General features: G+C 47.2%; 9 protein-coding genes across 22 annotated transcripts in view; 5 read left to right on the top strand and 4 right to left on the bottom strand.

The window, feature by feature from the left end:
* dnah5l (dynein, axonemal, heavy chain 5 like) overlaps positions 1–28,040 on the top strand; it is a 39,226-nt gene extending 11,186 nt beyond the window's left edge. Inside the window, exons 30-98 of the mRNA XM_062379122.1 lie at positions 897–977; positions 4,556–4,810; positions 5,027–5,176; positions 5,281–5,399; positions 5,497–5,633; positions 5,706–5,868; positions 5,998–6,109; positions 6,187–6,315; positions 6,577–6,776; positions 7,052–7,205; positions 7,301–7,411; positions 7,485–7,640; positions 8,010–8,138; positions 8,248–8,463; positions 8,737–8,883; positions 8,965–9,137; positions 9,293–9,363; positions 9,466–9,573; positions 9,861–10,048; positions 10,530–10,724; positions 10,900–11,034; positions 11,328–11,385; positions 11,480–11,611; positions 11,986–12,203; positions 12,329–12,463; positions 12,597–12,773; positions 13,120–13,209; positions 13,291–13,425; positions 13,693–13,794; positions 13,897–14,064; positions 14,272–14,478; positions 14,704–14,796; positions 15,030–15,266; positions 15,424–15,489; positions 15,931–16,071; positions 16,281–16,412; positions 16,539–16,649; positions 16,823–16,977; positions 17,095–17,216; positions 17,310–17,539; positions 17,676–17,834; positions 17,907–18,063; positions 18,308–18,453; positions 19,008–19,142; positions 19,235–19,336; positions 19,432–19,545; positions 20,275–20,442; positions 20,775–20,879; positions 20,993–21,106; positions 21,195–21,371; positions 21,531–21,725; positions 21,804–21,959; positions 22,041–22,223; positions 22,338–22,508; positions 22,628–22,879; positions 23,138–23,264; positions 23,719–23,840; positions 23,913–24,062; positions 24,146–24,310; positions 24,447–24,664; positions 24,943–24,998; positions 25,200–25,321; positions 25,420–25,570; positions 25,883–26,082; positions 26,154–26,342; positions 26,476–26,608; positions 26,710–26,918; positions 27,055–27,276; positions 27,553–28,040. Of these exons, the coding sequence (XP_062235106.1) occupies positions 897–977; positions 4,556–4,810; positions 5,027–5,176; positions 5,281–5,399; positions 5,497–5,633; positions 5,706–5,868; positions 5,998–6,109; positions 6,187–6,315; positions 6,577–6,776; positions 7,052–7,205; positions 7,301–7,411; positions 7,485–7,640; positions 8,010–8,138; positions 8,248–8,463; positions 8,737–8,883; positions 8,965–9,137; positions 9,293–9,363; positions 9,466–9,573; positions 9,861–10,048; positions 10,530–10,724; positions 10,900–11,034; positions 11,328–11,385; positions 11,480–11,611; positions 11,986–12,203; positions 12,329–12,463; positions 12,597–12,773; positions 13,120–13,209; positions 13,291–13,425; positions 13,693–13,794; positions 13,897–14,064; positions 14,272–14,478; positions 14,704–14,796; positions 15,030–15,266; positions 15,424–15,489; positions 15,931–16,071; positions 16,281–16,412; positions 16,539–16,649; positions 16,823–16,977; positions 17,095–17,216; positions 17,310–17,539; positions 17,676–17,834; positions 17,907–18,063; positions 18,308–18,453; positions 19,008–19,142; positions 19,235–19,336; positions 19,432–19,545; positions 20,275–20,442; positions 20,775–20,879; positions 20,993–21,106; positions 21,195–21,371; positions 21,531–21,725; positions 21,804–21,959; positions 22,041–22,223; positions 22,338–22,508; positions 22,628–22,879; positions 23,138–23,264; positions 23,719–23,840; positions 23,913–24,062; positions 24,146–24,310; positions 24,447–24,664; positions 24,943–24,998; positions 25,200–25,321; positions 25,420–25,570; positions 25,883–26,082; positions 26,154–26,342; positions 26,476–26,608; positions 26,710–26,918; positions 27,055–27,276; positions 27,553–27,783 (10,467 nt within the window). The 3' untranslated portion in view covers positions 27,784–28,040. The remainder of the gene's footprint in view (positions 1–896; positions 978–4,555; positions 4,811–5,026; positions 5,177–5,280; positions 5,400–5,496; positions 5,634–5,705; positions 5,869–5,997; positions 6,110–6,186; positions 6,316–6,576; positions 6,777–7,051; positions 7,206–7,300; positions 7,412–7,484; positions 7,641–8,009; positions 8,139–8,247; positions 8,464–8,736; positions 8,884–8,964; positions 9,138–9,292; positions 9,364–9,465; positions 9,574–9,860; positions 10,049–10,529; positions 10,725–10,899; positions 11,035–11,327; positions 11,386–11,479; positions 11,612–11,985; positions 12,204–12,328; positions 12,464–12,596; positions 12,774–13,119; positions 13,210–13,290; positions 13,426–13,692; positions 13,795–13,896; positions 14,065–14,271; positions 14,479–14,703; positions 14,797–15,029; positions 15,267–15,423; positions 15,490–15,930; positions 16,072–16,280; positions 16,413–16,538; positions 16,650–16,822; positions 16,978–17,094; positions 17,217–17,309; positions 17,540–17,675; positions 17,835–17,906; positions 18,064–18,307; positions 18,454–19,007; positions 19,143–19,234; positions 19,337–19,431; positions 19,546–20,274; positions 20,443–20,774; positions 20,880–20,992; positions 21,107–21,194; positions 21,372–21,530; positions 21,726–21,803; positions 21,960–22,040; positions 22,224–22,337; positions 22,509–22,627; positions 22,880–23,137; positions 23,265–23,718; positions 23,841–23,912; positions 24,063–24,145; positions 24,311–24,446; positions 24,665–24,942; positions 24,999–25,199; positions 25,322–25,419; positions 25,571–25,882; positions 26,083–26,153; positions 26,343–26,475; positions 26,609–26,709; positions 26,919–27,054; positions 27,277–27,552) is intronic.
* On the bottom strand, positions 28,023–33,044 carry cavin4b (caveolae associated protein 4b). The gene is made up of 2 exons (XM_062379196.1): positions 32,437–33,044; positions 28,023–30,401 (listed from the first exon to the last, which is right to left on the bottom strand). Exons 1-2 carry the CDS (start codon positions 32,803–32,805, stop codon positions 29,835–29,837), a joined length of 936 nt encoding a protein of 311 aa, XP_062235180.1. The 5' UTR covers positions 32,806–33,044; the 3' UTR covers positions 28,023–29,834.
* Positions 33,045–33,819: 775 nt separating this feature from the next.
* Positions 33,820–55,030, top strand: LOC133932466 (aspartyl/asparaginyl beta-hydroxylase-like). Of its 11 annotated transcripts, XM_062379168.1 has the most exons (26): positions 38,151–38,527; positions 38,612–38,677; positions 39,361–39,543; positions 39,913–39,957; positions 41,165–41,233; positions 48,484–48,540; positions 49,091–49,183; positions 49,353–49,388; positions 49,552–49,596; positions 49,874–49,903; positions 49,997–50,029; positions 50,132–50,167; positions 50,358–50,405; positions 50,634–50,729; positions 50,929–50,970; positions 51,185–51,270; positions 51,391–51,477; positions 51,607–51,757; positions 51,901–52,037; positions 52,244–52,342; positions 52,422–52,511; positions 52,645–52,782; positions 52,870–53,005; positions 53,091–53,182; positions 53,537–53,670; positions 54,227–55,030. In XM_062379168.1, the coding sequence occupies exons 1-26, from the start codon at positions 38,353–38,355 to the stop codon at positions 54,375–54,377; spliced, it is 2,355 nt and encodes a 784-aa protein (XP_062235152.1). In that variant the 5' UTR covers positions 38,151–38,352; the 3' UTR covers positions 54,378–55,030. The 11 variants fall into 11 exon arrangements, with proteins under 11 accessions (XP_062235151.1, XP_062235150.1, XP_062235143.1 ...); XM_062379169.1 differs by lacking the exon at positions 39,913–39,957; XM_062379167.1 differs by lacking the exons at positions 38,151–38,527; positions 38,612–38,677; positions 48,484–48,540; ... (18 more) ...; positions 53,537–53,670; positions 54,227–55,030 and adding exons at positions 33,820–34,476; positions 34,566–34,634; positions 35,289–35,704; ... (3 more) ...; positions 44,489–44,524; positions 45,199–47,420.
* Positions 55,031–56,121: 1,091 nt separating this feature from the next.
* On the bottom strand, positions 56,122–61,220 carry LOC133932484 (clavesin-1-like). The gene is made up of 8 exons (XM_062379195.1): positions 60,947–61,220; positions 59,492–60,192; positions 58,807–58,977; positions 58,577–58,695; positions 58,251–58,425; positions 58,049–58,159; positions 57,691–57,923; positions 56,122–57,448 (listed from the first exon to the last, which is right to left on the bottom strand). The coding sequence occupies exons 2-8, from the start codon at positions 59,588–59,590 to the stop codon at positions 57,370–57,372; spliced, it is 987 nt and encodes a 328-aa protein (XP_062235179.1). The 5' UTR covers positions 59,591–60,192; positions 60,947–61,220; the 3' UTR covers positions 56,122–57,369.
* A 901-nt stretch (positions 61,221–62,121) lies between these two features.
* Positions 62,122–67,593, top strand: riok3 (RIO kinase 3 (yeast)). The gene is made up of 13 exons (XM_062379186.1): positions 62,122–62,283; positions 63,092–63,207; positions 63,372–63,514; positions 63,639–63,746; positions 64,310–64,419; positions 64,701–64,844; positions 64,915–65,042; positions 65,126–65,308; positions 65,523–65,682; positions 65,825–65,905; positions 66,023–66,112; positions 66,398–66,511; positions 66,620–67,593. The coding sequence occupies exons 1-13, from the start codon at positions 62,248–62,250 to the stop codon at positions 66,737–66,739; spliced, it is 1,533 nt and encodes a 510-aa protein (XP_062235170.1). The 5' UTR covers positions 62,122–62,247; the 3' UTR covers positions 66,740–67,593.
* A 763-nt stretch (positions 67,594–68,356) lies between these two features.
* On the top strand, positions 68,357–74,774 carry rmc1 (regulator of MON1-CCZ1). Its single transcript, XM_062379181.1, has 21 exons — positions 68,357–68,560; positions 69,134–69,210; positions 69,657–69,741; positions 69,890–69,946; positions 70,103–70,189; positions 70,334–70,474; positions 70,584–70,687; positions 70,774–70,863; positions 70,971–71,076; positions 71,161–71,269; positions 71,776–71,820; positions 71,947–72,000; positions 72,216–72,344; positions 72,527–72,633; positions 72,730–72,849; positions 73,171–73,248; positions 73,337–73,441; positions 73,644–73,712; positions 73,787–73,874; positions 73,992–74,129; positions 74,363–74,774. Exons 1-21 carry the CDS (start codon positions 68,465–68,467, stop codon positions 74,440–74,442), a joined length of 1,965 nt encoding a protein of 654 aa, XP_062235165.1. The 5' UTR covers positions 68,357–68,464; the 3' UTR covers positions 74,443–74,774.
* A 513-nt stretch (positions 74,775–75,287) lies between these two features.
* rreb1a (ras responsive element binding protein 1a) lies at positions 75,288–118,627 on the bottom strand. Of its 3 annotated transcripts, none has more exons than XM_062379131.1 (20): positions 118,379–118,627; positions 101,158–101,264; positions 95,279–95,386; positions 94,944–95,184; positions 94,583–94,652; positions 93,773–93,862; positions 93,496–93,659; positions 88,292–88,433; positions 87,997–88,148; positions 85,040–85,229; positions 84,671–84,958; positions 84,053–84,512; positions 82,243–83,959; positions 81,951–82,135; positions 81,691–81,867; positions 81,403–81,564; positions 81,089–81,244; positions 80,696–80,820; positions 79,849–80,575; positions 75,288–79,760 (listed from the first exon to the last, which is right to left on the bottom strand). In XM_062379131.1, exons 3-20 carry the CDS (start codon positions 95,382–95,384, stop codon positions 79,114–79,116), a joined length of 5,799 nt encoding a protein of 1,932 aa, XP_062235115.1. In that variant the 5' UTR covers positions 95,385–95,386; positions 101,158–101,264; positions 118,379–118,627; the 3' UTR covers positions 75,288–79,113. The 3 variants fall into 3 exon arrangements, with proteins under 3 accessions (XP_062235115.1, XP_062235113.1, XP_062235114.1); XM_062379129.1 differs by having other exon boundaries at positions 95,279–95,389; XM_062379130.1 differs by lacking the exon at positions 118,379–118,627 and adding an exon at positions 117,862–118,239 and having other exon boundaries at positions 95,279–95,389.
* Positions 118,628–124,528: 5,901 nt separating this feature from the next.
* Positions 124,529–131,794, bottom strand: LOC133932470 (coagulation factor XIII A chain-like). Of its 2 annotated transcripts, XM_062379173.1 has the most exons (19): positions 131,771–131,794; positions 131,197–131,271; positions 130,981–131,086; positions 130,656–130,832; positions 129,962–130,210; positions 129,459–129,577; positions 129,256–129,363; positions 128,581–128,755; positions 128,301–128,439; positions 127,793–127,896; positions 127,630–127,718; positions 127,300–127,495; positions 126,956–126,991; positions 126,794–126,903; positions 126,550–126,715; positions 126,312–126,466; positions 125,567–125,703; positions 125,382–125,487; positions 124,529–125,073 (listed from the first exon to the last, which is right to left on the bottom strand). In XM_062379173.1, exons 2-19 carry the CDS (start codon positions 131,248–131,250, stop codon positions 125,038–125,040), a joined length of 2,262 nt encoding a protein of 753 aa, XP_062235157.1. In that variant the 5' UTR covers positions 131,251–131,271; positions 131,771–131,794; the 3' UTR covers positions 124,529–125,037. The 2 variants fall into 2 exon arrangements, with proteins under 2 accessions (XP_062235157.1, XP_062235158.1); XM_062379174.1 differs by lacking the exon at positions 126,956–126,991 and having other exon boundaries at positions 127,342–127,495.
* A 5,543-nt stretch (positions 131,795–137,337) lies between these two features.
* nrn1a (neuritin 1a) overlaps positions 137,338–138,028 on the top strand; it is a gene marked incomplete in the record, with an annotated part of 3,734 nt that continues 3,043 nt past the window's right edge. The window contains 1 exon segment of the mRNA XM_062379203.1: positions 137,338–137,552. Within this exon segment, the coding sequence (XP_062235187.1) occupies positions 137,498–137,552 (55 nt within the window).

Raw genomic sequence — 138,028 nt, forward strand, 5'->3', positions numbered from 1 at the left:
GTTAGTGGACAACTCCATCATCCCACACAGTCCCTGATGAAGACTACAACTCCCATCATCCCACTCTCTCCCTGATGAAGACTACAACTCCATCGTCCCACACTGTCCCTGATGAAGACTACAACTCCCATCATCCCACTCTGTCCCTGATGAAGACCACAACTCCATCATCCCACACTGTCCCTGATGAAGACTACAACTCCCATCATCCCACACTGTCCCTGATGAAGACTACAACTCCATCATCCCACACTGTCCCTGATGAAGACTACAACTCCCATCATCCCACTCTGTCCCTGATGAAGACTACAACTCCATCATGCCACACTGTCCCTGATGAAGACTACAACTCCCATCATCCCACACTGTCCCTGATGAAGACTACAACTCCATCATCCCACACTGTCCCTGATGAAGACTACAACTCCCATCATCCCACTCTGTCCCTGATGAAGACCACAACTCCATCATCCCACACTGTCCCTGATGAAGACTACAACTCCCATCATCCCACACTGTCCCTGATGAAGACTACAACTCCATCATCCCACACTGTCCCTGATGAAGACTACAACTCCCATCATCCCACTCTGTCCCTGATGAAGACTACAACTCCATCATGCCACACTGTCCCTGATGAAGACTACAACTCCCATCATCCCACACTGTCCCTGATGAAGACTACAACTCCCATCATCCCACACTGTCCCTGATGAAGACCACAACTCCCATCATCCCACACTGTCCCTGATGAAGACTACAACTCCCATCATCCCACACTGTCCCTGATGAAGACCACAACTCCCATCATCCCACTCTGTCCCTGATGAAGACTACAACTCCCATCATGCCACACTGCTCTGTTGCTCCACGTTGAAGCTCTCTTCTGTTTTCAGGAGCCAGAGGAGCAGGTGCAGATCTTCCTGAAATCGGAGCCGTCGCTCACAGAGTTCAGTTCTCAGATCTGCTTCTACTCTGTGAGTCCGACACCTCTTCATCTTCATCACTTCACCTCTTCATCACTACTTTCACTCATGTTAATGTTAAGTGATCATGGAGTCGTTTACATTTGTGTTGACCCAAGATGGCGCCACGAACGGCTGCCACGGTGTGTTGGTGCGCACTGCTGTGTTTGTTTTTAGTATTTAATTCTGTTAATTGCGACCCAACTCGGATTACTTTCACGATGGACGAGCTTCTTAACATCAGGGACACAACACCATCTGATTTATGTCCCAACTTTCTCGCATCTTCCGTGGATTTAGTTGATTTACTGGTCAAAGGTGCGGTGCTCCTCGGCCACGCAGCGAGACTGAGGCGGAGACGGAGAGGAAAGCGCGCTGGGGCTCTGGTGCGCTTCAGGGAGAGAGGATTTCGCTCATCACTCCCGTGCATTCTCCTCTCTAATGTCCGCTCGCTGTGCAATAAGATGGACGAACTGCGCCTTCTCATCCGGACAAATAGAGACTTCTCCCTCTCTTCTGTATTCTGTTTTACTGAATCGTGGCTGACCGAAGCCACACCGGACTCCGCCGCACAGCTGACCGGCTTTCAGCTGTTACGCGCGGACCGCGACCCGATCCTCTCACGCAAGGCAAAAGGCGGAGGGATTTGTTTTTATATAAACCAGGGCTGGTGCAGCGACGTGAAAGTCATTTTACAGTCCTGTTCTCCGGACCTGGAAACTTTTTTCATCACCTGCAGACCGTTCTACTCTCCCCGGGAATTCACCTCTTTCATCCTGGCTGGAGTCTACATCCCCCCGCAAGCTGACGTGCGCGAGGCTCAACGACAACTCGCTGAGCAGATACTGGGAGTGGAGAGAAGGAGAGAGAACACATATTCCCCCGTTATTGTCCTTGGGGACTTTAATAAGGGGAACTTATCTCAGGAGCTCCCAAAATATAAACAGTTAATAAAATGCCCGACCAGGGGGGAGAACACCCTGGATCACTGCTACAGCACCATCAGCAAGGCTTATCATGCAGTCTCCCGCGCTGCCCTGGGTCTGTCCGACCACGCTCTCATTCACCTGATCCCGGCTTACAGACAGAAACTCAAGATTTCTAAACCTGCTGTGCTGAGATCAAAGAACTGGAGCAGCAGAGAAGCTGTGGAGGAGCTGCGTGACTGCCTTGAAAACACAGACTGGGACATTTTTAGAACTGCCACTTACAGCCTGGACGAATATACAGATGCTGTGACGTCCTACATCAGCTTCTGTGAAGACCGATGTATTCCAACACGCACCAGGGTGAGTTATAACAACGACAAGCCCTGGTTCACAGCAAAACTCAAACAGCTTCGTTTGGAGAAAGAGGTGGCCTTCAAGAGTGGGGACATGGATAGGTTCAGACTAATTAAATACTCGTTTGGCAAGGAGATTAAGGAGGCCAAACGACTGTATTCAAAGAAGCTGGAACAACAGTTTGCAGCCAACGACTCCTCGTCTGTCTGGAAGGGCCTTCGTGTGATCACTGGCTGCAAGACCAAATCCCCCCACTCTGTGGAAGACTTGAGACTTGCCAACGATCTGAATGACTTTTATTGTAGATTCGATAGACCCTCTCAAACCCCCCCCGCATCTATCACACCTCTTCTCCCCAGCCTGGACAAAGACACTAGCCCCCCCCACAAAATGGCCCCAGACTGCCCCATCACCTCCATCCCCCCCTTCACACCTCTCTCAATTCAGGAGAGAGATGTAAATAAGCTCCTGAAGAAACTGAACCCCCGCAAGGCAGCTGGACCAGACGCTGTCTCCCCCTCTACACTGAGGCACTGTGCGGATCAGCTTTCTCCATTGTTCACGGACATTTTCAACACCTCACTGGCTGAATGTGTTGTACCCGCCTGCCTGAAAACATCCACCATCATCCCCGTTCCCAAGAAGCAGAGGATCACAGGCCTTAATGACTACAGACCAGTCGCCCTGACCTCTGTAGTAATGAAGACCTTCGAGCGACTCGTGCTGACCCACCTCAAAACTATAACCAACCACCTCCTCGACCCGCTGCAGTTTGCCTACAGAGCCAACAGGTCCGTAGACGATGCAGTCAACATGGGACTCCACTTCATCCTCCAGCACCTCGACTCCCCCAGCACCTACGCCAGGATCTTGTTTGTGGACTTCAGCTCCGCATTCAACACCATCTCTCCAGCTCTTCTCCGGGACAAGCTGACCCAGCTGAGCGTGCCTGACCCCACCTGCAGGTGGATCACCAACTTCCTGACCGACAGGAAGCAGCGCGTGAGGCTGGGGAAGCTTGTCTCTGACACCCGGACCATCAGCACTGGAGCCCCTCAAGGTTGTGTGCTCTCTCCTCTCCTCTTCTCCCTCTACACCAACAACTGCACCTCCAGCCATCCCTCTGTCAAACTCCTGAAGTTTGCCGACGACACCACCCTTATTGGATTAATTTCCAATGGGGACGAGGCCGCCTACAGAGAGGAAGTTAACAGCCTGGCTTCCTGGTGCAGCCAGAACCACCTGGAGCTGAACGCTTCAAAAACTGTAGAGATGGTGGCAGACTTCAGGAGGAGCCCAGCCCAAACCGCCCCCCTCACCATGTGCGACTCCCCAGTTAAAACAGTGGAGTCATTCAGATTCCTGGGGACGATCATAGCACAGGACCTGAGGTGGACGGAGAACATCACCTCCATCACCAAGAAGGCCCAGCAGAGGATGTTCTTCCTGCGGCAACTGAGGAAATTCAGCATGCCGCGGAAAGTGATGGTTGAGTTCTACACAGCCATCATTGAGTCCATCCTCACCTCATCCATCACCGTTTGGTTCGCTGCCTCCACTGCCAAGGACAAGGGCAGACTGCAGCGGATCATTCGGTCAGCTGAGAAGGTCATCGGCTGTGACCTGCCGGCTCTCCTAGACCTGTTCCACTCCAGGACCAGAAAGAGAGCAGGCAAGATCATCGCTGATCCTTCCCATCCCGGTCACCACCTGTTCCAGAGACTTCCATCTGGGAAAAGGTTCCGGGCCGTCAGGACTAAAACCTCGCGTCACCTGAACAGTTTTTTCCCCATGGCAGTGGGGCTCACAAACAAGCCCCCCCCATCACACTGACTCTGCTGACCCCCCCCCCCCCCACCCTCGCACATAATTTATAACACTACATTATTGGCACTACCACCAATCTTTGCACCTTAAAACCGAACACAACACATTTACTGTATATATTATTTTTTCGATATTGTTGTTTTTTATATTGATGTTTATATTGCTCTTTATTGTTGTTTTTATATTGTTGTTTGTAAAGTGCACCAACCACACCAAGGCAATTTCCTGTATGTGAAAATATACAAGGCAATAAAAAGAATTCTGATTCTGATTCTGATTCTGATTTAACATTTCCTCAGATGTTTTAGTTTGGTCCATGTCCCATCTGCTAACAAGGAGGAGGAGGGATCTTATACTGCAGCAGCCACCAGAAATGATTTGATTTCTCTTTTGGGCGCCGTCATGGCGTCCGTCTTTATGCACAGTCAGTAGGTAAAACACACAGTTGACTCTCTGTTCTCCCATGATGCATTGCTGCAGAAGCTGGAGGTGCAGATTTCGGAGCTCCCTCTGTTTCGTACGATTGGTTCCATCATGTTCGACACCGACGAGCTGAAGCTGGCCCTGACGCAGGAGTGTGGACTGTGGAAACAAGCCTTCGGGGCTGCGCTCAACCGCCGGGCGTCCGCCGACATGGACGCCATCTTCACGTTTGTGGACGGGATGACGAAGAGTCTGCAGCGTCCAATCACAGACCTGGAGGACGTCCGAGGAGCCATGTCAGCGCTCAGAGAGGTCAGCTGGTAGAGATGACCTGAGGAGGTCTTGTCAGTGATGGTAGAAGACGTGAGGAGACTTAGTCCTCGATCAGCTGACATCACGTAACCTGCTCAGCTCCTACTTCTTTAGTCCTCCATCATCTGTTCACTCTTTGATTCAATCACTCGTTCATTTCTCCTCCTTTTTGACCGTGAGACCCGTTGGACTCATTCCTCGCTCTTTGTGTTTGAGGTCCGGGAGGCGGAGGTTCGTATCGACGCCTCCATCGGCCCAGTCGAGGAATCCTTCGCTCTGCTCAACAAACACGAGCTGCTGTTCAATGACGGGAACGCCGAGCGCGTGGACGGCCTGACGTACGCCTGGAAGAACCTCAACGCCCTGGTGAGGGGGGGGCGCAGGCGAGGGAAGGTTTAACATCAACAAGAGTTTGTACGAAGATCCAGGTGTGTGTGTGTCTGTGTGTGTGTGTGTGTGTGTTATTTTAGGTGGTGCAGAACCAGAACACTCTGGTGAAGATCCAACCCAGCATGAAGGCAGACCTGCTGTCCGCAGTCCAGAGCTTCCAGAGCAACGTTCACGACTACTGCTCCAAGTACAACCAAAGGTATACACACACACACACACACATACACACACACACACACACACACACACACACACACACACACATATACACAGACTGTGTGTGTGTGTGTGTGCAGGGGTCCCGGCGTGGAGGGCGTGGCTCCAGTTGAAGCCAGTGAGCGGCTGCAGAGTTTCCAGTCAGACTTTGATCAGCTGTGGAGGAAGTTCATCACCTACTCAGGAGGAGAGGAGCTGTTCGGTTTGACTGTTGAAGGTTCGTCTCCTTGCTTCCTTCTCTCCTTCTCTCCTGGCTCCTCCCCACCTTAATCTCCCTCCTTCCTTGCAGAGTATCCAGAGCTGCAGAGGATCAAGAGGGAGCTCTCTCTTCTGTCCAAACTCTACAGTTTATATAACGCCGTCATCGACAGCGTGACTGGATACTACGACCTCCTGTGGGCTGGACTGGACATCGAGAAGATGAACCTGGAGCTGCAGGACTTCCAGAACAGGTCGAGCATTGTGTCCTAGGACAATATTTCAAACTGGATAAATGGATGAATGCAGCAGAAAATAAGAAATAAAAAGTAAAACATGTCTGTTGTAGATTTATTTCTTCACCTGTCTCTTGGTCTTTTCAGGATCAGGAAGCTTCCGAAGGCGCTGAAGGAGTGGCAGGCGTTCAGAGATCTGAAGAAGACCATCGATGACTTCACTGAGTCCTGCCCTCTGCTCTACATGATGGCCAACAAGGTAGGAGGCCGGCCGAGGGGTCACTGATCTCACCTGTGTCTTAGAGAACATTCACTCAGTGACTCTGTGTCCTTCAGGCGATGCTGCCCAGACACTGGACTCGTCTCAGTGAGTTGACCGCTCACAGTTTCCAGGTGGAATCAGAGAGCTTCTCTCTCAGAAGCGTCATGGAGGCTCCGCTGCTCAAACACAAAGAGGACATCGAGGTTCTGATGATTTATTCACATTATTTGTTTCAATCTGACACAATAACTTTTGTTGGAAAGACTGTAATTCTTAACTTGTTAATGATAAAGTAAATTATTCTTTGCCTTTCTCAGTTTAGTTTGGAATAAAACTGTAGAATCAACATGAAAATCTGACCCAGAACAGAACGAGCTGTTAGGATCCTGACGGGACCTGGGTTATAAGAGAGACATGAGAAAGATGGAACCTGGATTGTCTCTCTTCTGTCCTCTTGTGGTCAGGACGTCTGCATCAGTGCCGTGAAGGAGCGAGACATCGAGGCCAAGCTGAAGGACGTGGTGGCCGAGTGGAGCAGCCAGAGCCTCAGCTTCGCCCCCTTCAGGACCAGAGGAGAACTGCTGCTGAGAGGAGCCGACACCGTGGAGAAGGTCTCCATGTTGGAGGACGGCCTGATGGTGCTGACCTCACTGCTGAGCAACAGGTGTGTGTGGGGGGGGGTTAGACAGAATAAAAGGTCAAGGGTCAAGAAACATTGACAGAAGTAAGATTAGTTGAAGAACAAAAGACTGGGTGGAGACATGGATGAAAGTATGAATGAATAAATAAATGAATAAATAAATGAATAAATAAATGAATGAACAAATAAATAAATAAATAAATGCATGAATGAATGAATGAATGAATGAATGAATAAATGAATAAATGAATAAATGAATAAATGAATAAATGAATGAATGAATGAATGTGGTCCTGCAGGTACAACGCTCCGTTCAAGCCGTCCATCCAGCTGTGGATCCAGAAACTCTCCAACACGTCCGAGATCATCGAGAAGTGGTTGTCGGTTCAAAACCTCTGGATCTACCTGGAGGCCGTGTTCGTGGGCGGAGACATCGCCAAGCAGCTGCCTCAGGTCCGAACCACCGTCGGCTGCGTGTCACCGGTGACATCATCACCACGCCTCGTTGTTGTCAACCTGTGGCTTGATGCTCGTTGTTTGTTCCTCAGGAAGCGAAACGTTTCCTGAACATCGACAAGTCCTGGCAGAGGATCATGCAGCGAGCGCACGAGCTGCCCAACGCCGTGCAGTGCTGCGTGGGAGACGAGACGCTCAGCCAGGTGCCGCCCACGTGCCTCTGAGCAACACAACATGCTGTAGGTTCCCGCTCACAGCCGCTTGTTGTCTCTGCAGCTGCTGCCTCACCTGCTGGAGCAGCTGGAGCTGTGTCAGAAGTCCCTGTCCGGCTACCTGGAGAAGAAACGGCTGGTGTTTCCTCGCTTCTTCTTCGTGTCCGACCCCGCCCTGCTGGAGATCCTGGGTCAGGCGTCGGACTCGCACACCATACAGGTGACACGCGCTTAGTCCGTCATGTGCACGTACAATGAAACGTGTCGCACGAGAAGAAACACGTCAGATCAGCAGCTAATTACATTAACATAAGAGCAAAGTAGAAGGAGCTTCATATAAACAGTCAAATAGAATACACACAACTCTCACTCTCACACACACACAACTCTCACTCTCACACACACACAACTCTCACTCTCACACACACACACACACACACATTGGTGCAGGTGGAACAAACACTGGTTTAAGATTTAGTTTAATTTTTAGAACTTTCCCTGCTCCACCTCTCAGCATCGTCTTCTCTTTCTTTACAGTCTTGATAACATAGTTGATAAATATTTGAATCTGACTTGTCTTCATCCTCAGGCTCATCTCCTGAGTCTGTTCGACAACGTGAGCCGAGTGGTGTTCAGTGAGAAGCTCTACGACCAGATGCTCAGCTTCCAGTCTCAGGAAGGAGAAACTGTGGAGCTGAGTCAACCCGTCCTGGCTCAGGTACATTCCATCAGAACAGTTCTTCTTCTCCTCTCACACTTTAAACCAGAAACCATAAAACTGTATGAATCTGGATCTGTTCTGTGACTGCTGACCATGATCCTTCCAGGGTAACGTGGAGGTGTGGTTAGTGCAGCTGCTCGCCGGAGTCCGACACACGCTCCACGCCATCATCCGTCAGGCCTACGTGGCGACCACTGAGCCGGGCCTGAAGCTGCTGGACTTCCAGGCAGCGTTCCCGGCGCAGGTCGGCCTCCTGGGGATCCAGATGATCTGGACCAGAGACGCAGAAGAAGCACTAGTCCTCAGCAAGTCTGACAAGAAGGTGCTTTTATGTTGATGTGTCATCGCCAGCGACACCCAGTGGTCGGAGGCATCATGTTTTCACGTGAACACGACACGAGAACGCCTGAAGGACTTTGTTCAAATCAGGTTGAAATCTTGAGTTAAACTTGAAGATGAACTGATTTGATTTTCTTGGTTTTAAGTGGACACGTAGGTAAACATGTGAGAAGATAACAGAGGCAAACTACATCCAAATTATACAGCATCACTTTAACGTAAATGAAACCCCCCCCCCCCCCCCCCCGCCTGGCAGATCATGCAGACGACCAATCAGAAGTTCATGGACCTCCTCAACGAGCTGATCGACATGACGACGAAGGAGCTGAGCAGAAACGAGAGGACCCAGTATGAGACGCTCATCACCATCCACGTCCACCAGAGGGACATCTTTGACGAGCTGGTGGGTGGACGGAGGGACAGGAACATTACGTTGTGTCACTGATCCGAGTGGTGATGTCATGTTGGAACACATCTCCCTCAGGTGCGCCTGAACGTTCGATCTGCGTTGGACTTCGAGTGGCAGAAGCAGTCGAGGTTCTACTTCCTGGAGGAGACGGACAGATGCGTCATTCAGATCACAGACGTGGAGTTCAGCTACTGCAACGAGTACCTGGGCTGTACAGACCGACTGGTCATCACTCCGCTGACGGACAGGTACAACCCACAGACTGTCACGAAAGATGACGGGTCCATCGCCCCCTGGTGGCTGGCTCTAGTATGGGTGATAAACCCCGCCTCCGTCACAGTTACAAACCAACCCACTGACAGATCATTGAACTAAATGAAGACCCTCTGTGACTGGTGTCCAGGTGCTACATCACTCTGTCGCAGGCCCTGGGGATGAGCATGGGCGGAGCTCCGGCAGGTCCGGCAGGAACAGGTAACAACGACTCCGGGGAAAACTCTCACTCTGAGTTGATTGCTCTAATCAAGTGAGTGTGTGCATGTCTGTGTGTGTTTGTGTGTGTCTGTGTGTTTACAGGTAAAACAGAGACCACGAAGGACATGGGTCGCTGTCTGGGCAAATACGTGGTGGTTTTCAACTGTTCGGACCAGATGGACTACAGAGGACTGGGACGTATTTATAAAGGTGAGATGCTTTACAGCCAGTCAACCTCCTGCCCTCTGCCCCTGGTAGCTGCTGATGGAGCTGAGCTGAAGACAGAGCTTGTGATTCACTGAGAGATCTTCATTCCAAACCTTTGGTTAAGAGATCTGGGTATTGACCGAAAGAATGAGATCGCAAATGCAAGCAGCCAAAAAGTTTCAGGCTCAGGGAAGTTCGGAGCTGCCGGACGCAGACAAAACAAAAACTGTCCTCAACTATATGTCCAGTTGTGTAAAGTGCCACCTGCTGGTTGTTGTGTGTCTTTGCAGGTCTGGCTCAGTCCGGAGCCTGGGGCTGCTTCGATGAGTTCAACCGCATCGAGCTGCCGGTCCTGTCGGTCGCCGCCCAGCAGATCTACGTCGTCCTGCAGTGCAAGAAGAACAAGAAGAAGCAGTTTGTCTTCACAGACGGAGACGTGGTGGACATGGACCCGGAGTTCGGCATCTTCATCACCATGGTAACCGAGTGTAACCCGAGAGTAACCGCATAAAGGTCCAATCAGAAACCTTAGATCCAAACCGAGTGATGTCACAAGCTGTGGTTCTTCAGGGGTCACATGCTTGAAGGTTTTTCCTAACTTCCCACTTCTTAAGGATGAGACATGAATCCAATGTGTGGGCCAAGCTTTCCCAGGATTCATTGCGTGCCGGTGATAAAGATAATGAGCTCGCTAAAGAGGAAACGTGCAGCAGCTAAAAGTAACAAGCGATGCAGCCGCAAGGGATGGAGACACAAATAACACAAATTAACTAAAATTAATGTCTATAATCTACATAGTTTGTAGTCTGCGTCCACCACATGGCCCCTGAGTTAGTCCAAGGACACCTCAGAACCAGAACAATCTCACAGCCAGAGAATTCCTTCAGAACCTGAACAGAGTTCTATGTATCTAAGAACCAGTCAGTTATCAAAACCTGATTCTACACCTGGTCCTCCAGAACCCTGGATACGCCGGTCGCCAGGAGTTGCCCGAGAACCTGAAGATCCAGTTCCGCACAGTAGCCATGATGGTCCCGGACCGAGCCATCATCATGAGGGTCAAACTGGCCAGTGCAGGTTTTCGTGACAACCAGGTTCTCAGCAGGAAGTTCTACACCCTCTACAAACTGTGTGAGGAGCAGCTCTCCAAACAGGTCGGGAAAGTGAAAGCTCATCAAAACTCACTCGGTCATTTTACTGATGTTTTACTCGGAGGCTGCAGGAAAACTTCCAGCTAATGTCCAGAGACACTGACTCAGACAATCATATTCATATTATCATATTGTTTATGCACCTGACTTCATGATATTTGTTTTGTCTTAACACCAGGTCCATTATGATTTTGGTCTGAGGAACATTTTGTCAGTTTTGAGGACGCTGGGTGCCGTGAAGAGATCCAACCCGTCAGAGCCGGAGAAGACCGTGGTGATGAGGGTCCTGAGAGACATGAACCTCTCCAAACTGGTGTGTGTGATAGGAACGACCAAAAACCACAGAAACCATCTTTGACAAATATTTATTTAATGTCTACTTCATTCTCTGCTAACATGGAGCAGGAGGTTTATGACCTCTACTGCAGACGTCCACCAGGGGGCGATCAACAGGATTCACTATAGGAGCTGTCATGTCGTCCATCTTTTAAACTGCTGATTTAACTGTATTATAACACGATTATTTGATGATTGATGAAGTATTTACAGTGTTTGAAATGATGCTTTGTTCTGGGGGGGTGTGATAATGTGATTGTTTCTGTGCAGGTGGACGAGGACGAACCTTTGTTCATGAGTCTGATCAACGACCTGTTTCCTGGCATCGGTTCGTTTCCAAACCACAGACTCACTCTTGTCTTTGTGATCAGAGAAGTGGAGACAAACAGGATTAATCCTCCTCCTCTCCTTCCCTCCGGTAGTTCTGGATAAGGCCGGGTATCCAGACCTGGAGACGTCCATCTTCAGTCAGGCTCAGAGGGCCGGTCTGATCCCTCACCCCCCCTGGGTCCTCAAACTGGTTCAGCTCTACGAGACGCAGAGAGTCCGACACGGTACAGATCCTCAGACAGAACTTTATTAAACTGTCATCCAGCTCTGCTGAACTCATCTGAGATTACTTGTTGTACCTATGTTTCACCACTAGATGACAGCGAAGTGGACTTTTACATTTCACCACTTATATATAAATCAATATATATGTATACAATATTATTAAGATTTATCATATTAAGACATTTTAATACGTTTATGTTCCAATATCAAGGTCTTGTTTTAGAGCCGCCCTCATGGTGGAGAATGATCCAATTCTCTTCTACTGTTGAAATCGTAGTTTATCATTGTTTTATTCTTATACAAAGTTCTGGAGTCAGTTCTGGTTGAGCAGCATCATTGAGCGTGGTGAGTCCAGCTGCGTGTTCTCGTGCAGGTATGATGACGTTGGGTCCCAGCGGCGCCGGGAAGACGACCTGCATCCACACCCTGATGAAGGCCATGTCGGAATGTGGCTCCCCGCACCGGGAGATGAGGATGAACCCCAAAGCCATCACGGCCGCGCAGATGTTCGGCACGCTGGACGTCACCACCAACGACTGGACCGACGGCATCTTCTCCACGCTGTGGAGGAAGACGCTCAAGGCCAAGAAGGTCTGATGGACCGACGGCTCAGCTCCTCCTTAGATTTATAATAACGTAATAGTAACATGTTTATATGACATATTTGAACTGTGTGTGTGTGTGTGTGTTTGTCTGTGCGTGTGTGTGTGTGTCAGGGGGATTATATCTGGATTGTGCTGGATGGTCCTGTGGATGCGATCTGGATCGAGAACCTGAACTCAGTCCTGGACGACAACAAAACTCTGACGCTGGCGAACGGAGACAGAATCGCCATGGCGCCCTGCTGCAAGGTGCCTGTCAGTCATGTGTCAGCCTTTTGCCATCAGCCAATCAGAATCCACTGAATAACCGAGCTGTGGTGAACAGCACTGTCAGGTGTAGAAGTTGTGAGGTGAGGAGACGTCCTCTGTGTTCTGTCTCCAGATCGTCTTTGAGCCCCACAACATCGACAACGCGTCCCCGGCCACGGTGTCCAGGAACGGGATGGTGTTCATGAGCTCGTCGGTGCTCGGCTGGAGCCCCATCCTGGAGGCGTGGCTTCAGACGCTCCCGGAGCCGCAGGCCGACGCCCTCAGACTCTGCTTCGACTCCTGCTACCAGGTGGAGACACGCCCCCGGACAGGATGCTCAAACAGTGACCAGGGTTTCATTCAGGCAGCCGAGGATAAACATCTGTTCTATTATCAGTCAGTGTGTCACAGATTTCATTTTCTTATTGATTTCTACAAGTTATAGAGACTATGAGTTATGATCCTGAGCAGCAGACCGACTCAGTGAGAGGGTTCCTGAGGAGGTGGAGACCAAACACAGAGAAACAAGAGAGAGACACAAACACCACATGAACATTTATATCTTTAACTGATGCAGATGGAAACCAGTTGAACATATTAATTAATCATTGTCATCTAATCCATGGTAATAATCCTCGTGTCTGTTCCACCTACAGGACGTGGTGGACTTTGTCTTCACTGCTGTGTCTCCTAAGATGCAGGTGCTGGAGTGTATGTACATCAGACAGACTGTGGACCTGCTGCAGGTAGGACAGGCTTCATGTGACGGCTCAGCTCACAGACATTTCTCCAGGTTTCACTTCTGTCTTGTGTCTCATGGTGTCCAGGGTCTGCTCCCAGCCGCGGAGGAGAAGCCCGGCAGCCATGTTGACGTCGGTCGCCTGTTTGTATTTGTGGTCATGTGGTCGCTCGGCGCGCTGCTGGAGCTGGACGACAGAGCCAAGATGGAGGCCTTTCTCAAGGTTTCTGAATTCTCTCATTCTCTTTGTTCAGACATTCTTAAAATCTACATTCATGTTCCACAGAGGATAAACCCTGGATGTTTCTGAGTGTTCCTCTGGCGCCACCCTAAGGACAAACTTTATTTCTAGCTGCAGCGCTGGTCAGGCTCTCATGTGATGAAGCAGGTTTCCTTCTGAGAGGAAAGACCCTGAAGGATTTGTGTCTCTGGAGGTGTTGTGGACCAACGTGGACTTCGAGATTAAGTGTTGTATGATTTGTGTTTGAAGGGACACGGCTCGTCTCTGGACCTGCCGCACACTCAGGACGACCAGACCATCTTCGAGTTCACCATCAATGAGCAGGGGCAGTGGGAGCACTGGTCCAACAAGGTGTGTGAACACGAGGCCGCCATCGCTTCGTTGACTCAACCACGTCAACCTTCATCTCTCAGCGTCAGAGCCAACTCATTTACCTTCTCTTCCATGATCCAGGTCCCAGAGTACGTCTACCCCAAAGACCACGTCCCAGACTACTCGTCCATCCTGGTTCCAAACGTGGACAACGTGAGGACGGAGTTCCTGACGCAGACCATCATGAAGCAGAGAAAAGCTGTGCTGCTGATCGGAGAGCAGGGAACCGCCAAGAGCGTCATGATTAAAGTGAGACACAACGTTGTTAACAAATGTTAACAAATGAGGAAAACACATAAATCTGATTAACCAAAGAACTGGATCAAAACAGAACCTGTCACAGAGGGCCGCCCCAGTGGCTGTTAGAGAAACTGCAGTGTGTTTGCAGCTAGCTCTTACGCTCAGCTTGCTAATGCTCCAGCTACATGACGTGTTCTCCTCTGGCTCCCCCTGCAGGGCTACACTGGTAAGCTGGACCCGGAGCTCCACCTCAGTAAGACGCTCAACTTCTCCTCTGCCACGCTGCCCGGCATGTTCCAGAGAACCATCGAGAGCTACATCGACAAGAGGATGGGCGCCACCTACGGGCCGCCGGCCGGGCGCAGGATGACTGTTTTCATAGATGACATCAACATGCCCGTTATCAACGAATGGGGAGACCAGGTCAGCCTCAAGCTCTCTGATTGGTCGATTTCAATTTATCTTTTACAGTTTACCAATCATACTTGCAACTTTTTTTTATTTGGAAATAATAATTAAACATTTTAAATATGATTATCAATACATTTGTCCACATGAACAGTTTGTGCTTTCTCTCTTTGTCTTGTTGGAATGACACTTCCTGCTAACCAATCGCTGACTGACACCTCTCTGCCCCGCCTCCCTCAGATAACCAATGAGATTGTGCGTCAGCTGATGGAACAGGGAGGGTTCTACAGTTTGGATCGTCCAGGAGAGTTTATCACCGTGGTCGATGTTCAGGTATCAAACCCGCGCTTCATGGCCGCCACGCTTTTTACTGTGTCTCAAAAAACAGATGATTGGGATCTTTAATGAAAGTGTCACATAACTTGTGTGGCTCATTTCCTGTTTGGCTCATTTCCTGTGTGACTCAGCTTCAGTTGAGTGAAGGAATTAACTTTGAAGACATGTTTCTGTCATATATCCACTTCCTGTCTAAAGTCCTGACTCATGTTTGAAACAACCTTAAACAGCTGGTGGCGGCCATGATCCTCCCCGGGGGCGGTCGGAACGACATCCCTCAGCGTCTGAAGAGGCAGTTCTCCATCTTCAACTGCACGCTGCCCTCCAACTCCTCCATCGACCTGATCTTCAGCACCGTGGCTCAGGGATACTTCTGCCCGGAGAGAGGCTTCCCCGCTGACGTCTGCCACCTCGCCGCCGCCCTGGTTCCCACCACCAGGCGGGTGTGGCAGGCCGTTAAGGCAAAGGTCAAATAATCACAGAACATCTGGTTAATTAATATAACTAGATTAATAAAACTATATCTACTATCTAAAATTATATTATGTATTAAGATATAATATTGTTCTCCTTATATCTAACAGCAGTGCTTTTATTTTTGTTTGTTTGTGTGCGTTTCCTCAGATGTTACCGTCTCCTGCAAAGTTTCATTATATTTTCAACCTGAGGGACCTGAGCAGGATCTGGCAGGTAGGAACCACTTCCTGTTTACACATGTGACCCTGAAGGAAACAAGAACCAGGAAGCTGAGTCTGCGTCTTCTGTCCACAGCGACTGGACCTGGTTCAATGTTCAATGATCAATGTAAATATTTAGTGTTTAATGTCAAGCTCAGCAATGTTTACGTATTACCATACCACAACAACGAGGGCTTTTATTTTGATATATCTGTACAACATCCTGTAAACCTGGTTATAAAGTTTTAAATGTATTATAACAGAGAATCATATTTACTTAAAGAAAATGTTTATTTGTATTGTGGTTAATGATGTGTTGTGTGTTTGTGTGTTGGGTTACGTTTGTGTGGTATGTTTGTGTGTGTCTGCGTGTGTTGATGGTTGTGTTGTTTGTGTGGTGTTGATGGTTGTGTTGTTTGTGTGGTGTTGATGGTTGTGTTGTGTTGTGTGTCAGGGGATCCTGACTGTGAGGTCAGAGGTGTGTCAGAGCTCCGCCCTCCTCGCCGCTCTCTTCCATCATGAATGTTTCAGAGTCATCGCCGACCGCTTCATCGACAGCAGCGACCAACAAACCTTCAGCTGCATCATGGAGAAGGTGGGTGTGTGTGTGTCTGTCTGTCAGTGTAATACTAATAATATTCAAACATGTAACAAACAAATAAAATCAGGTCACACGTCCTCAGTTTAAATCGGATGAAAACAAATGAAGCCATGAAACTTTGAACCAATCAGGTTTTGCGATGTCCCAGTGTCTTCACCGCTGAGTCGCCACTTTCTGTTTTTCATCAAACGCCCGTTGCCCAGATCACAGAGGAGGATCATGGGAGATCTGTGACTGAGCACCCCCAGTGGGACAGCTGCTTCGTGGACTTCCTGCGTGACGCTCCGGAGGCGACGGGGGACGAACCCGAAGACGCCGAGCTGGAAGCGCCGAAGGTTCAAACCCAAAAGGACACGTCACATTCAACCATGTCTCATTTTTAATGATTATTTTCATTAAAAATGTGTTTCATCAATAATTTGAGCCAATAGAATCGAAAGCCTGTATTCCTGGATTGACAGGTGTACGAGCCGATCCCGTCCCTGGACGGCCTGGCCGAGCGGCTCTCGGTTTTCCAGGAGCAGTTCAACGAGGCGGCTCGAGGAGGAGCCATGGACCTGGTCTTCTTCAAGGTGAGCTGGTTCCTGTCAGACTGATGGCCACCAGCAGGGGGCCTTGAGCTGATATTTAAAACTTCTAGTAAAAATCAAATTGTATTTCTTGCTGTCGAGGAAGAAGTGAATATCTCTGTTGTCCCTTTGATCTTATTGGTTAACGACTCTCTCTGTTGAACCTGATACCGCAGGACGCCATGACACACCTGATGCGGATCTCACGGATCCTGCGGACGCAGCAGGGGAACGCCCTGCTGGTCGGGGTGGGGGGGTCGGGGAAGCAGAGCCTGACGAGGCTAGCTTCGTTTATCGCAGGATACCAAACCTTCCAGATCACAATGACCAGGTGTCAATCATTTATTTGACACTTTGATTGTTTGGTTTGGTCCATGTCCCATCTGCTAACATGGAGGAGGTTTATGACGTGTGTGAGTGTGTGTGTGTGTGTGTGTGTGTCGTGCAGGTCGTACAACAGCAGTAACCTGCTGGAGGACCTGAAGGCTCTGTATCGTATCGCCGGTCAGCAGGGGGGAGGAGTCACGTTCCTCTTCACAGACAACGACATCAAAGACGAAGCGTTCCTCGGTACCCGACTGTAGATCATGACAGAACAAGGGGTCGTCCTCTGGGGAACATGAATCACTGGTCTCTTGATTTCATGTTTCCTCTCTGCTCCAGAATACATGAACAACGTCCTGGCCAGCGGAGAAGTTTCCAACCTGTTTGCTCGCGACGAGCTGGACGACATCACCCAGGATCTGATCCCTGTCATGAAGCGAGAGCACCCCCGCCGACCTCCGACCTCAGAAAACCTCTACGACTTCTTCCTGTCCCGCGTGCGGAGCAACCTCCACGTGGTGCTCTGCTTCTCGCCGGTCGGGGAGAAGTTCCGTACTCGTGCTCTGAAGGTGAGTTTCAGACCTTCACTGCTTCCTATGGAGTGAGGGGGGGCATGTGATGACATCACAGGAGGTTACGAGACGTGAATCAAATATATTAACCACGGTTGGATTTGATGAGCTCAGCGACCTTTGACCTCAACAGTTCCCGGGGCTGATATCCGGCTGCACGGTGGACTGGTTCCAGCGCTGGCCTCGGGACGCCCTGGTCGCCGTGTCGCATCACTTCCTGTCTCAGTACCAGGACCTCCGCTGCTCACAGGAAGTGAAGCACAGCGTGGTGGGGACCATGGGAACCTTCCAGGTAACACCTCGGTCCAGGTGCGTGTCACCGGCAGGTTCAGGCCAACCAATCACACGGCGTCTCTCCCTGCAGGACCTGGTGGCGGAGAAATGTTCCGAGTACTTTGAACGTTTCCGACGTCAAACGTTTGTGACGCCAAAGTCCTACCTGTCCTTCATCGACAGCTACAAGCTCATCTACGCCGAGAAGATCGCCCACGTGGGCACGCTGGCCGAGCGCATGAAGACAGGTACGACCCGGAACACGCGTGTGCTGAATGGTTCAGTGCTGACGTGTGCTGCGATGGTGACGTGTTGTTCACAAGAAGAGTCGAGCTGCAGCGGGGGGGGGGGGGGGGATTTTATGCGTTGATTGATTATAGGTTTTAATAACGAGCATTCTTCAGATTTTGTAGATAAAGAAATGATGGGCAGGTTGAGTGATGATGAGAAGTCCGCTGATCGGTGGTGATGATTCTCAGCCTCGTGTTGCAGGTCTGTGTAAACTGATGGAGGCGGAGCAGTCGGTGTCTCAACTCTCCAAGGAGCTGCTGGTGAAGGAGCAGGAACTCGCTGTCGCCTCCCACAGGGCAGACGAGGTCCTGCTGGAGGTCACCGCCAAAGCTCAGGCTGCTGAAAAGGTCAGAGACACGACTTTGTTATTTTCACGTTTCCATCCCTGCTGATCGGAGCCGACAGCACAGTCATGTGACCCGGGAGAGAATGAACGTTTTATCCAATCACATGGCAGACAGACGCCAGATGTTCCAGGGAGGAGTCAAAGGTCACGTTGCTCTACCTCCTCTTAAATGATCCCACACCTGAGTAGAACACGTTAACGTTAAGATGTCATGACGTAGAGAAACATCGCAGATACTTGACTCTTCATCATCGTCTCAGATGGACACACACGGTCCTGTACTTATACCTTTGGGAGGAACATTTTAAACATAGACCCTACAGAGTGGGGACATTTTGACCGGTCCTCACTTGTTCATGGACTCTCTGAGGGTTAAGACTTGGTTTTACAGTTAAAATCCGGGTTGGGCATTCAGTTTGGATGAGGTTTAGGTCAGGGGCCAGGGAATGTGAATGAGTGTCCTCACTAAGATAGAAGGACAAACATGTGTGCGTGCCTGGCTCTGCCCCCTAGTGGCCACAGACAGCACAGCAGTACCCAGGTGTTTGTGTGCAGGTGAAGCAGCAGGTGCAGAAGGTGAAGGACAAAGCTCAGCTCATCGTCAACGAGATCGAAGTCGACAAAACATCAGCACTGTCCAAACTGGAGGCTGCCAAACCAGCGCTGGAGGCTGCTGAGGCTGCACTGCAGGTCTCACACACACACACACACACACACACACACACACACACACACACACACACACACAGAGTATACACAATGTTCTTCTTACATCCCTACAGACCATTAAGCCCTCGGATATCGCCACCGTGAGGAAGCTGCAGAAGCCTCCTCATCTCATCATGAGGATCATGGACGTGGTGCTGCTGCTGTTCCAGAGGAAGGTCACTTCCACTTCCACTCGTTTCAAACATTCACATCCAGTTCATCCTGATGTTCCTCTTTCATCTCAACTCTTTCCCTGGGTCTGTTTCCTCAGATCGACCCGGTGACCGCCGACCCAGAGCGACCTTGTCTACGACCTTCGTGGGCTGAGGCCATGAAGCTGATGCAGAACTCCTCGTTCCTCAGCATGTTGCTCAACTTCAGCAAGGTCAGTCCGAGTCTGCTGCTGACCCACAAGCTGCTAGAGTCCAGGACACGTCAGAGTCCAGGTGGATCTGAGACCATACAGCAGACTGTACACACACACACACACACACACACACACACACACACACACACACACACTCAAACTGGAGTTTATAGCTGTGTGTCAGTTGGAAACTCCCTACTCATCTTATCACACTGCACCATCACCAGCTTGTGTGTGAGTGTGTGTGTGTGTGTGTGTCTCTTACATACCTGCTAAGATGAGGATTAGCCGAGCTGGCAATTGAACGTCTGTATGTTTAGAACTGGAAAAACCCTGAAGTAAGTGTGTGTGTGTGTGTGTGTGTGTGTGTGTGTGTGTGTGTGTGTGTGTGTGTGTGTGTGTGTGTGTGTGTGTGTGTGTGTCTGGAGTAGGACTTCTGGGTCTGGGTCTAACTGAACCAGGTTCTGTTGGTTTGCAGTGTAAACACTTTGTTGGACAGTTTGGACTTTTGGACCAATCACAGGAAGTAGAGACAGAATAAGACGCCGTCTATAAAACCAATCAGAGTCAAGTATCGGTAGACTCCGCCCACGTAGGTGATGGCGTCAGGACGAACGTGTCAGAGTATTTACACTCAGCACTGCTCCACCTGTCTGCTCCATAACTGGTAGTTGAGGTGTTGTTGAGACGTGGTGAAGAGCATGTAGAAGACGATCACAGCGCCCCCTGCTGTCGTCCTGTGCTCAGGACTCCATCACAGAGGAGGTGGTGGAGCTGCTGGCTCCTTACCTGGAGGTGGACGACTACAACTTGGAGTCCGCCAAGAGGATCTGTGGGAACGTGGCGGGACTCTGCGCCTGGACTCAGGCCATGGCTGACTTCTTCTCCATCAACAAGGAGGTGCTGCCCCTGAAGGTACAGACACAGGAGTCCCAGTATAACTCAGTCAGTAGATTTCACACCTCCCTTCAGTCAATCATCTGAATCACACACACATCGAGGAATCAGTAAAGATGAGAAACAAACTTTCAAATCCCTCAATGATAAAGAAAGTGAAATAAATCCTTGATCCGCCTCCGGACATAGACCACACCCCTCCACCAGGTCTACTGGACATCGGTTCATCCTGTTGACAAACAAACAAGTTAACAAACAAAAGAAACTGGACAGAAAATGTAACGTACTGGAGACAAAGCAAGGACACAATGCATGTGTGTGTCTGTGTGTGTGTGTGTGTGTGTGCGCAGGCTAACCTGGCCCTGCAGGAGGCTCGTCTCCAGGTGGCTCAGGCTGAACTGGGTAAAGCTCAGGAGCAGCTGGACACCAAGCAGCGAGAGCTCGACGCCGTGCAGGTGACCCTCGGATGAACTGATCACATGTCAGCTCTGCTCTGATTGGTGGAGACAAACCACTTATTCTAGTTGTATGATGACCTGTAGTGAAATGTGCGTCTGCTGAACTTTAGGCGCTTTACGACGCCGCCATGAAGGAGAAGCAGGACCTGGAGGACGACGCCCAGGCCTGCCGCCAGAAGATGGCCAATGCCACGGCTCTGATCGACGGGCTGGGGGGGGAGAAGGTCAGCTCTCACCCCGCCATCTTTCAGTCATTCATCCGTCACACATCCATCCTCTCATCCTTCCACGTGTCCCCTCGTGGTGTCTCAGGTCCGTTGGACGGACAGCAGTGCCGGGTTCCAGACGCAGATCGAACACCTGGTCGGGGACGTCCTTCTGTCCAGCGGCTTCCTGTCGTACGCCGGCCCCTTCAACCAGGAGTACCGGCGCCTCCTGCTGGAGCTGTGGAAGAAGGAGATGGAGGCGAAGCTCATTCCCTTCAGTCCTGTAAGACCTGGTTTAGCTTTTATTTGACAATTCATGGTAAATAAAACAACAGATCTGTGTTCAATTAAAATAATCTGAATATTAAAGACTCGGTTCACCGTCAATCTGATCGGAGACATTAAGAATCTTTGTGAAAGTTAAAACTGAGACGTCCTGCAGGACTTGAATGTGATTGGTCTGCTGGTGGACACCACCACAGTGGGCGAGTGGACCCTGCAGGGTTTACCCAGCGACGACCTGTCCATCCAGAACGGCATCGTGGTGACCAAGGCGTCACGCTACCCACTGTTGATCGACCCCCAGGGTCAGGGCAAGACCTGGATCCAGAGCAGAGAGCGAGACCAGCAGCTGCAGGTGGGGACGCAAAAACCAGAATCACAAATGTCCTCTGCCCTCTGCTGGTGAGGGGTTCCAACCTCTTCTGTGTCTCAGGTGACGTCTCTCAACCATAAATATTTCCGATCCCACCTGGAGGACAGTCTGTCTCTGGGGCGCCCCCTGCTGCTGGAGGATGTCGGGGAGGAACTGGACCCGGTCCTCGACAACATACTGGACAAGAACTACCTCAAGTCTGGGTCCACGTACAAAGTGAGAATCAAACTGACAACGTTTAGTTTCTTTCTTTTTAAAAAGAGTCTCAGGTAACGTCCGTCCTCCGTCATCCTGCAGGTGAAGCTGGGAGACAAGGAGGTGGACGTGATGAAGGGCTTCACGCTCTACATCACCACCAAGCTCGCCAACCCGGCCTACAGCCCCGAGGTCAGCGCCCGGACGGCCGTGGTCGACTTCACCGTCACCCAGCGAGGCCTGGAGGACCAGCTGCTGGGACGTGTCATTCTGCTGGAGAAACAGGTCCACACTGGGCAGATAACCAGCTAGTTATACTGGTTATGAATTATTCAATCAGTCAAATCAACAGTGATCCTGAATCCTGTCTAACTCCGTCCACCCTGTGGGTCTGAGCAGGAGCTGGAGGCGGAGCGAGTGAAGCTCCTGGAGGAGGTGACGTCCAACAAGAGGAAGATGCAGGAGCTGGAGGACAGTCTGTTGTTCAGGCTGACGAGCACGCAGGGCTCCCTGGTGGAGGACCAGTCTCTGATCGAGGTGCTGAGGGTCACCAAGACCACGGCTCAGGAGGTACCGTCCGTCAGCTCAGGTTCAGGTTCAGGTTCAGGTTCAGGTTCAGGTTCAGGTTCAGGTTCAGGTTCAGGTTCAGGACTGAAGCTCAAATGAAATCCATAATAACCCTGTCGTAGGTGAGCGAGAAGCTGTCGGTGGCGGCGGAGACGGAGGTGAAGATTAACCAGGCCAGGGAGGAGTACCGCCCAGTGGCCACCAGAGGGAGCATCCTCTACTTCCTGATCGTGGAGATGTCGCTGGTGAACATCATGTACCAGACGTCGCTGCGGCAGTTCCTCGGGCTCTTCGACTCGTCCATGCAGAACTCGGCCCGGTCGCAGGTCACCTCCAAACGCATCTGCAACATCATCAGCTTCCTCACGTTCCAGGTGCTGCCCCCTAGTGGCGTCTTATGCTATGTTTTTGTGTTATGTTTCATGTGCGGACTCTGCCCTCTAGTGGGAAAAGTGCATCACTGCACTCAAGATGGTGAAAACACATTGTTGATGTTGATCATATTATTATCATTATTTCATCTATTGATAAATACAAATGAATGAAGGTACAAATATTTAACTTCTATTGATTATTTTATCATAAATTTGACTGTATGAACAAAAGATGTGAGGTCATCACTGTGTCTGCAGGTTTACTGCTACACCTCCAGAGGTCTGTACGAGGAGCACAAGCTGCTCTTCACCCTGCTCCTCGCTCTGAAGATGGACCTGCAGGCCCGGATCATCTCCCAGCCCGAGGTGCTCACCTTCATCAAAGGTCACAGGCAACTCCTCCTCCTCCTTCTCCTCCTCCTGCTCCTCCTGCTGCTGCTCCTCCTCCTCCTCCTCCTCCTGCTGCAGCTCCTGCTCCTGCTCCTGCTCCTCATCCTGCTCCTCCTCCTGCTCCTGCTCCTCCTCCTCCTTCTCCTCCTCCTGCTCCTCCTGCTGCTGCTCCTCCTCCTCCTGCTGCAGCTCCTGCTCCTACTCCTGCTCCTGCTCCTGCTCCTGCTCCTGCTCCTGCTCCTCATCCTGCTCCTCCTCCTTCTCCTTCTCCTTCTCCTCCTCCTCCTCATCCTGCTCCTTCTCCTCCTCCTCCTCCTCCTCCTCCTCCTCCTCCTTCTTCTCCTTCTCCTTCTCCTCCTCCTCATTGTCTCATTCTCTGATCATTAAAGCAGTTTGACAGTGTGTGTGTGTCTGTGTGTGTGCGTCTGTGTGTGTGTCTGTGTGTGTAGGCGGGGCCTCTCTGGACCTGAACTCTGTAGAACCTAAACCACGACGCTGGATCCTGGACCAGACGTGGCTGAACCTGGTGCAGCTGTCGGTTCTGCCTCAGTTCAGTCAGATCCTGACCCAGGTAGGAACCAGTCCCATGGGGTCAGGTGAGACCTGAACCTCAGAACCTCACGTTGATCTGCTGTGTGTCCAGGTGGGTCAGAACGAGCGGACCTGGAGGAGCTGGTTCGACCTCCCGGCTCCAGAGGAAGCCGCGCTGCCCGACGGGTACGAGGAGAAGCTCGACACCTTCCGGAAGCTTCTGCTGATCCGGAGCTGGTGTCCGGACCGAACCATCGCTCAGGTCTGTCCAGATCCAGATCTCCAGCAGCGACCACACCTCCTGCTCAGACTGGGAGGTTCACGATGTGTGTGTTGGTTGAACAGGCGCGGCGCTACATCTCCCAGTCTCTGGGTCAACAGTACGCTGAGGGTTTGGTTCTGGACCTGGACGCCATGTTGGCAGAGAGCGACTACCGGACGCCAATGGTCTGTCTTCTGTCGATGGGCTCGGACCCGACTGAGAACATAGAGCGGCTCGCCAAGAACAAGGTGAGCAACGAGATGAAGGAACGCTTCAGAGGTTTCTGTTTGGACCAGGTGAGTATGAAGAGAGACAGGGAGGCTTGAACTAGACCTGATGCAGGAGTGAAGGAAAGAAAAGATGTAAACTGGTCTCATCCTGCAGGGGGCGCCGTGCTCCCCCATCTCCATGGGGCAGGGCCAGGAGATTCACGCTCGCAGGCTACTGGCCAATAGCATGACAGATGGAGGCTGGCTCCTCCTCCAGAACTGCCACCTGGGACTGGACTTCCTGGATGAGCTGCTGGAGACGGTCACCAAGGCAGCACCGGAGAACGTGCACCGAGGTTTCCGGGTGTGGCTGACGACCGACGTGCACCCGAGGTGACTGATGACATCACACACGCCCTGCTGGCGCCACCTGCAGGCTGCAGTGTTTATTACAACCACGATTTGATGTAGTAGGGGAGATTACAATGTGAAGTTTGACCTGAGGGTGGCGCTGGAGTTAAAGACTGGACATCACCATCTATAATTTAACTGTGTGTGTGTGTGTGTGTGTGTGTGTGTGTGTGTGTGTGTGTGTGTGTGTGTGTGTGTGTGTGTGTGTGTGTGTGTGTGTGTGTGTGTGTGTGTGTGTGTGTGTGTGTGTGTGTGTGTAGATTTCCCATCACCTTCCTCCAGTCGTCCATCAAGTTCACCAACGAACCCCCTCTTGGTAAAAAGACCCTTCACACAGCAGCAACGTACATTTAGCATTTCCATTCAGGGAGTTCATTTTTTAATTTTCTCCGTTGAGGTTTCAGAAATTCAAATCTGTGTATATCATTATTCAAAGAGTTCAGGAACTGCTGGACAATCAGAATCTTCTTCAGAAAATGATTTCTACCTGAACCACTGCCCACTGTGTCTCCATCAGGGATGAAAGCAGGACTGAAGAGAACCTTTAATGGTGTGACCCAGGACCAGTTAGAGATCAGCCACCTGCCTCAGTGGAAGCCTCTCCTCTACGCTGTGGCCTTCCTCCACACCACTGTCCAGGTGTCGCATCTGTTCTCATGCAAGAAACCAGCAGATGAACAAAGTCCGTCATGACACTTCTTCTCATTTCTCCCCCCCCCCCCCCCCCCCCTCGTTAGGAGCGTCGTAAGTTCGGTCCTCTGGGCTGGAACATCCCGTACGAGTTCAACCAGGCCGACTTCACCTCCAGCGTCCAGTTTGTCCAGAACCACCTGGACGACCTGGACTCCAAGAGAGGCGTGAACTGGAGCTGCCTTCGCTACATGCTGGGTCCGACCTCTTTAAACCAGTTACAAACCAGTGCTGACTCGATCTGATGACTCAGCTCTTCAGCTCAGTTGATAGATTCAGTGAATCGTCTAAATTTAACTTTTGGTTTAATTCACATAGAAACTTCGTAAGGAAAGTTCCTCAACCTGCTGCTTTCTAAAAAGATTTGATTAACCTGAAGAAAAATAGAAATGCCTGAAGTCTTGAAGTCAAACTATCTCCACATGACACCTGATCCACATCTGATCCACATCTGATCCACATCTGATCCACACCTGATCCACGTGACTGTTTCTCCTCCTCCGTCCCCAGGTGAGGTCCAATATGGCGGCCGAGTTACCGACGACCTGGACAAGTGTCTCCTGAACACCTTCACTCGGGTCTGGTTCAGCGAGAACACGTTCAGCGACAAGTTCTGTTTCTACAAAGGCTACAGCGTCCCCTCCAAGGTCCAGACGGTCCAGGACGTCCTGCAGCACATCGAGTCCCTGCCGCCGGTCGACTCTCCTGAGGTGAGCGTCCTCAGGGACAGACGGACGTCCAGGTTCACGCCCCTTCTACTAACGAAGCCTTTGGTCTGCAGGTGTTCGGGCTCCACCCCAACGCTGACATCACATACCAGACCAACCTGGCCAATGAGACGCTCAGCACCATTATCAACATCCAACCAAAAGACAGCGGGGGAGGGGCTGGGGAGACCAGGGAAACCAGCGTGCAGAGGCTGGCCAATGAGATGCTGGAGAAGCTGCCACCTGACTACGTCCCACATGAGGTGCGTGATGAATGAAGAAAGGTTCAAGTGAGAAACTCGAGATTTAATAAAACCATCGAATGGATCCCATCACACACGTCACATGCTTCTCTGCACAAAGGTTAAGTAACCCGAGTGTATGTGTGTTTTAAAGGTTAAAGGTCAACTGCAGAAGATGGGTCCACTTCAGCCAATGAACATCTTCCTCCGACAGGAAGTGGAGCGCATGCAGCGAGTCATCAGCAGCGTCCGGAGCACGCTCACTGACCTGAAGCTGGCCATCGATGGTCCGTCACCGCGCACACACACACACACACACACACACACACACACACACACACACACACACACACACACACACCCTAGGTTTATCTCCTTCTCGCTGCAGGCACCATCATCATGGCGGAGGACCTGCGTGATGCTCTCGACTGCATGTTCGATGCTCGGATCCCTCGCCTGTGGCTGCGGCTCAGCTGGCCGTCGGCCACGTTGGGTTTCTGGTTCAGTGAGTTACTGGAGAGGAACCAGCAGCTCAGCGGCTGGATCAGCAGCGGCCGACCAAACCAGTTCTGGCTCACTGGTTTCTTCAACCCTCAGGTTTGTAAAGTGTAAAAGAAGATGGACGACAAGTTGTTAAGCAATCGTTCTCAATCGTGTGTGTCTGTGTGTGTGTGTGTGTGTGTGTGTGTGTGTGTGTGTGTGTGTGTGTGTGTGTGTGTGTGTCTGTGTGTAGGGGTTCCTCACCGCCATGCGTCAGGAAACAACTCGCGCCAACATCTCCAGGGGCTGGGCCTTGGATACGGTTACCCTTAGCAACGACGTCACCAGGATGATGAGGGAGGACGTGTTGGCTCCGCCCCCTCCGGACGTGGGCGGGGTCTACATCTACGGCCTCTTCCTGGACGGAGCGGCGTGGGACCGGCGAGCCGCCAAACTCACTGAGGCTCTGCCCAAGGTTAGTGAGGCTTAATCAACAATACACATACTAAAATATATGAAAATATAAAAAATGATACACGAGTTGAATAGAGCATAAAAACAAAATACTAGTTCTCAGAAGTTGCTAATGCATAGAAATTAAATAATCATCTCAAATAAAATTACACTATTAATTCATTACATACATTAAAATGTATGATTGTAAAATATGATAACAATTTTAATACAAAAATAAAATACAGATAACAAATAATGAATGGAAGAAGAAGTGAGTGGATCTGTCCGTCCTCAGGTCCTCTTCACTCCTCTCCCCGTGGTCCACGTCTACGCCGTCAGCGCAGCCAACATGGCCGACAGCAGGCGCCAGGCCGCAGCGGGCGCCATCAGCCTGTACTCGTGTCCGGTTTACAAGAAGCCGCGCCGCACCGACCTGAACTTCGTCTTCTCGCTGACGCTCAGGAGTTCACAGCCGGCCGAGCACTGGACGCTGCGAGGCGCCGCTCTGCTCTGCGACTGCAAGTGACCACGCCCCCTGCTGCAGATCAGTGGTGTCACAGCTCCACCACAGAGGGTCAATCTGCTCTGAGGTCATCTCGACTTTTTATGAAGATCTTTTGATTTGGTGTTGACTTTGGTTTTTAACTGTGTGAATTTTCTTCATCCTTTTCAGAATAAATGTCTAATCTGTCTTTGAACAGCTGTGTTCAAATTGATGAAATGTTATGATTTGTTTCTTAAAGTAAAAAACCTCATCAGAGTAAATATTTTAATATAAAAGACTATTTATTGAAGTCGATTTTTAAGAGAAGAATCAGATACAGACAAGAAAAAACAACAGTCAGTACAAAGAAATGTACTTCACAACACTTTCTCTGTGTGTTCTTGAGTCTTAACAGTGGCTGTGTTTAATATTAAATCAATAAAAGACCTTAAATGACAGTTTGTGATTAATGATTTACAAACTTTTATTCTCTCAACATGAAAAACAGCTTCGATAGAACGTCACTGACAAACTACAGCCATGCAGTCACTCAGCAGCAGAAACTGAAAAACACAGAGCACTAGAAAAACTCTTAAATAAATGAGGTCCTGACGTGTTCCTCACATGTTCCTGACGTGTTCCTCACATGTTCCTGACGTGTTCCTCACATGTTCTGGAGGTTCTGGATGTGAGAACAAATGTCTGAGTCAGTGTCTCTGGACTTGTTCTGGATCTTCTCCTGCAGCCTCCTGGTAACATGTGTGTAACATGTCAGAGTCCATGTGAGGAACCAGCAGGACAACGTGTGGAAGCTTCCCAGTGAGCGAGTGGACGTGTTGATGAGGTTTCTAACACGTGACGTGAAACTGAAGAACACAAACATCTCAGGATGAAGAAGAGGAGCCGGACATGTAGAAGATGAAGACGTCCACTTGGAAACACGAGGAGATTCAAGATCTTCTGGTGATGAGGGCCGACCCGGTGTGGACGAGCTGTAAACAACAACACTGATCTTTCCCCAGCAGAGTTTATACGTCAGGTCCCGCCTCCTGCTGCTCTACAGGCTCCGCCCCTCGCCTGGATGTTCCCCACATCTTCCTGTTTGAACGAGTCGGACCCGACAACCTGCTGCTGCTGCATCACAAACATCAACCACACAACACGTACACACACTGATCATGTGTGAAAACATCACAGAGAAAATGTTTCTTACAAAATAAACTCTTTAGTGTTTAATTTCAGTTTGAGACATAAACACAGTTTGATGATGCAGCTCTATAAACTAGTTGCTTCAACAGGGCGAGCTGTAAAATGTAATATATACTCTGAAATAAAATAAACTGAAATGTGGAAATATACATGTATTATGTGTGTGTGTGTGTGTCTGTGTGTAGATACAACATCAGATTAAAGGGGTCTGCTCTGCCGTCAGGTCTGTAGTTTGAGGTCAAAGGTTAATGAATATTAAAGTAAATATAATGTTATTTGTACACCAGACAGTTGAGGTCACTGATGTTCTTGACTTTTTAATTAATCAATAAGGAAGCGGTTTTAAAACCTGTGCTTGTATTTAAATGTTTTACTTGGGTGATAAGATAATTGTTATAATGTGTAAATATGATAAATGATTTTATTTAGTTCAACTTACACACAGATATTCATGTTTTACTCTGTGATTTAAATTTTCACTTTAATCATTGAGTTAAACATTTTACAAAACCAAACACACAATGAAATGTCTCCTGTGTAGAAACAGAGAGCAGCAGCAGAGTGAAGATGATGAAGAGGATGATGAGGAAATGAATGTTTCTCCACAGTCTAAATGTTCTGATGAATAATAATATGATTCAAATAACAGTGTCCGGACCTCGTGAAGCTCAGAGATTTCAGGAGTTAGTTTAGTTGCTGTTCTGATTGGATCTGCGACCGGTTCGTTCCACTTCCTTCAGTCACTTTCAAACTAAAGTTAAACTTTATGATTCTCTCTCCTGCAGCTCCGCTTGGCAGCAGCGCCCCCTACTGACTTTGATTGCTCCTTCTCTGTGGTCACAGTAGTCCAAAGAAAACGCCCCAGATCTCTTCTCTGTCACTATTTACGATAACTGCTTCATGTCGTACATCGGCACCTCCGACTCCTCCGCCTTGCCCTCGTCGGCAGCCATCTTGGCAGGCTCCGCACTGCCCTTGCGGCCCTTGGGTGGAGGGATGGGCACGGCTCCGTCCGTAGCGCCCTCGGCTCCTTCCTGGCCCTCCGCCACAGTCCTCTCCTTCTTCAGGTTGAGCTTGGCCGGGACGCTCTTGCTGATGGTGTCCTTCAGCCTCTCGCCCGACTGCTTCAGCCTCTCTCCGGACTGACGGATCTTCTCACGCCTCTCAGCCGTCACGATGCGCTCGCCGAACTTGTTGACCTTGGTGCCCAGGTTGTCGCGGGTCTTGCTCATGTTCTCTTTGGAGAAAGTGGCTTTGAAGCTCTCGATGCGAGTCAGGCCCGTTTTCTTCATGCGGCCGGCAGCTGCGGAGTCGGCCTCCTCCACGACCATGTACTCCTCGTCCGACTCTGGAGGAAGCTCGAACTTGTCCGGTTCCACCTCACCTCTGGCGCCACCACCGGGTTCGGCTGACTCGCTGCCGGGTGTAACGGCCTTCACCTCCTGGTCGCCCTGAGGGAGGAGGACACAGGACAGAGCGTGAACCTCAGTGAACATCACCAGTAAGAAATCAAGGAGTCGTTCATTGGACACACAAACAGTGTTTTCTTCTCATTCTAATGTTCAGTCAGGTTTGAATCTGTGTTTGGTGAAAGTGTCTCATGCATCAGCTCGTGCACAGGCCTTGATCCTGCCTCCATAAATAACCGCAGCACCTGTTCCTGCAGCTCAGGCGCTGCTGCAGGAAGCTAAACATATCAGTGCTCAGAGAAATGCTGGATCACTTTCAGCTCCAGCCTTGTCATGGCGTGCATGTCTCGAGCCTCACGATCAGGTTACACTCGACATGAGATGGAGCAAAAATGGTGAGACTGAATCTACAAACTGACCCAGATCTTTACTCCTGTCCGAGGAGCTGGATCCACGATCAGATGCTCGAGATCTGACGCCTGATTCTGCTCTGAGCTCCACAAGGAAAAGTCTAAAATGAAGTTGAACTGTTCATGAAGTCTGTGAGCTTCTGATCTGAGGTCAGATGGGATGCACTCACTGATCTGTGGAGGACCTTTAACCTCCAGTTGGAAGACACCTGAGCCAAAGTGAGAAAAGGTGTGAAAACTCTTTTTCAGTGGGTACCATGAGGGAACTTAACCTCCTTCATGCTAAAACACATAGCATCAAATGAATAGTCATGCTAGTTTGCTGACTGGCGTGTAGCATGATGCTAACTGGTGTTAGGTGTGATGTGACACTTGAGAGTGGAGCTGACATTTAGCGAAGCTTTGACAGAAGGAAGAAGTGAGCTACATGTAGCATAATGCTAACGCTACAACATCTGCAGCTCAGAGATCAACACGTCATGTCTGGATTGTTTTCATCCATGAATTGAAAAGTGGAGTCTCAGTTTTTCATTGGTCAGTTCAGAGAGTCTCTACAGAGCATAGCAGCTGCTCTCTAACTCGTGGAGCTGCTGCTCAGAGACACGTTCTCGTTGATCTGTGAATCTTAGACGAGTTGAATTTGGAGAATTTGGGGGCGGGGTCTGTAGCTGATTGGACACTCCAGGACGCAGCCGCGCTATGATCAGTTTTTCTTATTGTGCAAGTGAAAAAGTCTGTGATGAAGGGAGCTCCCCCCCCCCCTCCACCCCCCACAGGAAACTGTAAATCTCCTGAAACACATGAAACACCTCGTTAGTAGACCACACCCACTTCTGGTGACGCCTTTCTGACACGCCCCCTAACAAAGCTAGGTAAGGCGAGAGCAGAGAGCGACATTTTGTAAGTTCACTGGAAGTGGTGGACCAATCAGAATAGAGAGACAGAAAGTGTAACAGAACTCAAGAAGATCGAGGGCCTCGCTGCTCAGAGGGGGGTCAAAGGTCACAAGCCCTATGACATCACAGTTATGTGTTGAACCTCCACAGCTTCAGCTCCTGCTGACGGAGGGGATTTCCTCCATCGGTCCGACTGACACCTTGTGTCACTCAGAACGGACCAAATGTCGAGAACAGCCTATAAGCAGCTAACGAATGATTTATAACCTAGAGACCCTCATTAGCTAATCCGGAGAGGGCGAGAGAGGACGGGAGAGAGAGCAGACAACTATATTAGGAGATGATGAATCTTCAGCCTCAGAATAACTTGGTCCGTCAGCGTTCAGCTGGCTCAGTCACTTAGAGCTCAGCACCTCCAGCACCATAGATCCTAACTCTCTGTGATGTCACGGAAAACCTGCAGTGCAATTTCCTCTCTACACTTTTTACGTTTTGAAAATCAAACATTTTCTTTTCAACAGGTTGCAGCTTTGAGTTATAGTTTATATCTTCACCAGGTTTCATGCTCCTCTGTCGACTGTGAACATGAAACAAGGCATCGTCAGTGTCAACGTGTCTCCGGGTGTTGTACCGTGCACACAGTCAACTGGATCAGTTCAGAGCAGAACAAACGATCAGAACATTGGAGGTCCATTTCCACAGATCAAACAGAACCAGAAGAAACTAAATGGTGCTTGACACTTGAAGAACTTTCCAGCCAATGAATCTTACCTGATAAATGACCACCCTGAACTTGTTCTTGGCCAGGAGGTCGCCCTGGGTGACCTCCACCTTCTTCACCCGGATGTTCTGGTTCTCCACACGCACCCTGACGTCCTTGATGTGGCGGCTGACCTTACGAGTCTTCTCCAGCAACCGGTCGACGCAGGAGCTGGTGTTGGCGTGGGCGCTGGTCAGCTTGACGACATCGGACTGGATGGTCTTCACTGTGTTCTCCAGCTCCAGCTGACGCTCCTCCATACGCTGCTGCGTGGTCTGCACGCTGTCCATGAGGCCCGCCACGCGCTCCAGCAGCGCCATGATGTTTCCTGCATCATCTCCGCCTCCCCCACCTGAAGGCATGGCCGCTTTGTCTGTCATTCTTGCTTGTCGTTTGCGTTGGGTCCCCGTCAGAACCCAATGATCCAAATATTAAACAGAAGAACGGAGGAAGCAGAGTAGATATATTTCAGCTGACAGGAATTCTGATGAAAAGTGGAATCAGAGGAAATAAAATGGGAAGAGTTTTAGATAAAACATCTGAGGATGCAAAGAAAAAGGGGGAGCACGACTGAGAAGGACCTGGAACCTCTGGAAGAAGTAGGACAGGAGGAGCAGATCACCCCTCTGTCACTGGAGGTTGACACTGAAACTGGTCAGATCCACTGACTCCACCCTGCTGGGAGAAGGAGGGAGGGAGGTCCGGACTCGACGGGACGGAGGGAGGGATAGATCTCTGTGTTGTAAAGTGAGAGACCAGACTGGAAAAAATAGTTGAGATCTCATTCCAAGTTTATCTTCTTCTTCCAACTTGTTTAGAGAAGTCATGTCAAACCCCTGAAGGCCTCAAGCCACATGAAACCCAGGAACCTCTCACCAATCAGACAATTTAAAAATGGAAAAGGATCTTGTAGGAATGTGTGTGTTAATGAGTGAGTTGGATAAAGAGTGACATGGATCCCAGCCTCTCTGTGTTCTCTGCTGCTAAAAATACAGCCAGGGTAAAGTGACTCCCTGCGCCTCTTTGGGAGATGAGTGTATTAAAAGGAATGGAACTCCACCTTCTATCTTCTCTTCCATCATCCATCAATCAACCGTCACCTTTTCACTTGTTCTCTGAAAAGCTACGTTACAGCTATTTGGGCGTTCCCAGGCCTACCGACAAACAGCTCCCTTGGATACAAGCATTTTAAATTTTAATAGCTTTGCCGCGATGATGGTTCGTCTGTTGTACCAGGTCCTTCCATGTTGGCCGAATGGAGAAGCCTGAGAGGACCACTTTGAGTCAGAGCACAGACATCCACTAGAATCAGCTCATGATTCGCTGGATATTGACCGTATGAGGGTGTGGTCAGACAGCTGCGGTCAGACTCAGTGGAAAGACACAAACATTTAGTTTGAATCCCTGAATTCATGAAGATTCCCACAACATTGCTCCACATTAACGGAGCTGGTTCAAAAATATGAAATTAGCCTGAATCTGCTGCTCCGACGCAAATGTACCTTCTATCTATCTTTAATGTAACATGGCTGAAAGAGACTCTAATCGTCCCTAAGCCTCAAAGGACGAGTGGTATAGATATGTGATGGATTACTAGAGAAGAGTTTTGAACTTTGCAGTTTCCTATAAGTTTTCTTGAAAGTGTCGAGTGGTCATCAAGACTAGAAAAGCGCTACATAAATACAAAACCATTTACCATTCAGTTAGAAGAACTACTCCTTAAGGTGCAATGAACTTGTATAGTCGTCTGAATTTTTGTGACAATGAACATAATGCAAAACATCTGAAACTTGAATCAATGAAACACCTGGACACCTGTCCACTGATTCATCAGAAGCCAGGATGAGTCTGAAGGTTCAGAGCAGATGATCAAACCACACCGAAGAAATAGGAAGTGTTAGGATGTGAAGAGCTGAGAAAGAAGGGATGGAGGATGAAGAATGAAAGGGACTCCCCACTGTCTAAACCGCTCCACCAGCTGCTCCCTATATTTAACACCACTATATTTAACTCCACCTCTCTGGAGAAGATGCATTACTCCTTCACTGAAGGTGGGTGGAGTCTTCAGCTCAATGTTAATGAGCCTGAAGTTCAAACAACTGACCTGAATTTCTGATGTGTTTCTGTTTCCTTGGAGCAGCATCTAGTGGACATGTGAGGAATTACTTGTTATCGCCACTCAGCAGCATGCCGCCACCTTGTGGCTGAGGTAGGTTATGACTGTCACCCTGCTTAAGATAATGGCAGCTCCAAGAGTGAAGCCAGAGATGACATCATGTATTAATCTGGATGAGTTTGGAAATTTAGAGACAAATAAAATTATATTTAAGAGTTTCAATCTTGAACTCTTATATTTTCAGATTCATCACAAGAGTAAACATAATTTTTTATCTTAAAGATTTTGTAACAAAATTTATACTGAGGGTTTTTCTCTAATCCTACATTAAGATTAAGATGACATATATATATATATATATATATATATATATATATATATATATATATATATATATATATATATATATATATATCTTTCATTTGATCTTTTAACATATACAATTATTTATTATAATCCATATTATAATAAATAATAATATTATAATAAATCCATATATATATATCATGTATAGATGTGTGGTGAGATGCATGCATGTTTTATAGGATTAGATGTAAAATATAAGATATATAGATGTGTTTATATTATAGAATATGTTTTAGTTGGATTATAGAGTATATCATGGTTATATTATTGTTATATTATGTTATATATTGTTTGATAATGATCACATATACTATCGTTATAGTCTAGTTTACATGACTTAACTCCTCTTCTCTTCTGCCACGTTCTTGCTGGTTTCCAAAGAGAGGGCGGACACCAGGAAGTTGTTCGGGAACACGATTGGTCCAAAACTGACATAGCCCTCCTTTAGCCCCGCCCCCGTGCAGAACGTGCGACTGTGATTGGTGGAATCCAAAGTTTATCACGGTTACTATGGACTTTGGCTTCGCTGGTATCCAGGTAGCTTCGTGTTAGCTTCCTGTTAGCCTCCTGTTAGCTTCCTGTTAGCCTCCTGTTAGCTTCCTGTTAGCCTCCTGTTAGCTTCCTGTTAGCCTCCTGTTAGCTTCCTGTTAGCCTCCTGTTAGCCTCCTGTTAGCTCCCTGTTAGCCTCCTGTTAGCTCCCTGTTAGCTCCCTGTTAGCTCGTCAGTGTGTCGCTGCACCGGAGGAAGTCTCGGAGAAATGGCGCAGAGAAAGACTTCGAGAAGTCACAGCAGAAAAGGTCAGTTGCGTTGTTTTCCGGCTCTACGCGTGTTTCAGTCCGTCGGTGGACGTGTCGGTGAATCGAAAGTAGTAGTTGAGTAGTTCGGATTCCTCCTGCTTTGCTCAAGGGTCCCCCGGTGCTCAGCCCGAGGGTCCCCCGGTGCTCCGCCGGCAGCTGCGGGTCCTGCTGGGCGGCTGCTGGTTCATGGACTGGTCCTAACGGTTCCTGTGGCTCCCAGTGTTCCCAGTGTCACTGTGTTATCAGCTCATGGTCCTGCCTCAGAGGGAACTGGTTTGTACCGAGTCTGGACGTCCCGGGCTCCTCCGCTCGTTTAGCTCCAGATTAACTCGAGATGAATAAAAGGATGAAATGTAAAACCGGAGATTGTCCGTGTGAGCATCGAACCTGTGGAACCGTGGAACCGATGCTAAACTAAACCAGCTGACTCCACAGTGTAATCCTGATAAATACAGTAATAACTTGCTTCCTAAAACACATTTCACTGCCTTGTTTCACGTGATGACGTCTTTATTTGTTGCTTTTCTCTATGTTCATGTGTTCCTCTGTCTTCTTCTTCTTCTTGTTCCTCTGTGTCGTGATGCTGACTCAGCGCCTTGTAGAACCTGTGTGTGTTATTACATGAATAAAGTTATTATCATCCTCATAGATAATCATATTCTGGTCTGTGGTTCACTGGAGCCCCCCCCTCACACCTGGAGAGGCAGGTTCATGAGGAGGTGAGGGAACATGATCTCAGCTGGAACAATGGTCGCCTCCTGGTCCCATCACTGAGTCCTTGGTGATGTCATGTGAACATGAGGAGTGTTCTGTGGATCCGTCCCAGGTGATGATGTCATAAGGGCTCATGTGTCTGGAACCAGCCTCAGTGATTTGAATCTCAGTGTGTTGTGACTGCTCTGAGCTGCTCAGTGTCTTCTTATCACTGTGAATCACACTGAGGCCGATTCACTCTAACAGGCCTGGGACCTGAGACACTGTGTCCCCAGCCGGGTCTCAGAGTCTCTGGGCCTGTGTCCGTCCTCTGTCCACCCTCTGTTCAGTCACAGCACATGAGAAGAGCACACAGACAGATTTGATTTGAAGTTGGCTCTGTCTCATCCATATTCTTATTTATATTTGGTTCCATTATTAATATTTCCTGTACTGATCTAGTTATTTATTGCACAAATCAAGATTAAAAATACAAAATATAATCAACAATAAAGCTTTTGATAGATAGATAGATAGATAGATAGATTACTTTAATCATCCCGGAAGGGAAACTAAGTCGTCATAGCAGCTGGTATATTTGAATTGAATAAAATACAATACAATAGAATAAAATAAAAAATAAAAAATATTGAGGTAGGTAGAAAGAATAAAAACAGAAACACAAGATAAATAGGTAGATAAGGTGCAGTGGCAAGATGATGGTAATAGTACTGATGATATGATGGTAATGTTATTGTTAGACAGTATATAAAAATAGTACAGTATATATAGTATATAATATAACAATATATATTTATATATGATGGTAATTATACCAATATAATAGCAGTATATAGTAGTAATGGCAGCAACAGTATATATAATAATAATAATAATAAATATAGATGTTTTTATTATTGTAATGTTATTTATGTTATGATATGAGAAAAGGGACAAAGCACCACCAGCTGCTTCAATACAGTGATGAATTCCTACAATATGACAGGATCTTAAATGGGTTCTTCCGTCCTGCGGCTCCTCAGACACGCCCCCTGATGAGCAGGGAACTGACCGCTGACCAATCACAGCAGACTTCATCAGGAGGGGGGGTCCTAAAGAGACATGAGCTACAACCAAGTGTTTGAGACAGAGGCTGAAAAGAGGAGCTGCAGCGATGGACAGTCTGAGGTTTCCTGAACATTAGAGCATGAACACATTTTACAGTCTGCACATTCAAATGACAAGATGGGACCAGTAGCACCTGGACACAGGACTCTACTGGGATCTGATGGATTCATGTCACGGGGCCTTGATGTTACAATTTGAATTTAAAAGACTGAACAAAATCAACTGAAGACGTTATCATGGGCTCCCATTTTATTCTCCTTTTAAAATGTTTTCCCATCATCGTTTAATATTTTACTGATTTAATTATTCAACCATAGTGACAATGATTGTGTGTGTGCGTGTGTGTGTGTGTGTGTGTGTGTGTGTGTGTGTGTGTGTGTGTGTGTGTGAAGGTTATTTGGTGGATTCTTCTGTCCTCTCTGGCATCTGTCACACACACACACACACACACACACACACATGTCCCTGGGTTTGTCAGCTCTAATAATAGGGGGGGGATCGGGTTCTGGACGATCAGTCGACTGCAGCTCGTCACAATAACTGGAGGAGGAGGAGGAGCTCTTTCTTTCTTTCTTTCTTTCTCCTCCGTTGTTCACTCACTCTTTCGTTCGCTTCTTTTCTCTTTGACATGATCTCCTGGATCAGTAACTGCTGCTTTACTGGAACTTTTTAAACTTGTGTTTCCTCAAAGTCCTCTGTAATGTTTTAAACAGTTAAACTTTTTACTGTTATCAGATATTTGAATTAATCATCAGTAGCTGAGAGGATTTGTCTGCAGTCGCTTTGCTCGCTCCTGTTTGGGGTTCAGCTGAGACCCGAGGAGGTCCATGCAGCGTTACCGCCACTATGGCGCCTCCTACTCCTCCTCCTCTGCTCCTGTAGAGGAGGCCGAGGCCAAGGAAGACGAGGAGGAGGAGGAGGAGGAGTATGCTGAAGAGGAGGTGTGTGAGGAGGAGCAGCCGCTGTTAGAGGAGGGGGTGCAGACCGTGATCCAGGACATAGGTAGGGGAGGTGTATGAACAAGGGTTGACCTGGTTTGGCTCGGTTTGTGTTTGGTTCTTATTTGGCCTGGTTTGGATCAATTAGGAGGCGTTAATGAGGAGGAGGTCCCACAGAGGAAGGGGGAGGTGACACCTGTTGTCTCTGAGACAGGTAAGAAGGAATGATCAGCCAGGTCTGGTCTGGTTTGGCCTGGTCTGGTTTGGTCTGGTTTGGTTTGGCCTGGTCTGGTTTGATTTGGCATGGTTAGTGTCTGTGTGCTATGAGTAAAGCTCAGTGATTTGATACTGAAACCTGATGTGTTTTGGTGTGTTGTGTGTTGTCTTTGCCTGCTGTGAGTCACTTTGACCTTGTGTGCTGCATGGTGTCTGTGTAAACACTTCCTGTCCCTGGTTTTCACAATAAAAGCCTCCAGTAAAGACATTTATGTGGCTTTTATTTATTTAGATGCAGGAGAATTGAAGTAATATTGGATCCTGATTTGGCTGGATGTGGTTTTTGATGGGCCTGGATTAGGTGTTTATACGACTCGTGGTTTGTGAATCAACTGACGTGAGTCATGTACAAATAAAGACAATTAACATGTTTCATTTATTTAACAGAAACACAAGGATATTCAAAGTTAGAAGTAGTAAGTAAATGAAGAAGGGATTTCAACAGGCGTCTTTTGGGGCTTATCTTATTTTCTAAATATTTATCTGAATTATTTACAACTTAAAACCATGTGACGAGTCCTGTTGAATCACAGACTCAGCGTCTCCTAAAGGTCCAGTCTGTGGACTTTTTATTAGCTCCACTTGTACAAAATAATAATAATAATGCATCTCTATCCTCAGAGGCGAAGGTTCCACCAGTGGAGAGCAAGAATGGAAAGAAGACGGAGGGAGGGGGAGATGCAGGAGGAGGAGGAGGTCCTAAATACTCCATGTTCACCTGGTTTGTGGTCCTGGCTCTGCTCGGAGTGTGGAGCTCTGTGGCCGTGGTCTACTTCGACATCGTGGACTACGACAGTGTCATCGGTGAGTAAGGAACCGACCGTTAGAACTCATTTCTCTGTCTTCAGCATGGCCCTAATGCTCCGTCACACCTCTCTGGTTGGTTACCATCAGCTGTTCTTTATCACTGACAGAAATGTTATGACCTCAGGTGAGTGTGAAGGAACCAAACGATCCGCTAACGTCACAGTAAAGTCTGTTTATACTGATCCTTCAGAGTGAAAACCTCCTGAAGGTACCTCCGTGGAAACCTTTTCTCACAAATGCACAGATTGAGAAGATGAAGCGACTCATCGTGCAGCCGCATGTCTCCGTAGATGTTTTATATAAACCGAGGTGAACGTTCTCTCTTGTGTCTTCCTCCCTCCTGCTCCTCCTCCTCTCCGTGTGCAGCCAGGGCGAAGGACTTTCATATGAACTTTTCTCAAGTTTTACAAGGTACGCCGTCAAGATTTAAACCTGCAGTAAAAAGCTCCATCATTTAACACAGTGAATCCATCACTCATTCACAACAACAGCTCTGTTCTGAAGGGATGAGATGAGGTAGAGAGTTAAAGTAACTGAACATCTGCTTCCTCTCCATGCCCCTCTCTGCCTCAATCACAAACTACAGTCAGTGACTTTTCACTGGTTTCATGTTATCGTCTGAAGTGACTGAAGAACCAAATGTTAGCTGCGTCTGTGGTTGTGGCTTTTGTTCAAACAGGAAACAAAGCATCTCTGCATTTCACCTACTACACCTTAATGTTTTAAATGCATTAGGTCAAAACTTTATATTATTTGAGCAGAGATTCCCACCTGTTGCTAGAGGAAAGTATTTTATAGTAATATGTCTCCTGCAGATAGATATTCAATCAGTTGTAAAAATATAACTTTGCTCAGCAGAGCTCATCCCTCATCCAAGGTCCAACCATCTATTAAACTCAGTCGAGCTGCACCACACCACACAGGCTGACACATCAGTCCTCACGTCTCTGAGAAATCAAAGAAAACCTGGACAAACGTCTTCTCTCACATTTCAAATAGTTCAATCAAACAACCTTTTTTAATTGAACTAACCGAGAGCTTCAGGACAGTGGTGATTTGAACATGAAAGTAAGAGACGAGAAAGAAGCAGTTGGTTGATCACAGGCTGCAGACACCACATCCTTCCTCCTCCTGCACTGTGACCCCCTGCTGTGTTATCAATACACTGTCTGCTCTCTCCAGCTGCTTCTGTTAGAACCAAACTTCTGCTCCTGAACCTGAGGGTCATTTCCACTTTGTGTCCTTCAGACTGCATCAGCAGGATTTAAACCCACAGTCACAGAATTAAATTAAGATGTTACACTGGATCTGAAAGTTGAGATCTTATCTCAAACCTTTTTCAGAGGGTTGTGATGAAATCGCCTTGTTTCAGGCATCATTTGTTTTCTCATCTGTTCTCATACTTTTTGAAAAAGTTAAACTCAAACTCATTAAATTAAGATAATCCTCAAGATAAAAGCTTCCAGCCACTGTAGAGACACATTTGATCAGATTAAACATCTCACAGTTTCTTTGAGCTTGTTTCTATTTTAATAAAGACCAGATAGCAGGATATATAATATATAGATAATATATCTATATATTAGTGTTACTGAGTCTTCCTCCTCTTCCTCCTCAGGTAAACTCACGGCTTACGACACAGACGGAGACGGAGACTTTGACGTGGAAGATGCTAAAGTTCTGCTCGGCAAGTTCTCTTTCCTTCCTGTGTTTCTGTGGATCTCTGCAAACAGCCTGAAGCGTGTTTCACAGTCGTGTCCCAGTGTCTCAGTGTGAAACTCTAACTCTGCCTGAACGAGTCAAACCACTTGTCTCTCTCACATTTGTGTTTCACATCTTAGTTTGTCTCACAAAACTAAGAGATTAGCGTTGTTGTTCTTTTTTAGAAGATTATAATCCTAATCTCAAACCAATGTCACTTTCCTTTCACACAATCCTTTTTGTCTTTCTCTGCGTTCTCAGTTCAAATCGATCTCATGCTGGATTCACATCGAGCTTAAAAACTAGAATTTTGATTAGAAAATATCTTGTGTGCTGGAACTGTGTCGGGGGGGCCAGGCTACATCACAAGTTAAAGATGGCCGCCTCGTTCCTTGTTGTATCAGGCAGGAAGTCTGAGGTCGCCTGACGAGACTGAGACAGGAAGTAAAAGCTGATTTAATGTCCGTGGTTCTTCGACTTTAACTCACTCTCTTTCTCTTTGTCCCGTATCCTCATCCTTTATTTTTCGTTTTGGTTTTACTCCATCCCTATCATTTTGTATTCCCTCCTTCCTTCCTTCCAACCTTCCTTGATTCTTCCTTTTTCTTTCTATCCTCGTTCAACCCTCCCTCTGTTTGGGCCTCGCCCTCATTTCATCTCCACGTCCTCCCCACTCCTATGTCTATTTTTCTCCTTCCCTCCTTTTCTCTCCCTCTCTCTTTCGTCAGGCTTGACCAAAGATGGCGGTGCTAGTGCGAAGGCTGAGTCGCTTGAGGAGGTTCTTGATATTTTAGCTGAGGAGGGCTCTGATTGGATCTATGGTTTCTTCACCTTCCTCTATGACGTAGTGTCTTCACCCGTAGAGCGGGGTGAGGAAGGGAAGGAGGCGGCGACTGAGAAGCGGGAGGAGGGCGGGACCAGCTCCTCTGATGATGAGGAGGTCAAAGAGGTCAAACTGGACCTCCAGAACCAATAGAAGGACACATGTCAGAGCCACAGCCAATAACAAGGCTCCTTGTCCCAATACCGACCAATGAGGACGAGGCTTGGACCAATGAGGCGCAGTGTGTTAAGGACGACGTGTTGTGGTGCAGGCGACCTGAAGTTTCTTCTGGAGGAACAAACCGGGTCTGGACCTGTTCAGTCCTTTAAGGAATGAGAGGAATTTTAATCAAACTATTGATTAGCACTTTATTGATTGATTAGCTCAGTGATATCGTTTTGGCTTGTGTCGGTTTATCGTGTTCAGTAACTGACGTCCATGTGTGCGCTGGCCAGTCGGACCAGAATTCAATCGTTTGTTCGAATCACATTTTTGTTTCTGAAATTCATGAACCAAAAACGTGATTTCACATATTTGAGTTAAAAGCTGTGATAACGTTTTTATATGACTCGATATCGATAATCATCCCAATAAATGTAAAGTATTAAAGGCGGACCTTTGAAACCTGACCTGTGGGTTCTTGAAGTTTAAAAATCGAACGTACAATTTACTGCTTTTATCCAAAGTGACTGAACTCGCTCAGCTCATCTGTTTCAGATTCATTTCTGTTCACTACACATAAAGTAAAACTCATGGATCAGTTATTGACCTTTGACAGAATGTGGACCGAGGGGAACGTATCCGAGGTCTGAACAAGCTTCACGTTGGTTCTGTGTTTCATCTGATCGGTTAGTTTTGGTTTCATATTGTAATTTAGGGCCTAAAGAACTTGTCCTGTTGTTCGGTAACTTCTTTGATTAAAGTGGATCCGTCTCGTTGCTGGTGGATTCTCCGTAACTGAACTTCCTTTATATCACATCAGTAATTTGCTTAAACCCATAAACGTAAGATTTTTGTGTGAGATGATGTCATCTGTTGTTGTGTTATTTGAATGTTTCAGCTTTTTAAATAAGGTCAATGTTATAACTGGATACCACTCAGTATCTGTACATAATATCATGATATTTAAGGATTCTGTATTAAATCATACATTTACTTATAATCTAATAATATAATGAACACTGTATCAAATGTGCAACATTAAATTAAAAAGGACGAAGCTTCAGTTTGATGAGAATCTTAAACAAGTGACTGGAAGATGATGGTGTCTACTACTGGTTTTGTGAAGTTCACACGTCGACTAACGGATCAGAACACGAGCTCGTCTCCTGTCGTCACTGCCTGTTGCTCTCAGCATGTTTTTATGACACATAACTTATCCACGCTGCTCTGGTTCTTGGAGACTAATCAGGATAATTAAAGATGGAAGCTCATCTTTAGGAATGTTACCGTTTCACTCTGCCTGGTTTTCATCAGCTGTTTGTTTCTGTTGGTTCAGATGAGAGGAAAGTGAAAGTTCCAGTTCTCAGGAGAGACGGACTGAGAAAAGGTATCGTACACTGAGCGTGGGTTTGTAGTGACTTCTGATTGGTCAGCTGACACGTGTGTTTGTAGTGACTTCTGATTGGTCAGCTGACACGTGTGTTTCTGTAAAACCTGCAGAGGACAAGAAAGAGGTGAAGAAGAAGAAAGGTAAAAGTCTTTCTCCTGCATGACTGTTTGATGCTGAGTGACTAGAGGGAGATTCTAATCTCAGGTGTGAGCTAGTGAAGCTGAGTGATCCAGCTCCAGACACACACGTTGACCTCTGACCCCTCTGACGTGAAAATAAAGAAACGCTCTCTCACATTTTTTTTACGTTGTGATACAGTCTCAAAGATCATGTTGGATCAAAGACTGTAGGTAAAGATGGACGACATGCTCGTCCCCTGGTGGCTGGCTGAGGCACAGGCCTCCTCCATGTTAACAGATGGGACATGGACCACATTTAAAGATCTCTTGAGATCATACTGAGACGTAATAACTACATTTGGGACTGGCAGGAGGAGGGAGAGGCGTGACGTCCATCTTTACTTGGTCTTGTTGTACAATGTTTTCCTGACTGGTGGTTTGTCTGGTGTGATGCGTTGATCTTTGTCGTAAGTGTGTTGTTCCCACCCGGTACCAAACTGTGTGTGTGTTGTCCTAGAAGAAAAGAAGTTGGACGCTGCCACTCAAAAGATCAAACTCTCAAAAGGTAGAGTTGTGATGCTGTTGTGTGTGAGTTAGTTTGAACATGAATCCTTTGTTATCCGTTGTCATATGTTACTATTGATATCAGCAGATTGTTAGAAGCTTATTTGATATTTATTACTTAATATGAAGCTGGGCCTCTGGTTTGTGGAGATGAATCTGTTTGTGCCTCTTGTGTTAAAACAGAAGATGTGACGACTGATGGAAAGAACAGCACGCGAGGTACTGAAGAGTCAAATCTGACCTGTGACCTTTTGTGGACAACCACAAGATGGTTCTAAAACTTTGAATGAATTAACAATAACAAAGGGATTCATCACTTTTTGTTGTTTAATTAATTTATAAATAGATTAACTTACAAAGTAACTGATTAGACATTTGAATGGGTTTAACCTGTCTCTTACTATATTAGTGTGAAATGGTTGTTGCTGCCTTGCTGAGCCACTTATCATTAATATCACTAAACATTTAAACTAGAGGAACAGGAAAAAATGAAAATATGTATCGTAAACCATTCTGCGGTGTGAAAATTCTCTAAAACCAGTCAAACCATAACTCCAGGTGGGAGCACTGGATCGTGTTTGGGCCAAATTAGTCATGTGACACATTCAGTTTGGAAACAGTAAGGTGCAGTGTGAAACACTTTCCAACATGGACGGACGCTCGGCCTCTCACTGGGAATCTGTTCATCCTGCTAACACAGGAAGTGATGCAGCTGAACCGTGACCTCTTTGACCTCTAACTATTAACCTCCTGATCTCTGCTGAACCGACGAATCTGCATTCCAGTATTTCCAGTGTCGTGATTGGCTGCATCTTTAACACTTGCTCTTTTGGTGTGCGTCAGCTGCAGCAAATGTCTGCACTTAAAATCTGACCTTTAACCTCAAACCTCAGACCCTCTTGTCCGAGGGCACATGCTGCGCTCGGCTCTGAAGGATGAGCTGAGGATGATCCACGAGAAGATGGAGGTCAAGAGAATCGCTCGCATCGCTCTCGCTGAGATCAGGGCGCTCCTCGCCAAAGAGGAGGAGGAGAAGGAGGCGAGCTGGACGCTGAAGATGAAGACTCTGGAAGCTGCTCAGGAACAACTGAGAGAGGAGAGGAGGAGAGAGGCAGAGAGAGTAGAGAAAGAGGAAAAGGAGAGGATAGAGAAGGCAGAGAAGGAAAGGATGGAAAAGGAGAAGGTGGAGAAGGAAAGGATAGAAAAGGAGAAGGCAGAGAAGGAAAGGATGGAAAAGGAGAAGGTGGAGAAGGAAAGGATAGAAAATGAGAAGGCAGAGAAGGAAAGGATGGAAAAGGAGAAGGTGGAGAAGGAAAAGATGGAAAGGGAGAAGGAAAGGATGGAAAAGGAGAAGGTGGAGAAGGAAAAGATGGAAAGGGAGAAGGAAAGGATGGAAAAGGAGAAGGTGGAGAAGGAAAGGATTGAAAAGGAGAAGGCAGAGAAGGAAAGGATAGAAAAGGAGAAGGAAAGGATAAGAAAGGAGAAGGAAAGGATGGAAAAGGAGAAGTTGGAGAAGGAAAGGATGGAAAAGGAGAAGGTGGAGAAGGAAAGGATGGAAAAGGAGAAGGCGGAGAAGGAAAGGATGGAAAAGGAGAAGGCAGAGAAGGAAAGGATAGAAAAGGAGAAGATGGAGAAGGTTGAGAAGGAAAGGATGGAAAAGGAGAAGGAAAGGATGGAGAAGGAGAAGGTGGAGAAGGAAAGGATGGAAAAGGAGAAGGCAGAGAAGGAAAGGATGGAAAAGGAGAAGGCAGAGAAGGAAAGGATAGGAAAGGAAAAGGAAAAGATGGAGAAAGTGAAAGCAGAGAAGGAAAGGATAGAAAAGGAGAAGGTTGAGAAGGAAAGGATGGAAAAGGAGAAGGCAGAGAAGGAAAGGATGGAAAAGGAGAAGGCAGAGAAGGAAAGGATAGGAAAGGAAAAGGAAAAGATGGAGAGAGTGAAAGCAGAGAAGCAGAGGATGGAAAGAGAAGCAAAAGAAAGGGCTGAAAGGGAGAGGCTGGCACATGAAAGGGCAGAAAAAGAGAGACAAGAGATGGAGAAAAGAGAAAAGGCAGCTAGAGAAGAGAAAGAACGACTGGAGCGACAGAAGATTGAGAGGGAAAGGATTGAGAGAGAGCGACTGGTCAGGGAACGAGAGAGGGAAGCCAAGGAGAGGGAACGACTGGAAAGAGAGAGATTGGTAAGGGAGAGGATGGAGAGAGAGAAGGCAGATAAGGAGAGGCTGGAGAAAGAACAAATTGCTAAAGAGAAAATGGAAAAAGAGAGACTGGAACGAGAACGCATCGCTAAGGAAAGAGAGAGAATCGCCAAGGAGCGAGAGAGGGCAGAAAAGGAAAGACTAGCCAGAGAGAAGGAAAAGATGGTGAGAGCGGCGAGAGAGAAGGAAGAGAGGGAACAGATGGAGGGAGAGCGCATTGCCAGGGAAAGAGCAAGAGTCGCTCAGGAGAAGGAGAGATCAGAGAGAGAAAGATTAGAGAAGGTAAGAGCGCAGAAAGAGAGAGCAGCTGAAGAAGAGAGGGAGAGAGCGGAGAAAGAGCGACTGGAGAAGGAAAGGATCGAACGAGAAAGACAAAAGAAGGAAAGACTGGAGAAAGAGAAGTCTGCGAGGGAACAGGTGGAGCGACAGAAGGCTGAAAAGGAGAGAGTGGTTCGAGAGAAGGAACTGATGGAGAGGCAGAAGCTCTCCAGAGAACGAGCTGTGCGGGAGAAGATGGAGGTGGAGAAGGTGAACAAGGCCAACGGGAGGAACACTTCACCTCCCAGAGCTCCTCCAGCCGAGGAGAAACCAGCGCTCCGCCTGGAGGAGAAGATGGAGGTGGAGAAGGTGAACAAGGCCAACGGGAGGAACACTTCACCTCCCAGAGCTCCTCCAGCCGAGGAGAAACCAGCGCTCCGCCCGGAGGAGAAGATGGAGGTGGAGAAGGTGAACAAGGCCAACGGGAGGAAACCGAACACTTCACCTCCCAGAGCTCCTCCAGCCGAGGAGAAACCAGCGCTCCGCCCGGAGGAGAAGACGAGCAGGAGGGGGAAGTGAAGGCCTGTGATTGGCTGGAGGCTGCGTCACAGTGAAAGCTATTAATAGTTATTTATTTCTAATTAAAAAGGATTTTTAAAGTCGTTAACTGTTTTGTTTATTCTCTATTTTACGTTAGTGTTGCCAGTGTCACTGCTGGGAGTGGTTAATCTGAAATGCGCTTTAGCTCCTCCCATCTGTGAGGTCACAGCTACCAACTCATCGTGACTGAAGTGAGGTTTAAACCCCCGGAGAGTTTCCACCTGTTGTTACTCAACGAGTGTAACACAACACAGTAACATCTGCACAACACAGTAACATGTACACTACACTGTAACATGCGCACAACACTGGAACATGTACACAACACTGTAACATGCGCACAACACCATAACATGTACATAACACTGTAACATGTACACTACACTGTAACATGTGCACAACACCATAACATGTACACAACACACACCGACGAGACACAACACCATAACATGTACACAACACCGTAACATGTACACTACACTGTAACATGCGCACAACACCATAACATGTACATAACACTGGAACATGTACACAGCATGGAATCCATTTAAACGTCTCTTAAATACACAGAGAATCAGTGAGAACCTCTCCCCCCCCCCCCCCCCCCCTCTCTGTTCAGGCCTCTCTCTCTCTCTTTCCTCCTCTGTTCACTCTGACTCTCAGGACTCTGGACTTCTTCTCTCCTGACCTCCTCACAGCCGGTGTTTCCCTCCTGCTGGGTTTGAGGATGTGAATGAAAGTTTCATACTGAGTCACTGTTACATGTTCTTCTGTTTTCACGTCTTTTTGGTTCTTTAGAACAAAACAATCACACAAACTACGACTGTGTCCGTTTCACTTCGATAAAGGAAATCGATAATAGCTCAAAGAAACAAAGCTGAGGTCCACTCAAACTTCAGGTGGGAGCTCCCTGAAGGTTCGGTCACAGTCAGTCCTCTCAGTCTGCACTGAACCGGCTGTGAAAACAAATGAGAAGAGTTTTACACAGGTTAGGGATGATGAGGAAGAGGATCATGATGAGGAACAGGATCATGATGAGGAAGAGGATCATGATGAGGAAGAGGAGGCGAGCACTGTGTTTCATTTTGTCTGATTTTTGCTTTTGAACTTTTAAAACACTGAACAGGACTGAAAGAGGCAGAACAAACTAGTGTGGGAGGAGATTCACCAGAGGAGAAAACAGGTGAGGAAACACACACACACACACACACACACACACACACACACATACAAACACACCCCACCTGACCTCTGCTGAACACAGCACTGATCCTGGATCAGACGAGATGACAAACTCCTGATTCACTTTCAGAGGAGCATGTCTGAGTCCATGTGAGAAGAGGAACTGAATCCTTCACACTGAACCTGTCACTTCACGTTGTTATAATGAAGACACGTGTTCTAGAGTCTGACCTGAAGAAGATCTGCTGCTGCTTCACTTGAGAAACACGAAAGGAAGAGAATGTCCAGACAATGATTTACACGGTTCATGACTGAAGTCTCCAATAGTTTAATTCATTTGTTGAGTCCCTCGTCTTCATGTGAACTCAGAGAAGTCCACATCATGAACAGTGGAACGAAGGTGAACTCTGTTTTCTTCTGCAGCAGCTCACAGTGATTCTCACAACACTCCAGCTCGTGCTCTAACGTCTCTGTGACGTGTGGATGGTGTCATGACGTTCAGAAGATTCTCTCAACAACATGTTGTATTTCTTCTTCCTCAAACATTCAAGTTTTAAAACCTGAAGACGTCAGCGAACCAGAGGCTCCAGAGCTGCAGAGGGAGGAGCCACCTGTACCCTCCACGCCTCCAGAGGCTCCATCAGGTGGGTTTGCTTCCTGGTCACCTGAGGCTCGTCTGACAAATCATGATCCAACCTGAGTGACAGCAGAAAGTCAACACACACAAGAGTTCACACAAACATTACCTGAGGCTGTTAATGAGTCCTCGTCCATGTCCATGTCCTAACACTGTGTCTCGTCTCTGTCCACCAGTCTCTGGCTCTCAGGACGTGGAGTCTGAAATCCAAGGTTGGTGCTGCCCCCTGCTGCTGCACGAGCTCACTGCGCTGTTTGTTCTATATGTTGTGGAGCTGCTGCTTGTTCAATATGCTCCTCAATGTATATCTGTATATATATGTAAACATATCTGTAGTGACTGTATTAGATCACCACTGTGTGTCTGTGTCTCCAGCTGCTGTCCCTCTTCCTCCTCTGGTGGAAGACGACTTCGTTCCAGGTCACTTTTACTTTTCTTTACTTTTTTATTGATGATAATGTTGAAAATATGATTTAAACACTGAAACTTTACGGAACTAAAAGATACTTTAAACTTCAGAAAGATTATCTAGTCCTTGTTCTGTAATCGTTTCAAATTTCCTCTTTCTATTGTTTATCTTTTTGTGCTTGAATAGAAAAACATTTTATTTTATTCCGCCTCATTTAAATCCCAGCATCATTGTCACACTGTAGTGTTGTGTGTCCTCCGGTCCTAACACAATCTCTGTCCCCTGCAGACGATCCTGGAGACAGCACACGTCCTCACGGTCAGTCCATCTGAAACCTGCTCCACAGCTTCTCACTGCTCATGTTTCACACTCGTTTCCTCCTGCCGCTCGCTGACGTTTCTCTTGTTTCAGAGGAGGACGTCATGGCCATCGACAGCACAGGAGGTGAGTCGTCTGATATGAATCAGGTTCATGTCTCAGCAGCAGATGAGACTGTGAGGGAGATTTACTGTGAAGAAAATCCCCTTGATGGTGTTTTTGCTGCAGTTTTGCTGGAGGAGACGCTGCCTGAGGACAGTTTGGGTGAGTCCCACAACCAATCACAGAAAGTCCAGAAGGACGACCGGCTCCACAAACATCAGTGTGATAAGAATAAGCTACAACACAGAATCCATCTGGAACTTCTACTGAGATCCTTTAGCTTGGTCCAGGTCCCATCTGCTAACACGGAGGAAACTTTAACCTTGATGTTTACTTTCTGTTTGTTCTGCAGTGAAGTCCGGACAACATGTGACCAGCTCCAGATTCTCACAGGAAGCAGGTGCGCTCTCTTTTCTCTGGATGTAGAGTCGCTGCATGTTTTCATCCTGATATGAAAGAATTTATCAGAAGCTTCAGGAGCGTTTTCTAAACAGAGGGAAGGGAAGTAAACGACGAGGAGACGTTCGTGACCTGGAAGTTCTCTGACTTTGTTCTGGAAAGTTCTGGAAAAGTCTCTGAACTCAAAAAGTTCATTGAAATATGGAAACGTTTTGTGTTGCTCTGTCAGAACCGACAGAAGCAGAGAAACATTCTGAGGAACGAGCGGAACCAGAACCTGAGAGAGAGAAGCTCAAAGAGACGGAGAACCTCCCAGAGGCTGAGGGTGAACACACACACACACACACACACACACACACACACACACACACACTCCCTCCGTGTCCTCTAACCAGACTTTCTTTTCACACAAAAATAGTTGAGATAGACATGTGATATTTGATCGTTGAGTTTGACGGTGAAAAACTGAAACAACAGATCAAATCTCCTTGAAATGTGAAACTCTGTTTTTACATCTGAGACAGAAACATCCGAGAATCAGACTCAGGACAAGAGCAGAGAAAAAGGTAAAGATTTAACAAACAGATGAAGACGACAGAACGTCCGGGGTTTGATTCCCCATTTTCAACTTCTCTCTCTCTCTCTCTCTCTCTCTCTGTCTCTCTCTCCCTCCCCCCTCTCTCTCCCCCTCTCTCTGTCTCTCTCTCTCCCCCCTCTCTCTCTCCCTCCCCCCCCCTCTCTCTCTCTCTCTCTCTCTCTCCCCCCCTCTCTCTCCTCCAGTGAAGAAGAAGAAACCCAAACTGTTGAACAAGTTTGATAAAACGATCAAAGCCGAGATCGATGCAGCAGATAAACTTCTGAAGAAGGTAGAGACGTGATGATGGAGAGAAGATATAAAACATGAAAACACATCTCTGTATCCCTGTAACGTGTGTGTGTGTGTGTCTGTGTGTGTGTGTGTGCGTGTGTGTGTGTGTGTCTGCCAGGGGAAGGTGGAGGAGGCGTTACGAGCCTTTGAGGCCCTGGTGCAGCAGTATCCACAGAGTCCCCGCGCTCTCTATGGAAAAGCTCAGGTGCTGCTCAGAACATCTGCTCCACACGGTGCCACTGCACCTGACCCCCACCTGACCCCCACCTGACCCCCACCTGACCCCCACCTGACCCCCACCTGACCCCCTGACCTCACTGATGTTGACTTGCAGGCGGAGGACGAGGTGGCGGAGAAGCTGCGCAGTAACGACATGCTGCTGAGAGCCGTCAACAGCTACAGGGAGGCCGCCGAGCTCCCCGACGCGACCCCTGACCTCCTGAGGGCGGCGCTGAAGAGACGAGCCGAGAGGCAGCAGTTCCTGGGTAACAGCTCTGACCCTGAAACAAGGTCACATGGTTCCACAGACCTGAAGACAGGGACTACGATCTGTGTCTCACTGGTATTTGATATATGAAGCTCTCTGGTGTGCTCATGTGGATCAGGTTCTGCTCCTTGTCTCCGTCAGGACGGATGCGAGGGTCTCTGGCGACTCTGGACAAGTTGGTTCAGATCTTTCCAGAAGACGTCGGCCTGAAGAACGACCTGGGCGTGGCCCACCTGCTGCTAGGAGACAACAAGGGAGCCAAGAAGGTGTACGAGGAGGTGTGTGTGTGTGTGTGTGTGTGTGTGTGTGTGTGTGTGTGTGTGTGTGTGTGTGTGTGTGTGTGTGTGTGTGTGTGTGTGTGTGTGTGTGTGTGTGTGTGTGTGTGTGTGTGTGTGTGTGTGTGTGTGTCCGATACATCGAACTCACACTTTGTCTGATTGTTTTCACTGATTGGCTGTCGGCCCTCTGTGTCCCGCCCCCACAGGTCCTGGAGGCGGCCCCCGGAAACGGCTTCGCTAAAGTTCACTACGGCTTCATCCTGAAGTCTGAGAACAAGATCGCAGAGAGTATACCATACCTGAAGGTACACACACACACAGACACACACACAGACACGCAACACACCCCTTATGAACTCCTGTCCCCTGGGCTCTTCTCTGCAGGAGGGACTGGAGTCGGGGGAGCCGGGGACGGACGACGGGCGGTTCTACTTCCACCTGGGAGACGCTCTGCAGAGAGTCGGAGACGACAGCGTCAGTAACCTCGTCCATAACTTTACAAACATCTTTTCACTCTGAGCTTTCTGCAGCTGGAACACACTCGATCGACCACAGGGGGGGGCCAGAGTGTGGGGACAAGGTCATTGACTGTGTCTCGTGTCTTCAGGCGTATCACTGGTACGAGCTGGGACATAAACGAGGACACTTTGCTTCGGTGTGGCAGAGGTCTCTGTACAATGTGAAGGGACTGAAGGCTCAGCCCTGGTGGACGCCAAAAGAGACCGGATACACCGATCTGGTCAAGGTGTGTGTCTGTGTGTCTGTGTGTCTGTGTCTGTGTGCGATGCAGAGTCTTTGTTAATTGGAGCTAGTTGAATGTGTGTGACTGCAGACGCTGGAGAGGAACTGGAGGACGATCAGGGACGAGGCTCTGGCTGTGATGGATCAGAAAACAGGACTGTTCGTCCCCGAGGAGGAAAACCTGCGAGAGAAAGGAGAGTGGGGCCAGTACACACTGTGGCAACAAGGTACACACACACACACACACACACACACACAGTCTGTGATACACAAATGTCCGTTAAAGCTGATTCTGATTGTGACTGCGTTCAGGGAGGAAAGATGGAAATTCATGTCAGGGCGTCCAGAAGACCTGCTCACTGCTGGAGAGATACACTGAAGCTACAGGCTGCAAGAGAGGACAGGTACACACACACACACACACACACACACACTGTCTGAAAGCAGCTTTAAATACACAAAACAAACAGAAACACATCAGCTGCAGGAGAAGATCCACAGACACTGACTCAGACATTTGTTGACAGGTCTGAAAACAGCTCTGATAAATCTGAGGTTTGCATTTGAATCCACACTGAGAGAAAAACCTTCTGCAGAATTATGACTTTTCCAAATCTCAGAGAGGTTTGATCTTCATGTTGAGAGCAACTCGTCCTTTGGTTAAAACTCTGCATCCAAGAGCTTTTACCCTGTGAACCTCAACAGTGTGTGTGTGTGTCTGTGTGTGTGTGTGTGTGTGTGTGTCTGTGTGTGTTCAGATTAAGTTCTCTGTGATGCAGCCAGGAACTCACGTGTGGCCTCACACTGGTCCCACTAACTGCAGACTGAGGATGCACCTCGGCCTCGTCGTCCCCAAACAGGGCTGCAGGATCCGCTGCACCAACCAGACCAGGTGCTGCTCTTCACCTCCACCTTCCTCTTCTCCTCCACCTTCCTCTTCTCCTCCACCTTCATCCTGCTCTTCTCCTCCACCTTCCTCTTCTCCTCCACCTTCATCCTCCTCTTCTCCTCCACCTTCATCCTCCTCTTCTCCTCCACCTTCATCCTGCTCTTCAGCTCCACCTTCCTCTTCTCCTCCACCTTCATCCTCCAATTCACCTCCACCTTCCTCTTCTCCTCCACCTTCATCCTGCTCTTCACCTCCACCTTCCTCTTCTCCTCCACCTTCACTCTCTTCATCTCCTCCACACTGTCAGTTGGTAATAATAGCTTATAGGATTCTAATAACCTGGTTGGTCTGTAGATGTGATGATAAATAAAACTCAATGTTTCCTCCTCCTCTTCCTCCTCCTCTTTCTCCTCCTAATTCTCCTCCTCTTTCTCCTCCTAATTCTCCTCCTCTTTCTCCTCTTCCTCCTCCTCTTCCTCCTCTTCCTCCTCCTCCTCTTCCTCCTCTTCCTCCTCTTCCTCCTCCTCTTCCTCCTCTTCCTCTTCACTGTGCATCACAGGGAGTGGCAGGAGGGGAAGGTCCTGATCTTCGACGACTCCTTCGAGCACGAGGTCTGGCAGGACGCCGTGAGTCACCGGCTCATCTTCATCGTGGACGTCTGGCACCCGGAGCTGACGCAGCACCAGCGCCAGACTCTGAGTCCGATTTAGGAGCCGGAGGCGGCGTGGGGGAGGAGCCGGAGGCGGCGTGGGGGAGGAGCCGACCCGGTGCCGAGGCTCCGTTAAACACGGGAGTCTGGAGGAGGCGGCCGACGGACTGACGGGACTCAGTGTTTTACTTTGTTTGTGGATAAACTACTAAAAGTGCAGCAGACGAAGAACTGAAGGATGGAAAATAAAAATCCAAATGTTTCTGGGAAATACTACTGACTTGACAACATGTCACCAAAACCCCGGTGACCAGCGGCAGGACGTGGAACCAGGTCCACGGTCCCACCAGGAGACGGGTTTCTAACCCTGGACACGTTTCGTTCGGTTGTGTCACTTTAAATTGTTTGAATTTTTCCCAAAGGTACAAAAGTTCCTGAGTTTCAAACCAGATCTCTGGGGTCACAGGTCAAGTTTAGTCTTCTGATTATGTGCTAAGAAAAAAGACACTAAAATCTCTTCATTACATTAATAAGCTCATAAACATTTAATAACGATGCTGATCTGTGAAATGTCACGTGCTCATGAACGAAGAGAGACGTGTTGGTTTTAGCTCGCCCACTGTGCAGCTTCCTGTTTCCACAGTTACAAGGAAACATGAGATTCTATAAAGGAAGATTTATATTTATATAAAAAATAAAAAACCACCCAAACAACACGTGTGTGTTTCTTGTCATCTCGGATCCAGACGCCCGATGTTTGATCAGACGTAGAAACATCAGCAGGAGACAACTGGAGGAACGATTGACTTCAGATGTAGAGTCACAGAAAAACTGAGTGAAGAAGAAAGGTCGGCAGTTCGATCCCAGTCTTCCCCATCTGCATGCCGTAGTGCCCTCGGGCAAAACACTGAACTGCCCTCTTAGAACAGAAAGCTAGTAGATGCTCTGGATGAGTGTGTGTGGATGGGTGAATGGATCCAGACTTCCTAACAGTTCCTGAGCTCTGATCAACTCCAAGCAGAAGAATCTGTCACATCAACAAAGACAAACCAGTTTTCTAATGATCACGAGAGGAAACCAGCGGAGCCTCAACCCGACTGGAACCCGAACCCAAGCTGAGCCGAGGCTTGGTCTGAGCAGGTTGATCCTGAGACCCTCCCAGTTTCCACTCTCCAGTTTAAACCAGGTCTAATCTCAACTCTCAGACTAATCACACGTTTTAAGATTCTGTGAACAAACACCTGATCATTTCTGAAAGTTTTTAATCTAAGAACCTCGTCCAGTTTCTGTAGAGAAGGTTCAGTTTAACCGTCTGAACTAAGAAGTTCACATTCCATTCTGCAGGAGACGGATAGAAACGACCTCGGACTCGTCATTTATGCTATTAATAAGTGAGGTGTGTTTTCAGTTCTCATTTCAGAGTTCATCTCGTCTTTTAATCTCCTTCTCCAGACCGAAGAACAAACGAGCAGCAGTTGAACCTGGGAGGTCGGGTTCCAGCAGCGAGTGAGGATCCTCACAGGGTCGTTCAGGAGCTGCTCTGGAGCTTTCACTTCGGGTCATGATCTTCATCCTCTGAAACGTTTCTAGTGAAAAACTACTCGTCTTCTTTTCTGCCTCTGAATTCTTCACCTAACAAACAGAACCTTCAGAGAACAGACTCTGACCGTAGAGAAGCAGATTTCTAGTTGATTTTCAACAGTGGAGCTTTTTATCAAATCTGATTTATTCCAAAATAAATTCCCTGCAGATAAACACAACACGACCAGGTTGGTGTAAATGTTTAATTCTATACATTCATTGAAAGGAAATACAATACGTCACAGTCGAGTGGAGACCAGTGTAGCCCTGATGATGAGTCAACACAACAAAACCATCACACACTTTGAGTCACTCTTATCTTTAGGAATAATCAACTTCATGTCCGGACTTTTTTAATCTATTCATATATTTTCAGAACTCTCATTTCTGTCTGTCTCAGGACATGAAGATGATTTCACTTCAACGTCTCGGGATAAGAGCGACTGGACGAGCGTGACACGGTGTTTGCAGTGTAATAATACAATAATATACAATCTTGATTAAAAACCAACATTCAGTGCAGGAGGCTGAAGATGATCGTTTCTTCACAGCGCAAAGAAAGAACATTTCATCCTGGCAGAAGACCAACAGCTGGTTTACAGTGTGAGACATGTGCAGTGCTCTTATTTTGAAATGCGTGTGCTATGATGGTCTGGCTTGATGTGATGTTTCACATTAAAGGAACAAATGGAGATTAATCTTCTACCAAAGTGAAGCGGATGTGTCCTCCATCGGGTCGGTGTCCCACCAGACGTTCAGGTCCTCTTATCGAACACTCCAGCAGGTGGAGGAATAAATTAGAATGAAACTGATTTACATTTTGATCGCAGCTCAGAAAACACGGGATTTTTAACAACAACGTTTTTTAAACCTGGATTTAAATCACATCTCGTCGAACAAGTTTATTTTAAAAACAGAATCAGTTGTTTTTCTTTCCACTTGGTGGCAGCAGAGCTGAAGTTTGGTGTTTCCTCTCTTTAGCTCCATGTTTGGTCTCCACCGCTCGTGGCCGAACCAAAGAACCAAACCAGGAGCTGGACAGAGTCTCTCACGTTAGCTATTCAGCTCCGTTGCTAATCCTCACGTTACACAAACTATTGTTTATTTCAGCTGTAACGTCAGATGATCATTTATGTGACATCATCGTACCTCCCCCAAAGCATTGTGGGACAAAACGTAGAGCAATTTAAACTCCGATCTCATAAACTATGATGAAACTAACTCAGTTTGAATTCATCCGGGTCGATGCAGCTCGAATGTTTCTTTATCTGATCGTTGTTCCTCATAACTTGAATCTCAGGTTTAAATAAAGTTTCCATGTTTGAAACCAGGTTTGTTCACAGGAAGTTAAGTTGTTGACGTCAGAACAGATGCTGATGACATCACATGGCTCAGAGACAGACTGTGTGTGTGTGTGTGTGTGTGTGTGTGTGTGTGTGTGTGTGTGTGTGTGTGTGTGTGTGAGTGTGTGTTCAGTCCAGGGCCAGAAGAGGGGTGTTGGTCTCTCTGTCGTTCTGTCGGAGGGTTCCTGGTTCGACCGCCGACTGAGACCTGCAGCAGAGAGCATGTTACAGAGCAGAGCCAGCAGAGGGCAGCAGAAAGGCTTGAACACTTTAAAGTGATTGACAGATGAATAACAATATAAAAACACATTTTTACTGTTAATCACACATATATGCACTGCAGCGCCCCCTGAGGACAAAGAGGAGACTTCCTCCCTCCCTCAAATCTCCTCCCTCCTCCCTCCCTCCCTCTCTCCTCCCTCGATCCTGTAAGAGAGTAACTGTTCCCACCTCTTCATCATCTCCTTGTCTCCTCCTCCTCCTCCTCCTCCACAGTTCTCCCTGACGTGCAGAGCATCGTACGTCAGCGTGTACTCCGTCTCGTCGCTGTAGTCCGGCCCCAGCAGCGTTCGGGCCCAGATGCCCATGTCGTACGGCGGCATCGACCCACCGAACTCTGACGGCAAACACTCGGGCTGGATGAGCTGGTGCAGAGAGTTCAGGTTGTTACCGTGGAGGAAGATCTGAGGAAGAGGAGGAGACAGAGAAGAGATTAGAAGAAGAGGAAGAGGAATAGACAACCAGGAAGTTGTTAACAATCTAAATGGAAGAAAGAAAAACAGGAAGAAAAGGAAATGAGAGTTTTCACCCGCTTCCTGGTCTTGTCTTTGAGGAAGGGTTTGATGATGGTGTACATGGCGTGGATGTACCACGGCTGATTCACGAAGTGGATTCCTCCAAAACGAGCAGGAAAACTGTCCTGAGGGTGAAGAGGTCAGAGGTCAGAGGTCATTTTGGTTTCTACGATGGTGATAAAGGATGTTCACTCCTCTCATGGCTCCGTGTTTTACCTGCAGGCCTTCGATGGCGAGCTTGAGGATGTTGGGCGTGAGCTTGGACGCCTGCTTGAAGGAGAAGTTGCTCCAGTCGATGATGAGCACGAAGCCGTTGATCTGCAGCTCCGGGTTTTCAATCAGAACCTCGAGCGAGAGAAGAATCGCCCGCAGGATGTCGATGAACGAGTTCCTGACGGGCGATCAATAAGAGAGAGAGACGCTCCGTCACACCTTAAATACAACTCTGTGTTCTCATCAATAGAGAGGTGTGTGTCTGTGTGTGTCTGTGTGTGTGTGTGAGTGTGTGTGAGTGTGTGTGTGTGTGTCTATGTGTGTGATACCTGCTCTGGTCCCAGTTGGAGGCGAACAGGATCAGGATTTTCCGACCATGTTGGTCTGGAGTCTCCAAGACGCCGGGGAAACCGTCCATCAACGCTCGCTTAATACCAGAGTCATCCACCTGACACACACACACACACACACACACACACACACACACACACACAGACATGAAGTTCAAACATGGAGTCACATGTTCAGGGCGGAGACGGACACCTGACCTTCACGTCACCTTGAAGCTCTGGAACATGTCCAGGTTCTGCTGTCTGAACTGGAAGTACTGAGCCAGCAGCCGGAAGGTCTCGGCCTGGTGGAACTTGCGAGCCCTCAGGAAGCGGAGGATGAAGTCGTCGTCCGTCCTCAGGAACCCGATGTCCGGCCGCGTCACGATCATGTCCCGCACCTGGACGCAGAGAGAGGAAGACAGAGGACAGGAGGAGGAGTTTATCAGCCTCGTGTTTTCACCTCCGCTGACGGGGGTTCGTCTTCATCACTGTTTCTTCCTCTGTTCGCACAATTAGGTAAAAACATTGAATGGATTTTTATGGATCCTGTGGAGGGACTGGACCTCAGGGATTGAGAAGTCCGAGCAGGTGAACGAGTGGATCAGGATTATTATTTGACTTTATGAGCCTCAGCAGAGGTTTGTTCTCTGAGCTTCTTTAAATCTGATTCTGTCTCATCTGATTGGTAGTTTACAAACACTGGTGTCGTTGCAGCTTCAGGCAGAGAACTGACCTGAGACGTCACAGGAATCTGGTGGCAAAGGGTCAAAGGTCGAGGTCAGTGTGACCTCACACAACATGTTTGTGGCCACGACTCAAGAATTAATTTGATAATAATCACATGTTTTCTCATGTGTCCTTGTATCGTCACCACAGTGATGATTCCTGAACTCATAGGTTTCTCTCGTCTACCTGCTGGATGTCCTGGTGCAGCGTGTCGGGGTTTTCATTCAGCTCCAGACGAGCTTTCTCCGTCGTCTCCGAGCTCAGGCCGGCGTGGAGGTGTGTCATCCTGACCTCTGACCTCCTGAGGTTTCAGATCAGCTCAATCAGCTCGTCCACTTTCTTTCGTCCAGATTAAAACGCCACGTTGAGGATCAAACTTTAGTCGAGTTCATCTTGAGTTTAAAAACGAGTCTATTGAAGTGGAACAATCGTATTCGCTGTCTGAGTCTGTGACGAGGTTCTCTTCACATTCACAAAACAGTTGGATCTGGAGCAGATGCTGTGTCAGTCAGAGACAATCATGGTCGGTTCACAGCTGGAGTATTGTGCAGGAGTCAACAATCATCACGTCTTCTTCTTCTTCTACATGGTCAGAAAAGTCTCTGATGCTCGGTGGAAGCGTTCGGACTCAGAGTTTCTCAGAGTCAGAGAATCAGGGACGAGTGAGACTCAGCCCGTCTCATCCTGTCTGTCCCCGGCCTGTCCAGCGCTCACAGCGTCCTGCTCCTCCTCAGCTCGCTCATGGTCATTCTCTCGACAGATTCCAGATCCGGCTTCATCAGTCGGCGTCGTCGACTTCCTGCTTCGTCATGACGGGGCTCGATTACGATGAGTCAGAGGTCAGAGGTCAGAGGTCAGATTAGGCCGCTCAGTCTGATGTGGGATTCCTCAAACCAAGAAAGAAGAAACACAAACTGTTAGAAACAGAATAATCACAAATACACACAAACAAACCAAAATAGCTGGTAAGACTAAAATAATAACCCAGAAGACCCTAAACTGTCCAAGCAGTAAACACAACAACCAAAAATACACACAAGATAAACGACAAAGAGAGTTAATACAATAAACACTAAGAGATACGCACAAAACAAATAAAAATGACACAATATGCAGTCACTTTCCCTTCAGGACAAATAGAAAGGTTTGTGAATTTTGTATTTATACCTTTTTTGAATTTACAGTCTGATTTCTACTCACGCTAACATGGAGCAGGTTAGCTTGTAGCTGACTAAAGAGGCTAACATGCTAACATGCTAGCATACTGTAAACACACATGATGTGAAACAGCAGCTTCTTTAAAGCACTTTGAATCTCACGCGTGATCCTGACTGAGTCTTTGTGGTTCTCATGTCTGTTTGAGGGGGGCGGGGTCAAACCGTCAGATAACCCCGCCCACCAATATGTCCTCTTCACATCAATACAGTGATGAATAAATATTAGTATTACTTATTGATTCATAAATATTGGTATCAATCATTGAGTATCAGATATTAATAAAGATTAGTATTTGTTGTTAGATAATGTAATGACCCCTCTGACAGGGACCAGATGTCCTCCAGCCTCCTCCTCCGGAGCACAGCGCCTCCTGCTGGCCTGCTGGCGGGGCTATTATGGGATGTATGGATGGTGGATACTCACAGTGCAGCGAGCTGCTATGTGTGTTGATTGAATCCCGGCCGTGCTGCCTGGCCCGCCGGCCCTCCGGTGCTGATGCTGAGGACGGAGGAGTCCATCGGTGACAAAGAGATTCAGGTGCAACGAGACAGGAGGAGCGGAAGAGAAGGAAGATCATCAAAATAAAAGTCTGTGCAGGCGACGCAGGCCTGATGCTGTGATGAAGAGGATGAAGAGGAGGAAGAATCAGACGTTTTCACTTTGAGCTCAGAGGAGACGTCAGGATGCTCCGACACCGTCAAGGTTTCAAAATAAAAACCACTTCCTGTCTGCACTTCCCAAATAAAATCAAGCCGGCTGTGTCTGTGGGATTCACAGCGTCAGTAGCTCCGGAACAGACACAGAACATCAGGACAGAGATTTAAGATTTAATCATAGGTAATTATGAGATTATTTATATCTGATCCAGTTTGTTTTCTTCATTTTCCTCCAAAACAAAATCTCTCGTTTTACTTTGAAGCCAGATTCCCCGGGTTTCCGGTGTAAAGCCCTTGTGCACGACTTCACGCACCTGGAAACAGCAGCTGTCGGCCGCGCGCGTTCATGAGCCAAGCTGGACACAGTGTAGGTCGTACACGCGACAGCTGATGCGCGCACCCGGGCGCATGCATAAAGGTTCATGCTGTTAAAAACAATATTTAAATATTTATTGAAATTATCACATCACACGTGTTCAATATGTTTGTTATAATATAATATTATATTATTATTAATTAATTAAATAATATATTATTATAATTCTACTTTTTAAAATCAAACATTTATTCAGTGAACTAAACGAATTTACATTTTAAATACTTCTTCAATGTTGTATATCTATTGATATAGATATCTATTGATATAGATATACAACATGGGCTTATAGGATAACTCTTTTTGTTTGATATAATCCGTGTCTGTCACAATCATAATTCTGCTGCTACTGCTCAGATTTAGTTGAATCATTGGTTGTAGCTTTTATTTAGAATAATTATCGTTTCATCCTAATTATTGATCGATAAACGGATCGTGTTTAAATATATATATAAGGTTATATATGTATATATCTATATATAAATAACCTTTTGTTTTGAAGGCGGACAGTGGCATGTTTCCTGCTGTGTGATTGGGAAGCTTCCTGTGACGTCACTAAATGACGCGTCTCACTCCTTGGTCTGGAAGTTGTCGCCTCTTGGCCCCGCCCCTCCGCTCCGTGCTAACGTTAGCTCCGCTCCTCGCCATCATTCCGGTCCCGGACAAAGCGTCGATTAGTCGGAACCGTCGTCATGAGTCGAACAGGAGTTGAGTCAGAAACCCGGAAGGTGAGAAACTCTTTGTTTTGACTGTCACCGTCTGATTCCTCCTGTTAGCTGCTACTGCTAACTGGGAATGCTAATGCTAACTGTGATCCAACATGGCCGCGACTCACTGAAGCTGTTTGTGTTCTATAAAGAGATATTAGGTATTAAGATTACCAGTCGAATCAACTGTTACTGTTGTGTGTCATCGTTGTGTGTCATCGTTGTGTGTCATTGTTGTGTGTCATTGTTGTGTGTCATCGTTGTGTGTCATTAACTGACAAACACTTAACATCTTTGTTTTCCTTCCACGTGTCTCAGTGTAAACTGTTTTTTATCATATATTTGATCCTCATATTGAATCTCATTGTGAAAGTTCTTATACAAATATGAATAATTATGAATTAAAAACCTGCTACGTGTGTGGGTGTGGCCTAAATCCACGTCAGGTCAGTGGAGGAGGTCTTAACTTGGACATGTCTGAACAAGTCTCTCCTCTTTATTCTGGTCTCTTCTATAGAGTCTGTTTATTCTTACTGTCTGTAGAGTGATGCTGCTGTAAACTCCAGGACCACGGCTCTGCTCAGCTCTCCAGATCTGATCTAGATCTGTGACGTGTAATAAACAGGAGAGAGAACAGAGATGTTTGAGGAACTGAACACGTGATGATAGAATAATAAAGATGTCGTCAGAAAAAGGCTGAAATGGATGAGAGCTGCTGTGACATGCTGCCACTATGAGGCGCCATCTTCTTTTCTTTATTCCCACTTCCAATAATCTCAATATATGCTCTGTGTATGTTTGTCTGTGTGTGTCTGTGTGTGTGTGGCAGAGCCCGTGGGGGTCGGTGGCCCCGGCAGCTCCGGCCTGTTCCCTGTCTGACGTGATGAGCGAGCAGCTGGCCAAGCAGCTGCATGAGGAGAACTCCTCCTTCCCTGATCTCACCGAGTGAGTCCCACATCTGAGAGTTTGATAAAAACTCTCTTCAGTCCTTCTGTTGTTGCATCGATCAGAGGAGGATTGAACCTGATAACACATAACTTTCTATACGTACATGTTTTTCATTTATTTGTTAGTGAATCTTGCTGAACAGGTTTTACTGTCTCTCTCAGGCCAGGAGCAGATCTGCTGCTGGAGGAAGCTTCTGAAACGACCAGTGACCTGATGCTCGCCAAGATGTTGCAGATGCAGTTCGACCGTGAGTGTGATGATCAGCTGCGCCGCGAGGAGAAGAAGTTCAATGGAGACAGCAAAGGTAGAAACACAATAATCTGAGATAAAAATACAGTTAGAAAGAAGTTCTGAGGTTTTATTACAAAGTCAGAACAGATTCAAATGTTCTTTACGTTAAGAGTCTGTGTTAAATGTCTCATGTCCAGTGTCCATCTCCTTTGAGAACTACCGCATGGTTCATCAACACGAAGACAGCGGCAGCTCAGAGGACGAGGTGGACTGGCAGGACACGAGAGACGACCCCTACAGAGCAGGTAACGTAACTGCAGCAGGCTGACGTAATGTCCTGCAGGTTCTGTTTGTGAGAACAAACGTCTGAGACAGTTGGACAATGTGTGGAAGCTTCCCAGTGAGCGAGTGGACGTGTTGATGAGGTTTCTAACACGTGACGTGAAACTGAAGAACACAAACATCTCAGGATGAAGAAGAGGAGCCGGACACGTAGAAGATGAAGACGTCCACTTGGAAACACGAGGAGATTCCAGATCTTATGGTGATGAGGGCCGACTCCGGTGGGAATGAGCTGTAAACAACAACACTGATCTTTCACAGCAGAGTTCATACGTCATGTCCCGCCTCCTGCTGCTCTACAGGCTCCGCCCCTCGCTGAGATGTGACCCGACAACCTGCTGCACCTCCACAGACACTAACTACACAACATGTCCAGCAAACATTTCACACAGAACCTGTGTGAAAACATCTAAAGTGGGAGAACAGGGTCTCATTTTGAAAACTGTAGCAGTGAGTTCAGATGCTGGAGTTGTTGGTGACAGGTTGTGTGTGTGTGTGTGTCTGTTTGTGCGTGTGTGTGATTCAGATAAGCCTCAGACGACGCCCCGTAAAGGCTTCACTGGAAAAGGAAAGAACATCACGACCAAACACGACGAGGTGATCTGTGGTCGTAAGAACACGGCTCGCATGGACAACGTAAGACAACTCTTCACATTCCTGTTCATCAACACAAACACGTTCACAGGTTCTGAAACTAGTTTTATATTTATCCATCTGTTTTTTTATTTAGTGGCTGAAAGTGTTTTCAGGAGAAATGTACATATGAATTAAAAACCTATTACTTAATACTCAGAAAAGCTTCATCGAGGAGGAAGTGTTGGCGTTTAGTTATCGTTTCAACAGGTTCTCATAGTTCAGACTCTTCAGGGTCTGTCACTCGAGCACAAAGTGAAAAACAGACCCCCCCCCCTCTCCAGTTTGCCCCTGAGGTCCTGGTGGGCGACGGCCTGGGGATGGACCTGAAGCTGCCCAATCAGGTGTTCAACGCTCTGAAGCAGCACTGCCACAGCGAGCAGAGACGCAGCGCCCGGCTGCACGAGAAGAAGGAGCACTCCACCTCCGTAAGCACCGACTCACAATAACACACATTCCAACAAGCACTTCTTCCTCAACGCAAAGTCCTCTCCACAGGAACAAGCCGTGGACCCGCGCACTCGGCTGCTCATGTACAAGATGGTGAACACTGGCGTCCTGGAAAACATCAACGGCTGCATCAGCACGGGTAAAGAGTCGGTCGTCTTCCACGCTGACGGAGGGAGGTGAGTGGGCTCGGGGGGGGGGGGCATCAGAAACACTGTAGATACAGATGGACGAGTGACGGCTCTGTGTGTTGGTGTTTCAGCCTGGAGGAGCAGCCGGTGCCGGACGAGGTGGTGCTGAAGGTGTTTAAAACCACGCTCAATGAATTCAGGAACCGGGACCGCTACATCAAAGACGACTACCGCTTCATCGATCGCTTCAGCAAACTGAACCCCCGCAAGATCATCAGGATGTGGGCCGAGAAGGAGATGCACAACCTGGTCAGGTAACTGGAAAGAGACGCTCAGGACTGTTCAGACATAGTTCTCTGCAAGGCGAGGTCACGGTCATCGGGAGAACCCGGCGAGGTTCCGGTTCACCTGGTAATTAGGCCAAAAGAGCTGTGACGTGATTGGTCGCCTTCTTCCAGCACCTGTCGGGGATGTCGGGGGTTAACGGGACAGTTTCCACTGAGACGACGTGTTGGTGTTTGTTCTCAGGATGAAGAAGGCGGAGATTCCCTGTCCGGAGGTGGTGCTGCTGAAGAAACACATCCTGGTGATGTCGTTCATCGGTAAAGACCACATCCCTGCTCCCAAACTCAAAGACGCCATCTTGGGTTCAGAGGACATGAAGAACGCTTACTACCAGGTGCTCCACGTACGTACCCTGACAGGAAGCCGGAGGAGGACGGGTTGTGTGTGAGAAAGCAGCAGTTATTAATAACTGATCAGCTGCTCAGGAGAAATCTTTAATAATAATGATGATTAAACATGAAACTGTTTGTGTCTTCTCTCTGCAGATGATGCAGCAGCTGTTCCAGGAGTGTAACCTGGTTCACGCTGATCTCAGTGAATACAACATGTTGTGGCACGAGGGGAAGGTACTGCTCGTCTCTTGTTCCACACATCCCTCCTCTCCTCCTTTCTTCATCTTTCTTTCTTCTACCTGCTCTCACGTGATTTCCTTCCTCTCCCTCCTGCTCCTCTGCTTCTTGCAGGTGTGGCTGATCGACGTCAGTCAGTCCGTGGAGCCGACTCATCCTCACGGCCTCGAGTTCCTCTTCAGAGACTGCAGGAACGTCTCCACGGTAAGTCAGAAAATATTGAATCTGATCCGATCTGAATTAGTTTGTTGTTAATTATTTGTCTTTCATAAAATAAGTAAATGAATTAAGAGAGAATCATGTGTCAGGATTTAACTGGTTCTTATTGAATCACTTAAAGTCTCCTCAGGTCTGTCAGCCAATCAGGTTTAACAAACCAGTTGAATCAGGAAAGTGTGACCACAAAGAGACAAGTCATGGTTACGTGTTGTTTGTCTAGAACTTATCACAGAGTCAAACTTTGTGTGTTTGTGTTATTGTGCGTTCCAGTTCTTCCAGAAGAGAGGAGTGAGTGAGGCGGTGAGTGTGTACGAGCTTTTCAACATCGTCAGCGGACTGAACATCACGGTCGCTGCTGAAGACGACGCTGAGTTCATGGCAGAGGTAACACACGCACACACACACACACACACACACACACACACACACTTCCCTCACCTCGCACTCTGTTTGAACAGTGTTTAAGTTTCCCATCCTGCTCCTCCCTGGCAGATCGAGGCGCTGGAGAAGAGGAACGAGGATCACGTGCAGAGACGAGGGAAGAAGAGTTTCCCCCCCGAGGCCTGTGAGGACGACAGCCCGCCCTCCAGCCCGGGGGGGGCAGCGGACTAACGCTCGCCCGGCTCTCTCTCTCTCTTCAGGATCTTGCCGTGTTGAAAACGCTGTAAAGAGAATAATGGAGGAGGTCGCTTGTGCCACACCCCCTCCACCCCCTCCACCAACCAACTGCTTCCTGTAAACATGCGGGTGGAGCGCCTCCTCCTGGCTGCAGGAGGAATGACTTGACCCAGTGGGTGGGGAAGTCGGAGCCTCCTGCAGCTGCTGGAGCTGAGAACACATCTGGAATCTGGAGCTGAGAACACATCTGGAACCTTCAAACTGACTTGAGTCAGAATCGTTTATTATTAACAGCTTTGTTAAAAACCTGAGAGTGATTTTAACTCCTCGTGGAGAAGTTCTCAGGAGGAAGCTGAACTTTACTGAAATGATGATTATTATTTTTGGTGTGATGATGAAACAGCGACATGTTGGGTTTGAATATTTGACGTCAGTGAGTTCAAAGAACGAGCAGCAAACATATGAGATCCAACAGGAGTGAAACAGTTTGATCAAATCAAATTCATATTCAGTTTTTATTTCTCAAGAATCTAGATATTCCGCGTCTTCATTAAAACCTGAAGAAATCAGAACTCAGCTGAAGGTGGCTCTGTAGATTCCGTGGACGTCAGCAACATGTCCAGTTTGTGGGAGAATATTTAAGATGATTGAAACATTTTGGTGACGCATGAAATTAAAAAGTGTGAAACAGCTTTTTGTCACGATCGATGTGTGAACCAGCCTCTGAGCTTCACGTCATTTTAATTTGATCACAGACGAACGTGTTTGACTTTAATGGATGAAGGTTTGATTTCTGAGTCTGATGATGTCACAAACTGTTGATTTGACATTAAAAAGTGAAGAAGAAATCAGTTTGTGTTTTTAATGATTTGAAACAACACTTTGGAAACGATCAGGTTACATTTCATAGAGCTGCGGCTTTTATCCAGAGCGACTCACAGTAAGTGTCTCAACCACGAGGAAGAGACCAGAGCAACAAGAATCAAGAACATCCTCCAGCTGCAAGAAAGACAAACTACAAAGAGAGACAGGAAGTGACATCATCTCCTTCACCGGGTTAGGATCTGAAGAGTTGTATCTTCCATAGATTCTATGGATTCTATGGCTCCACATGGACTCTGGACAGGAAGATCTGTGGACTTCCTGTCCTGATGTCCATGTGGAGCTGGCTCCACCAATCAGCAGCCATGAAAACGAACAGGCGTGATGTTGTTGAGTGACAGCTGTGCCGCCCAGTGAGGCAGCAGCTGATTGGCTGATGCAGAGAAGAGTGGGCGGGCTGTAAGGTTTGACCAAGAGCAACTCATGGTTGTCACGTGGTGGTTTGTCACTGACAGTTCAATCACGTGGGGTTCAGTCTGTCACATGATTCGATTCAGGGGACTTCCTGCCAGACGGTTTCAAAATAAAGGACAATGAAACATCACGCATACTGGCACAAGTGGATATTTGTATAATGCGTTTCTACTCTGTGTTAAAGTCTGACTTTATAAGATTAAATTTAAGATTCTGATTATTCATATTCATATTTATTTGTCTCAATGTATCAATTCGTACAAAATATTAATAAACAATCTTTCCTGGATTTCTTGTGAAGGTTGAAACCGGAAGCGTGTGGTGACATCCGGTCGTGCTGCTCCTGCTAACAGAAGCTAACCGGAGCAAAGTGCTGCTTCCCGGGCTGCAGGTGTGAACAGGCGGCGGCAGGTGTGAGACAGGATGGGGGAGCACTACCTCGAGCTGTGCGAACATCCGGTGCAGTTTGAAAACGCGTCCAGCGTCAACAACGTCTTCTTCGACGAGGCTAACAAACAGGTCCGCTAGCTAGCACTGCTAACGAGGCTAGCTAACGAAGCTAGCTATCTTACCGAGTTTAAATCCAATTTAGACTTTAACTGTTTCATTAAATCAGTTTGATTGTGTTCATGTGTTCGTGGGATTTGATCCTGATCAAACAATCGATCCGTTAACGAGTTCTGACCTTTATACAGAAAGTAAACAACTTTTTTAATGGTTTTTACTTCAATATTCTTCTTAGCTGAGGATTTGACATATGCTTCTATTAAACACATTGAGTCCGAACTTTTCATTTTATTGTTTGAGTTTCATCTTTTTATCTGGTTTCTTTTTATTCATGTTTAATGAACAGATGGAGAAAACTGTACAAACTGTAAATGAAAGATGAGATTTATATATATATATATATAAATATAATATGTGTGTGAACACAATAGATTGATCCAGAAATAGTCAACAGATTCAATAATTAAAATAGTCATAACAAAGAGATGTTTTTTCACTAAAGTACTAAAGTGTTTCTGGCTTGTGGATGTGTGTAACGATGACGTGTGTAACGTGGACACTCTTCGCCCTGTGCTGTGGCTGCAGGTGTTCGCGGTGCGTTCAGGTGGAGCCACTGGTGTGGTCGTCAAAGGTCCAGATGACAAGAGCAGCGTCGCCTTCAGGTGCGCACACGTCTGCTGTAACACCACTCCTTATTTATCAATCAATCAATCAAACTTTATTTGTATAGCCCATATTCACAGATCACAGTTTGTCTCATAGAGCTTTAACATGGTGAGACGTCCTCTGTCCTTCAGCCTCAACAACAGTCAGGACAAACTACTAAAAACCTGTTAACAGGTACAAATACATAGAAACCTCAGAGACACATGTGAGGACCCGTCTCCCAGGACGGACACAAGTCAACAGATGTCAAGTGAAGGAAACATCATCAGGATAGAAGTTGTCAGCAGCATTGATGAGGGTAGACATCTTGAAGGATAACTTCTACACTATAAGTCAATCAGTCCTGATGCATCATAGTCTCTGGTCAGCAACCAGCAAGACCATGATCCACCATCCAGATCAGAGTTTAGATCCACTCAGTGAATCGTGTGTTTCTTCTCAGGATGGACGATAAAGGAGAAGTGAAGTGCATCAAGTTCTCTATTGGAAATAAAATCTTGGCCGTACAGAGAACTTCAAAATCGGTGGTGAGTTGACGACATCCGACGGTTATCGAGTCATAAAAATCACCGTGTGAACTTTTCCTTCATGAAAAGATCGTTTCGTTGGTTTATTAATTATGAATCTTTCCTCCTGAGCAGCACAGAGTTGTTTCACTTTTGTTTTTGTTTGTAGGATTTCATCAACTTCATACCGGACTACCCACACACTGAGTTCACCCAGGAGTGCAAGGTAGGTCCCGGGTCTGACCTCCACACAAGAGGAGGTGGTGAGGAGAGAGGGGGGGGGTTAGTTACAGCTGAGACGGAATCTGATTAAAGGTCCTGACTCAGCAGCTCTGTGACGTGTCCTTAATGAAACCTGTTTCCTGTTTCCTGTTTCCTGTAGACGAAGAACGCCAGCGTGTTGGGTTTCTGTTGGACCAACTGGAACGAGATCGTGTACATCACCGACCAAGGAATCGAGTTCTACCAGGTACTCTGACTCCAGCTCAGGACCCCCCCCCGGAGTCACTGTGTGTGTCTGACCCGTGTGACTGTGTGGGTCTGACCCGTGTGACTGTGTGTGTCTGACCCGTGTGACTGTGTGTGTCTGACCCGTGTGACTGTGTGTGTTCAGGTGTTTCCAGACAAGCGCAGTCTGAAGCTGCTGAAGAGTCAGAGCATCAATGTGAACTGGTACCAGTACTGTCCAGAGACGTCTGTCCTCCTGCTGTCCACCACCGTGCAGGGAAACGTTCTGCAGCCCTTCGCCTTCCGGGTGAGAACTGAACCCGACTCCATCTGGAAACTTCAGATCTGAACGATGCTCCGAGTTTAAAACTGAGTCCACCTCAGTGACTCACTCTCGTCCTGGTTTGTGTCGACAGAACGGGACCATGTCCAAAATGTCCAAGTTCGAGATCGAGCTGCCGGTCGTCCCCAAGCCCGCCAAGCTCAGCCTGTCGGAGAGGGACACGGCCATGGCAGCCATGTGAGCCAGCTGCCACGCTCTGACTTCCTGTGTGAGACCAGTTTGTCATTCCACTGACCCCCCCCCCCCCCCCTCTCTGTGTGCAGTTATGGTCAGCTGCATGTGATGTATCTGAAGCATCACTCGAGGACAGCCAACAGTCCGAGTGCAGAGGTCGTGCTGTATCACTTACCAAGGTTACACACACACACACACACACAAACACACACACACACACACAGGCCTTGATGATAAACTCAGATTATTAAAAATCGTGTGTGTGTTTGTGTGTTTGTGTGTTCAGGGAGGGGGCGTGTAAAAAGAGTCACGTGTTGAAGCTGAACACGACGGGGAAGTTTGCTCTGAACATCGTGGACAACCTGGTGGTCGTTCATCATCAGAGCTCTCAGGTCAGTTTGTCTCCATCAACCTCATCTTGTGGTTTAACTGTGGGAGTGGGTTCATTAGTGTGTGTGTGTGTGTGTGTGTCTCAGACGTCTCTGATCTTCGACATCAAGCTGAAGGAACCTGAATGTGCGGTCAACACCCACCAGCCCGTCCTGCCTGCTCGCTCCATCCACCCCTACAGGATCCCACTGGCAGGTAAACCCCTCTGGAGCTGGACGACTGATCCCAGGTCTGATCCCAGGTCTGAATCAGGTTGAGCTGAAAGCACCTCCTTCATTTGAAACTTCCTCCGGTCTCCAGGCCAGCGAGCTCCAGATCCATTCTGGTTTGAACATGATATTAAGATTTCTCATTAAACTCGGGGATGAACTGATTATAATTAGGGGGTCAAAGGTCACTGCTGTGGGTGGTGGAGGTGAACAGCAGCAGATGATTTTACAGTCAAAGATCTCCTGTAAACAGCAGCTGGTTCGGTGGACATCACATCAACATGGTTCAGCTCACAGGAGGGGTGTCTCTGTGCTGGCTTTTAAACTCGGCAGCGCCCCCCAGAGGAGCCTCTCGGTGTTGTCCGGCTGAAGGAAGGATGTATTTTATTTTCAGGATCAAAGATGTTCTGTCACTGACCTTCACTGTGATGATGATCCAGCCTGAAGGGGGCGCTACAGTTTGTCTGAGTCTCTTTTCCTTCTTCTCTGCAGGTCCGGCTGTCGTCCCCTCCCAGTCTCCAGTTCCCTGTCAGCTCTGTGTCCTTTCACGTCCCAGTTTACTTTCATGGTTTTAACCTCGTTGACTTTACTCGTTTAAAATCCTTTTACCCTGATCTTTATTTATTGTTATTGTTCTCAAATTGACCTTAACCAGCAATCCAGACTCCTCCTCCTGGAGCGTCTTCCAGCCGGACATCATCATCAGTGCCAGTGAAGGTGTGACACACACACACACACACACACACACACACACACACAGTTATCACATGACTCCTCATATTTACCTGTGTATGGTAAAAACGTGCTGATCGTTTACAGGACGTCTGCAGTCGAGCTCTTGAGATTTAAAGATTCTCTAAGAACTGTCTCTGTGTGTGTGTCTCTGTGTGTGTGTGTCTCTGTGTGTGTGTGTCTCTGTGTGTGTCTCTCAGGTTACTTGTGGTACCTGCAGGTGAAGCTGCCTCCGGCGGTCAACCTGCTGCAGGACAAAGGGAAGCTGATGGACTTCCTGTTGCGACGCAGAGACTGTAAGATGGTCATCCTGTCCGTCTGCTCGCAGAGTGAGTCCGTCTGTCGTTCATGTGTTTTCATTTCATGAGAGAGAAACAGGAAGTGCAGCAGCCACTTCACACAACGAGGCAGGTTACAAACAGCTTGATGATCAAAGTTACTACAAGGACCAACCTGTGTGTGTGTGTAGTTTGTTATAAAATGAGTTAAAGTGTAAACGTGTCTCTCTCAGTCCTGGACGCGGCGGAGAAGGGAAGTCTTCCTGTGGTGGCGACTGTGTTCGACAAACTCAACCAGGTGTACAAAGAATATCTGGAGGCGGAGCAGAGCTACACCGTGGTGAGCGAGCCGTCCAATAAGATCCACAGTACTACACCGCTGTGTGTCTGATGGGAGTTGATTGTGTCGTGTTGTGTTGTGTTGTGTTGTGTGAAGGCGATGGAGTCCGGCCCGAGTCGAGGCAGCGCCGCTCAGAAACGTCCCGTCAGGACTCAGGCTGTCATCGACCAATCAGACATGTACACACACGTCCTGTCAGCGTTCACCGAGGCGAAGGTACACACCTCATTATAATCCTATTTCAAATTAAATTCAAATGATACTTTTAAAGATTCTGTTTTTATTTATCAAGAATCAAAAATGTTTCATTGATTTTCTGCCTTTTTCTTCTGATTCAGATAATTGAATTCACAACAGTGGAAATTAAAATGTGTGTGTGTGTGTGTGTGTGTGTGTGTGTGTGTGTGTGTGTGTGTGTGTGTGTGTGTGTGTGTGTGTGTGTGTGTGTGTGTGTGTGTGTGTGTGTGTGTGTGTGTGTGTGTGTGTGTGTGTGTGTGTGTGTGTGTGTGTGTGTGTGTGTGTGTGTGTGTTCTTCAGGGTGTGTCTCATAAGTTCATCATCGCAGTGCTGATGGAATACATTCGCTCTCTGAACCAGTTCCAAATCACAGTTCAGGTAAAAGTGAAGCTGACGATCACGTTCACGATCACGTTCACGATCACGTCCGGCTTCAGTAACTTCCTATCGTCTCGTTGCGTTGCAGCACTACTTGTACGAGCTGGTGATTAAAACTCTGGTGCAGCACAACCTCTTCTACATGTTGCATCAGTTCCTCCAGTATCACGTCCTCAGTGACTCCAAACCACTGGTGAGTCCAAACCTCATCCACACACACTCCCTTAGACCCCATGGCACAGAGACAGTGGAGGTGCATGATGGGAAATGAAGGTTTTATTGTTTTTTTTGTATATCAGGCACCATAAATCCTTTCAGAGATGAAAACTAAAATCTCTCTCTCTCTCTCTCTCTCTCTCTCTCTCTCTCTCTCTCCCCCCCCCCCTCTCTTTCAGGCCTGTTTGCTTCTGTCTCTGGAGAGCACATATCCTCCTGCTCACCAGCTCTCACTCGACATGTTGAAGGTATCGAACACAGAACAATCAAACTCTCACGCTGTCAGTTATTATGTCAGTTTATCCTCCGTGTGTGTTTTCAGCGTCTGTCCACGGCCAACGATGAGATCGTGGAGGTCCTGTTGTCCAAGCAGCAGGTCCTGGGGGCGCTCCGGTTCATCCGCAGCGTCGGTACGATCATCTCTTCCTCTTCACACCACGACTCTGACATCATGGTGTCATGGCTCCTCTGAACCCTGACCTCTGAACCCTGACCTCTGAACCCTGACCTCTGAACTGTCTCTGCAGGGGGACACGACAACGTGTCGTCCAGGAAGTTCCTGGACGCGGCGCGACAAACCGGAGACCAGATGTTGTTCTACACCGTGTTCAGGTCGTTTCAGCAGAGAAACCAACGACTGAGAGGAAGTCCTGGATTCAACCCTGGTCAGAGAACACACACACACACACACACACACACACACACACACACACACACACACACACACACTTGCTATAAACATTTACTCATTAAATTCAGACAGGAGAGGTCTAGAAAAATGTAATGTACTTGATTTAGATAAGTAAGGTCAGGTGTTTAAAAATGTCTTAAAGTTATAAAAGTTTTCTCTCTCTCTCTCTCCCTCTCTCTCTCTTGCTCTCTCCCTCTCTCACCCCAGGAGAACACTGTGAGGAGCATGTGGTCCACTTCCAGCAGCTGTTCGGGGACCAGGCGCTGATGAAGGCCTCCACCATGTAAACCACAGGGACCAAGATCTGAAGGTCTGAACCACGAAGTGTCAACATGAGCCTGAGACGTGTCACATGATCAGGTGTTGATTCCCTGTAGCAGCTGTGATGTCATGTGTTGTCACATGACGTGGGCGGGACCTGTAAAGTATGATTTCTGTACATAGGAAATGAATGAGTCACACAAATCGTATTTATTTTGTGATAAAGAGGAAATGATGTCACTAACCGTCAAACTGTTTAATTAACAATCTGTATTAAAACCTTTCTATTGTTCGTGATGACAGATATTAACTGTGTATAAATGAAACTTGTGTGCAGCGAATAAAACATCAAAGGGTTTCTGTTGCTTTCAAGTTTCAAAATGAACTTTTACATGAGATCTGAAAGAGAAACAAACATAAAGAACTGAGACACGTGATGACATCACAGCGAGTCCCTTGGTTCTGTTGGTTTTACGTTTGACGGAATCCTCCAGTTCGGAAACTGAAGATTATAAAGTATTAAATCAATCTCGCTTATACACAATCAGTTTGTTTTCTAAAGTGTTTTTTTGTAAAGACAACCTCATTGGTCGATGTGACCATCAACTACATGAACCATGGTTTTCCTCTTCGTAAATATGAGGGACATATTTTTTCTGATATTACAAACCTCCATATTCCTCAGGAAAGGTCCAGGTCAGTTAGTTCAGTCACAGCATGAAGTGCTCAACCACTTGTTTATTAAAGAATCGTGAGCTGAGGAATCTAAAATAAGTTTCTCAGAAAGCTAAAAATATGTAAAAACTTTTCACACAAAAAACAGATCATTGAGTTTCTAATGAAGCTGAAGAAATGAAAAACATCTGCAGCGTTTGATTCACACGTTTCCACGATATATAATCTTTATTGCTGTTTCTCAGTGGGTTGATACAGGACAGGTTTTTACATCTGTCGAAACACTGTCTGACTCGCAGGGAAAGAATCACATGACCACGAGTGTGTGTTCATGACAGAGGTCCAGCGTGTGTGTGTGTGTGTGTGTTTACATCTCTGACGCTTCCCTTTGACTGACGAGGCTCAGAACAAGTCAAACCAGAACAGAAGGAAACGTGATGTTCTGATCAACTCAAATGAAACGTGTTTTCTGTTCGATGCCGAGTTCACAGTCAAGTGCTAAATGTAGTGATTGACAGATCTGATCATTCAAATGAAAAAAGACAAATCATCAGGACCTGGAAAACTGCAACTCAGGAAATCAGATGAAATATTTGTGATAATGAATTTGTGAAAGACCCTGAGAGCGAGATTATATATATTTCTAGATTTATATATATATATATATGTGTGTGTAAAAAGAGATGGAGAAAAAAAAATCATCCATAATTGAACAAATTAGATTAACATGCAAAAAAGAAAAGTAGCCTAAACTCACCCTTTAACTGAACAAGATGGATTTTCACAGTTTTATATGCATTTATATGTCAGAGAGAAAAAATACAAATAAGCACAACAAAAATCATCCAAACTAAAAATAAACAGAACCGACAGAGTCTCGACTCAGAGATCTACGTAAAGCTTTTGGATTCAGGATTTCTTATTGCTACGTCCGAGTCGCACTCCGACTCTACGGCAAGTCGCAGGAGCCACAACTCAAACCATCACTTCTGCAGCATAAATGTGATACTTTCAATACATGGCTTCTTCTCACTGTGGAAACTAACACACACACACACACACACACACACACACCTGGGCTCCAAATAAATACATTTAAAAACAGTCCATGTGCATTCGAATGGAACTCCAGTATTCATATGGCCTTGCACGCATACACACACAGACACACACACAGACATTCACACATATTCCCGAGGAGGTGGACAAACATACAATAATTCAGAGGGAAAGTTTCTTCAGCCAAATTTCACGGCTAAATGTCTAAATGTCTCATTCAGGAAAAGATTCTTCATCAGGGGCAACTGAACTCTGAGAGAATTCTATCTGCTGGGAAATTAAACCATTCATTTGCTCCAATAACCAACATGGAGCCAGAAGGGAGGAAGCTAACTTAGCTTAGCATAGCACAGCCCACTGATTCCCATTTTAAGTTCTCAGGTTTCAGACGATAGTATAAAAATATTCCTTAAGTTTCTTTCTCCTGTGAAACTCTCGGATCCAGTCGACTCCAAACATGAAACACAGATTCTTATCATTTCCAGTTCCACGGTCACTTTTCTAACGTGAGTTTCACCGACCGAGGGTTCGACGGTTCGAATTCTTCCGATTTGACTTTAGGGAACTCGAGGGAAACTTTGGAAGAGACGAAGAAAAACACGACGAAGGATCAACGACAAAACTGATGTTTGATCCGGAGTCGATTTATCATTCAAAGGTAAAACATCAGGATTTTTGTGAAGGTCAACCAGCGAACGTGGGGGGGGGGGCAGACTGAAGGAAACTCTCTCTCTTGATTGTGTCACAACGTTCCACTGCAGTAGAAGTACTAGAAGTAGAAGTAGAAGTAGTAGTTTGGAAGTTGTTAGTCCGGTTCACAGCCGCGTCCAGGCTCCTGCTTGTTCACGTCTTTCTTTTGGACCGACTGTCCGTCGCTGCCTGACGGATTCTTTAGGAGCCGCTGAGGTTCGTATGTTTTGCTTATGAGGTCGATTCTTGATATAAAAATAAACAGCCGAAAACGTGCGAATAGAGAAATTAGCGATGATCATCTTCACGCGACGTCAGGATCAGTGACCACTCGGCCGGTTGAACACGTGTCGGAGGATCACAACTTTGACTTGTTTGAGGAAACACGCCCAGGAACATTTAACCCTCACGTCCTCCCGTCAGCTACCTGCTCCTGGAAACCACTCGAGAAGCAACTAAAGGTTTAATTCATTATTTTAAATCCTTTTCAATTGGAAACATACGACTGATTGTCTCTGATGCTAAATGAATGAACGGTTTAGTTTACGTTTTCTTTGTATCAGCTGTTCTCGTCTCTGAAGAATCTGGAATACAAGGAAACATGCTAACGTTGTCCTGGACCGACTAAAGAAACTGGTAATACTGGAAGGTTAGCTAGGTCTGCTATTAGCTTCTGTTAATGCAGCACTAGCCTGATTAGCAAGTCCTCGCTGGTCAGGTAGCTGAAGCGAATGTGCTTTGAGTAGATTTCAAAGGACCCAAAACAAGCTAACAGGCTAACGATTAGTGCTAGTGACAAATTAGCATACAAAACGAGTTAACTGTTGTCTTTTCTAGCCGTTGAACAAAGCTCAGGTTAACAATTAGAGCTAATGAGTGCTAGCTAACGTTCTTTAGAAATGTACCCACTGAAGGCCTCAGCAGGTTGGTTAGCATGGTCCTACAAATTAGCCCGGGTTAGCATTAGTTTGGCCTGGAAGCTGCTGTTAGCCCTTTTATCAGGAGTTGTGAAAATCTAGCAAATGTTAAGGTTAAATGCATAAACCGTGCTAGCGATGACTCAGCCCTTTAGAGTTTGGATTTGACGCTGCAGTTGATACTAATTCAGTCACAACTCAGACGTTAACCAAAACCAGCCATGGCTCGTTGTGGCCCACAGTGGAAAGCAGGCTAGCACAGAATTAGCCGTGCTAGCCTGTTGAGGAAGACACAGGATGTGAGGCTGCGATTCTCGTCCGATCGGTTCGTGGTCGCAGTTAAAAGCAGAGATTGAGGTAAACTGAGCCACATGAGGCCCTGTAATACACCCTACGTGAACACTAGGGGGTGCCGATGAGACACAGGTGGGAGTCGCACACATACATAACAAAACTTTTGATTTGTTCAGTTATAAAAAATATCCACACAACACAAGAGTTCCCGTCCCTACGCTGAAGATCGATGCTAATCACACACACATCACGTGCACACGTTCCACATGGAATCAACTGAGAATGATTAGGAAAGAGAAAATATTAACACAACCCAGAGGGAGACGCAGAGGGATCAATAGTGTGAAGGATTAAACAAAAAACACAAAGAGCAAAATGATCAACACAAATTTCTTTCACACAGAATCTGACTTTGTCAAGTTCATAAATGTTTTGTGTTATCTGCCGTGAGGCGGGAACCGGTTGCGGCAGAGCGACGGCGTTCTGCGATTTCCAGTTTCAAAAGACGTGGTTCGCCACACGGAGGAGGGGCGTCCCCTCCATGTTGGATTTGATCCACAAACATGAGAACAGAAGTTTGAATTCTGAAAAGCTGCTGACGGACCAAAGAGAAGAGTTCTGTCCAATCCACACAGGTTCATCTGTGAAGTGAGACCAGTCTGTGATGTGAGCGACAGACGAGACACTGACCGTCCGTCTGTCGCTCTGCGTCTCCTACGTTGATCATTAATTCTCAAACAGAATCTAGAACCAAAATAAATCGTAACTTTATTCTTTTTATTGCTGAAATATAGATTCCCCGCACAAAAAATAGTAATGCAAATCATTGTCATCATAAAAAGCTATAAAAATTAGATCCATCCTCCGTAATAATGCAGATAAAGATATAGCAAAGAACATCATAGAAGTAGGACTAGTAGTAAGGCACTTCAAGAAAACGAGGTTTTCGTCTTTCTGTCAAAAATAGTTTTTCTGGGCTGGCTTTTGCATCATCATCATCATCATCTTCATCATCATGGTATGGCACTGTGGTGACGCTCAGGCAGCTCGGGAGGCTTCTTCTCAGTCCACCCCGACCAGAGGAGGCTCTCCGTTGGGAAGGCTTTGCTCCAGCGAAGGCTTCGTGTGGATCTCCAGCAGCCCCTGGATGGCGCCCTCTGCAGGCGTGGCTGTTAGGGCTCCCCCTGGTGGAGAGCTGGAGGAGGAGGGAGCGGGGTCTTTGGAGGAGGTGGCGTCCCGGGTTGATTTCTGCTCGCTGTCCGAGGACTGGTCGCTCGAACTGGTCTTTGTGTCAGTAGCTTGTTGACTGGGAGATGTGCTGGTGTCGGGTTGTTGCGTCGCAGAGTCGACACAAAGTTCTGGTTTGTTCTCCGCGTCCGGGTCCTCAGATGGAACCGCGGCGGTCGGCTCTGACTCCGCCCCCGGGCTTTCCTCAGATTCTGCTCCGTCACCGGCCTCCTCCTCGTCTTTCACGTCCTCCTCCTCCGGCTCCTTCGCGGCGCTGCTCCCACACTCGCTCTCGTTCTCCGAGGGGGGGCAGGTGGAGGTGGGGGTCGGGCTGCACGAGTCTCCGTCCTCGCTGGCGTCGTCGTTGGCAGCCGAGGACCCGTCGGCTCCGCGGGGCTTCAGGTGGATCCTCTGGTGCCGGACCAGACTGTGCTTCAGGGTGAACGTCCTCTCGCAGGTTTGACACTGGTACGGCCGCTCGCCTGCAGAGGAGAAGTCACTGAGATCAGAAACACGTTTTCCTTTAACCTGACAGCTTGAACCTGATAGTCTGAGAGAAGTGTGAGTTACCTGTGTGGGACCTCATGTGTCTCGTCAGGTCTTGTAGGGACCAGAACCTTTTTCCGCAGACGTTACAGATCTTCTTCCTCTTGTCCACTCGTCCTCCCCTCGTCTCTCCTCCCTCCAGACTCTTTGGTTCTGACGTTTCTTCATCACTCCTCTCCTCCTTGTCCTTCTCCTCCTCCTCCTCCTCCTCGTCCTCCGACTCCCCGCTCTCCCCCGCCTCGCTCTCAACTCCTCCTCCATCCTCCAATTCCATCTCCCTCATCTCCTCCTCTTCATCTTTCTCCTCTCTCTCCTCTTCAGCCGGCTTGGAGGCGTTGCTCTCTGTCGCCTCATCGGTCACGGCCGTCTCTTCCACCGGGGCCGGCGTTGGCGTCTCCTCGGAGAGGTGCGCCCTCTCGTGGCGGGCGAGGGTGGTGGCATAACGGAAACTCTTCTTGCAAACTCGACATACGTGTTTGTACTCCGGCTGCTGCTTCACCACAGGAGCAGAGGAGGAGGAGGAGGCGGCAGCTCTCCTCTCTTTCTCCTCCGGCTCTGGAGCCTGGGCGGCTCCCTGCGGAGCGGAGCTGGACGAGGGCGCCGAGGAGGAGGAAGAGGAGGTGGGCTGGGAGCTCTGCTCTTCCTGGGCGGAGCCTGAAGAGGTGGAGAGCTTAAAGTCGATGAGCTTTTTCCCGAAGTTCAGGTCCAGACTCTTGTTGCTGTGGCAGTCGTCGTCGTCTGTGCTCTCCGCCTGTAACAGACATCAGAGTTCAACTACAGACACGTCATATAGAATTAAATTATTAGAACACTAACAAACTTTCATTTATTTTCAACTTCAAATCTAGTTTCTCAGATAAGCGTTGGTTACCTTGGTGCTGCTCCGTGGAGGCTGTTTCCTCTGAGCTGCTCTGGTCTCTGGCGCCCCCTGCTGCTCCGGCTGCTCCGACCTGTCTGAATCCTCCTGCTCTTCTTCGTTCTCAGTTGAACTGAAATCTGCAGCACAACAAACCGTCAGCATCACAACACCAACTATACAATTCACTGAAACTAAATAAGAAGTGAATGATGAGTCCACTAATTATTTAAAATAAACCTCTCATGCCGACAGCACATTTCATTTTCTTCAGCTGAAAACTAAATGTGCTGAAATTCACCAAAACGTTTGGACTCCAGTTCCTGATTCTCAGACCTCTGAATGACCACAGGTCTGAAACCATCATGAAATGACTGAAATGGTAAAATGAACATTTCACTGACTAACCTTGACTTGATGTGGGGGAGGGGCTTGTTTGTGAGAAGTCGTGCTCTTGTTCCAGGGGGTTGGGGCTCCCGGCTGTGGGGGATGGACCTCCGGGGGTGTTGACAGCACTGAGGTCGTGTGCTTCTGCTGCTGCCTGATCCGTCTCTGACTGACTCTCTGAGGGACAACACAATCAACACAATCAACACAATCCACACGACCAGTACGTTCATCATTGGCTCTCAATCGAGGACCTACAAATATGTCACAAGAAGAATGGACATGGGTTTGAGTTTTAAACTCAGCATTTCAAAGAAATCCTGCCATTTTCTGACCTCCGCTCTCGTGCGAGCCTTCGTCGCCGTCCTTCTTGCCGAGGGAGCCGCTGCGCCGCAGCGTCCGGTGTGTCACGCCGTGCTTCCTCAGCAGGTGGCGCTCACAGTTGGATTTGGTGGAAAAGAAGGCGTCACACTTGGGACACGGGAACGGTTTCTGACCTGAAGAAGGAAAGATGAGGGATCTGCATGAGGAGAAAACATCTGGACGACCAGTGTGTGCGTGTGCGTGTGAGTGCGTGTGCGTGTGAGTACTTGTGAGTGTGAGTGTGAGTATGAGTGTGTTACCGGTGTGTGTCAGCATGTGTCTCTGCAGCGAGCTGGCCCAGGGGAACACCCGGGGGCAGAAGGGGCAGGTCATCTTCTGGACAGAGTTGGAGTAGGCGTTTTTCTTCCCTTTGGACGCCTTCACCTCCTCCTTCCCTCCTCCGTCCTTCTCCTCCCCTTCTCCTGCTCCGTCAACATCTGTTCAATCAAACCTCAGTTTATCATCTGCCTGTAACTGTCATGTCACTTCCTGTCAGCGTCTGGTCCGTCGCCCCTCCTACCTCGCTTCCCGCCCAGGTCTGCGGTGCTGGTCTGGAGATAGGTGCTGAACTTGTTAGTGTCGGTGGTGGCGAGCATCTTCTCCACGCTGGCGAACTCGCCGCTGGACTCCAGGTCGATGCCACCGCCGCTCGCAGCCGTCTTCTCTCTCAAGGCCAGGGCCGCCAGTTTCTTCCGGGAGCGTTTTCTGCAGAAGAGAAAAACAAATAAAAAAACTTCATTTCCCAAACAAAGAAAACCTCATGTCAGCGTTGAGGTGATTTTAGTGCTGATGTTGGTCTGAAGTTCACGGACCTGGACGATCCCTCAGACGTGTCGTCGCTCTGTGTTTCCAGAGCAGCGGAGGGTCCTGGAGCGTCGGCAGCTGACTCGGCCGGAGAGGGAAGGACGAGGCTCTGGGGTTTACAGTCCAGTGTGGCAGCTTCTCTCTTCAGCAGGTCTGGAGCTCCAGAGACGGAGTGAATGATCTGAGCGATGGAGGCCAGGGGGGGGAGCTCCTTCAGGGTGGTGGAAGGTGACGAGGAGGTGGAGGAGGCCGGTTTAGGCAGAAGTGGTTTGAGACGCTGCGCTCGAGCAGAGTTGTTGAGATTAGGGAGGGGGGTTTGGGGAGGGGGAGGGGTTGATCCAGGGGGGAGCTGGTAACAGCCGAGCTGGGGGTGAGGGTGGAGGGCGCCGCCCACCTTCTCATCCTTGGACAGAGGCAGGGCGAGCTGCTCGATGCTGCTGCCGCTCGGCTCCGTCTTGACCTCCCTCTTCTCTGCCGGCGCTGCCTCTCGGCGCTGCCTCTTGCGGGGGATGGACAGGTCGATGGGCTGGTCCCCGGCCGAGCAGTCGAAGGTCGGGGAGACGCTCTCCAGTTTGACCCCAGGGGACTCCACCTGGCTCCCTGCGCCGCGACCTTTAGCAGAGAAGTCCAGCGGCTGGTCCAGTTCTGTAGGATAAACCATGTGAGCTACTTCCTCCAGCTTCACAGCTTGGAGCATCTGGATCGGAGGCGGACTGATCCCGTTCAGCAGAACCGGATTCACCGGAGCAGCTCGAGCTGCGGCGACAGTAGCGACAGGCACAGCGGCGGGCTGCAGCGAGGCGATATGTTCCTCAATCTCCCTCTCCTGCACCTCAGGGTGCTGCTTCAGCAGGTGATGGATGCAGTTACGTTTGGCCAGGAAGGCCGCGCCGCAGCGCCGGCACTCGAACGGCTTCTTCTGGCAGCCGTTATGAGTGCGCAGGTGGATCTGCAGCGCCCGGTAGGTCTTCAGGTCCTCGCCACAGAACCGGCACGTTGTCTCAGCTCCGGTGCAGCCTGTCTCCGTCTCTTGGGTGGAGGTGGTTATTGCTGCGATGTTTCCCGTCGTGGCAGAGGTGACGTACTTTATGTTCTTCTCAATGTCCTTCCTGGAGTTCTTGGCGTGTTTCTTCCTGAGGTGGCGCTCGCAGTTGGCTTTGACAGTGAAAGGATAATGACAGACCCGACAGACGTACGGCCGCTCACCGCTGTGTGTCCGCAGGTGTCGGATCAGCGTAGCTTTGTCTGGAGCCACGTAGTCGCAGATGTTGCACTGGTGGGGCAGGATGCCGAGGTGAAAGCGCATGTGAGCCTGCAGGACGCCCGAGAAGGAGAAGACCTGGTCACAGAAGCGACAGGGGAACGAACCTTTAGCGGACCCGGCGTTGCCGTTGCTCCCCACTGTGGTTCCTGGCTTCCTGCTGCTAAGCCCCGCCTCCTCGTGTACAGCTGTGGTTGCAGCTGGCGGCGAATCAGACAACGGAGTGTCGGCGTCGCCCATGCACTCCGCATCCATCTGCCCTCCGCTCCCGGTGGACGAGGAGGACGAGGAAGGCGTTTTGAAGAGGTTGGGGTTGGGAGGTGGAAGGCCCGGGCTGATGCAGCCCAGTGATGCCTGCTGGGAACTCTGGAGGGGGGGAGGAGTTGTCGCTGTGAGGCTGGAGCGAGGGGTGATGGGAGGTTTGGGCTTCAATGGGGGCATCGCCTTCTGAGCCTGGGCTTGACCTGAGGGCGAAGAAACAGAGTCACTGAGCGTCTTTGTGAGTGTTCAGGATCGGACTGACTGACGAACATTAACACCTGCGAGCCGACACCCACCTTGACCTCCGGGGAATCCAGGAGCTTTGGCGAGAGGCGGGAGGGTCAGTCCCATCTGATTGGGTGCTGCAGTTGCCACTTTGAGGATCTGCTGGATGTCGGCCAACTCCATGATCCCGACTCCACCCGCCTCGCTGGGCTTGGCCCCTGACGAAGCAGCGCTGGCCGCTGCAGCGCCCCCTTCAGTCTGCAGGAAGAAGCCCGTCTGGAAGGGCTGCTTGGACAGCAGGCTGAGGGCGTCTTTCTGGGACAGGCCCTGCAGGCTGGACGCCTCCAGCAGTGGAATGCTGAGCGCTGCCAGACCCCCGACACCGAGAGGCAGAGTCAGCCCCAGCCCTCCGGACAGGAAGGAGGAGGCCGGCTCCTGCGGGAGGCTGGAGCACGGCGGCTCCACGTGGATCACCTTGATGCTGTCCAGATGGGCCTGATGGATCTCATCGTCTGTGGGTCCAGACTTCACCTGAAAAATAAAACAAGGTCGAAATCTATTAGAGAACTTTTCCAGGGTTGAATTTCTCCTGATCCACGTGATGATCATGTTCTTGAGGTTGTTGGTCGGATCCTGTTTCATGAGATCAGTCTCCTCGAGGTCAGACACCGACACCTTCTGAAGCTTACCGTGGAAATGTCCTGGAGACCGAGCACTTCCAGGAAGCTGGTCTGCTTCGAGTGTGGAGTTACTTTCTCTCCCTCCTGACCCTCGGTCTCAACGCAGTTTCCTGCAGCTCCGTCCTCTTTGACCTTCTCCACCTTTTCCTCCGAGTCGGCGGGGGAGGGTCTGTCGTGGTGGGAGATGGTTTTATGGAGGTCGAGGGCAGAGCGAAGGGGGAACGCCTTGTCACAGCTGTCACAGACGAATCGGTGGAACTTGCTGATACAGCGGCGAAGGTTCGTCTCACACCAAACCTGGAGGGGGGGGGGGGGGGCAGCAGGTTAGAAACCAGATCCTGAGAAGCAGCAGACGTGTCTGAGTGGAGACGCCGTTACCTGAGCGATGTGAGCAAACTTCTTGCAGGAGAAGTCGATGAAGGCCAGGTCGTTGAACCCGGTGGGGATGGAGGGGTTGTTCTGGATGAAGGGGCGGCCGCTGGGGTCCTGGGGGAGGAGCTTGTGAACCGCCGCGTTGTGACGCAACAAACCGCGGTGAGTTCGGAAAGAAAGGCAGCAGAAGTCACACCTGGAGGAGAAGAGAGAGAGATCACTGACTCTGTCACATCTGGACGTCAGGAACCACAAAAGAAATCAACGACTAGATAAAGAATTATACAGAAATTATAGTTTACATAGACGATATGGATCAGCTGTAATACGCCTGAAGTTTATGTATTAATTATAACAATATACATATATAAAGAATTGATTTGTTTACTACAGAGAAACCTGTTGAAGCTCAATTCAAACACTTTTACAGGAGTTAAAGAACGACTCTGAGCTTTTCTTTGTGTTTCCTGCTTCATGAAGTTGATTTATTCTCATAAATGTTTTATTATCTGTTCTGAACTGAAGGTTTTAAGTTACCGATATCAAATGAGCTGCTGCTCAGGCTCCTCACGTTGATGAGTGATTAAGAAATCACTTCATAATTCATTAGAATCATTTCTCTTCTTCCATCATTGTGAATGTGTCCATCACAGCTTTGCTATTCTTTCTTTCTTTGTCTCTCTCTCTCTCTTTCCTTTTCTGTCTCTTCCGCTTCATCAGTCTAAAGAGACAAAGCTGCTTCTGTGGCCACAAGGTGGCGACATTTCTCTGTGTTTATGGATCAGGTTTGACGTTCGAATCCGGTTCAGAGAAAAAAGTGATGAAAGACAAAAAGATATCTGAACGTTCGTTGTTAAGTTTTAAACATTTGTTTAAAACTAAATCAGACACAACTCGTGTCCTCACATGTTTAGAAGTGTGTGTGTTTGTGTGTGTGCGTGCGTGCGTGTGTGTGTGAGTGTGAGTGTGTGTGAGTGATAACCTGCTCTTGTTAAGCACTGAGAGGACAGCTGCTCAATGTCTGCCACAGTCACACACTCTTATCACATCCACGTGTGTGTGTGTTTGTGTGTGTGTGTGTGTGTGTTTAAGCTGTGTGTAATCCCCTCAGACAAGTTGTCACAGGGTTCTTGGTGGGAGGTGGGAGAGGGGACATCACACACTGTGGACCATATGTGGACCAGCACTTGTTAAACTCTCCTCCTCCATCCCTCCATCCCTCCTCCTCTCATCCCTTTGTTCTAAAGCTTGTGTGTTTCTTTGTCAATGTGGATCAATCACCTTCAACGTATTCATCAATACTTCAATTCTTTTTCGACTGAAGGAAACGTTACTCTGACAAATCACCACATCGTTAAACGGTCTCAATGCAACTCTTAGTGATGAGTGATGAATCTATCCATGAATCAAGTAGGTTTGATTAATAGGTCCAAGGCTCCTCAGGTGTCTTTTCTCTGCCTGACCACAAAGAGTTTGATGATGTTATGAACAGAACATGTGAAGGACCTGAATCTGAAGCTTGTGATTCCTCTACGTTCACTGACAGATGTTCACAGAGACAGATGTTTGTTGTTGGAGAAACACTCGACTCCAGTCTGGAAACAGCTGAACAGAGAACTCCTGTCGCTGTCCCAGATGATAATTCATAAAACATCAGATCATCTTTTCACTCAACACATTCTCAATCAAATGAATTGGCACCTTCCCTTCCTCCCTTCCTCCATCCCTCCATCCCCTCCCTCCCTCTCTCTACACCTCCGATCCTCTTAGCGACTGATTAAAGGATTTACAGCTAAATATTCCTGTTGCCTCCATAACGAGCTCAGCGCCGCCTGCTGCACTCCTCCATCCCTCCATCCCTCCATCCCTCCTTTACTTTACTGATTTAACAGATTTACTTCCTTTTCTTTATTTCTTTTCTTTCCTTTCTGCTTCTATTTATCTCTTTTTTCCTTTCTTCTGTTTCTTTCCCGCTCAGAAACAAGTTGTTTCTTTCTATCTTTCTCTCTGAATGAAAAAGCAACAGGATGAACTCAGTGTGTGTTTGTGTGTGTGTGTGTGTGTGGGGGGGGGGGGGGGTTAGGAGTTTTGTTGCCATGGTGACAGATGGTATCTTTTTTAGGGGTAGGAGGGTGTCGTCATGGTGACGGGGCCCGGCTGAGCGAGTCCCCCCCCCCCCCCCTCCTCCCTGTGACTTATTAAGCCGCCTCTCTCGCTTGTCCACTGGTGACTTATTAGCCCCCCCCCCCCCGGTTCATCTCTGAATCGGTCAGTGGTTATTTTACATGTTTAATCCCTTCGACAGTTCTGATTTGTTTCTGATATTACATGTCATGGATTCTTTTATGAATTTAAAGATAAAGTTGATTGAAGCTGATGAATCTGATTCAGGTGCAGTTTCATCATTAACTTGTTGAACTTGTTTCACTCTGAGAAACATTCACTTCAACTTCTTCTTTTATTTTCCAGTTCCCAGTTAGAGACTCCAGTATGTTCCACCATATTTACTTTACCCAATCCCCATGTTTGACATTAGAGTTATTATGTTAAATATTATGTTGAGTTAAAGACGGAATAAGTTTGAATCTGATGATGAAGACAACAAAGTTCGTTTCAGGACATCTTCATCATGTGATGCTCCATGTTTCATCTGATCTGTTAGTTTTGGTTTCACATTATTTAGGGACTAAAGAATTTTGTCTGACATACGTTCGTCCTGTCACTATCACCTACGTGGGCGGAGTCTACCTATACTTGACTCTGATTGGTTAGTAGACGGCGTGCGTCTCTGGCACGCTACAAGGCGCCGGACCTCACGTGCGTCTGATCCTGAAGCAGCGGCAGTGATAATTTTACAAGAATAAGTTAATAAAAGTGTTGGTACAAATAAAAAGCTCATTGCAGGGATTTATGGAGGGGAAGCAGGGGATTGTGGGACCCTGTGTGTGTTTGTGTGTGCGTACCTCAGTGCAGTGTCTGGGTGTGTGTCCATGTGTGCGTCCAGCTCCAGTCTGGAGCTGCAGGTCTTGAAGCAGATCGGACAGGGCAGCAGCTCCTCCTCTGATCCGCGAACCGCCGCCGCCGCCTCCTCGGCCGCCGCCACGTCCTCCGCCACCTGAACAGCAGCGAGCACACGGGACCAGAGTCACACCACAGACCACCGAGTGGTTCACTGGCTCTAACTTGTGTTGGCCAGGAAATGTTTTCTTGGGCCTGATGGAAATGAGCTGAATTTAATAATTTCATGTGCGTGTCTACCTTCTTGCTGGGCGGCTCCTCCCCGTTCTCCTCCTCCGATCCCTGCCTCCTCTTGATGGACGGACGGCGTCGCTTGGCGATGGTGGGGGGGCAGATGGGGAGCATGCCGGTGGCCGGGTCCTTGTCGTGGATCTTCATGTGTCTGAGATAGAGAGCATGTAAGAAGGAGATGAAGCTAACTACGAACTTTCATTAAACAGATAAAGATTAAAAAAAACACCAAGACAACAAACGTTAAACTTAAAAAGTACAGTGTTCGTCTGTGTGTGTCTGTGATTGTGTGCTGTAAAAGTGTCATACCTGTGTTTGTTTATTTGTGTATTTATATTTGATACTAGAAATTAGAGTTTGTAGGCTCTACACATGTATTTTATTATTTGTTTGCCTGTGTGTGTGCATGTGTTTGTGCGTGTGTGTGTGCATGTGTGTGTGTAAAGGTCATCCAACTAACATGTGGTGGCAGCAAAGTGTCAGTTTACAGACGTTTAAAAAGGAGAGGAAACAAGTGGAGGAAAGAAGAGAGAAAAGGAGACAAGGAGATGAAATGAAGAGAGGAAGGAAGGAAAGAATAGAATGGGGAGAGTTGAGGGGAGGAGATAAGGAGAGAGGAGGAGAGGGGGAGACGGGAGGTGAAGAAAGTGGGTTAACCAGCAGAAACAGGAGGAGAGGTGTCAGCTCTATTAATAGAAGCCAACAGGCAGCGGGCTGGACGCCCTTAAGAGGTCCTGACACAGTCAGCAGATCTCACACCAGCTGACAGGAAGTTGTTTATTGACCAATCAGGTGGGAAACGGAACTCGGCCAATAAGAGAGCAAAGTCTCCTCTGCCTAAAGTGTACTGTGACCCCAGCTACCAACCAATCAGAGGGCAGGACACGTGCAGCGTCTGCAGTCACACAATCCTGATGAATGTGTGTGTGTGTGTGTGTGTGTGTGTGTGTGAGAGAGCATCATGTATTTACAGTGTCACAGTGAATTATGTTAAAGTTCCTCTGATGATTTAAATGTTTTTAATGTTCTGGTTATTTTAATTATCAGCTCAGTTTGCTGCTATGAAAACTAAGTAGGAAACATCCTGAGCCGAAAGTGAGAAGGGCTAACCAGGACCAACCAGGGCTAACCAGGAGTAACCAGTGCTAACCAGTGCTAACCAGGAGTAACCAGGGCTAACCAGGAGTAACCAGTGCTAACCAGGAGTAACCAGGGCTAACCAGGAGTAACCAGTGCTAACCAGGAGTAACCAGGGCTAACCAGAGAGCAAATTAAAGAAACCTTCAGCTGAACTACTGCAAAGACACTGAGGCTCTTAATTACTAAATTAGATCTAAATCAATCAAATCTCAATTTGTCTTGTTGTGTTGGAAATGTTACATTTGTTATTTTTTATTTTAAATAACAATTAAGGCCAAAATGTGTCATGCAATTAGTTTTCTATAAGATTCGTCTAAAGTTCAAAACGTAAAACATTTGTATCAGGATAAAATTAATTAACTTAATCAATCATGTTTGAGCTGTTTTAAATGACAACACAATGATTGTGTAGCTGATTTGTTGACTTTAGTTTGAGCCTCTGACTCTTCACAGGAACTTGACTCATTATCACAGAAGTTTGATTTCTCATTTTGTCTGATCTGAAACTTTCCCTGAGCCCAGTGAACCGGGCGACGCCCACACGGCCTCGGACCAGAGACCAGTGGGTTCACGTTTCATCTCAGAATCTGGTTCTCTGCTCTTCTCTGCTCTTCTTCTCTTCTTCTCTTCTCTTCTTCTCTTCTTCTCTGCTCTTCTTCTCTTTTCTCTTCTCTTCTCTTCTTCTCTTCTTCTCTTCTTCTCTTCTTCTCTTCTCTTCTTCTCTTCTTCTCTGCTCTTCTTCTCTTTTCTCTTCTCTTCTCTTCTTCTCTTCTTCTCTTCTCTTCTTCTCTTCTCTTCTTCTCTTCTTCTCTTCTTCTCTGCTCTTCTTCTCTTCTCTTCTTCTCTTCTCTTCTTCTCTTCTCTTCTCTTCCCTCGTTCTCTGAATCCAAACCAGTTTCTAAATCTGTCTCCTTTATTGGAAACAACACATTTCAGATTTTGCCAAACAAGGATGAGAATTCATGGCTGAATCTTTTCCTTCCTTCTTTCCATCCCTCGCTCCAACTCACCCTCATCTTCTTTCCATCCTTTTCCTTCTCCCAGCCCCCCTCTCTCTCTCTCTCTCTCTCTCTGCCTGTTTGAAGATGGTTGAGTAGGAAAATCTCGCGTTTCACATTTCAAAGGATGCTCTGCTGCAAAATGGATCCCTCCCTCCCTCCCTCCCTCCCTCCGCTCCTCTTTTCCTCTCTCCATCCGAACAGTCCTTCTCTTTATTTTCTTGCAGCACATGTGAAAACAGGCCTCACAGGGAGACGTGGAGCTGGACGCTCCTGCTCTACGTCCTGGCTCTCCTGCAGTTTGCATTGTAAATGAGCAGCAGCTCCGTCCGTCCTCATCCTCTTTTCTTTTTTCCTCCTGTTTTATCCCTCGTTGCAGGATTCTGAGAACATGACGTAACAGTTTCCAGGGTGTGTTGATGGAAACCCTCCTCCAGGTCGGCGGCAGCCGGCAGGAGGCCTCAGTGGGAGTTCAGTTTGTGTTTCAGAGAGAGAGAGAGAGAGAGACGCCGCCGCAGAGACTCGCCAAACCAGACCTCCGGCTTTCTGAGGCTCAGCTGCTCCAGAGCTGAGAGCGGCTCCGGAGCTGAGAGCGGCTCCAGAGCTGAGAGCAGGGGACGAGGAGACGAGGAGACGAGGGGACGAGGAGACGAGGAGACGAGGGGACGAGGAGACGAGCGGCCGAGGAGACGAGGGGACGAGGAGACGAGGGGACGAGGGGACGAGGGGACGAGGAGACGAGGGGACGAGGAGACGAGGAGACGAGGAGACGAGGAGACGAGGAGACGAGGGGACGAGGGGACGAGGAGACGAGGAGAGAATCCTCTGGTTCATCACCTCCTCACACCGATCAGAGCTCTCTCTGTCTATTAGTAAAAGAAACTGAAAACATCTAGAAGCTGTTGTTGTCTCCTCAGCAAACTGAAGATGATTCCAAACCATTCCAGAGGAACCACTGTAAACATCTGTCTCTGACCTTTGACCTGCTCAGCAGCAAACAGCTGACATCCCAGCCACATCCACACTGTTGCTGTGGTTACTCTCTATCAGAACGTTCTAGTTTCAAAACTCTGGGTTCCAGTTCTAGTCTGAGCAGAAACTGAGACGCTGACGTTCTCTTCCTGATTGGTTCTCATCCGTCACATGACTCGACGACCAGCGGTGACTCACTTCGCTAACACTTCCTGTGACGTGTGTTTCCAGCTTCTCTCTCTCTTCTTCATCAAATGAAGATTTGTCTCAACTCGCTGTCACAGAACAGACACTCTGTCCATCAGTCGCTCCTCCTGCCGACACCTCCTCCTCCTCCTCCTCCTGCCGACACCTCCTCCTCCCCCCATCAGCCTCTCTACCGTCTCTTCATCACAACATCATGAACACGCTCACCATCATGTCAACAGGACTGGTTTCATTAAAACAGGAACAACAACATCATCATTACATGATGAGGGAAGAAACCGTTCAGTTACACTGCAGCTAACTGGATAACAAGATGAATTACACACACACACACACACACACACACACACACACACACACACACACACACACACACACACACACACACACACACACACACACACACACACACACACACACACACACACACACACACACACACACACACACACACACACACACACACACACACACACACACACACACACTTTGCTGAAGAGACCGTTGAATGCGATGGTGGAGGCTGGACTTCACTGATAAATGACTGGGCGTGTGTGTGTGTGTGTGTGTGTGTGTGTGTGTGTGTTGGGGGTGGATGGTTAAAAGTTGTCTTTCCACTTCCTGAGTAATCCCACGTTCCACGTGCGTTCTGTGTACATTGTGTGTGTGTTGCTGTGCGTTCTGTGTACATTGTGTGTGTGTTGCTGTGCGTTCTGTGTACATTGTGTGTGTGTTGTTGTGCGTTCTGTGTACATTGTGTGCGTGTTGTTGTGCGTTCTGTGTACATTGTGTGTGTGTTGTTGTGCGTTCTGTGTACATTGTGTGCGTGTTGTTGTGCGTTCTGTGTACATTGTGTGTGTGTTGTTGTGCGTTCTGTGTACATTGTGTGTGTGTTGTTGTGCGTTCTGTGTACATTGTGTGTGTGTTGTTGTGCGTTCTGTGTACATTGTGTGTGTGTTGTTGTGCGTTCTGTGTACATTGTGTGCGTGTTGTTGTGCGTTCTGCGTACATTGTGTGCGTGTTGTTGTGCGTTCTGCGTACATTGTGTGCGTGTTGTTGTGCGTTCTGTGTACATTGTGTGCGTGTTGCTGTGCGTTCTGTGTACATTGTGTGTGTGTTGCTGTGCGTTCTGTGTACATTGTGTGCGTGTTGCTGTGCGTTCTGTGTACATTGTGTGTGTGTTGCTGTGCGTTCTGTGTACATTGTGTGTGTGTTGCTGTGCGTTCTGTGTACATTGTGTGCGTGTTGCTGTGCGTTCTGTGTACATTGTGTGTGTGTTGTTGTGCGTTCTGTGTACATTGTGTGCGTGTTGTTGTGCGTTCTGTGTACATTGTGTGTGTGTTGTTGTGCGTTCTGTGTACATTGTGTGTGTGTTGCTGTGCGTTCTGTGTACATTGTGTGTGTGTTGTTGTGTGTTCTGTGTACATTGTGTGTGTGTTGCTGTGCGTTCTGTGTACATTGTGTGTGTGTTGTTGTGCGTTCTGTGTACATTGTGTGCGTGTTGCTGTGCGTTCTGTGTACATTGTGTGTGTGTTGTTGTGCGTTCTGTGTACATTGTGTGTGTGTTGCTGTGCGTTCTGTGTACATTGTGTGCGTGTTGCTGTGCGTTCTGTGTACATTGTGTGTGTGTTGCTGTGCATTCTGTGTACATTGTGTGTGTGTTGTTGTGCGTTCTGTGTACATTGTGTGTGTGTTGCTGTGCGTTCTGTGTACATTGTGTGTGTGTTGTTGTGCGTTCTGTGTACATTGTGTGTGTGTTGCTGTGCGTTCTGCGTACATTGTGTGTGTGTTGCTGTGCGTTCTGTGTACATTGTGTGTGTGTTGCTGTGCGTTCTGCGTACATTGTGTGTGTGTTGCTGTGCGTTCTGTGTACATTGTGTGCGTGTTGTTGTGTACCTGTGCATGTTCCCGTTAGTGGTGAAGGTCTGTCCACAGACCACACACTTGTACGGCCGCTCTCCGCTGTGGACCAGCATGTGTCTGTCCAGAGACGAGGCCGAGCTCAGACACTTCCCACAGATGCTGCACGAGTGGTCGCTCGCTCCAGCGTCCGTGTTGTGCTGCAGAGAAACACAAACATGATTCATTCTCTCACATGGACTCACACGTTTGTGTTGTCACATACAGAACACGTCAGGGACACGTCAGGAACACGTCAGGAGGCGGGGTTCACCTGTCTGATGTGCATGGTGAGCGAGTGTTGTGATTGACAGTCCTTGTCACAGAGAGGACAGATGAAAGCTGAGCTGGTTTCTTTGGTGTCCTGAAAACAAACAAACACACATTCAGGTAAAACACAAAGAGTTCATCTCCGTCTGTGACTCTGGAAAAACATCTCAATTAATTTGCAGTATTTGCAACAAACTGCTATTTGGTGTCACGACTTTTTAAATGTGTAAGTTTTTTGTTGATGTATCGATTCACACAGACTCACAATGTTTATACACAAACATCCGTGAGACGCACTGTTGCATCAGGTGACATGTTCCCTCATCACCACACACACATCCTTCTACCTCTAGCTTAGTGAGGACTCATTGACATTATACATTCCCTAACCTTAACTCTAACCTTAACTCTAACCATAAAAACAAGTCTTTGAAAAGCGAGGACCGGTCAAAACTTCCTCACAAATATACAAGTGTCCACACACACACACACAAACACACACAAACACACACTCACTCTCTGCTGAAACACTTTTCCTTTTCCTGTTTCAGTTGCAGGAAATGATGACAAAGCAAGGAATGCCACAGTGCATGATGGGAGATGAGAGAGGAGGAAAACAAGGGGAGGAAGCCGGGAGATGAGGGGAGAGAGGAAGACGAAGGGAAAGTGAAAGAAGAGGAGAACCAGGGATGAAGAGGAGAGGAGGAGTCGACAGGGTTTGACTGACAGCTGGTGTCTGGGGACACTTACAGATAAAGATGTGTAAACACAGTATTAGAGGTTTCCTGTGTGGGTGTGTGTTTGTTTTGTGTACCTGGGAGCGTCTTGCGTTGCGGCCGGGTGGCGCCCTCATGGCTGATGTGAGCGACTTGCTGGGGGAGGGGCTTAAAGCGGAGAGGAAGACGTTAATAAAACTTTGTCTGAAGAGTAAAGTTAAGAGAAGTTATCTGTGCACATCAGATCCTTCATCTCACCTATTCTGAGCGTAGCTTTGTTTTTAATGTTCATGGTTATTGCATGATTATAATAATATGTATATAATATCAATAATAACAATAATTATGCAAATTGCGTACATTTGACATGGACATTGTGGAAATTGAGCGAGGTTGTATTAAATACAAAGAAATATAATAGAAACTGATAGAAGGTTATTAGATGGTGGGGGGGGTCACCTTGGCGAGGGGCCGGCCGATGAGTTGGCGGAGGTGACTCCACTCTCTCCATCTCCTTCTCCTTCTCCTCCTCCGTTGATGCTCTCTGCCGCCATCATCACTGTTGACATCATGGCGTTGATGGAGGACAGGTCGCCTCCTTCCGTTGCCATGGCTTCTCCTGCTCCTCCTGCTCCTCGGTCTCCGTTCTGTAGCTTCTCTCCTCCGCTCTCTGTCGCCTCCTTCATTCCGTTGATCGCTCCTGAAGGAGATTTAATATATTGAGACTTTTGATAATGTCTTTTAACTTGTATATTTATTTTTGGTTCTTGGGTTAAAATGTGTTTTGTACGAACCTTTGAGGTTATTGTGCGTTTTCTCCTCTGTTTGCTCCGCCTCCTCTTCAATTATCTCCGTTTTGACTCCTCCCCCTTCTTGCAGCTCCTCTCTGGAGGTTTCCATCACTGCTGAAATATGGGAAATGCTCACAGATTTAACATGTGAGCAGCAGAGAGGCGTTCATCAAACTAACATGTATCAGCCTGAAGTGAGGTGTCAGTCCACGGAGATGTTATCGTTCAGGTAGATTTGAATTCTATATTTGAAAGTACAGCGATTGACTTTATCAATAAAAAGGAGTTCTGTTAATGACTGATGAGGATTCTTCTTAAGTGAAGTTAAAAAGTGAGCGGTTGTTGCTGTTAACAAATAAATCCTCTTATCGTAAAACTTCACTGCCTCTTCAATGTTCACACGACTTCATCACTGAGAGCTGCTCCTCATCATCGATTCATTCTGGCAGATGAAGATCAGGAGCGAGGCAGCAGAGGACGGCAGCCGTGACCTTTGAGCTGTAAGAGCAGATTGGCTCCGAGCCGACTGGACCAGAGGGGACGGAGCCGTTTACAAGCCTCACACTAACTCCAGCAGGCCGGGAGAGAGAGACATGGAGGAGAAGGATGGAGGAGAAAGATGGGGGAGACGATGGAGGAGAAGATGGAGGACAGAGAAGAAAAGAGGGATTTTCTCAAAGCACAAGAAGAGAAGCTAATTGCTGTTTCCTGTTTGGCAGCCCCCACAGGAAGACGCTCTCCAGAACCGACCACTTCCTCCTCCAGCTCAGAGCGAAGCTGTGTGTGTCTGTGTGTGTGTCTCTGTGTGGGGGGGTGGCCCGGTGTGTGGGGGTGGGGGGTGTTAGAAATTCCTCGTTCAAAGGAAAACCAGAAGAGAAGGAGGAGAGAGAAGCAGTGAACGGAGAGAAGAAACTTAAAATGATAAAAAGTTCAGTGAAGTTTGGTGAAACAAACCAACCGGAGGAATAGAGAAACTCAAACTGCCTGAAACTGAGTCGAGAAGTGAGAATATAAAAAACTGAAATATCACAAACAAACAAATTAACTGTAATAAACTGAATTATTCAACTGTGGCCGAATCATAGAGCTTTATTTACTTTTTTAATCTAAACTTATCATCTCACCTTGTGAACCCTGTGAATTATGAGCTACATTTGGCTGAATTACACTAAATTTATTCTGTTTAATAATGATTCAAACTTTATAAATATGTTCCTAATTTTGTTTTATTCATTTTCAATTCTTGATTATTTCTAAATTTATCTTGATATTTAAATTTATAATTGTTTAAAATTGTATTTAAAGAATTTTGTGTTATTTTACTTTTTTAACTTTTAAGATTTTCAGTTTAAATATTTAATGTAATCTAAATTAATTTGTTTACATATTTCAAATCAGATTTTGAACTTTTAATTATCTTTAAATATGATTGAACTTTATATTTTAAAATGTCGTATAAGTAAAATAGGAAAGAGAACAGTAAGAAGACGAGTGGAGCTCTGCGAGTGACTGGTGACAACTGGCCGTGTGTGTGTCTGTGTGTGTGTGTGTGTGTGTGTGTGTTGTGTTTCCACTGACCTATCACTGCTCTTATATGACAAACTGTAACATGGTCGTGGCAGGTGCATCGAAGCACATGCACGCACTCGTGCACACAAACACACAACTTATCCCTGGATTGTTTTTATACTAGCATCGTTGGCCGTCAGTTCTCACACACACACACACACACACACACGTGCGCGTGCACAGACACACACACACAGTGTTGTGATTGGCTGACAGAGCGCTCAGGCAGCACTTTTTACAGCCTGCAGAAACGAGCGGCAACAGATGGCTGCAAGAGGAGAGAGGAGGAGGAGGAGGAGGAGGAGAGAGGAGGGATGGAGAGAAGGAGAGATTAGGTTTGTTAGAGGAAGAAGGATGGAGGATAAGAGGATCCTCTGCCTCCTCTCGTGTCACATGACTTCACCTCGAGGATCCATACAGTCTTTATCTTGTAGATTGTCTCTAATGACACCTGAATGCTCAGCTGACGCAGCAGCAGCTGTTTGCATCGTGATTAATTGAATATAAATAAAGTTTGATTGAAGAACTAATGGTTTCAGCTCCCTGTCATTAAAACACTTGGACACGTCCTGTTGTCCCCGTCCCTGCACTCAGAGCCAAGTCCACCTGCTGGTGGCGCTAGACACACGCCCGCTGCACTGACCTCTATGGCAGTGGAGAAATAGAAATAGATTAGAATAGAATAGATGGAATTAGTAGAGAGAAAATAAATGTCAGCATTAGCAAAGGTGATATATAGGAAACGGGATTGTGGGACTCAGCGTACTGTGTGTGTGTGTGTGTGTGTGTGTGTGTGTGTGTGTGTGTGTGTGTGTGTGTGTGTGTGTGTGTGTGATAGCTGATGTTACTACATCTGTTCCCAGTCATCATTCTGACACAGGCTTAGACACTCCCTCTTGACACACACACGCACACACACACACACAAAGGTCACTGTGTGGGAGCAAAGGAGTTAATGCATGTGTGTGTGTCTGTGTGTTAATGTTTGTGTTCTTTATCTGTCCCTGACACCTCTCTTCTCCATCTCTTCTCTAAGTTTCATCATCACTGTCGTCCATGTGCAGTGAAGTTAAAACTGAAGAAGACTCATATCTTCCTCATCAGTCAGATCCACCATCGTTCAGGAGCTGAAACACTTCCTGTCGTCTGAAAACCATAAATCCTCCGAGTCCGCTCCCCCGACAGAACAGCTGAGTCCCAGCAGGCGGCTGATCCACTTCAATAAAAACCACCAAGAACTTCCAGTGCAACCATTGAAGCTTCAGAACTGATCTGCTGTCAGTTAGCTTGTGTTAGCTTAGCATAACCAGGGAGTCGTATGGAGTTCTTCATCTTGGTAATCTGCTCATTAAAAACTCTCTTAATGACTTAGGTTAAAAATGAAACGTGAAACTCATTAGCTAGTAGATGCTAGTCTAGTTAGCTCCTGGGTGACACTGTTGATCAGATGAAACTTGAGAGTTGAATGTTCATTTGCTTAATAAATTGAAAGTGTTGTAGTTGTGTTGTCCTGTCGAACTGGAGAGTGAGCCATGTAACACACATGTGGCGCTAGCAGCTTGATAGCAGGCTAACATGCTAACATGCTAACTGACAGTCACACCCGCTGTAGAAAGTAAATTCGTCCTGAGGAATCATCGACTGGCTCCTCCCTCTTTCTCTAGCACAGGAAGTTATAGTTATTGAAAAAGTTAAGCTGTTAATGCTCAAGTGACATTAATATAAATAAGTTCGTGCCAATGATAAACAGGGTCACATGCTGCTAGCATCTTGAGCTAGTTGGAATAGAAGTGATGGAAGCAGCTGAAGCTAATGAGCTGCTGCTCTTCATCCTGAACCCTCCTCTGTGATGAAGAGCCTTTAAACACCTGCAGTGAGGGAATCAAACTCTTCAGGTGGTTTCATGGTTTAATAGAGATTCTCACCTCAAACCACAAATCAGATCAAACTGCTGGAGCTGCCCCCCCCCGCGTCACAAACCACAGCTCGGGGGTTTGATCCTTTACAACGTGTCACGACCCTAAAGCCTCAGTGACAGTAATAAACTCAGGTCGGCTCTAAAGACGCCACCTCCCGTTTGACCACGTGACCCCCGAGCGACGCTGCAGCTGATCCTCCAGCACACACACTTTGTGATCACACACTTTGTGATCACACACAAAGTGTAACGGATCTGGTTCAAAGTGCTGAGGATCAACTCCAGGTAGATGACAGGAATGAAGTGATGCTGCAGAAACTGAAACTCTCTCTCTTTCTGAGCGTCTCCACCACAACAGGAAGCTCACACTCACCAGCGAGCGCTGTGCTGTGTGTGAGCCGGCTCCGAGCGAGAGAGACTGATGGACGTTCTCTCTCTCTCTCTCTCTCTGACCTCCCTGATGCTCCCCCCTTCCTCCCAAACCAGCGAGGTCTAACACTCAGCTGCCATTACCCATCCTCCACTGCTGCTCCTCTGAGAGGAACCAGAATCAAAGAACAACTTCAGGGGCCAACTCAGACTTTTACTCTTTCACTAAGTGTTCAAACTTATTTTTTTTACAATTTTAAAAGTTTTTTTAATAAGATTAATGGGAGTTTCCGTGGAGATAGTCAATGTTCATAAGAGCAGGTTTTCAACAGATGAGGTCGTCTCACCGGTTTGATCCGGTTCAGATGAAAATGAACTTTGCAGTTTCTATTCTTCTTTATTTTTATTTTTGTAGGTAAAAACTAATGCAACTTGTTTCCATCTCTTCACTTCCTGGAATTAAATGTGTTCATGAAAATGATGCAAATCTTATTTTGTTCCTGTCGGGACGGGCGTGTCCCCCCCCCCTTCAGTGACACTGGTTCAGATGGTTACTGGATAAACTGACTCTCCCTCCTCCTCCTCCTCCTCCTCCTCCTCCTCTTCTCTCCTCCCTCTAGTCTTTCTCTCCTCCCCCCCCTCTTTCTTTTCTTGCCTCATCTTGTCTTTCAGCCCCCCCCCCCCCCCCCCCCAGCGTGGTTACAGATTGACCGGTGTGAGTGTTTGCGGTGCGCAGCAGTGGAGTTTAGACCCGACGTGATAAAGTGTTGAGATAGCATCGCCGGCGTGTCAGCTCTACTGTACCACATACCAGAGGGGGAGGCTGAGGGGGGAGGGGAGCGTCTCAGCCAACCAGTGATCAGGCTGACTGTGGAAAATGTCTGCCAGCTCCCAGCCAATCAGGATGCAGATTCCACTTCTCTCTAACACACACTCACTCTGTGTGTGCGTCTCATCTTTATCTTTGTTTGTGAAATGAACAAGAAAACTTATTTGATATGAATCTGTTTGTGTTCTTATTTAATGTATTTGTTTCTATACACTTTACATCAGGCTGCAGCTTAATATAATAATAAAACACATATGAAGCTACATTTTGTACGAAACTAACACATTTTATTCATTTTTTTCTACTTTATTCAATTTGTATTTTCACAGTAAAGAAATTAGGGAGAGTTTGATGTACTATTTAAAAAATAAATTTACTTAATACACATTTTAATTTCAGATCCTAAAGATTTACTTGCCTCCTCCACTTGCAATCTTTCTATTTAATAACTAAACGATCAAAGAAACTTACTTTATGTATTTTGCTGCTTGTGGTTGAAATCTTTATTTACTTGTATTTCTATCAGACTCTTTGTGTAAATAGTCTGATAATCATGTGATGTTTGTTCGAACCAAAGTCCATTAAAGATTCTTCTGAGTTGATCACGTCACAGAGCGACAGGTCTCTGCTCTAGAGCCTCTGAACACGTGAATGAACTTTAAGAAAATGGAAAACTGTTTCACAAACTCTGGGAACAAAATCCAGAGAAGAAAAAGAAGGTGAAACTAACGGATATGTTTTAAAAGCTGCGTCCACAGAAGCTAACAGCTGATCACATGACAGAGCGGCGCAGCCAGAAGCAGCAGGTGATCACATGACAGAGCGGCAGGTGATCACATGACAGAGCAGCAGGTGCCTCCGATTCTGATCCGAAACAGAAGAGGTGAACGGAAGAGTGAGGGGGGGGGGGGGACTCTACATTAAAAATGGGTCCAGGGGACAGTGATGGAGGGATGCTGCTAAACGAGGATAATGGTGCATCACAAGGAGAGGAAGAGGAGAGGAGATGAGGAGGAGAAGAACTGAGGAAAGTAGAAGAATAAAAAGATAGATATAAAGAAGTGCGGCAGGCAGAGCGATGGTTGCGTTGCTTATGTTCGACAGCCGGCAGGTTAATGGATGGATGGATGGATAGATGGATGGATGGAGGAATGGAGGGATGAAGGGATGAAGGGAGGGAGGGAGGAGCATATTTACCCGTCCTTTTCGTAAAGCAACGTTCTTTCGTTCGCTCAAGTCTTGGGGCGGGGCAGTGCGGGAGGGGGCGGGGTTTGTTGTGTGTGTGTCTGCAACCACTGCTCACACTGCAGGGGGAGAGCACAAAGACACAGTCAGTGACACACAAAACACACAGTTTAACACACAATACCCTGCACTACAGGACGCCACAGACGATCAGATTAACACACACAGTGACTCACAATCTGTAGTGTTGGAAGACAGACGCACAATCAACTTCAGACGATCACAAGTAAAACTCTAACTTCTCATCATCTAAATTTTATAAGTTGTACAAAGAAGTTTTCAGTTGTGCAAAACTGTAAAAAGTTGAATAATGTGCACACACATGACAGGACGCCACTTTTTAAAATGAAAATAACCCAAAACATATATTACACAAAACTATCAGCCTGTTCATTTCTACATGATGTTTTATGGCCTGTGCAAAATATATTGAATTAAGGAAATGAATTACATAAAATATAAACATCTTTTCTGCATTGTTTATTCTGTGAAATCACATTTTCATACCAGCAAACAAACACAGATATTGATTTATGATCGTATCTTCTATTGGACAGTCGCTACATCGGTCGGTGTCCAGACACAAGAGGAGAGACTTCACACACACACACACACACACACACACACACACACACACACACACACACACACACACACACACACACACACACACACACACACACACACACACACACACACACACACACACACACACACACACACACACACACACACACACACACACACACACACACACACACACACACACACACGATTTGTTGTTTTCGGTGTTGAACCGTAAAGTGTGATCAAGCTTCCACAGGTAAAAATATGTAAATATGTATTTATGTATGTAAGTGTGAAGATTTAAGAAGTGAGTCTGAGTTCTGAACGGTGGAATCAGATTTAACAAAGGGAGAGTTCTGAGTTATAATCAAAGAGTGACCTGTGATGGAGGCGCTTGTTTAAAACAGTTCATATTAAAGTTTGTGCTGGGACAAAACGAAGCAGCTCCTTCGGAGGCGGGAGCAGTTAACGTGTTGTGTGTCATGTGGTTTAAAACCTCAAGATGATGCTCAGGGAGGCTTAACTGAGCTAAAGATGGCGTCCTGATGCAGGATGAAGACGATAAGCTGCTACTGATGGACAGGACAAGTGAGGAGGAGGAGAGCAGAAGATGGAGGAGGATGTGAGGATGCAACAGGCTGCAGAGCAGATGTATTTATAGATGGTTGGATGAGGAGGAAAAGAGAAAGATTAAAAGCTTACAGGGTTGGTAAGACTAATTAGGAGGCGGCTGAAGATGGAGGGAGACGAGAGGAGAATGATTATCAGTTAGCTGTTAGCTCCAGGCTCATTCACAACCTGGAAGCTTGATTAGAAGTCAGCTGCTCTTGGATTGCAACATGGCTGCTGCGTGATGACGAGTATTGTCGGAGGTGCAACATGACACATGGACGAGTGGCAGCTCCAACATGCACCAGGGTTTATCACCATGTTCCTGCTCCGACACAAAGCCCCCCCTAATCCACCAGCTAATGAGCTAGCCCCGCTGACTCTCATGCAGCCGGACGCTGAGCTCGTAGCTCTGTGACGCTAAACGCTTTGAAAACTCCAGGCCAGAGAAACAGTTTAATAAAATGAGACTGAACGTTGAACTGAAGTTTGAGAAGGTGAAGCTCATCTCCGAGGCCTTTGACCTCATGGTGTTGACTAACGCTGAACCTCAACTCATCACTTTGATTTGACATCAACAAATAAACTGAGTTACGATTCAGTTTGAATCAAACTGATCGTCTGCTAACATGTGAAAAATCTGCTTCTTAATTTCAAACAAAGCGGAAGGTGATATTACTTTTAACAGAAATAAACTATCAGCTAATGTTAAGCATTTAGCATATGTTGGTTTTACAGATTAGCATTAGCATCCTACCTTGGATGTTTCCTCTAAAATAAAAGATAAATAATGTTGATATGAATCGTTACTTGTGAGGATGTAGTTTACTTCATAGTGAGACGTGTTGACAGGAGCAGAGACTGAACCCTGGGAGTTCTGCAGCTTCTGTTGTCCTCCACTGGGCTGACCTGGGTTCAGTTTCCCTCTTTACTACAAACACGTTAGAGCCATGAAACATTAACCGTGGGGACGCTGCTCGCTGGTTAGTGTCTGTTGCAGTGTAACTGGGTTAACTGGGACCAAGTGAACCTGAGAGAGGTTTGCGGATGGAGATGCTTCCTGCAGCACCGAGCGGCCTGTAACACACTCTGACGGTAAAAATAACTCGCCGAGCCGGATCAGGAATGTGTGTGTTGAGGAATGCTGCTCTGCTTTTGGTTGACAGGCATGGACAAGTGCAGAGGGCCCGGAGGAGGAGAGGAGGATGGACGAGAGGGGAGAGGAGGACGCCGGAGAGGGGGAACGACTCCAGGTGTCAGAGGAGGAGGAGAAAGATAGTGCAAGCCGGGGAAACATGAGGAGGAGCAAGGAGGAGGTGTAGAGGCTGGGGTAGAGGAGAAGTGTGGAGATGAAGAAGACAAGAAAGAATGAAAAGAGGAGAAAGGAGCAGAGGAGACGCCTGGAGGAGGAGAGGAAGAAAGAGGAGGAGTGTGAATCACCTGATATTAGGAAACAGCTGTGAAATGTTCTCATTCTGAAACAGCTCAAAAACAAACTAATCTAATGTGGATTCAATTATAATGATAACACACGAGGGTCCGAGTGATGACACACAGTGAGCGACTCTACAATTAGAGTTTGAACAGTTTTCAATCCAAAGTGAGTTTAATTGAGTTTAGTTTGAGTCTGACCTGGGGCCACAGATGCAAAACGACCACATCCAGAACAAAGAAGATGCAAAACAACAAGAGACACACAAACAACAAGAGACACACAAACATTGTGAGGCCTGTAGCTGCTTGATCTCTTCTTCAGTTTGAGTGACTCAGACGCACCAGGAAAGAAATGAGTGAATTAACATAAACACAACTGACATCCCTAATCAAGATGTGAGACATGTAAGAGTTAATACACAAACACAACACACACAGCACACACAGCACACACAGCACACACAGCACACACACTGTTTCAAAAACAACACTGATACACGATGGAGGGATGGAACAGGTTGTGCGAGACTGAGGGGGAGAGAGAGAGAATGACACAGAGAGAGAGCGAGAGAGAGAGAGAGAGAGAGAGAGTGGTGAGGGTGAAAAAAGGAAGTGAGAGAAAAGAAAGAAGTGAACATCTTGTTAGAGAGAGAATCTCGTTGGACCAGATGAGCCGCTTGGTTCCTCCGCCTGCACTAAACTCTGCCCCGATTGGCCGGCTGTAAGCCACCCTCTGTGTAACCTCAAAGCTGATTGGCTGCCAGGACTGTGGCCCTGGCAAACTGCCCGACTCCTGCCTCAAGGACATCAACACCTCCTCCCCCACCTCCCTCTCTCTTGTTCTTTTACTGCTCGCTCGCTCCGTCTCTCCCAGCCTGAGCATCCTTATCACCAGTTCAAACCAACACAGATGAGTCAGTACATGTAGTTACTGGTTAACTCTGCTCAAGTCTCATCATGTGTCGAGTGACAAATGTTCCTCACATCTTAACACTGAGCAAGTCTGAAAGTCTTCATGTTTCCTGAGACCCTGAATGTATCACGATGCCTTCAGGTGGTTCAGGCTGCTGGACATCTTTAAAACCAACACATTTAAAGTTTGAAACAAATATGTTGATTAGGTCAAATATAAAGATCCTTTAGTTTCAAAGAGGAGCTGACGTCTGTGTGAGAAACTGCACGCTCACAGTTCCAGTGTGTGCGGTTGATGCTTTGAGACTCGTTCAGCTCCGAGCTGTCTTACAGTGAGGCCGTCCACCATGACTCAGCAGTTTTACTTCCTAAATTTCAACAGGAGCTGATTCCTCATCTGAACATGGGAAACGACGACAACCACGAAGAGACGGAAAACATCACATCAGCAGATTCTGATGAGAAGCATGTGTGTGTCATCTCCTTCCAGCTCTCTTCTGTAATGATGGTGGGGGGGGAGTCAAAATGTGAACGAGAGGTGTATGGTGGGGGGGGGGGGGGGGTCCCCTGTCAACATGCTGAGCAGCTGTTACACACACACACACACACACACACACACAAACAAACAGGTGTCAGCGACAGCCAACGACCTCTGCTCTCTCCTCTGTTAGACCTCTATTCATTCACGCCATGCTAACAGATGCTAACCTGGACTTGTGTGTGTGTGTGTTTGTCTGTGTGAGTGTGTGTGTGTGTGTGTCTTATTAAAGATTTATTTCCTTGTGAGTCGGACCGTGTTAACCTGCCAAACACTTGTGCTGCTGCTGTAGTTTTGAGGGCCTTCACTGTTAAACTGGATATCTCACACACACACACACACACACACACAGACACACACACACACACACAGACACACTATAATCATCAAGTCCTGTCTGAGATTGAAAATTATTGATTTCTGAACATTTTCTTTCTGAAACAAACATTTTCTTAAACTGAAGTTTAGCCAAAGGTCACACCTTCACCAACCCCCCCCACACACACACGCACACACAAACACCTTGACCCACACAAAGTTCCAAACACCCTCACACCTAAAGAATCTGTTCATGCTGATGTGTGACAACGACAGAAGCCAAATCATCTTGATTTTCTTTCATGATAATTAAAGACTCCAGTCACCATCCTGATTGGTCTACGTCACAACGCCACACCGAGTGGTGAGATGCATGATGGGATATGAAATCATATCAGCTCATATGCGGCAGATTCGGTTCTTTCTCCTCAGGGCGTGTGGGACACACTTTTAATAAATGATGTAATTGTCACAAACATTAGCTCAGTGTCAGTTTCTCCTCATGCCTCCATCACTTCATCTGCAGGAGTCCAACTCTCCTCCTCCCTCCATCCTCCTCCAGCAGTTGTCTCTGTGCTCAACAAAGCCACACATTCATCCAGAATAAATTCACACACACACACACACACAGCAGCTGGTGCACACACACACACAGCCTGTATATCTGCTAACACAACTGGACGTGTGTGTAAATGTGTGTGGGTAAGAGAGACCACATATTTGCAGGCTGACAGTTACTTGTGTGTGTCACAGAACAGACACACACACACACACACACACACACACAGCTGGCCACATCCATAACACTGAGTCGTCTGCTGTTATCCTTCTCTCTTCAGTCTGTCTATCAGAGAGTGTGTGTTCTGTAGAGATGCTTCAGCTCAACACCAACTGACTCCAACTGCTGTGTGTGTGTGTGTGTGTGTGTGTGTGTGTGTGTGTGTGTGTCAGGTCTGAGGAATTAGAAATTCATGAAGATAAGGAGGTGACATGAATACATGTGTGTAACATACATCACCTTAACTTCCATTCTACTATATTTTTTTCCTGATTAATTATCCAATTTATCAAATAAAATAACACACACACACACACACACACGTACACATCACATCATTGGTTTTACGCAATAAACACTTTGATGTGTGTTAGTGTTGTGCAGTGTGTTGCCTGGAGGCCTCATTGCATGCTCACACACGCCAAAGCCGGTTTGAGCTCGGGACTAATTCAACACACTCACACACACACAGACACACACGTCCTCCTTTTCAGGTGGTGAAAGAGTTCTCACAGAGGGATGGAGAAAAAAGAAAAGAGGAGGAACAAGAGGAGACACACCCTGATTCTATTGTTGTTTAACTTCAGCAGCAAGAGGAGGAGGAGGAGGGAGAGGAAGAGGAAGAGGAGGACAAGGCTGCAACTTACTGAAGATCTTAAATGATCAATAATCAATGGTTTCCTCTAGAGCTGGACAAGTCCTCGATCAACAGAGATATTAAACCAGGGAGCCGGGGGAGGTAAAGGAGGTAAAGGAGGAAGGAAACAAGAGAGGAAGATAAAAATGGAAGGAGATGGTAGGAAACAAGAGAGGAAGATAGGAGGGAGGAAAGGAGACGAGAGGAGGAGCAATGAAGAAGAATAGAAAAGGAGATTGGATGGAGGCAAGAAAGGAGAGACTGGGAGGTAAAGAGACAAGGAGAGGAAATAGAGGGAGGGAAAGGAGGATAGAGGAGATAGAAGACAAGAGGAGGAGATAAACTGGAAAAAGTTTCCACACACACACACACACACACACACACACACACACACACACACACACACACACACACACACACACACACACACACACACACACACACACACACACACACACACACACACACACACACACACACACACACACACACACACACACACACACACACACACACACACACACAATGGGAGGGTTGCTGTCAGCGAGGGCTCTGATTGGCTGAATGTCTGGCCTTGTACTTTAGCCTCTATCAGAGACTGTGGGTGAGACACAGGAGGAGGAGGAGGAGGAGGAGGAGGAGGAGAAAGAAACAGAGTGAAGTTGTGGAAGAAGAGAGTGAGAGAGAAAATAAGGAGGAAAAAAGACAGGGAAAAGAGTTAGAAAGAGATGGAAGTGAGGAATGAGCAGGAATGAGGGAGGAAAAGGAGGAGAGTGGAGATGAAAGAGGTTAACAGATGAACAAGAAAGACGTTGGAGGAAAGGAATATGAGGAATGGAGGGATGGAGTATCAGTAAAGGAGGAGGAAAAACAGGAAGAGTTATAGATGCACTAAGATGTAAAAAAAGAAAGAAAGAGGTGGAAAGACAGGAAGATGAGGAAGGTAGAGAAAAAAGTTATAAAGGCGGAAGTGAGGGATGAGACAGGAAGAGGGTAAGGAGAGAGATAAATGAAAGGATGAAAAGATGTGAGGGGGACAGATGAGAGGAGGACGTGCTGGTGAAAGTAAAAAGGAAGGAGGGATGAGGAGAGACGAGTGGAGCAGCATCTCAGAGGCCTCAGCTGAACTGAATCATCTAATTACATCTGAATTCTTCTGACACAAAGACGACCTTTATTGTGAAGGGAGGGGGCGTGCGGCTCTCTCTCTCTCTCTCTCTCTCTCTTTTCTCTCTTTCTCCCCCCCCCCCCACACACACACACATCGACTGTTAAAACTTCAGCCATGTTGTGTTTTATAGCATCTTTAACCCGGTGAGAGCAAAGGGCTGCTCGAGATAAGACGTTAATGTGTGACTGTGTGTGACTGTGTGTGACTGTGTGTTACTGTGTGTGTGTGTTTTCACTTTGACACACTGCGACTCTTCAGCACCGTCCCAGGACGTTTTATCGGTGCTGAAACAACACGGCCGTGTCCCTCACTTCCTGTCTGGAGAGGAAGCAGGATGCAGAGGTGGGCTAGGGGGATGGGGGGGGTGTTCTACAGAGACTGAGTGTTCCTCTGTTCCAACCTAACATCCCCCCCCCCCCTCACACACACACAGAGGTGAAGGGAGTGTTGGTTTGTGAACAATAAGCTGGAAAAGAGCTGATTTCAGCCTCTTTTTAAAAAGGGCTTTTATTTTGAAATCTACAGCTTTAGAGGAAGATGATGGTTTGATGGAAAATAAAGTGACAGTAGAGTTTGAGATGAAGAGGATGAACGGAGGGGGGGGGAAGATGAGAGAGAAAAAGAGAGGAAGAGAGGGAGAGAAGAAGTTAAAGAGGGGGGGGCGCAGGAGGTGAGAAGGGCAGAGTTGGAGGAAGCAGATGAATGAAAGGAGGAGGAACAGCAGGAAAAGGAGGAAGGGGAGATGGAGATAAAATGGAGGAATAAGAGGAAAACAAGGAGATGGAGGAATAGAGATGAGGAGGAGGAGTGTGTCTCTGTGTGTGTCTGTGTGTGTGCAGGGTGTGGTGCTGAGGAGGACCAGGTTTCAGTTGAGTGAAAAGACTCAGAGGCTCTTTGTGTGTCTGCCTCCAGGCCAACACACACACACGTGCATGCAGGTAGGTGTGTGTGTGTGTGTGTGTGTGTGTGTGTGTGTGTGTGTCCCACCACTTTCCCAGGGTTTATTGTGTTTTCGACTAAAAGCTGAATACTGTAGACACACCTTCTACAACTGCCCCCCCAACACACACCTGAGGCCACACCCAGCACACACACAGACCCTCCCTGACAAAAACACACACACACCTACGCCCAACACACCCATCCCCCGACACACACAGCACCGCCACACACACACACACACACACACATCCCCCACTCCAAACACACACCAACAGAACTCCAGGTCCGTTGGTTTTCTCTGTTCAACATGTTTTAAATCTCTTTCAGCTCAGACGGTCAGCTGATGAGTGGAGGACCTGATGGAAGTCTCTGGTTCTGTGTGCAGAGGAAGGACTTTGTTGAGGAGGTGAAACATGATGGAGGAGGAGCAGAGGAGCAGAGACCTGGAGGAGTCACCGCTCAGGAACCTCCGTGTAACAGAGTGAGATCACAGCCGCCTCCAGTTCCACGTCTCTGCAGAGACAACCAGTCCAGAGACAACCAGTCCAGAGACAACCAGTCCAGAGACAACCAGTCCACAGACAACCAGTCCAGAGACAACCAGTCCAGAGACAACCAGTCCAGAGACAACCAGTCCAGAGACAACCAGTCCTGAGACAACCAGTCCAGAGACAACCAGTCCAGAGACAACCAGTCCTGAGACAACCAGTCCAGAGACAACCAGTCCACAGACAACCAGTCCACAGACAACCAGTCCAGAGACAACCAGTCCAGAGACAACCAGTCCAGAGACAACCAGTCCACAGACAACCAGTCCAGAGACAACCAGTCCAGAGACAGACATTTTATTTTATTTTTTGATGCTTTTTATATAAAAATATACATTTTATACATAGTTATATACTAAGAAAATTACAGCCACTAATAAAAATGTGTGTCTGTCCATGTGAGAATGATAATTAGTCCACGGCTTGTCAGAGGATGAACACACACACCTTATGAGCTGCAGCTTCAAAATAAGAGCATCTTTCTAACCCCTTCTGTTTCTTCTCCTCTGTTTTGTTTCAGGTGAATATTATCAGTTATGATATTAATTATGCAACGAGAGCTGAAGATACGGTTTTAAAAATGAAACAGCGTCATGTGGTCTCCACCCTCTCATCAAGAGAAACCAGAGTTCATCATTCACACCTCCATCAGTTCATCATTCACACCTTCACCTGTTCATCATTCACACCTCCATCAGTTCATCATTCACACCTTCACCTGTTCATCATTCTGATCGCTCACAAGACAAAAAGGAAAGTTTATCACACACACACACACACACACACACACACACACACACACACACACACACACACACACACACACACACACACACACACACACACACACACACACACACACACACACACACACACACACACACACACACACACACACACACACACACACACACACACACACACACACACACACACCAAGTTGGCGCTGCGGTTTCCATGGCAACGAGGCGTGTCCAGTGTTTGCAGAACAAACACCTTTTCAGAGAAGGGAGGGGCCGAGTGTGTGTGTGTGTGTGTGTGTGTGTGTGTGTGTGTGTTAAACTGCATGTATGCATTCCTGCGTGCATGTGTGTGTGTGTGTGTGTCAGATTACAGCCTTGCTAACAGTCAGATTAACAGGGATTATTCAGGCTGGGTCTGTTTGCGACTTCAACTCTTTACCACAACGACACACTCACTGTTTCACAACACGTCTACACAACACACACAGCTGCTGCAACAGGAAACTTTGTTCCAGGAAAATACACAAAGACATCACAACTGGGATTTAAACATAATCCGGCTGATTAGAACGACAACATTAATCTCTGAAGAGCATCAGTAGATTGAACACAACTCGACAACAGGAGGAAATATAAACAACACTGTGCCTGGAAACCTGCAACACACACACACACACGTATGTTCTTGTATTTCTGTCAGGACGTTGACATGATGCATTCCTCTCCCATCAGCCTGACCTGAACCTGGGTCCTCACTACAGGGTGAAACACACTCACACAGACACACACACTTTACTGAAGTTGTGATTGCGGTTAAGACTGAATCTACCTGTGTGTATTTAACAACCAGAAGTGCACTGTTATTTGCATGCTCGCTCTCTCTCTCTCTTCTCTCTCCCCCCCTCCATCCCCTCAGCAGCAGCCAGCTGACAAAACTGTTTAGTCAGCAAGAGAGGTGAGCGGGGGAGGAGGAGGAGGGCGAGCCAGCCCGGGACAGAGGGGGAGAGAGAGAGAGAGAGAGAGAGAGAGAGAGATAGAGAAACAGGAATCCTCCCTCCAGAGCTCCATCAAGTTAAAGCACTTTGAGTGTGTGTGTGTGTCTGTGTGGGTGTGTGTGTGTGAGGGATGTACCACCCGGCAGCTGCATGGGGGGGCAGGAAGGTTCCACTGTTCAGGGTCAGATGGAACTCCTGCTCACTAATACACTTTTTTAACTTTAATTTGTTTGTGTTGTTAACTTCTACTTTTTGAAATTATAAAGATTTCCACCGATGATCTAGTTTGTCGATCTGATTGACTGCGACAGGAAGTCGACAACTTTGCTTTCAGATATTTATCAAAGTTTTTATTTGGGGAAATTTGTTTTGTGTTCAGACTTTGGTGCTGATTTTGAATAAATAACATTTACTGCGACAGAATGAAGGAGTCTGTTGTTAATGACGAACTCCTCCTGATGATTAACTGTCTGCTTCCGCCAATCAGGAAGAGTCTGATGGGTCTGATGAGTCTGATGAGTCCGATGAGTCTGATGCTCTGTCCTCTTCTCAGGTGATCTTCTCATCGGAGCTCGAACTGGTTTCACTTCCCCCAGAGCAGCAGTCCAGTCGGGGGGGGGGGGGGGGAGTCGCTGCTGCTTTAATAAAACTCCTCAAAGCTTCTCAACGTGAAACTGACGTTGTGTGTGTGTGTGTGTGTGTGTGTGTGCTGCAGTGATGGACGCACACTGGAGGAATGAAGCAGAGATGTTTGGGAGTCGAATGTGGGACAGACCAGTTCTATGAGATGCCAACAGAGCATTTGAGTGTGTGTGTGTGTCTGTGTGGGTGTGGGTGTGGTGAGACTGTCCCGCTGATAAGCAGCTTGTGTAGCGAACTATCACTGTGTGTGTGTGTGTGTGTGTGTGTGTGTGTGTGTGTGTGTGTGTGTGATGGTTGATACACTTCAGAGCACACACTCAGGGCCACCTTCAGCCTGTTTGCAGCAAATAAAACCGTATTTACTGTGAGTCCAAAGTCTGAGGAGCTCGGCTGTGAAAGAATGTCACAACGGATGGAGGGAGGAGGAGGAGGAGGGTGTGAGAGGGGGAGGAGCTGCAGAGGTGACAGGCAGCAGGAGAGTGATGCTCAGAAGTTGTATCTCAGAGTGGGTTCATGATTGTGTGCGTCGGTAGTTTCCATCTTTCTGACTCGTCATGTCTACGAGTCGTTTCTGCTCCAAACTATAAACATCTGAAAAAACGTCTTCTACAGAAACACAGATATTAATGTTTAACAATCGAGCGTCACTCGAGGTCAAACTGAAAACGACAGCTCAGATTTATCTTTTACGTGAAGGACCGGAGCTTCTCTCCATCCTTCCTGAAGAGGAGGAGAAGAGATGAGGGACAGGAAGAGATGGAGGAGGACGGAGGGTTAACAGGAAGTGAAGCAGCCTCTCGTCAGGAGGAGAGGAGGAGATGGAGGAAGTGGACAAACAATGGCTTCTCTCTCAAGTCAATGTGAAGCTTTTATTATGTAAGTTTCAAAGATGATGTTCGTCTTTCACTCCGAGCTTCCAGGAAAAACAACACAACTCAGAAGCAAGGAGAAGAAGAAAATCAACAGAAGAAGATACACAAAAGAATTATCAGCACACAACGTTCCAGGCAAAGTCAACAAGACGATTCTGTGATGCTGCTACACAAAATCTCATCCTACACTAAAAACACAGGAAGCAGAAAGCCGTGTAACAAACTCACCAGTCACATTTAACCCAGAGAGATATTCAACAGCTCCACGACTTCGTTCAATCAACAGAAGACCTGACGCCTCATGTTTGACTGACTCCACTGATGAATCAAGACGCCTCTGATCAGCTGACCGACCAGCGGAGAACCAGCAACTCTCTGAAATATGTCTCTGTTTTTCATCTTTCTCTGATTATCGTCTCTGGAAACTTCAACGTTTACAGAAAAGTCGTAAAGAGATAAAACCAGTGGAGGTGGACGAACGGAGAAACAGATTCATGGATAAATCTAAAAAACGCTTCAGCTGAAAGTGAAACAAACATCATCAGTTGAGTTGAGATCAGCTGATGTGACGCTTCCAGACACTTTCATATTTACTCACTAACTATAGAGCCTCCACTGCTATATAAAGACAGTGGTGTGTGTGTGTGTGTGTGTGTGTGTGTGTGAATATAACCAAACGGCCCCTGGCCTAAATTTAAACCAAGTGATGAGACCACAAGGCAGTCCTGGTGGGTTCACAGTGTGTGTGTGTGTGTGTGTGTGTGTGTGTCCGTCCCACTTTAGCTCTATTCATCCCACCTCTCTCGTTACACTCATCCTCTTCACGTCCCGGCAGCGTTCAGATTGTGTCTCTCAGCACGTGAGAGATCGGCTATTGATCATATTCAGGTTTGTTATTGTGCGACTGCAACACAAATCAGACTGAATCCGTTTCCAGTGAACCTGAAGATTTGTGTAAAGTCACCAACGTGTTCGACAGCAGCAGGAAGAGGTGAATAATAAACATGTTGTTTGAAAATAGAACTTTTCATCCCTGAGAATTTATTTACAAATTTAAGGATCTAAAATTACAGTTACAATTTACTTCAACATCATAAATAAATAAAGTGAATTAGTGTGTAACAGCTCGGCTGATGCTCCTGTGACTCACGTCCACACCTTCAGCCACAGTGACTCAGCGATAACTCAACAACAACTTCTACAACAGTTGTCTTCACCTGTGGAAGTCGAGTCATGTGACGGATGGAGTCATGTGACGGAGAAGAGAATCGGAAACATCCTTTAAACTGAGATCATCTTTGGTGTTAAAAATCTCAATGAAGGTTCATTTTAATAATTTAACACGTTTAAAACTGAGCTGATGTATATAAATAATACCAGAAGGTCTCAAATATAAATCCCTGCTTCAAAAACACAGATGTATTATTTAACATCAGACGGGGGGGGGGGGGGGGGGGGGGGGGCCATATGGTCCAGACAGAGGTGTAACAGTTTGACTCCCTCCCCTCCCCCACACGTCTCCATCCACAGTCTGACCACACCCACATCAGAAACACTGCGTCTCCACCCGCTGAGACTCAAACTGGTTTAACACCATCAACACACACTCATCTGGCTCACTGGGATTCAGCTTCTCCAGCCTCTCAGTTCAAGACCAGTTTGGGTTTGAAAAGCATCCACAGCTTGGTCAAAGCAGGAGAAAGAGAAAGAGAAGGAGAGCAGGAGAAGAAGAAGGAGAAGGAGAAAGATTAAGAGCAGGAGAAGGAGAAGGAGTCTGAGGATAAGGAGCAGGAGAAGGAGAAAGAGAAGGAGAGCAGGAGAAGAAGAAGGAGAAGGAGAAAGATTAAGAGCAGGAGAAGGAGAAGGAGAAGAAGTAGAAAGAGAATGAGAAGAATGAGAAGGAGAAGGAGAAGAAGGAGGAGTATGAGGATAAGGAGCAGGAGAAGGAGAAAAAGAAGGAGTAGAAGGAGAATGAGAAGAATGAGAAGGAGAAGGAGAAAGAGAAGGAGTAGTAGATTTGTCCACTGTCTGTAGAGCTGATGCACCAACATGCGTCTGCTCAGCTCAGACATGTTCACGAGATGTCAGAAAAATATTCTGCTTACACATGTAAATCACATATGTAACTGTGTGTGTGTGTGTGTGTGTGTTTGTGTGTGTGTGTGTGTGTAAACAGTGCGGATGAATGAGTGGTTAATGTTAATGGAGAGTCTCTGGGGACATTTGTGTCCACAGAGACTGAAGAGACGCACCTAATTAAAACCTCTCCTTCTGAGACATATTAACATCCAATTATCACACACACACAGACACACACACACACAGACACACAGACACACACACAGACACACACAGAATCACTGAGTCGAATGTTTGGGTCACGTTTCTATCAAAGAAGCAAGTTCAAGCATCTGTCCGTCAAGCTGCGTCATGTCTTTACATGACTGCAACTGCAGGCTGTGTGTGTGTGTGTGTGTGTGTGTGTGTGTGTGATTTCCAACATAAAAGAACTCACAATGGAGGATGTCCCGCCACACAAGAAACTCTTTGTGCGCAAGTGTGTCTTTCTGTGTGTGTGTGTGTGTGTGTGTGACACATCATCGACTACATCATCGTCTGTCAGCATTTTAAAATGTCCACCACAGAAGAAGAGCTTTGACACAACGTCCTCTCCTGTCGGACAGAAGCTTCATCTTTAAACTCATATCTCATCACCTGAGGACGTCTCATGGCTGTCACTTATTATTTTCAGCTTGTTTATAAAACATCACAGAAAAGTGATAAACACAAAGTGACGTCACCAAATGTCTTCAAATCAAAACAACAACAAACAAAACTGTAATCATATAATAATCAAATCAGCTGATTGTCCAGTAAGAGACGAGGAAGGATCACGTCTCTTACTGGACACCACTTGAAAGGATTCAACAGATGATGATCAACTTGACTTTGATTGATTGAGCTCAACGCACACAGACACACACACGCACACACACAGACACACACACACACAGGTGAAGAGAGAGACAAGTTAAAGTTTCCCCCTCAGCAGGAAGAGAGAGAGAGACAGCAGGCAGAGGGGGGGGAGAGAGAGAGAGAGAATGAGAGAGAGACAGACACGGGGAGGAGGAGGGGAGGGGAGGGGAGAGAAGACGAGAGAAGACGAGAGAGAGAGAGAGAGAGAGAGAGAGAGAGAGAGAGAGAGAGAGAGAGAGAGATCAGCGCCTGTCGCCGAGGGCCCAGCTCGGCCTCAGTGTTGAATTTCGTAATGGAATGCTAACTGCTCATCCACAGCCCTCCTTCTCCTCCTTCTCCTCCTTCAACGAGGAGGGAGAGGATGATGAGAAGGAGGAGGAAGAGGAGGAGGAGGGAGAGGAGGAGAAGGAGGATGAGAAGGAGGAGGAGGGAGAGAATTTAAAGACAGGAAAACCTGTTAAACTTCATCTGAAAATGTTTCATTGACCAACAACCACAGGAAGTGAGTGAGGATGCTGAAGTGATACTACAAAACAAAAGCTCAACAGAAAACACATGTAAACAATATAAAAGAAGTTCATAGCTTTATATTAATATTACACAAAGGTAAGAAATGATGCAGATCATCTCCACTGGAAACTGTAAATATCCAATAAAAATACTATAAACTGTGTGAAAGGTCAAAAATACTCTAAGATAAGAAAGTTAATTATCGATGTAGAAGTTCCACAGCAGGGAGAGAGAGAACACAAGGAGGAGAGAGATAGAGAGAGAGGGAAGAGAGAGAGAGGGAGAGAGAACACAGGGAGGAGGAGGAGAGAGAGACAGGGAGGAGGAGGAGAGAGAGACAGGGAGGAGGAGGGGAGAGGGAGGGAGGGAGAGAGAGAGAGAGAGCGAGCGAGAGAGGAGGAGGGGAGGGAGAGAGAGAGAGAGAGAAAGAGGAGGAGGGGAGAGGGAGATAGAGAGAGAGAAAGAGGAGGTGGGGAGGGAGAGAGAGAAAGAGGAGGAGGGAGAGAGAGACTGACTCCCTAACAACCATGTTGTCACCAGGAGAGAAGAAGAAGTTCAGCTGTCAATCATTCACCTGCTGCTGAGATCAACGTCACTACAGAAGAAGAAGAATCATCTTCCATCGCACACACGCGCACACGCACACACAGGCTAACAGCTAATGCTAGGCGCTAATAAAAAGTTAAAGGGGGGGGGGGGGGATGCAACAGGCGTCACGTCGATGATGCGCGTCCCCGCGACGCTGGAGAAAAGTCTCCGAACAGCGACGGAGACTCGTGCACGTCGAGTTACTCGGGCCCGGTCGGATCAGTTCGGTTCGGCTCGGTTCAGTTCGGTAAAGAATGGAAGTCAGTGAAGATCTGAACAAGGTCACAGCAGCAGTGTGAAGCTCACCACTGTTCACAGGGACGAGGGCGGAAACTGCGCCTTCACAATAAAACCAACATGAAGCCTAAAGTTGTCTGAACACTCGGACGCTTCATGTTGTGTGATGTGAATATTTCAGGTCTTTATTTTTACATTAAAATGGAACTTTAAGAGCAGAGTGACAGGTTCTGAGGGAATGAGCATCACGTTCCATTTCAGCTTTTCTCCTGAGGCTCAAACGAGATCATTTGGATTTTAGATCAATTCTTCTTTTTAAGTTTTTAACTTTAACACATAAGTTTATTCAGTTCCAGCTCGAACCAGATGTTTCCATTGTTCAGTCAAGTGTTGGGAAATAAACATGTAGACATGTAAAGAACATTTGAACAAACAGTGATGACAAAAACCATCATACAAACACACAAACGGCACCACACAACCTGAAGCACACAACATCACACAAACACACATACTGAACCACGCAGCATAACACAACCTGAAGCACACACCATAACTGAGTCACGTGAAGCTTCAGACTGAATCTGAGTCCCCCATCAGGTTAACTCCTCTCATCTGCGCATCAACAGGTGCTCTTACTGTGGAGGCGGCGGCCGGAAGCCGCGGGCTGCTGGCCGGCAGCTTGCCCTGGTGTCTGGTAGCTTTACACATGGCCACTAACAGCGAGGCTCCGACCAAAGTGCAGCCGAGATATGATGCTCGACTCCGGCTGAGCGCAGACTTTGACCCCGTCCTGCGCGCTCCCCGCGGGGCCACACCGCCGCACTCCTGCCCCGGACGTGCACGCGCGGGGCAGAAGTTGCTCAGAAAGTGCAAAGAGGGAAAAGTTGTCGGAACCGACGCGAAGAAGCGGAACGAGGAGGAAACTGAATTCCACCGCTCGGATGCGCATCGAACTAGGAAGCGCCGCGGAGAGGAGAGGAACGAGTTCTGCCTCAACGCGAACACATCCCAACTTCGACACGCTCCAAAGTCCAACACGCACCCACAGAACCGAGCCACGACACACGCACACACACACACACACACACAGACGAACCCGTGCGCGAGCCACACGCGCAGAAAGCAGCGATGGAGAAGCTGAAGAGGAACTTACGCTTCACTTTGTTGGGGTTGGGCTGTTTGCGCCGAGACATCGTGGCGAGGAGGAGGATGATGATGAGGGTGGAGGAGGGGGCGATGATGAGGAAGGTGGTGATGAAGGGCGGTGATGTGGGAGATAAAAGGGGGATGATGAAGAAAAAAAAGAAGAGAGAGAGGCAGCTAACTCACTCCGGAGAGGAGAGGAATCAAAATGGCGTTTCCGAAGGGATGTGCAAACTTGGACAAACTTTACTCCGGCTTCTCCTCCTCCTCCCCCTCCCCTCCTCTCCTCCCCTCCCCTCCCCTCCCTCCTCCTCCTCTCCTCCTCTCCTGCTTCTCTTCTACCCTCCTCCCCCTCTCTCTCCTCTTCTCTCCGGTAGGAAAGAAGGAAACTGGTGTAAATCGCTCGACGGGAGGAAATTGTTTGGTTTCTGTTTTAACTCGTTTTAATGTTGTCCTGTCTCCGTCCCCCGCCCCCCCCCCCTCTCTAAACCTGATAAGTAAAGCTCATCACGTGTTGTCTCCAGTCTCCAGGGGGACGTGGCCACCAAGCATCTCTTTACGCACACGGACACGACGTGCCTGCCGCGCGCACACGCATCTCGCGTGATGGAGGAAGACACGAACACTTTGAAGTCGCAGCGACTCGATGCTCGAATGAAATAAATAAATAAACTCAAACTTTATTTCTCCTTCGTGTCTCGCTTCCTCTGAGTTTCTGCGTTTCACGCGTCAGATCTGCGCCTTGACGCGTGAGTTGCGCACGAGCACGACTTTCACGCAGCTTCGAGTCCAGAATATTTGTCTTATGAACTTTAACCTTCATGTGTCCCACGTGAGAGCGCGTGTCCTCGGCCCTGTCCCCGCGTGTCTCCGTCTCTCGCTCGTTTCCTGATCGAACTCGCTCGACGTGTTAAAGTTGAGGATAAAAGAAGCTTCACTCTTCAGCGCACGCACATCTCGCGAGGTTTCACCGCAACAAGCCGCGGGATGGAGGGAGATCTCGCGGGATTTGAGCAGAGGGATCCCAACCGTCAGCCTTTTTTTACAGAGGGGGGGGGGGGGGGGGGGTGCTACTGTTCCTGCAGGGAGGTGAAGAAGAAGAAACGAGTTCACTCTGTTCCTCTCAGATGAAGACATCAACTGATCCCCAGTCAGTTTGAATCAACAGGTTTAATGAAAGGGCTTTGAAACCAGAATCTACTGGAGCACAGCAGCTGCCTCCACCTGTTGAGCCACTGGGAGACAGATCCACTGGGAAGCTGCCACTGGGTGAAGTGGAGCGACACCAGCAGTGATGTGTGGGGGGGGGGGGAGGGGGTCTGCACAGATGTCTTTGTGAGGACCGTGGGTCAACACGGTGTGTTAGGGTTAGAATCCGGTCCAGGTCCAGGTCCAGGTCCAGGTTCAGTCACAGGTGAGAGAAGGAAGAACGAACCTGTGTGTGTTGATGAGGACTCAATTTAAACTAACTCTCTCTCTCTCTCTCTTTCTCTCTCTCTGTCCCTCTCCCTCTCTCTCTCTCTCCTCTCGCTGCTCGCTCGTCCAGCTCCTCTCCCACATTCCTGCTCGGCCTCCATCTCCAGATACAGACCCCTCCTCCCCATGCATCCTCCTCGCCCCTCCTCCTCCTCCCATCATCCTCTGCTGGAGAGACGAGCTCTCAGGCAACTCTCCTCATCACACCCCTCCTCCTCTTCCTCCTCCTCCCATCATCCCCTGCAGGCGGCTGCAGTTGAACAGGAAGACTCCCTCCCTCCCTCCCTCCCTCCCTCCCTCTCTCTGTGACTCGAGCTGGTTAGGCCTGTTGGTGATGAAGAGGGGAGGAGGAGTGGGGGGGGGGTGATGGGAGGATTTGGGTGTTCCCTCTGGTTCGTGGGTAAATTCTTAGGAACCGTGAGTTCAGTTTAGTTTCTTCCTGATGTTGTGAAAGCTGCAGGAGAAACTGTGACTCTACAGAAACAACCGGAGGAAGTTCAGACTGAAAACTGGAACTCTACAGACGATTCAAACTGATCAACAGACACGGGGGAGGGGGGGGGGGGGGGGCACTTCTCAAACTCTCCAGAGTATATTTCCTTCTGGAAACAAAGTAAAAGCATTATTCCATCTGACCGTCTTAGAACTAGAATCTAGAACGTTAAGTAGTTCCTGCTCAAGTCTTAAAATGGAGTTAAAGTGTTTATGAGGAACATCTGCACTCGTTCACAGATCCAATCAGCCAATCACCGTGTGATCCCTGACACAGTCAGAACCACATGACGTCACTGATCCAATCAGTCGACACTGTTCATTTCAAATGAACGTGTTGAGACACAATGAGCCCCTCCCCCACAAACAGTCGTTTACACCACCTCGTTACTTTTACTGAAACTTTCTTCTTCAACTGAAGCTGCTGAGAGTCTGACGGGAGTTCCTCAGGAAACTTCAGGGCCTGGTTCAAAGAGAAGTCCCGTTTTCATAGAGCGCCACCATCAGGTCAGAATGTTAATGTGTCCAATAGTGATGGAGCAAAGCTCAGAACTGGCTCAAATCAGGTCTCGTCTGTTCATACCAAAAACAGTAATTATTGTTTATATCATCAGAAATATTAATCCAGTCACAACTAATTTAGTAATTGTCAAATTCGATATAAATTTATGTTCAAGTTTTGTTAAAAAGTTCAAATTTACTCTTTTATCTCAGATTTTGGTCTCCACCAACTTATGCTTTAGGATCAAAGCTGTTTACTTTACATTTACCTTTCCTGTCTTTTGCTGTAATCAACGAGTGATTTCAGATAGCGCCACCATCAGGCCAGGATGTAAATCACATTTTTTAGGTTAATAGGAAAGAGAATGTTCACAACTAAAATAATATTGAGTTTGACACATATCATATTCAATATACAAACTATTTAATCTCAGTTTTTGTTCTTCATTAACTCCTGAAGAAGAATTTTAACTTTTCATTCTGAACGTGTGGAAACTTCCATGACAGCTGATATTTGAATTTAAGAGCAGTTTGAATTTTCTCTCTTTTCCATGTTAACTTTTAAAAGTTGGATTTAAAAGTTATAAAACGGTTTGTGTAACTCGTCTCCGGCTCGTCTCCATCGGATTTCACTGGATCATCGGTGGATGTTTGGTTGTGAAGCGTCGAGCGATGAAAACACAAAGCTCCCTCTCCTCCTGCATCCCGGCCGAGAACCAGAGGAGAGAGAGGGATGTTATTTATTGGACTGTAACCATGGAGCCGTTGCTGAGGAACCAACCATCGCCAACAAAAGGGTGGATTCATCCATTCATCCAGCGGGGGGGCAGCAGGAGGAGGAGAAGGAGGAGGAGGAGGAGGAGAGGCATCCCCAAACTCAGCCGAGCAGAGGAGAATCTGAGCCGGAGGGTTTCCCAACACTCAGAGAGTTGACACAGTTGTTGATGAAACTCTACACATTCCTCCTCCTCCTCCTCCCCCCCCCCCCCCTCCTCCTCCTCCTCCTCCTCCATTGGAGCGTTGTCTGGACAGGCAGTCAGTCACATGAAGCCAGCACCTGTCGGCAGGGTGGGGGATGACGAGCACGTGCTGCTGCTCTGGTTCAGAAGCAGCTTCACCAACACATGTGCACGTTCGTCTCCTCTCAGGCTCCTCAGCTCACGGAGCTCTGTTCTTCTTCTGCAGCAGAGAAGCCGCTGAACCAGGAGGAGATGCAGCTCCAACATGTGCTCTGAGAGGGGGAGGGAGAGGGAGGAGGGGGAGGAAAACCGGTTTCCAGTAGTGACGGATGATTTGTAGGTAACAGTTGTTTGCCTGCAGCCCGAGGGCTGCCCCGCTCTGCAGAGAGCGTGAAGCTGCGGAAGCACAAGAGCTCAAACTACAGCTCATGCAACAGTTGGTCTTCAGGGGAGGAGAACTCAGAACCTTCTGATTCCTCCTGTTCCTGTGTGAGAACATGCAGCACACATCTACATCCAGACTCAACTCACACTGTGATAAGTTCCATGGCACGATACAGATAGATCAGATCAGACACATGCATCCAACACGACACGAGAGAGCGGCCATCTTGCTCCAGATCACACAAACACAACATGAGAGTACAGAGATAAAGTGTCTTGAAGTAAATATAGAACCAGAGTCTAAAAGAAATGACCATAGAAATGAGATGAATTAAATTACAGGAGACAAGTGAACTGAGCCTCAACCAAGCTGTGGGAGGGCCTTTAGTTTGGGGAAGTTTCTCAACATAGGGGTCAGGGCCCTCCACAGGGTCCCCATATTAACCTTAGGGGGGGGGGGGGGGGGGGGCACATGACTCGTGGGACACAAGAAGAAAACTTTTCTGTGGTTGTTCAACATGTTTCTAGTGTCTCCATCTTTTAAACTCACAATGTTTAAAACAACACGAGGACGGATGTTCAGGACGCGAGGGAGGGAACATTATGTCCATGTGTAATGACATGTGCACCCTGTAGGGGATGTGTGTGTGTGTGTGTGTGTGTGTGTGTGTGTGTGTGTCAGACTGATGTGGTATCTGGACAGACCAGTTTTCTGACACATTAGATTCAGTTACCACGACAACGACTCACCTGTTGCTGTGTGTGTGTGTGTGTGTGGGGGGGGGGGACCTCTACACAAACACACACACACACACACTCATGTTCAGTTTAAAGAATCACGAGCTGATCTTACTCAGTTAGAGCTGTTGGGTTTTGGGCCTCAGAGCCACCGTAGTAATAATATAATTTTATTTTTTATATTCAGAAGATTTACTGAAACACTCCATCATCACATCTTATATGTTTGTTACACATCATGTACACAGAAGATTCTCTCTGGACTCAAACACCTCTGTGAATCTTTAGCCTTAGCACTGATGTCACGTAGTGTTTGACACAATGCTAGCATGCTAACAGCGTAGCAGGGATTAACAGCTGGAAATAAAAACCCAACAGCTGCTGGACATCAGATCTAGATTTCACATTTGGACTGGCAATAAAGACAAAATGCTAAAATGAACTTTAGCTTCGTGAATGAAGGAATAAAACCCAGAACGGTTTGATGTTCTTCATCCTGCGGCTTCCTCCTCATCAATCCGAGCTCTAGAAAGAAGACGTCTCATGACAGCTGCTCAGTTTGTCCAAAACCCAAAAGACACAAGGACAAACAGCTGATCTAGATTCTTTAAACTATTAAACTGTTTCTTTTACTTCTGTTTGCTGCTGTTGTTTATTAAATCTAACTATTACTCATTTATTACATGGTAACTGTTAATCTAAGTTATTACTCCTTTAGTTCCTATTATTAATAGTTTTATTCCCTGTGAAATGTTTGTATTTCCTCATGTTGCTTTTACGAAGTGTCATGATCCTCGTCTGCTTGAGAGAGAGAGAGATGGAGAGAGGAGCTCGCTCGGCCTTCAGAGAAAGTGTATCAGCTCCGTGTGTTGAGTGACATGTGAGTTACAGTCGAGTCTAATATTAACACACAGCGTCGTCCTGTCAACACACAGTCTGACCTCAACCACACACACTTTCATCACTTTAAACACAATCACACACATTCTGCTGCCAGCTGACCTCTGACCTCTCTCTCTCACACACAAACACAACATCAAATATTCATATGATATTATTTATTTGATTGGTATAGATCATTAACCTGTTAGGGTTGTATAATTAGCTTCTGATCATTGACTCATTCTAAAACACAGACTGAGGACGAGAGGACAAACGATGAATAATAAAGAGGAAAACTTATATAATTGTTTTCATTTAAATGATTTTCTTCACTTCAGATGAGTTCAGTTTGTTATATTAGTTCATTTCTGTGGACGTTTCACAGGTTGAATCAATGAGACCAGTAAAATAACATCAAACCTTTAAATACTGAGTCACTTATTGACACAAGACTCAACAGGTCCAAAGGTATTCAGCTGCAGAAGAGACTGGTGCTGCCCTCTAGTGGTGGAGCTGGAAGTCAACGTGCTCATGTCCAGGACGTGAGTGGATCTCTGTCTTTCTCTCTGTCTCTCTCTCTGTCTGTCTCTCTCTCTATCTATCTGTCTGTCTGTCTGTCTGTTAGTCTGTCTGTCTGTCTGTCTGTCTGTTAGTCTGTCTGTCTGTCTGTCTGTCTGTCAGTCTGTCTGTCTGTGTTGATGATAAATGAAAGTTTTTGACTCGTCCAGTTGTTTTTGAATGAGCTTTATTGATATTCGACAGGTTGAAAATTAACAGAATGTATTAAAGACAAAAAGCGAAATCAAAACAAGATGAAGTCAGAAAAGAGACTAAATAAAAGATCTTCTTCCTGAACAGAGTCGGCTCCTGGTCACACTCCAGCTTTTTAATGATTAAACTGAGTTTAAAGGTTAAGAAAAGACCAATTTCATCTAATTCACTCTCTAAATCATTGAAGTCCATTTAGTAAATGCTGCAATTAAGTATTTTATTTCGTTAAACCTTATAGTTCTGCAGTTTAAATCATATTTACTTGAAACCAGATTTAAATTAATTTAATTTGATCCTTTTATAAAACACAGCAGAGTAAACGATTCGTATTAGATTTACACATGTCTGAGGAAAATAAATCATTAAAATAACTTGAGCTGGTTATTGGCTCTGCCCACTTGTCTAGAGCTGCTGTGATTGGTGGAAATGACAAGGGGCGTGGTCACGCTTCTGTGAACCAATCATCTCAGTCTGAGACGAACATGTCAGCAACTCCCCACACCTGAAAAACACGTGGACGTCAACATTAATAACTCCATTAATAACGTAAGGGACACTTTGAGCTCAATGCTAGCTTGACCTGCGTCGCTTTAGCAGCTGTGCTAAATGCTTAACATAGCAATTAGCATAGCTGCTAACACCACGCTAAGCTAAATGCTGACAGATATTAGCATGTTGTTGTTGTTGTTGATTTGTTCAGTCAACGAGTCCTCTGAAGAGAAACGAGACCGATGGAGATTCAGTGACGATCACGTGACGGTTAAAGGTTTAGTATCCAGTCACATGATCACAGGAAGTAGTTGAGGTCACCTGATTCACGCGCACGCAGTCCAGCAGCGCGAAGATGCGTCGCTGGCCGCTGATCCGAGGGAGGAACATCTCCGTCCAGGAGACAGAGGCCTGAGGCTCGATGACCCTGAAACACACACAAACATCAGACACACAACACCACATCCAGCCGCGTGTGTGCAGTGTCACGTGTTGATGTGTGTTACTTGAACAGGCGTGATCTGACGCCCATGAGTCCGGGTCCATCCAGGAGCAGGGTGGCGCTGGTCAGAGGGAAGCTGAAGGTGTTGGTGAAGGAAACCGTCACAAACATCTGCTGCTGCACCTGAGGCTGACCGAACACCTGCAGACACACAAACACACACTAACACACAACCACGTGTTACGTCCCTGGACTGCAAACGAAATCCCTTCAGGAAGGTTAAAGAAATAAAAACAAACAGTTTGTTAGAAAAGTTTCCAACTTATCAGAAATGAAGTGAGCACTGTTCACAGGAAGTCAGACACCGCCCCCTGCTGGACACCGGCTCTCATGAAGCCTGCTGGGCTGTGGGTGCACTCCACTGGTTTGATCAACTGGGCTGTGGGGCTGTGGGTGCACTCCACTGGTTTGATCAACTGGGCTGTGGGTTCACTCCACTGGTTTGATCAACTGGGCTGTGGGTGCACTCCACTGGTTTGATCAACTGGGCTGTGGGTGCACTCCACTGGTTTGATCAACTGGGCTGTGGGTGCACTCCACTGGTTTGATCAACTACTGACTGATCCAGGATCTTTCTTATTGGGCTCTAATTTGTGTATTTATTGTTTATTTGTTATTGACAGTGAAGATTCCAGATTCCATGTTATTTTGTTATGTATTCGATTTACGAGGGTTTTTCTGTGTTCGAACAGATTGTGACGTGTGTGATTGTGTGTGATTGTGTGTGTGTGATTGTGTGATCGTTTCACCTCCACGCTGAGTTTCGGGGTCATCAGGTGGACCACCTTGATGGCGCTCACTGATTGGTCGTCAGCCTGACCCGTCACAACAAAGCGGAGGGAGAGCTGAGAGCCAATGTGAGGCATGTAGTCCTGAGCCGCGATGTTCATCTGCACACGCTCCGCTGAAACACACACAGACACACACACACAGTGAGAGGCTGTTTGTGGAGAGGTCACAGAGGTCGTGGAGGTGGGCGGGGCTCACTCTGCTGGGCCGGCACCGTCACACTGAAGTTCTGGTCTTTGATCTGAGCGAAGGAGACCCCGGTGTAGAAGACCACCGACCCGGACAGGTGGGCCTTGATGCTTCTGGAGACTTCACCCTGGTTCTGGAAGTCCATCACCAGCTTCAGGTCCTGGCCCAGCATGGCCTGCAGAGGGGGGGGGGGGGGGTGTTAGAGGATGGGGGGGACGACACCAGGAAGTGAGCGTCTCAACGTGTGTGTTACCTGGTCGACACTGATGTTGACTGACAGCTCCGGCTCGGACAGATCCGAGTGATCCCTCTCACAACCGTACTCCTCCGCCCGACTCATGGTCAGCTGGTCCTGTGGACTGTCTACACACACACACACACACACACACACACACACACACACACACACACACACCTTGAGGGTACTTGTAGGTATGTGTATGTGTGTTACCTTGAGGGTACTTGTAGGTGTGTGTGTGTATGTGTGTGTGTGTGTGTTATCTTGAGGGAACTTGTAGGTGTGTGTGTGTGTGTGTGTGTGTGTGTGTGTTACCTTGAGGGTATTTGTAGATGTGTGTGTATGTGTGTGTGTGTTACCTTGAGGGAACTTGTGGGTGTGTGTGTGTGTGTGTTACCTTGAGGGAACTTGTAGGTGTGTGTGTGTGTGTGTTACCTTGAGGGAACTTGTAGGTGTGTGTGTGTGTGTGTGTGTGTGTGTTACCTTGAGGGAACTTGTAGGTGTGTGTGTGTGTGTGTTACCTTGAGGGAACTTGTAGGTGTGTGTGTGTGTGTGTGTGTTACCTTGAGGGTACTTGTAGGTGTGTTTGATGTCCACTGGGCCGGGCCCCCCCACAGCCTTGGTGTACACAGCCTGACCCACGTGGTTCTTGTCGACCCTGAACGGACTCAAGGTCCCGTAACGATCTCGCTTGTGGAACACGACGTCACTGTTGACCTGCAGCGGAGACATGACGTCATCACGACACTCACCTCAGTGATGACATCATAGGAACTGTTCCCTCTGAGTTATTATTTGACATATTCCTGAATATTTGTGTTTTCACGTCATGAAGAGAGACGATGTCGAACCTCAGCGAAGACGAAGCCGCAGTCGAAGGGATGACACAGCAGCCCGTCTCTGATGGCCGCCACCGAGGCCGGTCCACAGCGGAAGTGTCCTGAGGACAACGCACAGGAAGTGAATCACCTGTCCCCCACGTGTGTCCCTGACCCCGCCCCCTGTCCCTCCTACCATCGCTGGTCTCCTGCGGCGTGGCGTCCACCACCTGCCACCCCCCCAGGCTCCGTGGGAGGTCCTTACGCACCATGAACACCTCGTTCCAGCAGTGGTAGTTCCTACAGGACAGAGGACGTCTGTGAGCCACTGGGGGGGGGGGCAGGACTGTCACTCATGTACTTGAGTAGATTTACTTTCAGTTACTTTCACTTGTACTCCACTACACATATCATTAAACATCTGTACTTTCACATGTTCTTATTGTTTTTTATAGTTTTAAAATAAATCAATTATGAGAGTAGAACCAATCAGAGTCGGCAGGTAACATTAGACCCCGCCCACGAGGCTAGTACTTTTACTTTTACCACCTGAAGTATATTCAAAAGTACTTTTCTTTACCCAAGTAGAAAAGGCAATGTGGTATCGTTACTTTCACTAGAGTACGTTTGTGTCTATTTGTACTTTGGCCTCAGTCAAATGTTGATAACGTGTTGGTAGCGTGTTGGTAGCGTGTTGAACCGACCAGATGGAGTCGGTGGTGTGGCGCTCGTCCGGCGTCCCGTCCGGATGGAAGATCAGGTCGGTCTTCAGGTTCCCTGTGTTGTCGTGAGCGGAGGAGAAGTTGGTGATGACTCTGGCCGGGAGGCCGAGGCAGCGCAGGACTGAGACAGGTCAGATCGGATCAGAGGAAACACACAGAAAGAATTCAACAGATCGAAACTTCATGTTTTTAAACTCTTTAAAAACTCGGAGTGTGTGTGGTGTGTGTTGTGTGAGCGTCATGGAGACAGCTGTGTTCTTACAGGTGTTGAAGACGCCGGCGAACACCCAGCACTGAGCGAAGGACACGGGGACGCCGGTGCTGGCGTACTCCAGCAGGATGCTGGTGCTGCCTGTCCAGGACGTGGGGGACGTGCCCATGGAGAAGTCCTCACTCCAGTTCCCCACCAGCACGCCCGAGTCGTCCTGAGAGTTCAACTGAGGGAGGACAGGGGTCAAGGGTCAAAGGACTTTCATAAATCCAAAGGAATCGAACTCGGGACGATTCGTCCGTCAGACTGAATCAAACCAACTTTGATCAAAGGAACGTCTCCTGGTTTCCCTCTGTTGATGTGACAAAGATGTTTTCACTTGTTTCACCTGAATCGTTATATTTACATACTTTGTTTTTAAATGATTTACATTTTCATTTTTTATATTTACACCCTTTATATCAACATCTGGAGCGGCTCCTCTCTAGGGAGGCAGCCAGTGAGGTGAGGGTTGTTCAGCTGCAGCTTGACACTTCACCACTAGATGTCACTACACTCTACACACTGAACCTTTGACAACCTCAGTAATTAAATCCTCTCCAGTTTCCTTTCTTCTAATTTATATAACACGAGGAAAGTTTCCAGGAATCAGCAGCAACGTCCTGGACCTGGTGAACTGTTCCTGTGACCTGGTGAATGAGTCTGACAGTTCCTCGATGCTCTCACCATGGCCGACCCCTTCCTGATCAGCTTGATGGCGTCGCCTCGGTCGCAGATCAGCATCCGAGACGCATCCAGGATGTAGATGCAGGCGTCCAGGACGCCCTGCTCGAACTGCAGAGAGGGAGGACATGTTCACTTGTGTGTGTGTGTGTGTGTGTGTGTGTGTGTGTGTGTGTGTGTGTGTGCGTGTGTGTGTGTGTGCGTACCTGTCCATACATCCAGTTCCGATGCGACACACTGCCCACGCTGCCCTGGTAGATCACCCCGTAGTCGTTCAGGATGTACTCCCCCCGCTCGGCCTCATCCGGGAGAAACACGCAGTCGTCTGCAAACATGGAAACAGTCAGAATCTCTTCTTTAGTAAAACATCAACAAAGATGGACGACGTGTCAGCGCCCCAAAATAAAGCCCAAACACCTGGACCATCCCCTGGTGGCTGGCTGTGGGACAGGTCATAACCTCCTCCTCCATGTTAGCAGACGGGACCAAACTAACAAAACCAAGTCGACGTTAAATAAATGTTTGTAAAGAAGTTTCTGTCGTTTCAGCTCCTTCTCATCTCTCTGATGTTTGTTCAAGTGTTTCTCATCAGTTTAGTTTTAATTAATTATTGATGATATAGAAACCATAACCCTAACTCCCTGGTCACTCCTGCTCAGACAGTTCTTCCCTCGGCCACTAGGAGGCAGTAGCAGGTGAGAGCAGGTACCGGGACACCAGGCGTTGAAGAGCAGGTACATGTCGGTGCTGGTCGTCCTGCTGGTCCTCTGGAGGCCGCCGCCCGCCTCGATGGCCACGTACGTACGAAACTTCCCCACGATGGCGTCCGGCGTCGGGGTGATGCCGACCATCACCACCGGCCCCTGAACCTCCAGGATCCGGCCGGACCAGGGGCCCCCGGGCCGGGGGCCGAACGTCACCACGATCAGGGAGCCTTTACTGGCAGAGGGGTTGGAGCCTGGAGGAGGGAAGGAACCAGGAAAGGAAACAGGAAAGGAAACAGAAGAGGACGCATCATCAACCACTTGTTGAGTTTATTGCAAAAATAACATCAACATATAAAAACCTAAAAATGTAATCGTTGTATAAAAAGATACATTTGTAAATTAAAACAATGTACAATTAACTAACTGAAGAGAGCATAATGAATAAAACATTCATTTTATTATTTTTTTTATTAAGCAGAAATGAAGTGCTTTCATTAGGATTCCATTAGAATCATTTTATTAATTCATTTATTTTTTCAGGGTGAAAAACATGTTATTATAATAATATTATAATAATAAAATTGAACATAGTGATAGTAAAGTGTTTAAAAAGCTGTGGCCTTCCAATCAGAACTCTGGTTCGATCTGGTTCCACCACCTGATTGGCTGAGAGGAAAGATCCAGATTCAAACTCACCAATGAGGAACTCGAGCTGGAAGTCGTCCTGCTGAGTCAGCGCGCGGCTGAAGGTGATTCTGACCACGAACTCCTGGCCGCGGCGCACCACCAGGTTCTGGAGGTCGTAGGCGGTGGTGAAGTGATTGGGTTTGTTGATGAGTTGACACATGTCCACGTTCTCCACCGACAGAGACGCTGCGACAAACAAACACACAATCTTCATCTTCATCTTCCTCACACGTTTGTTCTCAGACGATCAAAGACGAAGAAACAGATTCATCAAATCATCTCTTTCTAAAAGTTAATTTGTCTAATCAAACAGATTGCGTGAAATAGTTTGTACCCCCTGGTGAAAATGTTCTGGGCGTGGCCTCGGAGTCGGCGACGCCTTCAAAAGGTTCAAACTCTGGAAAATCATCGTCTTCACTCGCGAGGTTGGACGTCGGCACCTGAAGAAAATTTAAATGATCGATTAAAGAAGGAAAGAAAATGAAAAAATACGTTTTTTATTTTCTGGCTCAAAATGATTTGTAATGTGTCTTTAGTTAGTGGGTGGTACCGGTTTGGTGTAGCGCCCCCTGTGGCTGCTTGATGCGCTGGTTTCACGAGACATGATGTTTACTGGACAGAAAAACTAAAATGAAATAACAAAATATGACACATTGTAAATTATTTAATAGAAGACCAAAACTGCCAAGTTAAAATATGAACAAATACATGACTCGATAATCATGTCAATATCACATTTAAAATATTAATGTAAAAAAATGTTGATGCTTTTTATAGAATATTAAAACATTCGCAGCATTAAAATGAAAACTCACAATAACCAAAATAAACATACAGTATCATTATTATTAATATTTCATAAGTTGAATTTACAAGCTTTAAAATTAATAGCGTAGAAGTATAACAAAAAATATCAAATAATGATCTCCAGTTAAACAGTCACTGCATCACTCTTTGATTTATAACGTTTTAGAAACATTAACAAATCACTTTGTGATAAACTAAATAAAACTTAAAAATGATTCCAAAACTTTCTAAATAACCTGCTGTGTTAAAACGTTCAGACACAAATTAATATTCATCATTTAAAAACATTTATATAAAGAAAAAAGGAAAAATCTCACCGATCAGAAGAAGAAGGTTCGTCTGTGGAGTGAAGATCAAAGGCAACTGAGGCTTCAGCTTATATACACACACTGCTTCCTGTTTCTACACACACACACACGCACACACACTCACACACACACATACACTAACACACACACACACGCCCACACACACTCAAACACACATACACTAACACACACACACACACACAGACACACAAACAAATACACACAGACAGAGACACACAGACACACACACATACACACAGACACACACACACACACATTTATGTCAGCTTGGTATCAGCCATGCTCAGAGATTTTTGATTTAAATCAAATTTAAAACAAGATGAACCAAATATTGAATATTAACTTAAGTCCCGACTCTGGAGCTCTGAGACTCGTTGATTCAGTGAAATCTTTTAAATCAGTTCTCATATCTCATCTGGTTTCATCTGGTTTCAACTGGTTTCATCTGGTTTCATCTGGTTTCAACTGGTTTCATCTGGTCACCGTCGTTCTTTTAAAACCTCTTTAAAGTTTCATTTGACTCTAAATCGCTTCTTATCGGCATCTTGTTTGTTTTTAATCTTTGTGCTGTATAAATAAAGGTTATTATTATGATGAGATAATAAGCGACTTACATTTTTTTTTAAGAACACTCAGCATTTATGAGTTTTTCCCTCAGTCATCATATAATATAACTTTGACTGTTTCAATTTCATTAATAAAAACCTTTTCACATGTAAGTGAATTTATATGAATCATATTGATTCATATAAATTAAATTAGAGTTGGCAGCCTCAGTCCTCCGTACTGAGGGTGCTCAGTGGGTATGGTGATGGGCAACAGGTTCCAGTCCAGTGAACCAGTTAAACCAGTTCGTTGGCTGCAGTTGAGGTTCGACGACCTGAACCTGCTGAGTCATGGTCTGGGCTGTTTGGTTTTGCTGAGTTATGTTTAAAGCTGTGAAAGTCCACATGTTCTCAGTTTCTCCTGTCGAGCCGTCGGAGCTGTGGAGTTCAAGATTCAAGATTCAAGATTCAAGATGTTTATTGTCAAATGCACAACAATAACATTAAGCAGTCACTGACTTTATGAAGTTCGTAATGCAGCTTCATAAAGTCTGTTAACATTAAAGTAATGACAGCTGCACTATACAACGTTCAATGTAACCAAAGTGCCGACGGTTCGATTCCAGCCGTGTCAGTTAAACCTGCTGAGATTCAGAAAAATCTGAAACAACAGAAAGTTGCGCAATTTTAGGAAGTTTTGTATTTTTTTCTTGGAAAGACGTTTTCCTCACTTCCTGCGCCCTCGACCCGGTCGACCTGACCCGAGGTCGACGTGACTCCAAGAGGAGGAGGAAGAGGAGGAGGAAGAGGAAGTGAGACCAGAGGTCGCTCTGCTCCTCAGACGTTCTGCTGACACTTGACATTAAATCTGAATTTCATCTTCATTATAATAAACTTTAATCAACAAATCAGATTTAAAACTGAATAATCAGATGAAACATCTTGTGGCTTCACGAGGCAGGAACCTGCTTCTTTGGTCCAGTTTCATACTCTGATATTAATAATGATAATCAACATTAATTACAACCTAAGTGTTTAAATTAGAGCTGAAGTGTTTTAAGACCAAGCCAGAGACAGAGGTCAAAGGTCAGGACGAGGATGTCATTGTAAAAGTACACAACAAGTTATTGAATTATTCTCCTCAGAGGTTTGGTCCAGAGCACGAGTCGACACCCTGTGGTGCACAGCAGGTCCATGGCCTGCACACACACACACACTCTCACACACACACACTCACACACACACACACTCACACACACACACTCACACACACACACACACACACACACACACACACACACACACACACACTCACACACACACACACACACACACACACACACACACACTCACACACACACACTCACACACACACACACACACACGCACTCACACACACACACACACACACACACACACACACAAACACACACACACACACACACACTCACACACACACACACACACACACACACACACACACACACACGCACACACACACACACACACACACACACACACACACACACACACACACAGGGCTCATCGATGAATAAGAGAGGACGACAGGAGTCCCCTGCTGCGTCTCCTCAGTACAGACACGTCTGTGATTCACTGTCAGTCGTTTCATGAGTGAGACACTGATGAAGAAGAAAGATGTTTTTCCATCGACTGCAATGAAACATGAGATTGTTGTCACTTTGTGAACATTGTGAGTTTATTGTGTCTGTGTTGTTGACAGACAGGCAGCAGGGAAGCACCAGAAGGAAATAGGTCATGTTGAGAGGGTGGGCTCACTTGCAATAACAATATTAATAATAATAATAATAATATTAATATTACAGTTTTTTCGATTGCTTAAGCACGATTTTCAAAACAGGGCCCGGTGTTTCAAACACTACACACAATCAGCACAACCACACACCCAATCAGCAGAACACCTCAGATCCTTTGCAAAACTAAACACTCTTGTAAAAACTATACACTTATTTATCAAAACAATATTTTTTTGCCATATGAAACACACACACTTCATATTGCTTAATTCTGCTTTAGCCTGTTACACACTGCTGTTGCTAACATTAAACACTTTTAGCAATTCCAGTTCTCAGTGATTAGTGTACTGTAAGTGAAGTACTCTGAGAAAGTGCAAATATACAATAAATTCACCAAACACTACACAAGACCAATACTGCAGACTCATGAAAATATAATTTATTTCTCTCCATATCCCCAAATCAGTCAACATGTCAACATAAAGAATCACAACACAACATGTCCCAGTTGTCATGCTACTACAGGAGTGTGCATAACACTGTAAGCTCAACAAATATCAGACAACAGAACATTCTGTATCCAGTAGAGTTTCAATGAGGGGAACCTGAGCCTGGGGCCAGAGATCATAAACCCTCCACCACCATGCAGAGAAAAACTCTTTGACTGGGTTTAGAGACGGAGAGTATGGTGGAAGGTGTGGTTCTGTAAACTGTGGATGGTGTGAAACCAGTTCTGGACCAGAGCAGAGCGGTGGAATGACTCATTGTCCCAGATGACAGTGTGTTGCATCTGGTGCCTGTGGTTTACTGCTGTGATGATGTTGTGTAATCGGTCCAAACATGTGAGAATGTGAGGTGTGTTGTAAGGACCCATGTTGTTGTGACGGAGGAGGACCACATTCTGTGTAGTGACAGCACAAAGGGTGATGTTACCCCCAGGTTGCCCTGGGACATGGATTATAGCCCCCCCCCCCCCCGTGGCCAATGATATTTCTGCCTCTCCTTCTTGATTTGGTCCTATGAACCCTGTCTCATCTATGGATATGAATTCATGTGCTTTCCTCATCCATCTGTAAAACTCTCAGAAATACAGTGAAAAACAAGATTGTGTAGTTCAGCATAGGTCTGGAATACAGTACATTTACATTATGAAAGTTGTGTGTGCAGTATGCAACATCACACACAACATCATTACTAATGCCACAGCAGCAGCCTTCTCCTCCTCCGTGGATTCCCCCTCTCTCCCTCACTCTTCTTCTTTCTTTAGCACAAGCTCCATTTTGGTTGAAAACAGGTGAACTCAGCTGCTGCATTTTAAAGTGCTTAAACCTGATTGGTGTGTCTACAATTAAGCAATCATGTGTTTGAACACCTGATGGCTGTGTTTAACCAATTGGCCCATAGGGGGGGTCATTTGATAGGCTGTGCTTAGGAATTGCAAGGAAGTGACATCATGATATCCTTCTGTGTCTAATGTATACAAGTGTGTTTAGTGTTTTGCAGATCACTGTGTGTATTGTTTTGCAAAAAAGTGTGAAGCTGACATTGTGCTGAAAGTGGTGCAGATCTGGGCCCATGTTCTGCTCCTTGAGTGTCAGGTTGATAATTGTGTAAAACTTTTGAATTTAGTGTTTATGCAATCGTAAAAAACTGTAGTAAGGCTCCCCGGGTCAAACTGGAGGTCCTGTGGTTCCAGGTTTCCACCAGCAGATGGAGCCACTGACTGGAGAAACAAATGGAGGCAGTGAGAGTGGGCGTGTCTGTCCAGGTCCTGCAGTTCCCCCTGTTTGCCAGCAGGAGTCACTGATGACACCCGACACTGTTCTTTAAGGACTCGTAAGTGGGAGAGGAGGTGAGAGTCTGCTTCTGATTGGACGAGAGATTGTGTTGGAAGGTCAGACAAAGTCAAAACAAGGTCAGACACACACACACACACACACATACACACACACACACAAATATGGCCATTTAGTGTCTGTCCAATTATTGAATGTTTTCCAATTCGAGTTAATTTGAAACTGTCCAGTATGTCTGTGTACTGTATGTGTGTGTGTGTGTGTGTGTGTGTGTTTGTGTGTGTGTGTGTGTGTACTGTCTGTGTGTGTGCTGCATGGCCTCAGGGTAACATATGTGTTAATATGCAGCAGCAGAGAGTTGGTATGTTTCAGCTTCACCTGACGTCAGCAGGAGATCCCCACATTCATCACACACACACGCACAGACACACACACATCTCATATGTCAGTGCACAGTGCTCAGGCTGCAGCTTCATTCTCCATTCATACTTTGTACTCGTTCATTTTACTACAAGTCTGTTGTGTGTGATTTATCCTGTAGCGCCGCCTGCAGGCGGACTCTGGTATCATGGTGTTTCTCTGCACAGACATTGGAAGCGAACAGAAATCTTAAAGAGTGAACATGAGGATTTATGGAGTTTGAAGCTACAGCTCTGCATCAATCAACCAATCAACCAATCAATCAATCAACCAATCAATCAATCAACCAATCAATCAATCAATCAACCAATCAATCAATCAATCAATCAATCAACCAATCAATCAATCACGTGTTATTCGTCTCCCAGATGTTAACGAGGATCCACTTCCTGTTCTTGACTCAACACGAGTCAAACAGAAACTTAGTGATCAGTGAATAAAGCTCAATCCCATGTGAGGATCCTCTCCCAGGACACACACTGCACACAGCAACACAACAACACAACAACACAACACCAGGATTCACCACATGAGAAGAACCAGAACCAGAACAAGACTGAAGAGAAACGACACAAAGAGACACACAACTGATGGAAAAGAGACACACACAAGTACTGCAAAACGACACGTATGACGTGCAAATCTACACAAAAATAATACACATATAATTTAAATAGAATAGCGCATGTCTGTGTGTGTGTGTGTGCTTGTTTGTGTGTTTGGTAAATTAGTAAATTATAATAATAAATAATGAAAAAAGAGTGAGTGTAGAATAAATAAATAAAAACTGATCGTTTAAATCAGGAGAAATTATAAAAATTATTATTGATTTAAATATGAAACGAATCAGGGTTAGGGGTAATATTATTATTATTATTATTATTATTATTATTATTATTATTATTATTATTATTATATTATATGGATGATCGAGGAGAGAGAGGGAGCCCCTCCTCTCTCTCTCTCTCTTTCTCTCTCTCTCTCCTCAGAGTAAAAACAGGAGCAGTCGCAGATTCGAGCTCGACCGAGGAGGAGAAGGAAGAAGAAGAAGAAGCAGAGAGAGAGAGAGAGGTAGAGGAGGAGGAGAAGAATAAAGAGCAGAATCCGGAGGAAGAGGAGGAGCAGTGTGGATGTAGCTGTTCGCGGCTGTAACTTTGTGGATCTGCAGAGACGCAGAGGATGGGAGTGACCTGCTGCTCCAGATGTGTCTCAGTCTTCCTGTCGCTGCACATCTGTGAGTCCTTCATCTTCTTCTTCGTCACTTCTTCTTCTTACAGGACAAAGTCTTCATCAGCTGCTTCGCTTCAAACCTTTGAATCGTTCGATTTCGCTGTTAACACCAGAGTTTCGTTTGTTTCAGTCAGAGTGAAGCGGAGGAAAGATTCGGTTCAAACGTCTCTTGTGATTTTTATTTTTAAATTCGTTCAGATTAATGATGAAGATGATTTGTATGATCTTTATATTATTCCTGTTGTTTTAACGGAGCTGTGTGACTCGTTTAAACGGAGCTACTCTTCACATGTGGAGTGTGTGCGTGACACGAGTGCGTGCATGTGTTTGTGCGTGTGCTAACTAGGGGAATGCCCAACCCCCCCTCCCCCCGTCCCCGTCCCAAACGGAAGATGATATTAATTTACACATCTCAATCTGTTTTAATTTGAAGGACTGAGATGAAATCCAGTTTTCTTTGGATTTCAGAGGATTTTAGAT

Source organism: Platichthys flesus, chromosome 21 (genome assembly GCF_949316205.1).
Source record: "Platichthys flesus chromosome 21, fPlaFle2.1, whole genome shotgun sequence".
NCBI classification, from domain to species: Eukaryota; Metazoa; Chordata; class Actinopteri; order Pleuronectiformes; family Pleuronectidae; genus Platichthys; species Platichthys flesus.

Coding starts and splice junctions, on each gene's coding strand:
- LOC133932470 (XM_062379173.1), bottom strand. CDS start 131,250: ATGTCTCGTGAAACCAGCGCATCAAGCAGCCACAGGGGGCGCTACACC. Junction 128,756..129,255: donor TCAGGAAGGGGTCGGCCATG/GTGAGAGCATCG, acceptor GTCCTCCCTCAG/TTGAACTCTCAGGACGACTC. Junction 125,488..125,566: donor GTCAGATCACGCCTGTTCAA/GTAACACACATC, acceptor TGTGTGTTTCAG/GGTCATCGAGCCTCAGGCCT.
- riok3 (XM_062379186.1), top strand. CDS start 62,248: ATGAGTCGAACAGGAGTTGAGTCAGAAACCCGGAAG. Junction 63,515..63,638: donor GTTCAATGGAGACAGCAAAG/GTAGAAACACAA, acceptor TCTCATGTCCAG/TGTCCATCTCCTTTGAGAAC. Junction 64,845..64,914: donor AGAAGGAGCACTCCACCTCC/GTAAGCACCGAC, acceptor TCCTCTCCACAG/GAACAAGCCGTGGACCCGCG.
- cavin4b (XM_062379196.1), bottom strand. CDS start 32,805: ATGACAGACAAAGCGGCCATGCCTTCAGGTGGGGGAGGCGGAGATGAT. Junction 30,402..32,436: donor TCAGGGTGGTCATTTATCAG/GTAAGATTCATT, acceptor CTCCTCCCTCAG/GGCGACCAGGAGGTGAAGGC.
- rreb1a (XM_062379131.1), bottom strand. CDS start 95,384: ATGGAAACCTCCAGAGAGGAGCTGCAAGAAGGGGGAGGAGTCAAAACG. Junction 88,149..88,291: donor AGGAGCCGCCCAGCAAGAAG/GTAGACACGCAC, acceptor GCTGCTGTTCAG/GTGGCGGAGGACGTGGCGGC. Junction 81,245..81,402: donor AGGCTCGCACGAGAGCGGAG/GTCAGAAAATGG, acceptor GTTGTCCCTCAG/AGAGTCAGTCAGAGACGGAT.
- rmc1 (XM_062379181.1), top strand. CDS start 68,465: ATGGGGGAGCACTACCTCGAGCTGTGCGAACATCCGGTGCAGTTTGAA. Junction 68,561..69,133: donor TCGACGAGGCTAACAAACAG/GTCCGCTAGCTA, acceptor CTGTGGCTGCAG/GTGTTCGCGGTGCGTTCAGG. Junction 71,821..71,946: donor TCCAGTTCCCTGTCAGCTCT/GTGTCCTTTCAC, acceptor CCAGCAATCCAG/ACTCCTCCTCCTGGAGCGTC.
- LOC133932466 (XM_062379159.1), top strand. CDS start 38,353: ATGCAGCGTTACCGCCACTATGGCGCCTCCTACTCCTCCTCCTCTGCT. Junction 39,544..39,912: donor GGACTACGACAGTGTCATCG/GTGAGTAAGGAA, acceptor CTCCGTGTGCAG/CCAGGGCGAAGGACTTTCAT. Junction 41,234..43,568: donor AGATGCTAAAGTTCTGCTCG/GCAAGTTCTCTT, acceptor CTGTTGGTTCAG/ATGAGAGGAAAGTGAAAGTT.
- LOC133932484 (XM_062379195.1), bottom strand. CDS start 59,590: ATGACACACCTCCACGCCGGCCTGAGCTCGGAGACGACGGAGAAAGCT. Junction 58,978..59,491: donor TGCACCAGGACATCCAGCAG/GTAGACGAGAGA, acceptor CTCTGCGTCCAG/GTGCGGGACATGATCGTGAC. Junction 58,426..58,576: donor TCCAACTGGGACCAGAGCAG/GTATCACACACA, acceptor ATCGCCCGTCAG/GAACTCGTTCATCGACATCC.